The following is a 121896-nucleotide window of genomic DNA, read 5'->3' on the forward strand; positions in this document are numbered from 1 at the left end:
AATTCAATGAGGAAAGGATTATCTTTTTAATTATGGTGTTGGGACAAAAAGATATCCAGGTGAAAGAGAATAAATTTGAACCCCTACCTCACACCATATACGAATATTACATCAAAATGTATCACAGACCTAAATGTAAGAGCTAAAAATATGACACTGTTAGAAGAAAACATGGGAGTAAATATTTGTGATCTTGGGATAGTCGATGATTTCTTAGATATTTCATGAAATACACAAGTAACAAAAGAAAAAAAAATTGAACTACATCAAAATTAAAATTTTTGTGCTGCAAACAATACCATCAGGAAAGTGAAATGACAACCCAGAAATAGGAGAAAATATTTACAAATCATAAATCTGATAAAGGACTTGGATCAGAATATATAAATAACTCTTACAAATCAATTATAAAAAGACAACCTCACTTTTTAAATGGGTAAATGATTTGAATAGACATTTCTCCAAAGAAAGTATACAAACACATAAAAAGATGCTCAACATCATTAGTCATTAAGGAAATGCAAATCAAAACCACAATGACATACTACATCACACCCATTAGAATGGCTGTACTAAAAAAGACAGACAGTAACAAGTGCTGACAAAGAAACAGAGAAATTGGAAGCCTCACACACTGTTGGTGGGAATGCAAAACGGTATAGCTGCTTTGGAAAAGAATTTGATAGTTCCTCAAAATGTTAAACGTGGAACTACCGTATGATCCAGAAATTCCACTCTTAGGTATCTACACAAGATAAATGAAAACATATGTCAACACAAAAACTTGTACATAAGTGTTCATAGCATTATTCATAATAGCCAAAAAGTGGAAACAACCCAAATGTCCATCGACTGATAAACAGATAAACAAAATGCGGGGTACTTATAGAAGGGAATAATATTGGGGAATAAAAGGAATGGCATACTGATACATGCTACGACATGGTGAACCTTGAAAACAATTTGCTACGTGAAAGAAGCCAGATACGAAAGTCTGCATGATCACAAACTATAATTTTTTGGGGGGTAAGTACAAATTTTGGTTCATATATGAAATATTTTCCTGAATTTGAACACTATCTTTGATATTTAAATTCATTCTTTTTATAACTGATAATTGTTTTAAAACCAAAACACAAACAAATAATGATTGTTACTGATTCTAGTATAATTATTACTGAAGAGAATTCTGAAATATAGAGGAGATTGTTAAAAATGATCTGCTCCATGTGTCAGATAAGCTGGTGCTACTGGGAGTTGGACATGTCATAAATGGTTGAAAGGACACACTTTAAAGAAACTAGCTGTACCCAGAGTCATATATGCAGGCCCAATGGATCTTAATAGTTATCAATAAGATATTGATATATTTCATGTATCTAGTCATGTACTTTAACACGTACTTTAATATTATGGACCATTTCATAATTTAATCTCAGCATCCCCAAGTACAAAAGCCAATGCTAAAAAAAAAAAAAAATGTGTATGTATGGAATACATAACTAGCACATGTTGTGTGTACGTGTGTGGTTGTTGGTTGTTCTCGTTTGGTTTGGTTTTGATTTTGGTCTGTGCGTTTCCCATCTTACGGCTCACACAGTATGGAGATGAAGCCCTTCCACCTCGGCAGTGGTTAGTGTATTTATTTGGTGTTTATCTCGTGGCCTCGGTCCTTTGGGCTGAATAGTTTTGAACCTTATTGGTTCTTCCCAACATTTGCTTCTGTATGATCAACCCTAGAGTGGCTCATTCTTGATCTCACTTCCAGTCATTCTTTCCTTTCTTCAAAGAAAGAAAATTTCTTTCTTCCTCCTTGGAACATTTCCTCCCCATCCTATTTGCTCTCTCAACTAACCTTTTATTAGCAGTGGTACAGTTTCTCCATGTTCTTACACAATCAACTCAGCCATTTCTGTACAAACGTTTCCAATGGACACAATTCTTTGATTAAGAAAATCAAAGGTCAGAGAAAGAAATCTTCCAAACACTCTACGCACAGTTAAGTTCCAAGTAGGTAACAATGCACTTAATTTTATAGAATGTAAACAATTCAAGGGCTTAAGCTAAAAGGATAGCATATATGCACGGGCAGAAACGCATATAATTCTTCTAAATAGTCGTGACACAATTGCCACACGTTGGTGTCGACATTGATAAAGTGACAGGTGCTTTTCACATCAGTCATGGACGGCTGACTGCCTCCTCATTGGCTGGAGTGGTCTTGCGAATGCCGTGCCCAGCTGGACCTTAGGGAAATGTACTGAAGTGTGATATGCAGATAGATATTGAGCGATGCCTCATAAACACCCCGACTACTATAAAACATTTGGAGAACCACTGGTGTGTAGACGACTGTGTTCAAAGCGGCCAATTCCATAAGTTACAACATTCGTATTTTTAATGAGCCCTGAACTTCCTGCTCAAACGTTGTGTGCTTGGGTGTTTCTAGATGCTCAGAGCCATTTCTGTTGCCTGGGTGTTTCTAGTTGCTTTCTCTAAAAGCAAGGGGAAGGGGAAAAAAGCAATTGGCAGGCATGGTGACGGATAAGCAGAGCTAAATCTTTTCCATTTCAAACAGGGGGACCTAAAGCGAATACTGGGCCACTCTTAAGGTCCGTGCCGAGAGGAACGGCCTCCTACTTGATGGAGCACCTTTCAGGCCTCAGGTAACCCAGAGCGTTTCAAAGTTGCATGCTGGTAATACAGTCCTTGAAGACAAACAAAGCCTCCAGTATGTGCTCGATGCAATCGCTCACACACGTTTCTGGTCATTACTGAGATTATTCACTATTTTTATTAGCGCCGCCAGCACGTACACCACACTGTAAAATGGATGTAACGTGCCAATTACCCTAACGCTGACTGACTGAGGAAAAAAAATGGCGGTCAAGTTTCAGAGACTGTCATCCATCCCCTTGGAGAGGAAAAATGGACAGGATGCAGGAGCGCGCAGTGACTGGGATGATTCTACATTTTCTCGACATCGGCCTCCTGCGCAAGATGGCGCCTCCAGGGCCCATCCTGAACCCGCCCTCCTGGGCTTAGACTAAAAAGCCCTAAGCTCATTGCAACAATGGGCCCACCATCATTTTGCACATTTCATGCAGAAATGTCTCCCCACCAGCACTGTTTTCAGAGTGAAGTTCAAGGTATCTTTCCCCCATGAGATATTTAGATGGCTTTCATCATATTTCATTAACTCGACCAATTGAACACTACTGAATGTACATTACCAGCCTACAGATGGGGACATTTTCCTCCTGGATTTAAGCCATGCTTAAAAGAAGAAAAATAAATAAATATGATCCTCAATTTAGAAAGAACTATGATCTTTGCTGTTAACCGTTATTTGTTGCTCTTTTGTTCTTAAAAAATAAAACTCACATGAAGGGACATCCAACAAAAAAAGAATTTAAAAAAAAACAAGTCAAGGGTCATTTAGGGTGTTCACCAAAAGGTGGACCTTTCGGTGGGTTGTCTTTTATTTGTGTGGGATAATGGATACACTGATGCCTTTCTGGAATCAGCTCTCTGTAGGGAGATGGCATTAAAAAAATCTGAAACTAAGAGGAATGAGCTTGTAGGGGCAGCAAAAACAATAAGAACAAAGTACAAAGTATGTAAAACATAATTAAAGGCCTGGTAGGCTCTGCTTTGCTCTCGATGCTACTTTGCGGTAGGGGTGGGTTGCGGGGTGGGGGGGTGTGGTATTAATACATAGAATGGCAGTAAGGGGTGGCATCGGGGAAAAAAGCAATATATTCTCAGATTAATAGTTTGTGAAATACCTTTTTGCTGTCCCAAGCGTGTGACTGTTCCCCGGATAAGGAAGGATTTTCTGGGCCGTGAAGGTAGCCTTCGCAGAAGGAGAGTGCTCTCTGGAGGGGAGGGGTGGCCGGAGGGGTAGTACCAGCAAAGGAGGGGTCATTTAAGAGAGGGGAGCACAGAACCCCGTCCTGCCCTGGGTTCCTGGTCTCATTCCATTTTGCTTTCAAGGCAACACAGAAACATCTCAAAACACAGCATCATGACCGCAGCTAAGATTTGGCTCCGGGTAAAACCCATCTCTCATTTTTCCCGTTTCTGATCTCCTGTTGGGGCTCAGAAAACTCTGCAGCTGCGGTGTACAGCTGAAATTTTTCAGCGGGGAGGAAAACCGAAGATGGGGAGCGTTTGGCAGACATATTGAGACCTACAGGGGACCAAGAGTGAGAAAGGGGGGCGCAGCAAACAGAGCTGACAATTCCAGGAACAGAACTAATTTCATGACCTGCCTCCAATTAGGCAGCTGTGACATGGCTCCCTGCTGTTCTGTCCTTTCCGTTTCTGAGAGGTTGGTTCAAGGTGACCCCCTCTTGAGAGAAGCCCTGTTACTCACACCTCCCCCTGGAAGCCCTCAGGCAGTGGTTAACCAACCCCAAGCTCCAGTGCTTGCAGAGGGATCAGGCTAGACTCCAGCTGGGATCACCTTCCCCTTCAGCCCCCCTGCCCCACGTTTGGGAAAGTGGGGTCTCCTGGAGCTGTCCCAATAGTTGCACAAAGGGGACAGAGAGAGGATACTGAAAGGACCTCTCTCAGGCGTGGCTGTGGGTCTGCGCCTTGCGAAACCTGATTGCCGCAGCCTGTCCTGCGCAGAGAGACCTGAAGCCTGGGCTTTCCCAAGCTCGTCCCAAGCTCCCCCGTGACAGGTGGCACGGATGGCGAGTGAGAGCCTGCTACAGCACTCGAAGAGACCCCGGAGCAGAGGCTGCAGGGGGCCTTCGGGCTGGGTAAGACCACGGCAGATGCTCACCCAAGTCAAGAGGGAAGCAGACCAGGACCCTCCTGGAGCTGGAGGTCAGCCCTGAATTCCCGCAGGGTGAGGGGCAACCAGGCATGAAAGAGACGTCTTCCTCGTGGTCCTCAGGTCCTCCAAGCCACTTTCCTCCCTCACACTCGGGTGCATCTTGTGGGGAGCACAGAGGGAGGGGCAGCCGTAGGAGAGACTAAACATTTTTATTCCAGAAAACCTAAAAGGACTGTTAAGTTACTGGATTGGGCTATATTTTAAGGCAGATAGAGCTACAAGTTTTATTTCTCCTACTAACGTGGAGGGGGACCCAGAAGGAAGACAAGATAACTTCCAGATACAATAGAGGTTTTCTCTGAACATACATCCGGTGGTGTGAGCGACCCTGCGACCCCAGCAGGGGCTCAGATCATAACTTGAACGCAGGGAGACATGGGAACTAAACCGATCGGTTCCCTCCTGGGTTCTCCCACCCGTTTCTTGTAGACGTGATTTATTTTTATTACAAAAGAATTACACAGTATGGAAATACACAGTTTCTGGTATAGAAGGACATCCGGTGAAGACCCTTTGACCCGCCTCGCTCCTTCCTAGTTCAATCCCTTAGAAATGACCATTTTTCACCAAATACACCTTTCAGATCCATCTGACGTCAAACTTTGTCCAATCCAGTAACTTCACAGTGCTTTCCAGTTCTTCGGGTGGCGAGGATCTGACTGAAAGCTCAGATACATCCTGACTTTTTTTTTTAGGCCTCCTGCATAGTTGCTATTCCTTTTTATTATTTTCATGGATTTATTTTACTCTTTCCTGGATCCCATGTCTTTCTCTTCCCTAGATTTCTTTTTCATTTCATTGTAGTACCTTCTCAGGTAATTGATCTTCTCCCCTGCCCCTGCCCCTGCAACATGCACAGCCTCCCACTTTATCAACATTCCCCATCAGAGTGGTACATGAACCTGCAACAACAGATCATAGTCACCCAGGGTCCACAGTATACATTACTCTTACATTCTGTGGGTAGTATACATTCCATGGGTGTTTATTTTTAAACCTTTTTTATTTTTATTTTTTTAATATTTATTTATTTTGTTTTGGTTTTTTTTGTGGCACATGGGATCTTTGTTGTGGCACGTGGGATCTTTCATTGTGGCGCGCAGGCTTCTCTCTAGTTATGGCGTTTTCTCTTCTCGGGTTGTGGCGCGGGCTCCAGAGTCCATGGGCTCTGTAATTTTCGGCACGTGGGCACTCTAGTTGAGGCGTGCGAGCTCAGCAGTTGTGGCATGCAGGCTTAGTTGCCCTGTGGCATGTGGGATCTTAGTTCTCCGACCAGGGATCGAACCCACGTCCCCTGCATTGTAAGGCAGATTCTTTACCACTGGACCACGAGGGAAGTCACTGTTTTGTTTTTCAAGTATCCTTTTCTTTTCATATATATGCCTATATATTTACAGATGAAATTATATGATATTTGGGACGTGACTCAAAATAATCTGGAAATGGAGGGAAGTGTGTTGGAGCATAGACAAGATTGGTAATGAGTTGATAATTGTTGAAACTGACTTAGGGGTACATGAGGCTTCATTATGTTATGTTCTCTAGTTTTGTTTATTTTTGAAATTTCCCGTAACAAACACTTTTTTAAAAGTTAAAAAAAAATAAAAGAAAAGTAATTGTATTTCTGGAGAAGCGCTTGGGGGATGAATTTCCAAAGCCCCTGCATGTCTAAGAATGTGTTTATTTTGCTCTCACACCTGATCAAAAATTTGGTTGAATACAGGACTCTACATTTAAAGTAAGTTTTCGTGAGAACGTGGAAGCATGACTTCATTATCTCCTCGCTGGAAGACAATCCAGTGTTGCTGGTGAGAGCCCTGAGCCCCATTTGAGCCTCGGCATCACTGGGCTTCCCACCCCCGGCTACAAGGTCTCAGAATCTTCTCATTATCCGTCTTCTCCTTTTCTCTCCTGAAATTTCATGAGAATGTATCTAGAGGCAGGTCTCTTTTTATTCATCGCATTGCTTCTCACTGGCCCCTCTCACTGTGGAGAATACTATTATCATTTCATGATTAACTCCTCCCTCTAGTTTCTCCTTTCCTGCCTGGAACGCTTTCTCAGTGGACAAGGAACTTTTCGTGTTGATGATTTATGTCTCAACTTTTCTCTCGCACTTCTCCCGTCTTGGTGGGTTTCATTTGTTTTGGCTTCCAGCCTAGGAGACACACTCGACAGACATCTTCTTCCAGCCCTTCTATTAAATTTTATTTATTGTTCCTATTATTTTGGCAACTGTTTTTTTTTTTTTTTTTTTTCGCGGTACGCGCGCCTCTCACTGCTGTGGCCTCTCCCGTTGCAGAGCACAGGCTCCGGACGCACAGGCTCAGCGGCCATGGCTCACGGGCCCAGCCGCTCCGCGGCACGTGGGATCTTCCCGGATCGGGCCACGAACCCGTGTCCCCTGCATCGGCAGGCGGACTCTCAACCACTGCGCCACCAGGGAAGCCCCGGCAACTGTATTTTTAATTTCCGTGAACTGTCCTTTCTTCAGGCAGCCCATTTCATAGCAATCTGTTCCTATTTTATGAGTGTGAGTTCTGCTTGCCTCTCTCTCCGAGGACACTCATTAGAGGGTGTTTTGGATCATTTTACTCTGTTCCCTTCCCAGTGCTACCCATTTCCTCTCCACCCTTGGGAGACAGTTGTCCTATTTGTTCATCTAGATCCCTCACTTTCAAGCTGCTGGTTTCTGCCCGTCTCTGCGAAGGCCCAGGGTGACTGACGTTTCCCGACCTCCTCGTAGAGAGGCTGGCTGGGCTCTCAGGGCAGATGTGGTGCCCCAGCAGGCTGCCTTCCCTCCAGGGCCGCACCACGCAAAATCTGGCCCGTGGGCCCGTGTCCTCCTGCGCGCTAGTCCTCGACGAGTGCGATGAGAACAGAAATCAAGACTCAGCACCCAGAAGCCTTTACAGCGTTTTGACGTTGCCACGATAACCAAGCGCGATCAGCGGGCCTGTACCTTAAGCATCTTATTTTTAAATCGATTTTCTAAATTCATTTTTATTATATTTTACAAAAGTATCAGTCTGTAACAGATGAGAATTTTTCTTAAGGCTGGGGGGATGGAGGATGTCTTTCACTACAGACAGTTCAGAAAGCACTGCCCTAGGGGGCCCGGGCAGAGAGAGGTCTAGGCAGGCTGCCCTTCTGCTAAATGTCACATGGGAAGGGGTCTCCTTGGGCCGCTGCCCTAATTCCAAGAGCCCTTGACCCTCCCTCAGGGCAGGTTTCCTTAGAAATACTTCTCTGGCTTCGCCTAGGGGAGAAGCTTAAGGCGCACGGTGGAAGGTCAGAGGCGGGGAGTGCCCAGGGAACTCTACACTCAGCAGTTCCATCCATCCATCATTCAGTGTCTGCCCCTCATGCCACCCTGCCCTACCCTCAAACCCAACAGATCTGTGGGGTTCCCAGTGAGAGAACCATTCCCATCTTTGCTGCTGCCTTTCCCCCTGCCCATTCTGAGCTGTGGCCTCTGTTCATTTGCCTTCTATTCACCTGTCCACTCGCTTACTTTCCTAGCACCTGGATTAACTCATCGCCCACTGTTCTTTGCTGTCATTCCAGCAGGTTTCCAAAAGAGGAGGTGAATGTTTGCATTTAGTTCGTAGTCTCGAACCATCGTCCTTCAGAGACATTCGAATCACCTTCGCCCTGGGGTCACAGAAGAATCAGGTTTTAAAAGGGCACGCCTGGGCAGGAGGGAACTTCCTGGGTGATGGTAGTGTTCTACATTATATCCATACCGTCCCATAAAAATATAATTTAAAATTTTCTAGTGGCAACGTTAAAAAAGAAACATGAAGTTCATTTTAATAATATATTTTATTGACTCCAACATATCCGGAATATTATTATTTCAACATGCAATCGATATCAAAACTATGAGTGAGATGTCCTGCATTCCTTTTTACATACCATGTCTTCAAAGCCTGATGCAGTTTTTACACTTAGAGCGCCTCAATTTTCCTTGCAAATACTTCACCTGTATTTAGCTTTTATAAAATTTACAGTTGAAAAAGCAGATTAATATACTCAGAATGCTCCCAACATACTTAAAAGTTTTCCAATAACAGAATTGAGTGGCAGTTTTTAGATTTTAATTAAAATTAAATGGAATTTAAAATACGGTTCCTTATTCACACTGGCCGCATGTTCCACAGCCAAGTGTGGGTAGTGGCTGCCGTACTGGACCACACAGTTCTGTATCTTCACAGGGACTGGGGTTACACGGTGTATACATTTGTCGAAACTCATTTTATGATATCATTAAAATCTGTAGGTAAATTTCACCTAAAAAATCTCCCTAGTTAATGATATGCATGATAAAGTATTTAAAGGTGAAGTATGTTGATGTCATCAACTTTGAAGCGCATCGAAAAAACAAAAAAGAAGGATCGATGGCTAGAGGGGACAGATGGGTATGTATGTGATAAAGCAAATCTAGCAAAATGTTCATTGTAGAATTAGGTGGTGGGATATATGGGTATTCACCATACAATCCTTCTAATTCTTCCGAATGTTTAAAAAGTCTAATAAGGTGTCGGGGAGGAAAAGAGACAACACGTCTTCAAGAAACCATACCTGCGTGTAATCCCATGGCTAAATCTGCAAAACATACTATTGAACGAAAGAAGCTAGACCCAGAAGGGCATCTATGGATGGCTCCATTTATATAAAGTTTCTGAACTTTAGAGACACGACATCTGGCAAAACTGACCTATGCTGCTGGAGGTCAGAAAGTGGTTTATCCTTGGTGGGGGGGAGGGGCTGACAAGGAGGGGTGCGTAAGGGGGACTTCTGGGGTGCAAAATTCTCTGTCTTGGTAACTTGGGTGTGTTCACTCCATGACAACTCATCAAGCATTTTTGCAGAATTTCTATCAGTTTTTGTTGTTGACTTAAGGCCCGCCTGCCCTTCGTACCCTGCATGAGGAAAACCAGAGTTCCCCTCCAAAACTACACGGGCCGATTTAAAGGTTCACCAAGTGCAAGAGAGATTCCACCCAGGTCCCCAGCGAGTCACTGGGGATGGAGGACCTGGATGCTGTGGGCCTCGGCATTTATTTTAGGAACTTTCTCTCTGTGGTTCCTGATTAAGTTTTTGAACATGCTGTGCAGAAAGCAAACTCATGTCTCCTTTAGTTCCTGGCCCACGTGCATCCGTCACCTGCACTCCTCAAAACCGCCAAGATTTTAGTCTCCTGTGCTTGGACCACAGCACCATCATTTGTTGATCTTCGTGCTTAGCTGCTTAATTTATTGAACGCCTTTCCCTCCAGGAGCTCAAGGAACTTTTCTCAAAGAACTTACAACACGAAACAGGAGGGAATATTCTCCAGCTGTAATGGGGGGAATCAAGAGGTGAGGGAGGGACATAAGTCAAGGGTCACTGAGGCAGAGTAGAAGGAGAGGTGCAGGGGCTGGGGAAACCGGTACATGAGCAGAACCCAAAGTTCTCTGGGTGTGCCTGGTTGGCCCAGATTTTTAAGTTCATAATTCAGAAAAACCCTTGGGACCTTCCCCCCCTTACAGCCCTGAGAGAGTAACACACCCAGGGGCCTGGGCCGCAGCTTTGGGGCCAAGTTATTAAACCGATGACATCCAAAAGTCTCAATTTCCCCTACAGGTGCTCAGTCTGAGAGCACTGCGCGGGGGAGGGGGGGTGCGGAGGGCCAGAGGCAGTGGGGTGACAGACTCTTTCGCCATCACGGGTCCAGGTGGGGTGTGTGCGGCCCTCGGAGGTGTGCTGACCGCCAGGCAAGCCCCAGGAAGCTTCCAGAACAGAGGCTGAGGGAGAGAAGAGCCCTGGGGGTGCCCCAGGCTGCAGGATCCCTTGCTTCCCACTTCTCTGTGGGAAAAGCCTCCCCCGCAGATCGCAGTGACGCCTCTGGGAGTTCTTCAAAACGGGACCAATTCCTCCGAGAGGGCAGCTGCTCCAACCTCCCTCCCACGCAGAGCCTGGAGAGCCTTCAAGGGGGTGTCCCTTCCCACGGCCGCGCCGGGCTCTGAGCCGGGCTCGCGGGCCTTGGTGTCGGAGCCGACTGGGGAATGCGGCCCAGGCAGGGGTCCAGCCTCACGCGACCCGGGGCGGGGCCTCCCCAGGCCTGCCGGGGTCTCGCGGCCCCGGGCCCAGCCCTCCCGCCCCACCTCCTCGCCGCCCTCCCCGCGGCCGGGACGCAGGCTCCGCCCCTCCCCTCCCCCTCTTCCTTATCTCTTTTTCTAACCTTTTGCATTTTTTTTTAGTCTCATTTCCTGTCGGGTTTTGCATTCCCCTCCCCCCTTCCAGCCTGTGACACACTTTCTCTCCTTTTTTCTCTCTTTCGCCTCCTTTGGCCTCCGGACTGCTGCCCGTGTGGCGCGCGGCCCCCTACCGGCCCTGCAGCCCCTGGGTCGGCCGCGCCCCTCGGACGGTCCGGGCGGTGGGGACCGAGGGCCGGGGCCTCGGGGGGAAGACGGCGGCCTGCGCGGAGCCTGAGCGGCCCAGGTAGGCGCGGCGGACGCGGGGGTGGGGACACGGGGGACGGCGGGGGGCGCGCTGGGGCGGCGCTGTCGTGCGGAGGGGGGACGCGGGGGGCCCGGGGTCCTCGGCGGGCGGCGCGGAGTCGCGGCGCTGTGCGGGGGTCAGGAGGGGCTCGCTTTTCTGGTCCAGCGCTACCGGACCGCCATCCCTCTCTCACCATCTCTTTCCCCCTTTCCCCTCTGGCTCCATCTCTATCTCCCTCTCCCCGCCTGCGTTTGGAAAACTTTATCTCCGCTTTCCATCTCCCTGTATTCCCGCCTCCGAGTTCCTCTCGGACCGTCTGTCTCTGGGTGGCCCCGCCTGGCAAAGTCCCCAGCCCCTCAGAGAAGAAAGGGATGAAAGGGGGGGCGGGCCCGGCAGGGCGCCCCTCGGTGCCCCTGCCCCAGAAGGAGGAAAAGAACTTTTCTAAGACCTGAAAGGACAGGAAGTTTCCAGACCACAGCCGGGCCTGACTCGGAGGCTCCCGAGAAGGTGGAGCCCCTGGGAGGGGAGGGGAGGGCAGGGCAGGGCAGGGGGAAGGACAGCCCCTCCCATGGGGAGAGTGTGGAACCAGGAGGGGCCCAGGTTCCCCGCAAAGCCAGGATGAGGTCCTAGTGGCCTCGTGCCTGAAGTCCCCACCCCCGTGACAATGACCCGCCCCCCCAGGACACTGCTCAGGCTGGAAGGGCCCCCCCCGTGGTCTCCTGAACTCTCGGCACAGGGAAGGGAGAGGGCTTCTCTGTCCCTTCAGAGTTCAGAGCACAGTTGGAGGGGCCCCAGGGAGACAGTTATGGTGCAGGGAGCAGGGCCTGCTTGACGGGGCGTGTGTCGGAGCTCCAGCTTCCTGGCACCTGGTCTGGAGAGTGTCTGCAGAGGACCATCCCCACAAACCTGGTCCTGTGGACCAAACCCATCTGTGCCCAGCCTGCCCCCAAACCTTTGATTTGTGGTAGGAAAGAATTTCTCCTGATAAAGTGTCAAAGGCTACCAGCCTCCCAAGGAAGGAAAGAAACGTTAGTCCATCACTGGATGATTATTGGGTGCCTCCTCTGTGGTTATTGGGTGCCGGAAGTCCCCAGCCGTGGGTTAATGCGAGGACAGGAATTTAGCTACAGTGTTCCACTTCTGTCCTTGCCCTGAGTCTCCACTTCTCTCTAACCCCCAGGCAGCTGTAAAGAAATGATGGTCCCCGCTGTGGGCCGGGGCTGATCAGAGGGCAAAGGGAGCCTGGGACTGACTCAGCCTCATCACATCCCAGCAAAATGGTTTGGATGGCTGTGCGTTTTAGTAGCACCCATATCAAAAAGGAAGTCTGTTAGTCCCACCGGCCCGTACAGTCCTGACTCTGTGTACAAATGTTCCTTCCTGTGATTTTTTTTTTTAATTGTGGTAAAATACACATGACATAAAATTTACCATCTTAACCACTTTTAAGTGTATAGTTCAGGGGTATTAAGTACATTCACATTGTTGTACGACCATCACCACCATCCATCTCCAGAACTTTCCATCCTCCCAAACTGAAACTCTGTCATCATTAAACAACTCCCCATCCCCTTCTCCAGCCCCTAGAAACCACCCTTCTACTTTCTGTCTCTATGAATTTGACTCCTCTAGGACCCCATGTAAGTGGCATCCTGCAGTATTTGTTCTTCTGTGTCTGGCTTATTTCACTGAGCGTAATCTCCTCAGGGTTCACCCATGTTGTAGCAGGCGTCAGAATTTCCTTCCTTTTTAAGGCTGAATAATATTCCATTGTGTGGATGGACCACAGTTTATCTATTAATCCTTTATGTGATCTTTTACTTTTCATTTTTTTAAAGATTTAATTTTATTTATTTTTGGCTGTGTTGGGTTTTCGTTGCAGCGCGCGGGCTTCTCCTTGCGGTGGCTTCTCTTGTTGCGGAGCCTGGACTCTAAGCGCGCTGGCTTCAGTAGTTGTGGCTCACGGGCTCTAGAGCGCAGGCTCTGTAGTTGTGGCTCGCAGTTCTAGAGTGCAGGCTCAGTAGTTGTGGCGCGCGGGCTTAGTTGCTCCATGACGTGTGGGATCCTCCCGGACCAGGGCTCGAACCTGTGTCCCCTGCATTGGCAGGCGGAGTCTTATCCACTGCGCCACTAGGGAAGTCCCTATCTGATCTTTCAAAATGACTTGTAAACCTAACTCTTCTTCTAAAGGTGGTGGCCCTTGTTTGAATCACTCAGTGGGCACTGTCTGGGTGACACTGTACCAGGTACCGTCGGGGACACACAGAAGGAACGAGAGACCCAGGCATCCTCCCCTAAATAGTTCAGGCCCTGCAGTCGTGTTGCCATGACCAGAGGGTGGCAGAGACTCAAACTAGAGGAAAGGATTGAGGGAAGGAAGGATGGCGGGAGGCGAGTGTGGGCGATGGTGGGACTCAGAGAGTCCAGCAGTCAGTGGAAGGTTCCAGGCTGAGACTGTGCTGGTGGGGCAACATCCCAACTAACTTCTCCACTTTGCGACATGCGTTTCTCCACCTTTCCAATGGAAACCTTGCGGTGCCTGGTGTGCTGATTATAGCACTTCATGCGTGAAGGGCCAACTCGAGTCCCAGTGCTCAGGTGATTATGGTGAAAAGGGACACCAGATGCTGATAAACAGAGCTCCTCCCATGAGTTTAAAACTGCCTTCCGTCCTCTCTTGCTTTGTCCCCACACTTGGCCTTGGAGACAGTGAGTGCCTCCTGGTAATCGGGACGATGGTGAAGTCCCGCGAGGGCCGGAATGCCCAGATGACCACCCCGACGCAGAGTGTGACCAGATCTGTGAAACTTGGGTTAAAAGAGGTCAGATCAAGGGGGAAAGGCCTCAGGAGGTCCACGGTCCGCCTTCTGGGTCGGAGGCTGAGGCGGGGTGAGGGGGGGGCGTGGTGGTGCTGGGAAGGAGCCTCGGGCTGTGGCCCAGACGCGGCTTCCCGTCGTGACTGCCCACCTGGGCCGGCCTGTCATCCCTTCAGCTCTCTGGGAGTCATCTCTCCCCAGTGAAATCAGGATATTAATACTGATTCTTTTCAGTCTTGTCAGTTGCACCAAGCATAAAATGAGAAAACTCGAGGTGTGCCATACTCTTCCCGTTGCCGTTACTCCTGAGATCCGGGGAGGATAAGAGGATGGACTCTCGGGTCCGGACCTAGGGCTGGAGTGCAGCTTTCCCCACCCCGCGCCGGGTGGACTTCCTTTCTTAGTCTCCTGCTCTGCAGTCCTAATCTTCCAGGGCAGCCGAGAGGATTGAAGGAAATCTACCCTGTAGACGTACTGCATTATCCAGGAGGTCTGGAGCATTTTGAATTGATTTAAATACGGGAACAGAAAGAAAAGGAAAGGAGGACTATCGAGGAAGCCCCTTAAAACCGCTTTTCTGCTAAAGGAAAATGAGATTGGCAGATTCCCAGGTGCCAGCCTCGTCACCCGTGCCACGGCGCATGGGAAGAACACGGCTTGTGCACTTCACACGCAAGGAACACGCCCCGTACACCTTCCCCCAAAGTCTCCTTGAGCAGCTCCTGCTTGTGGGTTGATGGTTTTAACGGGGTGACTATTTCCAGGGGGGTAACCTTTTTGGTTGTGATTTGTTCAGGGCTCTGAGAATATAATGGTCGCTGTCAGATTGGTGTAATGGGCCAGTGCCGCGGGGTAATGAAGGGTCCCCGCTCCTGCCTCTGGCAACAGCGCTCTGTCTTCGCTGGTCGAGTCCCGCAGTCAAGCTCCCCAGGCTCATGTCTTATGTCACGGTCCTCTGGTCCTCCCAGCTCCTCACAAGTGGGTGAGCCAGAGCAAGGGCTCCATCCTCCCCGGGTGGTTTCTGTGTCAGGGGTGTAACCTTCCTTCTCACCCCAAATCCAACTCTGGAATGTTACGTCCTCATACTCGAGTGTGGCGGTCACATACCTCACAAATCCTGCAGGTACCACAGCAACACCTGTCACACTCTGCTTTGTACAGTCAGCGCCATCCCCCGGTGCTGGACCCGTCCACTGAGAGGCAGGCTCCTCCAAGTGGAAAGATCTACGGACTTGGAGCCAGGCAGAAAGGGCGTCTGCCCCGGCTCTGCCGCGTACTAGCTGTGTGACCTCGGGAAAGTCACCGGTGGCTCTGAGCCTCAATGGCCACGTGTGTAAAATGAAAGCACCACCCCTAAATTAACATAGACCAAAGTGTTTCCAAATGAGAGTGCTCTGCTTTTAAAGGTGCTTCTGACTCGGTTATTTTGGACAGAGTTGGGGGTAGGAGCTAGAATAGAGTGATGAATTGGATGCAAAACTGAACTTATCTGAGAGAGCTATTTCCTTAATTTACAGAGAACTCTCAGAAGAAATCAGTGAGGTGCAGGAATCGGCACACTTCTTCTGTAAAGGTCCAGATAGTAAATACCTGAGGCTCTGAGAGCCGGAAGGTCCCTGTGGAAACGGCTCTGCTCTGTTCTTGCCATGTGGCCGGATCTGGCCAGTGGGGCAGCATGGGCAGTGCAGGGGTGGGCCCTCCACCGCAGCTTGCGGACTCCAGAATTAGAGAACTCGACCCAAGAGAAAAATGCTTAAAGGATGTGAACAAGCAGAATGTGAACAGACCAATCAATTTACAATGAATGAATGCGAAGTAATACAACAGAGAGATGCCTTTTTTCCACTGTCAGACTGGCAAAGATCAAAACACTTGATAAAACGTTATACTGGCGAGAGAAACGGGAAGCAGGTAGTCTAACACGCTGTGGATTTGACAATATGTACCGGCATAAGTGAATCAACCCAAGAATTCCACTTCTAAGAATTATCTCACAGGTAGACTTGTCCATCTTTCTGTGCACGCTGATGTTAACTGTAGCATTGTTTTTAATGGGAATAAACTTGAAACCACGCAAATGCTCCTCAAAAGCAAGATCCATCCATCCGGTGGAATTCTGTGAGGCCGTTAATGAGACAGGGGCATGGAGGGAGTTTCGGGAAGAAAGCACTAGCACGTATAAGAAACTGCTCTAGTAGGACGTCTGGGGAATGGTGGCTGGGTGGACGAAGGGGAAAATTCTAGTATTCATTTTTTTTTTTTTAGCATCTTTATTGGAGTATAATTGCTTTACAATGGTGTGTTAGTTTCTGCTTTATAACAAAGTGAATCAGTTATACATATACATATGTCCCCATATCTCTTCCCTCTTGCGTCTCCCTCCCCATCCCACCCTCTAGGTGGTCACAAAGCACTGTGCTACGTGGCTGCTTCCCACTGGCTCTCAGTTTTACATTTGGTAGTGTATATATGTCCATGCCACTCTCTCACTTTGTCCCAGCTTACCCTTGCCCCTCCCTGTGTCCTCAAGTCCATTCTCTCTAGGAGGTCTGTGTCTTTATTCCCGTCTTGCCCCTAGTTTCTTCATGACCATTTTTTGTTTGTTTGTTTGTTTAGATTCCATATATATGTGTTAGCATACAGTATTTGTCTTTCTCTTTCTGACTTACTTCGCTCTGTAAGACAGTCTCTAGGTCCATCCACCTCACTGCAAATAACTCAGTTTCGTTCCTTTTTATGGCTGAGTAATATTCCATTGTATATATGTGCCACATCTTCTTTATCCATTCATCTGTTGATGGACACTTCAGTTGCTTCCATGTCCTGGCTATTGTAAATAGAGCTGCAATGAACATTTTGGTACATGACTCTTTTTGAATTATGGTTTTCTCAGGGTATATGCCCAGTAGTGGGATTGCTGGGTCATATGGTAGTTCTATTTTTAGTTTTTTAAGGAACGTCCATACTGTTCTCCATAGTGGCTGTATCAATTTACATTCCCACCAACAGTGCAAGAGGGTTCCCTTTTCTCCACACCCTCTCCAGCATTTATTGTTTGTAGATTTTTTGAGGATGGCCATTCTGACCAGTGTGAGGTGATATCTCATTGTAGTTTTGATTTGCATTTCTGTAATGATTAATGATGTTGAGCATTCTTTCATGTGTCTGTTGGCAATCTGTATATCTTCTTTGGAGAAATGTCTATTTAGGTCTTCTGCCCATTTTTTGATTGGGTTGTTTGTTTTTTTAATATTGAGCTGCATGAGCTGCTTGTAAATTTTGGAGATTAATCCTTTGTCAGTTGCTTCATTTGCAAATATTTTCTCCCATTCTGAGGGTTGTCTTTTCGTCTTGTTTATGGTTTCCTTTGCTGTGCAAAAGCTTTGCAGTTTCATTAGGTCCCATTTGTTTATTTTTGTTTTTACTTCCAGTTCTCTAGGAGGTGGGTCAAAAAGGATCTTGCTGTGATTTACATCATAGAGTGTTCTGCCTATGTTTTCCTCTAAGAGTTTGATGGTGTCTGGCCTTATATTTAGGTCTTTAATCCATTTTGAGTTTATTTTTGTGTATGGTGTTAGGAAGTGTTCTCATTTCATTCTGTTACATGTAGCTGTCCAGTTTTCTCAGCACCACTTATTGAAGAGGCTGTCTTTTCTCCACTGTATATTCTTGCCTCCTTTATCAAAGGTAAGGTGACCATATGTGCGTGGGTTTATCTCTGGGCTTTCTATCCTGTTCCATTGACCTATATTTCTGTTTCTGTGCCAGTACCATACTGTCTTGATTACTGTAGCTTGGTAGTATAGTCTGAAGTCAGGGAGCCTGATTCCTTCAGCTCCATTTTTCTTTCTCAAGATTGCTTTGGCTATTCGGGATCTTTTGTGTTTCCATATAAATTGTGAAAGTTTTTGTTCTAGTTCTGTGAAAAATGCCATTGGTAGTTTGATAGGGGTTGCATTGAATCTGTAGATTGCTTTGGGTAGTAGAGTTATTTTCACAATGTTGATTCTTCCAATCCAAGAACATGGTATATCTCTCCGTCTATTTGTATCATCTTTAATTTCTTTCAGCAGTGTCTTGTAATTTTCTGCATACAGGTCTTTTGTCTCCTTAGGTAGGTTTATTCCTAGATATTTTATTCTTTTTGTTGCCATGGTAAATGGGAGTGTTTTCTTAATTTCACTTTCAGATTTTTCATCATTAGTGTATAGGAATGCAAGAGATTTCTGTGCATTCGTTTTGTATCCTGCAACTTTTCCAAACTCACTGATTAGCTCTGGCAGTTTTCTGGTAGCATCTTTAGGATTCTCTGTGTATAGTGTCATGTCATCTGCAAACAGTGACAGCTTTACTTCTTTCCCAATTTGGATTCCTTTTATTTCTTTTTCTTCTCTGATTGCTGTGGCTAAAACTTCCAAAACTATGTTGAATAATAGTGGTGAGAGTGGGCAACCTTGTCTTGTTCCTGATCTTAGTGGAAATGGTTTCAGTTTTTCACCATTGAGGACAATGTTGGTTGTGGGTTTGTCCCATATGGCCTTTATTATGTTGAGGAAAGTTCCCTCTATGCCTACTTTCTGCAGGGTTTTTATCATAAATGGGTGTTGAATTTTGTCAAAAGCTTTCTCTGCATCTACTGAGATGACCATATGGTTTTTCTCCTTCAATTTGTTAATATGGTGTATCACATTGATTGATTTGCGTGTATTGAAGAATCCTTGCATTCCTGGGATAAACCCCACTTGATCATGGTGTTTTATCCTTTTAATGTGCTGTTGGATTCTGTTTGCTAGTATTTTGTTGAGGATTTTTGCATCTATGTTCATCAGTGATACTGGCCTGTAGTTTTCTTTCTTTGTGACATCCTTGTCTGGTTTTGGTATCAGGGTGATGGTGGCCTCGTAGAATGAGTTGGGGAGTGTTCCTCCCTCTGCTATATTTTGGAAGAGTTTGAGAAGGATAGGTGATAGCTCTTCTCTAAATGTTTGGTAGAATTCGCCTGTAAAGCCATCTGGTCCTGGGCTTTTGTTTGTTGGAAGATTTTTAATCACAGTTTCAATTTCAGTGCTTGTGATTGGTCTGTTCATATTTTCTATTTCTTCCTGGTTCAGTCTCGGAAAGTTGTGCATTTCTAAGAATTTGTCCATTTCTTCCAGGTTGTCCATTTTATTGGCATATAGCTGCTTGTAGTAACCTCTCATGATCCTTTGTATTTCTGCAGTGTTAGTTGTTACTTCTCCTTTTTCATTTCTAATTCTATTGATTTGAGTCTTCTCCTCTAGTATTCATTTTGTGTCCTTTTCTTTTGTTTGTTTTTTAACCCTGAGCAACTGTTATCATTCTGATTAAGAAAACAAGAAGGAAAAGCCAGGTTCAGAAGAGAACAGCAAGGGTGGTCCCCATGAACTGCTGTTCCGCTTAGACTTAGCTGTCCTGATTCCCAACCTACTGGGTTGCGGGAAGAGAGTTCCTCTTGCAGTGACTTCTGATTTCAGCTGTGTCCCAGTAAGAGAAATCACAGGGCCTCTGTGCTCCTGTGGAAAGGCAAAACTGATTGGTTAAAAAAAAAAAAAAAAAAAGGATTTGTTTTAAATTAACGCATAGCACACACACAGTATACGTCCCAAATCTGAAGTGCACGATGGGGGAGGTTTCACACCCACCCACGTAGTCGATCATCCAGATCGAGACACGGGTCCTTTCCAGGCCTCGAGGGGGGAGGGGTCTCATGCTCCGTCCCGGTTGCTAAGCCCCCCACCCCTTTTGCCTGTCCTTGAATGTCACATAAATGGCATCATCACACAGAGTGCGCTCTTGTGTCTCCAGCTTGATTCATCCATGTGTGTCGCAGTCACTGGCGTTTGTTCCTTGCTGTATAGCGTTGCACTGTGAGCGTTTGCCACAGTCTGTGTATCCACCCAATCGCTGATGCACGTGTGCGTGTGTGCAGTTTCGGGCTATCGCGAGAGCTGCCGTGACCACTCCCGGAGAAGTCTTGGTGGCGGTGACCCACTTTTTCTTTAATCTGAGGGCAGACAGAAACCTTGTGCCAGCATTACTGGAGGTTTAGCCAATGGTTATCTCAGTGGAAGAATGCTGATACGAAGTAAAACTGCGTTTTATTGACATTCCTGCTCCGTTCCCTGCCTCTGAGTAAGGATTCGGTCATTCACTGAACTTTTCTAAGAAGAAATGGCCTTTTTAAAAAGGGATTCGAGTGTAGCCGGTTCGGGGGGTGTGGGGGAGTGTGCGGTTGAATAATAATGATACCTTGCACTTCTCTCCGAGTCTCCTGGCTTCAGTTCTCAGGTGCTTTTCAAAATCAGCTTGTGAAGCTCCGTGGCGCCTGGGGAGCTGAGGCCACAGCCATGCCGGTTTGCGGGTGGGAGGCAGAGACGCATGGAGATTTCCAGTTCCGTTGGGAGTTCTCCATCCTCAAAAATCGTGTCTTCTGGACTCTTAGAGGAGGTTCTTTCACGGGGCCCTGGAGACGCAGGCGTTCTGAGTTTGGGGAGGTTTTAGGCTGTAAAGGAAAGTGGCCCTAGGAAGGAGAGGGTGGTTTCCTATAACTGCTCCGAGCAGGGGAGACCACCCGACTACAGCAGAGCAGAGGGCTGTCCCCAAGGAATGGGTCAATCTTCTGCCCCCTCAGTTTTGTACAGAAATTCTGTGTAATGCTGTATCTTTCTTAACTGATTTAAGAATCTGCTTTTGAAACCCAACCATTTTTGTCGGACTACCTGGGCCCAAGAGGCTCCCCTGCCCTAAACTGACGACCATCCTTCGTCCTTCCGCCCACCGGCCGCCCCCGGCCTCTCCGGGCCCCTGGCCTCCTCCTCCACCCGCCTGGTCCTGCCTCCACGCAGGCACCAGAACCACCTTGTCCGTGCAGAGATGCTTCTGTAGCGGTTGTCTCCTTTTTCTCCAGTATCATCACCTTTTTTCCTTCTCTCCAAGGATCATTCCGACCAGAGTACAAATATGCTGCAGTTCCCCCCATCTTTGAAGAAAAAACCCAAACCTGCCTTGTTTTCATATTCCCTTGTAGCTGTCACTGCCTTGCTGTGTACCCCTCTCCTGTTAGTCTGTCAGGGCTGCTGTAACAGAGTACTGCAGACCGGGGAGCGGTGGGGGCGGGGTGGGGGGGTTAAACAATTGAAGTTTATTCTCCCAGCTCTGGAGGCTGGAAGTCCCGAGATCAAGGTGTGGGCAGGGCTGGCGTCCCCTGAGGCTTCTCTCCTTGGCTTGTAGGTGGCCGCCTTCTAGCTGTGTCCTCACGTGGTCAGCCCTCTGTGTGCATTCACCCCTGGTGTCTCTCTGTGTGTCCAACCTCCTCTTCTTACAAGGACACCAGCCCCCCTGGATTAGGGCTCACCCTAACGGTCTCACATTAACTCAGTCACTCCTTAAAGGCTTTGTCTCCAACTACAGGTAGTGGGGCTAGGGCTTCAGCCTATGAATTTGGGGGGATGCAACTCAGCCATCACACCTTTACAGACGGTCTCTTTGAAAGTGTTGTCTACACTGTCTGTCCCCATTTCCTGTCCCCGCATTCTGTCCTGGACCCACTTCAGTCAGACTTCTGCCCCCGGAGTCCCCAAGTCCAGGTCCACTCTTAGCCCTCGGGGGCATTAGCTCAGTCTATCTACCTCTCCTCCTCGGAATGTGGCGTGGGTTCCCTCTCTTGGTTTCTCCCGCCTTCCCAGCCACTCCTTCCTAGTCTCTCTTTTCTGATTCTTCTGTGTCCCCTGACCTCAGAGGTCAAAGGGCCTCGGCCTCTTCTCCCTCTGCACTCCTTCCTGGATGGTCTCATCTAGTCTCACGGCCTCAAAGCCGTCTCTGTACTCATGACTCCCAAGTTCATGCCTCCTGCCAGGCCTCCCCTCCTGAACTGTGCACTTCGGTAGCCAGTGGTCTTGACTGCCTAGACATGGAGTTGATCCAAAACCAAACTTCTGATTTTCTTATCCCTAAGTCCTCGCTTCCATCCTGCCAGGTGCTCAGGCTTTGAAACCTTGGGGTGGTCTGTGATTCCTCTCTTAGAAATAGGAATGTGTCCGCTTGCTCAGCACAGAAAACCCAAGTGTTCTGGCTCGGTCACAAAGGATGTCACTCCCATGCCTCGTTAGTGCATCTTTCAGGGGACTTGTACCCCTAACAGATGGGGCACAGCATGACGTGCTGGAGAGAACCCGGGGCTCGGAAGGCAGGGGTGAGATTCGGGTTCTGGGTCACTAACCCATTGGGCCGTCTCGGCCAAGTCCTTTCTCTGCTCTGGGCTCAGTTTCCTCGTATGTGAAGTGAGGCAGGAGACGGGGCCGGGGATGGCAAATGGGTGTCACCTTGAGGGCCAGCTCCGCGGAAGAGAGTTCTGTGATCGATTTCCCATGTCTGCTGTGGGTGTGAAACTGACAGTTGGAGCCCGGGTACCCCCCGTTAGTCACCCCTGCCCTGGCGCCTCACCACCAAGAACCCTTCAAGCTTTAAAAATCTGTGATCGCGCCCCGACCTCGAGCAAATCACTTCACTGTCCCAAGATTTTGTTTCTTCACAAGCGAGGTGGAGATAAATAATCCCTGACTTCCTACCACACAAAATTGCTCTGAGGAGCGTGTGAGATAGTGGGTGAAAAATTGCTTGGAAAATAGCAGGACGTTATATAAATGCAAGGTTTCATTGTTACTAACTGACCTCCCTGGTCGTGATTTGTGTTAGTCATGCCCTCCTCTGAGCCGTCTTCTAGGGCTGGGCAAGAAGCCTTTGCTTTCGTTTTTGCCCCTGCCCCCCACCTCGGGCAAGACAGTGCCATTTGGATTTCCTGGTGATGATGAGAAAGGGGACTAGCATGGATGTTGGGTGTGCAGGTGGTCTTTCTGTGCTTGGAAGATTTCAGCATCTTTCACAGCCCCCGGGGCAGGTGAAACCAGGAAGGCTTCTCCAGAGCCTTTCAGCTACTCCCCACCATCTTACCCTCCCACCATCACCCCACCACCTTGTGACACTCCTGCACAACAGGTGGGGAAAAAATCTTCCCAAAGTAAATTTTTGTCTCCCTCAGGGGTTCATCTGTAGTACCCAAATGTCTGGAATTCAATTAATTCTCCGGTTGGGCAGTTGGGAGCGGTGGGTCTCCTCCCCTGAGCGCTGCTGGGCACAGCTCTGGCTAATTTCTGGAGCAGGCAGGCACCTGCCCTGCAGCCTGTGGGAATCCAGGGGAGATACCCAGATAGAGCTCTTTTTGTTACCTGATGAAAAAAGCATCCCTTCCCTCAATCTACAATTCTGCCCTCTTTCACCTTGAATGTTGTTAATGCCCCGTCTTTTCTGCCAAAATCCCAAAGAGAGTCTGTTTGCAGCTCCCTGTGTGCATTAACTTTTCCCAGAGACCCAGGGGAGCTATCTGTCCTTACATTATTTGGTGTAAGCAAAGCTTTGGGGCATTTCTTATTGCCAGTGGTGTATTCTGAGTTGGTTTCTTTGCTCGGGTTCTTACTTATTGGCGAGTGCGTCTCATTTCCTTCTTCCCTCCTGCATGCAGCCTTTGCCGTGAACAGTGTTCGGCATGGTGTGAAATGAGAAGCATTGAGAACTCTTCTAAGACATAAAGGTTTGATTTTGTTTTTCTTTTTTCGTTTTTAAGTGTTAGAAGAATAAAGGACTTGAGTTTCCTGTAGGACGGGAAACAGTGAATCAGATTTTTGTTTTGCTTAAAAACCTGAAAATCTCAGGCAGCAGCTGAGAGTCTCTGGACAGAGCTGAGTGCTGTGTTTGGGGGTTTAGGGTGATGGCCCTTCCCCATGGGCCATTCTACGGGAGAGGCGGTGGCCACCCACGGAGACTGATTTGAGAGGGACCAGAAAGGCTACCTGAGTCACAGAGCTGCCCGAGACAGAGTGGGCACTGACACTTCCTGCCCTGCCTTTTCTGCTCCGTGAGGCGTTTCAGTGATTCAGTGCCTGGTGTTATCCACAGACTGATGGGTGCAATGAGCGTGAGCTCTCCCTCTCCCAGCAGGCGACCTTGGACAAGTCTCTGAAGTCATTGGTGAAATGGGGATAAGACAGCACTCCGTCCCACAGGAAGTTAGATGAGATACCACCTCCCAAGTGCCATGAGGCAGGCAAGACATCCAGGGAGGCACGGCTGGGACAGGTGTGCGCTCTGATACAGGTGTGCCGTGCTCGTTAGCAGATGCCCTGGAGAAAGTTCAGAAGGGCCCCTGACAAACCTATAACCTAGCATTAGCCATTTGCTTACATCCCTTGCCTGATCCCCGTTTGTTAGCATCCATTACTACCATTATCCTTTTATTCATCCCTTAACGAGTACCCAGTGCCTGCCACTCCCGGGCACTCCGCTAGGTGCCAGGGATAAAAAGATGTAAGGGCGGGGTCCTCACCCCAATAAGCCTGTACTCAGGTGAGGAGACAGTCAGTTGCAAGATAAAGGAGGCACGCATTGAAGACGGGTGTGAGAGAGAGGGGCACCCGGGTCTGCCCAGGGAGACAGAGACCCCCAGGCCCGATAGAAGCTGAAATGAGACTTGGAAAATAACGAAGCTTTTGCCAGGCAGAGACGTGGGAAGGGCCCTCTAAGTAGAGAAACCGCACGTGCCCAGCCATGGAGGTGTGATGAGTGTCAGTGTTGGCAAAAAGACGGGAAGATGTGGGGACGGGGGAGGAGGGGCCACCGAGAGCCCCCGGATGCCTTGCCGAGGGGGCAGGTGCTGTCCTGTGGGCGAGCACCAGATACTGGCGCGACTGAGCCGTGACTGGGCGCCAGGATGGATGTGCCGGTTTGAAAGATCACACACAGCGGTGCGGAGAACGGATGGGAGACTGGGGGCAAGAGGCACGGAGGGCCCCCTCTGATGGGACGTGGGCCAGGGTAGGCTGTGTCTTTAAGTAAACTTCGTATGGACGCATAACATTCATGCAGGAGGCGTGCACACATCCTACGTGTGCAGCACGACGGATTTTCGCAAAGTGAACACACGGTGTCCCCAGCACCCAGATCGTGAAACAGAATGGGACCAGCTGAAAAATAATATTTTAACGAAAAACAAGAATGGCTTTTCATAGCGTAGTAATTTTTAGTATAAGTCTGTCCCAAATACTGCACGGGACATTCACGTTCTTCAAAATGCTTGGTTATTCAAGATGCAAATCTGACTGAGCGCCCTGTATTTTATCTGATGACCCTGGATGCATCCACAATGTTGCAGGTGGCAGTAGTTCTTTCATGTTTATATTGCCAGCGAGAGTCTGTTTTATGACGGTTGCACATTTTATCGAGACTACCACTGATGGATAACCGAGCTGTTTCCAATGTGAGGACATTATGAACGAGGCCGCTCTGAGGACTCTACACTTACCTTTTGGAGACACGGGCTTGTATTTCCACCCAAGAGTGGATTTGCTGGATCTTAGTGTATGTTTATATTCAGCTCTAATAAATACCACCAAATAGTTTTCCAAGAACGTTGTTGCAAACTACACCCCATCAGCAGTGGAAGAGCATTCCAGTTGCTCCACAGCTTTTCTCACACAGCATTGTCTGTCTCTTCATTTAGCTATTCCGGTGGGGGTGCAGTCAAAACAAAGCATCGTGCAGTTTTAATTTGCGTTTCACTTGTGGCTTGTGGCTGAGCCGAGTGCCTTTTCATGTACTGATCGGCCATTTTGGCCGTCCTCCTCTGTGAATGTCTGTTAGAGTTCTGCCCACTTTTCTCTTGTCATGTCTTTTTCTTATTCAGTTGGAGTAGTTCTTCATATATGAGGAGTCCTTTGTCAGATAAATGTATTGCAGATATCTTCCTTCAGTTTATAGCTTGCCCTTTCGCTCTCTTATTAGAGTCTGCTGAATAACAGAAGTTTTAAATTTTAATGTAGTCCAGCTCGTGTGGGTTTTTCCATCATGGTTCACTCTTTTTTGAGTCCTGTTTAAGAAAGATATGCCTTGTTAGTTTATCCAGTTTCATTACTTTTTTTTTTTTTTTTTTTTTTTTGCGGTACGCGGGCCTCTCACCGCTGTGGCCTCTCCCGTTGTGGAGCGCAGGCTCAGCGGCCATGGCTCGCAGGCCCAGCCGCTCCGCGGCACGTGGGATCTTCCCAGACCGGGGCACGAACCCGTGTCCCCTGCATCGGCAGGCAGACTCTCAACAACTGCGCCATCAGGGAAGACACCATTACATTTTTTAATGTGGCTACTTAAAAATTAAAATTATATGTGTGGTTCAAAAAAACAAAAAAGAAAGAAAGATATGCCTACCCCAAAGTGTGTGTTTCCTCCTCAAAGATTTATTGTTTCATCTTTCGCATTTAGATCTATAATCCATCTAGAATGGATTTTTCCTTTAATAAAGGATAACGTACGTACAATAAAACACACCCATTTTAAGTACACAGTCCAGTGAATTTTGATAAGAGTATACACACATGTAACCACAACCGCAGGCAAGATGTAAAAGATGTCCATCACCCCATAAAGTTGCTTTATGTCCTTCTGCTTCTCAGAGTGTGGTCCATGGACCAGCAGCATCGGCCTCACCTGAGAGCTGGTTAGAAATGCAGACTCTCGGGCCCCACCCCAGGCCAGCTGAATTAGACTGCATTTTAACAAAATTCCTAGGTACTTTGTATGCACTTTAAAGTTTAGAGACAATCTGAGGTCCTTTGAAGAAAGGTGACAAGCAAAAAAAATGCTTTTTCCATTGTTATTAATGACATCGCCTGAAGCAAGGCAAGGTAAATGATAGATTATTGAGTTTGGGGAAAAAATGAAAGACAAAGTTGGAAAGAAATTTTGAAGTCATTACAGGAGCACCCTCTATTCCCTGGACCACTTCCTCTCCTGGAGACCTGGCCCCGCTGATGTCCTGCAAAGCTGAAGGACAGGATTTGCCGTTGGGGAGGCTTGGGCTCCTGGGGCAGTGCTTCCTGGTCTGTGCCCTGGACCAGCATGGAGAAAGCCATCCTAACGACCAAGTCCAGAAAGACCATAATTTTTGGTTTTTTTTTTTTTTTTTAAGTTTAATTTTTATCTTTACGTAATATATGTACTGCTTCAAAATATCAAATACTTCCACATGGCTCATAATAAAAAATAACAGTTCTCCAGCCCACCCCTCCCACTCCTCTGACATTTTAATCACCTACTTTTTGGATGACCCCTTATCCCTCACACCAGAGTCCGGTTTTCTAGTGAGTAAACGTTCCTTCTGCCAGAGCTGGGGAGAGAATCTGGGGCGTCAACTGCCCCCTTTTACATATCTTCAGCCAATCCTCCTGGTGTTAAGCCCACCCTGGTTGTCCACCTTCTGTGGTCCAAGGTACCTCTATTTTCTGGGCTTTTCTGGGATTCTGCAGAGCAAATTGTCTTTTGTTCCTTCCAGCTCTTCTACCATTAAGCGCTTAGGTTTTCTCCTTCTCTACTCACATTAGACATTTTTACATTATAAATTAAATTTCTTTTTTAAAAAATCAAACAAAAGAATATATACATATATTATAAAGAATACTAACAAAGAGCCTTCATATTTCAGTCTGTGGAAATTATTTTTGTGAGTGGTTTGAAATCCAATTAAATGTGTTAATAAATTAAATTTATTTCCACAAGGGCTATCCCAGCCCCATCCCTTCCCCTCTGACCTGCGGTTGCGAGTTTCTCATGCATTGTATCCCTGGCTCTAAATCTGAGCTCACAATTCTGTTCCTTAGATCTATTTGTCTTTTGCCAAAAAAAATACCAGGCTGTCTTTTTCCCCCTTTGTTTTCTGCCTTCTCAGGTTTTAAATGAGCATTTCATGTTCCCATTTTACCTCTCCCAGCATATCAATTGTACTTCTTGTTAAGTTGTTGTTAGTGGCTGCCCTGTAGTTAAGAAAATACATTTTTAACTAATCCACGTCCCCCTTGAAATGACACTGGATGGTTTCACATGTAGAGCAGGCGCCTTATAACCCAGTGTTCGCAGTTCCTCCCTCCCGACCCTCTGAGATTGTTATCCATTATTTCACTCACCATCCACTATCAGTTACGTGATACGTTGTTACTGTGATTACTTTAAAAAACAGTAGTCTTGGGCTTCCCTGGTGGCGCAGTGGTTGAGAGTCCGCCCGCCGATGCAGGGGACACGGGTTCGTGCCCCGGTCCGGGAAGATCCCACATGCCGCGGAGCGGCTGGGCCCGTGAGCCATGGCCGCTGAGCCTGCGCGTCCGGAGCCTGTGCTCCGCGACGGGAGAGGCCGCAACAGTGAGACGCCCACGTGCCGCAAAAAAAAAAAAACACAAAACAGTAATCTTGTAGATCAATTAAGAATAAGGAAATCCCTGGCGGTCCAGTGGTTAGGACTCGATGCTTTCACTGCCGTGGCCAGGGTTCCATCCCTGGTCAGGGAACTAAGATCCCGCAAGCCAATGGGCAGGGCCAAAAAAAGAAAAGAAAAGATCTTATTTGACTTATATTTATTCCTGCACCAGTGCCCTTCCTTTCTTTATGTTTTGGGTGTTTTTTTTAATGTTGTTTTTCTTCTGCCCACAGATCCTCTTTTAACATGTCTTGCAGGGCAAGCCTGTTGGCCATAAGTTTCTTCCATTTTTGTTTACCTGAGAAAGTCTTCATTTCTCCTTCACATTTGAGGACGATTTCGCTGGAAATTGACTTCTGAGCTGGTAGCCTTTTCTCTCTTAACACTTGCAGTATCTCACTCCACTCCCTTCTTGCTTGCGTTGTTTCTGATAAGGGGTCCACTGTGATCCTTTTCCTTCTCTCTTCATAGGAAAGGTGTTTTTCCCCTCTCTGGCTTCTTTCAGGATTTTCTGTTCATCTTTGCATTTCTGCAATTTGGATCTAATGTGCCCAGGTGTGTTTTTCTTGTTATTTACCCTGCTGGGTATTCTCTGAACTTCCTGCATCTGTGTGGTTTGGTTACAGATCCAGTATTAATTCAACTATTAGTAGTGTTCTTGGCCATTAGTAATTCAGCTGTTTGTTTTGCTTTCTCTCTTTTGCTTCTCCCTCTGCTCATCACATTAGACTACACTTATGACATCATCCAATAACTCTTGCTTATTCTGCCCTGTTTTCTTTTCACTCTGTTTTCACTTTACATTTCAGTTTGCAAGTTGTATTGACCTATAGTCAAGCTCGCTGATTTTTTCCCTTGGCCACATCCAGTCTACCGACGAGCCTGTCAAAGACACTTTATTTCTGACACTGTGTTTTTGATTCTCCCTAAGAGCTTCCTTTTCTCTGCTTACATTCCCCTTCTGCATGGTGTCCAGTTTTTCCATTAGCGCCCTCAACCTATTAATCACAGTTATTTGAAATTCTCTGTCTAGAGTAATTCCAGTATTTGTGTCATATCTGAGTCTGGTTCTGATCATTGCTTTGTTACTTCAAAATGTATTTTTTCTTGGCTGTCACTTGAAAATGTTATTTTCTCTTGCCTTTTGGCATACCTTGTGCTTTCTTATTGAGAGACATACATGCTGTGTTGGGTAATAGGAACTGAGGCAAAGAGGGCGTTAGGGCTTTAAGTGTGAGGGTATCTGTTAATCAGGCCAGGCTTTGGGCTCCGTTCGGTACTTTTTGCAGCTGTAGGTGCCAGAAGCTTCAGCTCCTCGAGTACCCCTGCTTGTGTCTCCCTTCTTGACCCTGGGCGTCCCCCTGTTCTCCTCCTTAAAGAGAGTCTGGTTTTTTCAGCTCTTGTGGCTGTAACCACCGTGGTACTGGAGCCCCGTTGCTGTGGGGGGAGGGGAATGGTCTATAATCTACGACGAAATTTCAGTCCTTTCGTGGGCTGTGTTTCGGGGCTGAGGCATTCACGAGGGCTTCTCCGGTGACGTAGTTTTCCTCTCTGCCCCTGCCCCCCACTCCCTCCCCAGGCGCAGCATTCCCAGCCTGTCTCCTCGAAGCCTGGTCCTGTTGACTGTGGTCTCTCCTCCCACTTCGGTGAGACAGGAAGGCTGGAGGGGTCCGGAGAATGGAGGAACTTCTTCACCTGGGTGGGATAAGGCTTCTGAATTGCATCTGGCCAAGTCCTCTCCCCTGGAGAAAAGGCCTTTGTTCTGACTAAGGCTCTGGGTCTACTTCACAGTGGTTTGTCTTCCCCTCCCTCTGCCAGAGACACCAGGGGGTCTTTCTGGGATCCTCTCCATGAAAACCTGGAGGGATTCCTGGGGGTAAACCCAAAAGAGTGTGGTGGCCCCCTAAGCCTATGTCCCCTCCAGCTTTTCACTTTCACGCTGGTCCTCACTCAGCCTCCAGCAGTTCATCAAAATCACCATTTAAGTGTTCCTTCCTGTTTATGGCTCCAGCAAACTCTTCTCCCTATAAGTAGATCTCATTTGCTGTATCCCTCTAGATGTCCCCATCTCTCGGGCTTTCAGGGTGCCATTTGTCCTGTGGCCTTAGTTCTCTGGTGGGTCCAAGAAAATTGTTGGTTTTCAGTTTGTCCAGCTTTTTCTTGCAAGGATGGCAATGATAACTTTCAAGCTGTTTACATGTTGTAGCTGAAACCAGAGGTCAATACCAAGCTGTCTTCATTACTGTAAGATATTAGTTAGGGTCAGCTACACTGCGTAACAAATAGACCCCCCCAAGTATCAAGGTCTTAAAGAGCAAGAGGTATGTATTTTTTTTCTTATGTAAAATCAGGGTGGCTTTCAGGTCAGCAGGATAGCTCTCCTCCATGCAGTGCTTCAGGCACCCAGGCTCTTTCCATCACGTGCCCCACCATGCCTAGGCTACAGTGCTGTTTGCATCCAGGCAGCAGAAAGAATAGGGCAGAAAGGTGCACATACGGGAGGTTTAGTATGGACCTGGCCCAGAAGCAAAGCACAGCACTTTTGTTCACATTGCATTGAGAAGAATTCAGTCCATGCACCCAGAGAAAAAGAGAATGGAATTTCAGGAACAGCTACCGTCCTCGCCACTTACTGCTTTACATTAGCTCTATCAGTCTACTGACCGTGTTCTTTGTCAGATGTGTCTTGACTCTTTTGGTCCTTTGCTTCTACTTATGTACTTGAGATCCAGCTTCTTGTGTTCTATTAAACACTCTGTTGGGATTCCAATTGTATTAAATTTGTAGATCAATTTAGGGGGGACTAGCATCTTTATGATAATAAGTTTTTTCATCTGCAAACTTGGTTTGTCTTCCCATTTTTAAAGATCCTCTATAATGTCTTCCAGTAAAGCTTTAAAGCTATAAAGGTCTTGCTTAGTTTTTGTTCAACTTATTCCTAATATCTTTTGGTTTTTACTGCTATTATAAAGAATATGAAACTTTAAAACTTTTAAAAGTCTAAAACTTTGCATTTATGTTGTTACTAATGTAGAGAAACACAGTTGATCTCTTTTATATTTAACCTTGGATTCATAACTATACTAAACTCTTTTTAACATTCTGATAGCTAATCTCTAGACTTTTTTTCATTTTTCTATGTAGATAATATCATTGGTGAATTATGACAGTGTTTTCTTTTTTACCATTTCTTAGACCCTTTGTTTCCTTTTCTTTTCTTCGTTTATTTTTTTTACTGTGCTGGTTGGCATCCCCAGTAAAGCATTGAATAATAGCGGTAATCGTGAGCATCTATGCTTTGGCCTCAATCTTGAAGGAGAAGCTTTCAAAGCTTCACCTTTAACTATTGTGTTTGCTAGAGGATTTTTGTGGATATATTTAATTAGGTAGTAACGTTTATTTCCTTTCCATTCGTAGTTCACCAATATATTTTATCAGGAATGCATGTCAAATTTTATCAAGTACTTTTTCTACACTTTTGTGTTTTTTTTTTACTGAAACAGCTGCATAGGCACACCTTGGAGATACTGCAGGTTCGCAGGTTCGCTTCCAGACCACCTCAGTAAAGCAAGTCATATGAGTTTTTTCGTTTCCCAGTGCATATAAAAGTAAATCCTTGTTGCTTATCTATTTTTGGTTAGTAGTTTGTATCTGTTAATCCCATACTCCTAATTTGTCCCTGCCCTCCTTCCTCTCCCCTCTGGTAAACTGTACGTTTGTTTTCTATGTCTGTGAGTTTGTTTCTGTTTTGTGTGTAGATTCATTTGTGTTATTTTTTAGATTTCACATATAAGTGATATCATATAGTATTTGTCTTTCTCTGTCTGACTTACTTCACTAAGTATAATATTCTCTACGTTCATCCATGTTGCTGCAAATGGCAATATTTCATTTTTTTAGTGGCCGAGTAATATTTCCATATCTGTTTTTTTGTTGACTAATTCTCACCTCAGGTGTATCTATTCTACTGTTTAACCATCCTTTGAGGGCTTTAAAAACCACACGACTAAGGACAATTTCAAACATACAAAATAGAGAGATTCAAATAAGGAACCCCCTCCTTTTTCCCATTGTCCAAGTTCAGTAATTATCCACACGTGGCCCTTCTTCCTGTATATCTTTTTTTTTTTAATATTTATTTGGTCGCACCAGGTCTTAGTTGTGGCAGGCGGGCTCCTTAGTTGCAGCTCCAGGGCTCCTTGGTTGTGGCATGCAAACTCTTGCAGCATGCCTGAGGGATCTAGTTCCCCAACCAGGGACCGAACCCAGGCCTGCTACATTGGGAGCGCGGAGTCTTACCCAGTGCGCCACCAGGGAAGTCCCTTCCTGTATATCTTTATACCCCACCACTTCTCCCCTCGCAGGATTGCTTTAAAGCAAATCCCAAATTCCACGTCATTTCATCTCTAACCATTTTAGTCATAAAGTTTTTAATTTCAATGATGATAGTTTTTCATTTCTAATTCTGTTTGGTTCTTTTAGAGGTCTGCCTGTTTATTTTGAGTGGTTATTTACTTTTTATGTTTTGGTTCTCTTTTTTATTTATTTAAACATCCTAAATATCATAATTCTGTATTTGATCAACTTCTGATATCTGAATTCCTTGTGTATCTGATGCTGCATTTGCTGTCCTGCTAACTATTGGTTATTGGGCTTTGTTTCATTTTATGATTTCTTTAAAATCGTGAGCTCATGTTCTTTGAAACTTTATCTCCAGGAAAATTTTGAAGTCCGATTGAGGGTTTGCTCCCCCCGAAGACGGTGTGGGTTTGTTCTGCCGATGACTGGGTGTAGTATGAAGGGATCACTGTTTGTTTAATGTGACCGCTTTATTGAAATATAACATACATACAAAAAAATACAAATCATTAGCGAACAGCTTTTGTGACCAAGAAACAGAAGGTGATCAGAACTACAGAATTCCCTCCTACTCTTTCCAGTTACTTCTTCCCCTCAAAGGTCACCACTGTCCTGAGCATAGTTTTGCCAGTTTTCGTGTAAATGCAGTCATCCAGTCTGTGCTCTTTTTTCGTACCTGGCCTCTTTCACTTAGCATGTGTCCGTGAGGGTCATCCAGGTTGATGCGCGAGCGGCAGGGTTCATTTTGCTTTGTCGTATTATATTCCATTCTGGGGATCTCTTCTGTGGCTGGTGAGCACGTGAGCCGTTCCCACTTGTGGGATGATGACGGTGCTTCTGCACACTTCTTGTGCACGTGTTGTGGGAACATACCACGACTTCCTTTCAGATTCGTAAGTAGGAGTGGAACTAAGGGCGTCCACAGGATACTTCTGCTTTAATACTCACAGTTTTCCAAAATGGTCGTACTAACTTATATTTCCTCCAGCAGCACAAGAGTATGGGGTGATTTAGGGTTTTTTTGTTGTTTTTTTTTTTCGCGGTACGCGGGCTTCTCACTGCTGTGGCCTCTCCCGTTGCAGAGCGCAGGCTCAGCGGCCATGGCTCACGGGCCCAGCCGCTCCGCGGCATGTGGGATCTTTCCGGACCAGGGCACGAACCCACGTCCCCTGCATCGGCAGGCGGACTCTCAACCACTGCACCACCAGGGAAGCCCAGGGTGATTTAAATTAAATCCTCAGTTTGGTGCTTTTTGGCCCATGAAGTCGAGTGAATTTAAGGTCCTCAAGCCACATGAAAGCGGTGGAGAGGAGACTTTCCCCTCCACTCAGCTAAGGCTGAGACAGATGGGTTTCCTCGCTGTCTCCCCGTCTGTGGGTTGTGTAACTCATCGCTTCTGTAGGAATGCAGCCCTTGAGGGGCCCCGTGCTGTAGGCCAGGGTCTCTGGTCTGACTCCCCATTGCAGTCTGGCCCCGATCGGTTCACCTGGGCTTAGGAGAGGCCTTCGGGGCAGCCTGAGCACCTGTTCCCTCCCTGACTTCTCTGGACTTCTGCAGCCAATTCACTTTCGGCCCCTGAGGACTTCTCTTCGTGTCTTGCCCGGTCAGTTATGCACTTTAATAAATATTTTAAAGTATTTTATCTGGCATTTTAGATATATTATGGTGGAAGTGCTTTTAGACCACATAATCTTCCCCCAAATAGTGGTCCCTTGCTGCTTTCCGTTTTCCAAAATTTTGCTGACATCTCTCATCTGCTGCGGTCTTCTCCATTCTCTATGACCATGTGAACATACACACCCACACCCACACACACCTTCCTTTACTGTTGAACTGGTGCATTTTCAGGAGAGAGCAGAGAGGAATGTGTATGCATTTAACTGGAAATTCAGCCAAAAGCATTTTTCTTTTTTTTTTTTTGGCCGTGTCGCGTAACCTGCAGGATCTTAGTTCCCCGACCAGGGATGGAACCCGCGCCCCCTGCAGTGGAAGCGCGGAGTCTTACCCGCTGGACACCAGGGAAGTCCTAAAAGCATTTCAAGTAATGTTTTTCTCTGCATTTACTGGTGACTCTTCTCTGGTGCTCCTTTCTCTTCTCAAAAGCGTGGTCATTAGATCAGCAGCTCTGACGTCTCTTGGATTCTCGTTAGAAATCCAGGCTCCTAGACCCCACCCCAGACTTTCTGAATCATTTCAAGAGCCCCAGGTGAGGGACTTCCCTGGCGGTCCGGTGGTTAAGACCCCGCGCTTCCAATGCAGGGGGCGCGGGTTCGATCCCTGGTCGGGGAACTAAGGTCCTGCATGCTGCGTGGCGCGGTCAAAAAGAAAAAAATGAAAGAAAGAAAACAATAACTGGGAAGGCAAATTAAAAATAAACTATTATATATAGAATGGATAAACAACAGGTCCTACTGCATAGTAGAGGGAACTATATTCAATTTCCTGGGATAAACCATGATGGAAAAGAATGTATATATGTATAACTGAAGCACTTTGCTGTACAGTAGAAATTAACACAACATGGCACGTCAACTATACTTCAATAAAATAAATTTTTTAAAAAAGAGCCCCAGGTGATTCCTCCGTGCAGTGAACTTTGAGAGGCGCTGGTTGGCACCGAGGGTCTCACCTGGGCCCCTCCCCCTTCCCGCACCTCCTCCCATCCTGGCTCCCTGCCCCTCTCCGCCTTGGGTCCCTGAGAAAGCCGGGAGCTTAGGTGCAGACGTTCTCCACCTGGAAGTTAGGAGCAACTTCCCGAGCTGACCTCACCTGGGCAACACCAGGGCTAATCACATCCTTATTTGGGGCTGGGCTCTGAACTCAGTACTGTAAAGCCTTCACGGGAGATACCAAGGTATACCCAGGAGAGGCAGAGATGGTGAGAAACAGCCCTTGACATTAAGACATTCTCGGCCTGGATCTGGGAGAACATTCTGGAGAATGAGAAACAGCCCCGAGGGCAAAGAGTAGATTCCTGCGCATTGAATGTAAATCACAGGTTGTTACACTAGCACTTCACCGCTTTGGAGTCAGACGCCTGGGCTTGTCCTAAAAGCCCCAGAACTTTGTTTTCCTGGGATCTTGGATTCAGTTGAAGCTCCCAGCGTTTTGCTGGCCAAACTCAGGCCTCAGGTGATAATGTCATCCCACTGGACTCCATCCCTTGATCCAGGAGCCGCAGGGGGACCCAGGACGGCTGGGAAGAAACACGAGACAAGGTGCCGTCGAACTCCATTCGCTCAGGATCTTTCTCCCCAGACGCTCTGGCCTTGCCCTCAGTGGCCTTGTTTGATCTCAAAGGTGGAGGGGCCCACCCTTCCAGAGGTCTCAGGTGACGTGAGTTGGGTCACCCCGGCCCTGGCCGCCTGACATTCCATATCCTTCTAACGCCGCATCCCAGTTTTACCTGTTTCTAAGAACCAGGCCTTAACGTGCCCTAACGTTACTAAGTGGAAGACGGGCACTCTCAGAGTTCCGTTCTCCAGGACCATTGCTTTCTCATCTGCCAGGTGGATGAGTCACCTCAAGTTCCACCGAGATTCTGTGAGTTTTGACTAATGGTGCTATGAGAGTGGTTTGAGATTCCTGGATGCAGCCTGCCGGTGAGTCAGTGCCTAATGTTGGTATTTTAAGTAAGAGAGTCTCGATGCCCTTAATTACTTCCCTGGGCGGGCTCTAGAATCAGAGTGGGGAACCTGCTGCCCACGCAGAGTCACCTGACTCAGCCAGGTGAGGAGGGAGCTGGCCTAGGAGCCACTCCATGCCGAAGGCCCCTGAGCCGGGGGAGTGCTATGGGCTGAATTGTGTCCCCTCCCCAAATTCATGTTAAAGTTCTAACGGTGAGCACCTCTGACTGTAGGTGGAGATGGATCTTTACAGAGGTGATTAATGTAAAATGAGGTCACTAGGGTGGGTCCTAATCCAATAGGACTGGTGTCCCTATAAAAAGAGGAGGTCAGGACACAAGACACCCGCCCTGGGCGCCAGAAATCATGGTGCAACGTTAAGTACCGCAGCTGGCCGCAGTGAAGCTCCTGGGCTCAGTGGAGACCTTTCTCACATATCTACAGCCCTCGGGTCCCCAGAGCAGAGCGGGAGGGTTGGCTGCAGGAGAAGTATTTAAGGTTCATGCCGTCCCCTCACCCCCCGCTGCCATTCCCGGTATTATGGAGCACCTCGGTGGGCATCGGGCTGAGCTAGTTTGTTTTAAATCGGCTCGCCCGACCCTCTGTGGGAGCTTCTGGGAGTTCACTTTAAAGTCAGAGAGAGAAGAAGCGGGAGCTGCCTAATTCCCTGCTTCAGTCACACGCGAAATCTAGTTTGGTATCATCCCCGAGTGACACGTCTCTTTCATGACACTTGGAAGCAGATGACAGCTCTTGGTGCCCTGCCTCTCTGCACGGAGCGGTCAGGACAAAAGAGTGACCTCGTTACGAGGCCCACCGCCCTCCCTCCCGGCCTGTCTGCCTCTTACTGCAGACTTCCCATTATCCACTCAGAGGCAAAGGGGCACTGGCGACACATGCCCGAGGCCACCTCTGCTAGAGGGCCCTCAAACCACCAGTCAGGTCAGCTTTCTAGACTCAGTGTATGCACTCAGCCCAGCTAGTCACCCAGACGCAGGCCCCACCTGCTCCCACCTGCAGCGCCACCCCAGGGTGCTCCCTGCCTGTACCACCTGCTCTGCCGTCAGCCGGTACAGAGCCCACCTGTCGTGTGTCTCACTTAAGCCCCGTGAAACCTGTTCTGGCCTTTCCTCAGCACTGCTGCCTACCTCCTGAATTTCCATTGCATTTTATGATTAAAAAAGAAAGCACAGTGGGAACGTAAAGTGGTGCAGGCCCTGTGAAAAAGTCCCGCAGTTGGTTAAACACAGAATTACGATGTGACCCAGCAATTCCACTCCTAGGTAGGTACCCAGAAGAAGCAAAAACAGGTTTTCAAACAAATCCTGCACACGGATGTTCATGGCAACACTGTTCACAAAATAGTGGAGAAGCCAAAAGGTGGAAATAACCTAAATACACATTAGCAGATCAATGGATAAACAAAGCGCGGTAATGCTGTTATTCAGCCGTAAAAAGGGACGTTGCAGTGACATAGGCTACAATGAGGAGAAACCATTACACTCAGTGAAAGAAGCCAGACACACAAGGCCCCTTATTGTAGGATCCCACTTCATGAAATGTCCGGAATTGACAACTCCAAAGAGACAGAGAGCAGATTGGAGGCTGGCAAGGGCTGGGGGGGAGGACCTGACTGCCGAATGGGCTTGGGGCTTCCTTTAGGGGTGATGAAATGTTTGGAATTAGGTAGAGATAATGGTTGTACAGCATTGTGAATTTATGAAATGCCACTAAATTGTACCCTGAAAGTGGTTAATTGTACGTTGTGTGAATTTCACCTCCATAAGAAGGAAGAAACCGTGGATTCTTAGAGTTGGAAGGAACTTTGATCCAGTCCAACCTTGTAGGGGATGCAGGAAGACACTGTAGGGGGTCCCCGACAGTCTCCCTCCCTAGTGACCCGTGATGTATGAGAGGTGACACCGAATGAGGAGAAGGGGCCCAGGCAGGTGACAAGCATTCAGGTGTGGGAAGGTGGCCCTCTGCTCCGTTCCCTCCTTCCCTCCCCTGTTCAGCAGTCATGTAGAACATGATCAGTTCTTATTTTAGCCTTTGGTTTCCCAGCAGCGGCAGGCGGAGAAGCAGCACGACTCAGTGGCTGTGTTTGTTCAGCTTTGGGGCTGGACAGGTTCGGTTTAAATCCGGCCTCTGCCAATAGGAGCTCTGTGACAGCGGGCAGACTCCCAACTTCGCTTAGCCCTGATTCCTCTTCTGTGAAATGGGGGTGTCGTCGGGATCTATCAGATACATTTAAGTAAGACATCGGCTCTGTGGGGCTCAGCGCCACGCCTGGCACAAAGCACCCGAGAACAAGGTTAGTCGTTGTTGGTATCTGTGATCCCAAGTGCCTCCGTTGTCCTTGTTTGGGTTTTCATGTTAATCACCAACTCCATCTTCTCCTGGGTAGTTAGGGTGACCTTATAACTTACTGTCCAAACCAGGACATTTTTCGTCTCAATTAACAGATAGAGGATTGACTCCCTTCCGTGTGTAGTTCTATGAATTTGGGCGCGTATATGGATTCAAGCGACCACACCACCACAATTCAGATTCAGAACCGCTCCATCACCCCAGATAACTCCCTGAAGCTGCTCCTCGGTAATCCACCCTTCCCTCATCGCAACCCTGGCAACCACTGGGGTTCTGACACCGTAGTTTTCTCTGTTTTAAGAATATTGTACAAATGGAATCGTCCGGTATGTAGCCTTTGGAGACGAGCTTCGTTCACTCAACACAATGCCTTTGAGATTCATCCGTGTTACCGTGTGTATCAATAATTTGTTCCTCTGCACTGCTGGGTAGTATCCATGGTATGGATGTACCACGTCTGTTCACCCTTTGGCGGATACCGGGGTGGCTTCCATTCTGGTAATTATAGAGAGCTATTATAAACATCCGTGTACAGGCCTTTGTGGGAACATAAGTCTTCATTTTTCTAGGGTGAACATCTAAGAGTGGGATTGCTAAACAGTTTTCCAGAGTGGCTGGTGTGTGCCAGTTTTCAGTCCCATTCGCAACGTGTGAGAGTTCGATTTGCTTCACGTCTTCGCAGGTACTTGGTACTGTCAGTGATTTTTCTTTGAAGGATGCAAGGAGGGGTGTCGTGGTATCAATAGCTCATCATGGTTTTCACTTGCATTTCCCTAATAGCTGACGGTATTGATGTCTTATCATGTGTTTGTCATTCATATATCCTTTTCGATAAAATGTCTAAGTCTTTTGACCATTTTAAAACTGGGTTGTTTTCTCAGTGGTAACTTCTGAGAGTTCCTTCTGTGTTCTGGATCAAATCCTTTGTCTGAAAGGTGATATGCAGAACTTTTCTCCCAATCTGTAGCTTGTGTTTTCATTCTTTTAATAGTGTCTTTTGCAGAGCAAACTTTTTAATTTTCAAGAAGTCCAATTTGTCAATTTTTCCTACCATGTACTTTGCTTTTGGTGTCTTGTCTAAGAATTCCTTGTCTAACCCATCGTCACAAATATTTTTTGTTTTCTTCTAAAAGTTGTACAGTTGGATGTTTTATAGTTAAACATGTGATCAGTTTTGAGTTAATTTTTATATAAGGGGTAAGGTATCTGTTGAAGTTAATTGTTTTGCACAGGGCTCTCAGTTATTCCATCACCATTTATTGAAAAGACTGTCTTTCCTCTACTGAGTAGCTTTTGAACTTTTGTCAAAAATCATTTGGCCATATTTCTGTGGGTTTAATTTCTGAACTCTCTTCTGTTCCTTTGATCTATGTGTCTATACTTTCACCAGTACTCTGTTGATGACTGTAACTTCATAGTAGCTTCAAAATCAGGTTTCCAAAATCTTTTTGATTATTCTAGTTTCTTTGCCTTTCCATGTAAGTTTTGAAAATCAGCTTGTCTTTATCTACAAAAAGTCCTGCTGTGATTTTTATTGCAATTGGGTTAAATCTGTAGATCAGTTTGGCAAGAATTTACATCTTGACCATGTCAGGTTTTTAAATCCATGAACATGGTATATCTCCCCCTTTATTAAGGCCTTCTTTGATTCCTTTCATCAGTGTTTGTTCAGTGATTAGGTCCTGTTCCTGTTTTGGGAGATTTTTACCGACGTTTTTTATTTTGGGTTTTGGTTGTTTTTTGTTGTTGTTTTGGGTTTTTTGTTTTTTGTGGGGGTTTTTTGGAGCTCCTTTAAATCAAACTTACTCTTAAGACTAAGAAGAGGCACTATTAATAATTACACCAGGGCAATAGGCATAAACCAGTGTCGTCCTGGGCAAATCGGGAATTATTCTGATAGAGCGTGATGCTCAGACTGGACACAGAACTCCAGATGTTTTCTGATCTCCCAACACACAGTGAGGCTTTTATCTCTTAGGACCTGGGCACTCTACTCCCACTATTATGAAGTAGCCAAGATTGCATTGTTGCTTGGGTTTGTTTTATGTTTTATTTTTATTTCTAAAAACTCATACATGAAAACATTCTTTTAACTTTTTCAAGTGATGTAGACAAAGCTCTTAGGTTTTCCTTTACTAGCATATCATCGGTGCTGGTACACAGCCTGAGGAGGGCTGTCAGTCTGGCGTGGCACCTTCCAGACCCCTCTCTAGGCGTGTGTGTGTAGCTACAGAAATACATGTTTCAGTTTTGTGGGTTTTGTTTTCTGAAGTAGCGTCATACAACACTTATTGTTCTGCAGCTTGTTTTCTTCGCTTAAAAATACGTCTGGGGCTTCCCCGGTGGTGCAGTGGCTGAGAGTCCGCCTGCCGATGCAGGGGACACGGGTTCGTGCCCCGGTCTGGGAAGATCCCACGTGCTGCGGAGCGGCTGGGCCCGTGAGCCATGGCCGCTGAGCCTGCGCATCCGGAGCCTGTGCTCCGCAACGGGAGAGGCCACAGCAGTGAGAGGCCCGCGTACCGCAAAAAAAATATATATATATATACGCCTTATAGGGGGCTTCCCTGGTGGCGCAGTGGTTGAGAATCTGCCTGCCAATGCAGGGGACGTGGGTTCGAGCCGTGGTCTGGGAGGATCCCACATGCCGCGGAGCAACTGGGCCCGTGAGCCACAACTACTGAGCCTGCGCGTCTGGAGCCCGTGCTCCGCAGCAAGAGAGACCACGATAGTGAGAGGCCCACGCACCGCAGTGAAGAGGGGCCCCCACTCGCCGCAACTAGGGAAAGCCCTCGCACAGAAGCGAAGACCCAACACAGCCACAAATTAATAATTTTTTTAAAAAAATACGTCTTATAGATCTTTCCATGCTAGTGTAAGTGCCACCTCATCCTCATTGATACCTGCAAGGTCTTCTGCAGCATAAAAGCATTGTGTTTAATGTAATCAGCCCTCTGTTGATGGGCATTTAGGAATTTTTCCAGTCTTTGCTCTTCCTCGTCTGCACATGCCTCCTGTGCAGAGAGGTGAATGTTTCTCTAGCTCAGGTGCCAACACGGAATTGCCAGGTATAGGGTACATGCATTGTGTGTCTTCATGGATGTTGCCAAATTGCCCACAAAAATTGCCTGGACCAACTTATATTCTCACCAAGACAGCGTGAGAGCATTTTTTCCTCACACTCTTGCCAAAACTTTATTTTACCAAAATTGAAATTTTTTGCTGCCCGGGTTGCTGCAGTGGGTTAAAGGTGCTCACAGCTGATGCCTGTAGGTCGTTGATTATGTTCCAGGCACTGCCCCAAGAGCTTTACCTGTATGTATTGACTCATTTAATCCCATGACAGTCTTTTGAGGTGGGCTCCTTTATTGTTCCTGTTTTATAGCTGACAAAACTCAGGTGCAGAATGAAATCTTATCGTTTGAAATATTTCCTCGATTATTACTGAGCCAAAGTATTGCTGCTTCATGTTTACTGATCACATAAAACTCTGTAACTTGCTGGTTCATTTTCCTAATTTCCTTTTCTACCATGTTCCTTGTCTTTTTCTTACTGGCATTCTGCACATTAATCTTTGTTTCACATATTACAGATATTTTCCTCGAACACAGCTTACACTTTAACTTCGTGGCACTATTTTCCATCACACGGAAGTGTTAAGTTATGATGTACTCACATTCATCAGTCTTTTCCCAAATGACATTAGCACATTATGCCTTGTTTAGGAAGGCCTTTCTTATCCCAAGGTTATAAGCATATTTTAAATTTTGCTTCCTATAAAACTTTTGGAATTCATTATTTAATTTTTAAGTCATTAATCTATCTGCAGATTACTCCTGCAAAGGGTCAAAGTAGGAATTTAATTTTCTCCAAATTGTTAGCAGATTCTCCCAGCAGTTATTGAATACTCCTTTTACCCCTGTGTTGATGTGAAACGTTACCCTAATCACGCACTAAACTTCTACACAGAGGTGAGTTGTTTACCAGGCTTTTGTTCATCGATCTAATTATCTGTCTCTGTACCACTATAGCCTGTTGTTTCTCAGTGTGTTTTAGTATCTGGAGAGATACACGTTAACTTGTATTTAACCATCTTACTGAACTCATATTCTAGCAGTTTATGATCTCCTTATTGTTCCTTTAAAAATGACTTTTAATTTATGTTTTTAATGTTTCTTTGGTGTATAGATTGGAGATGGTATTCTTCTGCAATTTTAAAAAAAATTTATATTTTCATCAACGAATATACCACATGTTATTTCTGCTTTTCATTATTGCTTGAATTTTTGGTGGCTAATACATGGTGAATTTTTGTAAAAGTTCCACATGTATTTGAGAAGAATTTGGCTTCCCTGTTTGTTGGGTACAGAGTTCTGTAGATCCATTAGGAGCAAACAGGCTGATTATTTTGAATCCTCTGTAACCGTGCTTATTGGTCCGCTTCTTAGGGGGTTCATGAAGTCTCTTACTGTGACAGTGTCTTTGCCAATTTCTTCTTGTATTTCTCTCAGTTTTGCTTTATGTGCTTCAAAGCCATGTTGTGAGGCACATAAACGTTCATGATACTTGATAGTTCCTCTTAGTAACATAAAATCTCCTTTGCTGGGGCTTCCCTGGTGGCGCAGTGGTCGAGAGTCCGCCTGCCGGTGCAGGGGACACGGGTTCGTGCCCCGGTCCGGGAAGATCCCACATGCCGCGGAGCGGCTGGGCCCGCGAGCCATGGCCGCTGAACCTGCGCGTCCGGAGCCTGTGCTCCGCAACGGGAGAGGCCACAACAGTGAGAGGTCCGCCTACCGCGAAAAAAAAAAAAAAAATCTGCTTTGTCCCTCCTTAACTTGTGATTCTTTTTTCTCAAAGGTTTTTTTTTTAAAGCTTCTTGCCTTTTGCAGAATAAATCAAGTTCTCTTTGTTCTACTTTTTCCTGTAACTGTTTGCTCATCATTGTTTCTTATTGATCATCTGTCTAGTTGTTCTATTCATTATTAAAAGTGGGTTACTGAAGTCTCCAACTATTACTGCTTCTCCCCTTAATTCTGTCCATTTTTGCTTCATGTATTTTGGGGGCTCTGTTGTTAGATGCATATGTGTTTATAACATATTTAATCGATTGATTGACCCATTTATCCATATATAAAATCCTTCTTTGTCTCTTGTAACATTTTTAACTTAGAATCTATTTTGTTTGATATTAGTATAGTCACCCCAGCTCTCTGGTTACTATTTGGATGGAATGTCTTTTGCCATCCTTATTAGGACCCCATCCTAATGGCCTCATTTTAACTTAATCACCTCTTTAAAGACCTTATCTTCAAATACACTTGCATCCTGAGGTACAAGGGATTTGGCTGTCAGCATGTAAATCTGGGGGACACAATTCACATCATATTGGGCAGCTACCATTGTTTCTTATATCCTATTTTTTTCCCCTTGGAATTTCTTTCCTCCTTACTAATGTGCATCATTTGGTGATTGTTTAATTAAAGGTATGTGGATGGTAAACATTTTGAGTCCTTGCATATGTGAAAAATATGTTTTTTCCCTGTCTTATACTTGAGTCATTGTTTAGCTGAATATAGCTCCTAGTTTAAAAATCATTTTTCCTTGGAACTTGAAGGATAATGCCCCCATTATCTTCTTGTATCTGGTATTGCCAATTAGTCGATCTTATTCCATTTCTTTGTAGGCAGTATATCTCTTCCAGCTTTGTTGTACTTAAGGTATATGCATTTTGTAGACATAATGCCATTGTACACTTAATAGTACATTGTAGTATAGTGTCAGCATAACTTTTTTTTTTTTTTTTTTTTGCGGCACGTGGGCCTCTCCCTGCTGTGGCCTCTCCCGTTGCGGAGCACAGGCTCCGGACGCGCAGGCTCAGCGGCCACGGCTCACGGGCCCAGCCGTTCCGCGGCATGTGGGATCTTCCCGGACTGGGGCACGAACCCGCGTCCCCTGCATCGGCAGGCGGACTCTCAACCACTGCGCCACCAGGGAAGCCCTCTTCCAGGTTTTAGGACTTTTCCTCGTGAGCCTTGTGTTCTGAAACTTCATCAGTGTGAATAGACGTGGTCTTCTCACTTCTCAGCTTTTTTCAGTTCTGGCAGTTTTTTTTCTTAGAACGTCTTTGAGTTTATCTTCTCCATTCTTTTCACTTTCCCCTTCTGAATCACCTGTAGGAGAAATGTTGGAAGGTCTGGGATTCCATTCTCTTGACTTTGCTTTCATTCTGTCCAGCCTTTTTTTTTTTTTCTGGATCCTGGGAGAATTCCTCAGTTCAATCTTCCAGCTCAGCAAGTCGGTTGTGGGCTGTATCCATTCTGCAAATTCAGTCCACCTGCTGGTTTTTGTTCGTGTTCTTTTAAATCTCCGTTGGCTGAGCCCATATCGCTTGCATCTTTCTGGGGACGTTAAGTGTGCGTGGTCTAGTGGTTCGTTGTGCTGGCTCTGTGAACCACTCCCCTGGGGCAGGCTGTTCGTTGCACGTGGTTGTCCCTCTGTCGTGGTGTTGCCCTGAATGTCTGGTGTTTCTTGGTGAGGGGATTATATTTACATTGGACACTTGTTCTCTATAAGCTGTCTGCCATGGCTGCATCTGTTCACTGCAGCCTTTGTGTGAGACATGATCCCAGGTGTGTTGTGGGGAGAGATGCTTCAAGAACCCCTTTTGTTGGCTCTGAGACCGCCTGTTCCTCCTGGGTTTTACCTGCACACCCTATCCCTTACCCCAGATACTGCCTTGCCTCTCTGACCCCCAAGCCCATAGTCACAGCTCTCACCTGCGGGAAGATGGCCCCAAGGTTTGCTGCCGGGCCATGGGAGGTGGAGGGGTTTGCAGGGGGTCAGCCAGCCTGGACGCTCCTGCCCCGGGCTGGGTTCTAACTCGTCACCCTAGGACCACTGCTGTATCTGGCACTTTCAAGCTTGGAAGTGACCTTTTCTGCTGCCATTTGGACTTACATTTTCTCGTTCAGTCTTCTAGTTAAGAGATTCTTCATAATTTCTCATCCACTGGGTTAGGGATGGGAGGAAAGGGAGAAATTCCATCATATACAGAATTTTCCTTCGTCATACAATCTTACATTATTTTTTAAGTACCCGTTTTACATTGTTGTGTCACTTTGAACTTAGTTAATCAAAAGAGCCCAGGATGTTTTTTGTTTCTTTTTTTCTTTTTTTTTTCCAGAAGTCTCTGCCATGCAAATCTCCCTTATCCCGTCCTTGTACACTTTTTCAGGGCGAAATTCAGCACTATACATCTGTTTCTGTTGAATTCCATCTTGTGGTTTGGGCCTTATAGTCCTGCCTGTCAAATCTCTTTAAATATTGATTTATCATATTTATATAATTTATCATATTAACTATCTCTTCCAGCTCTGTGTGACCTGCAGAACTGGTAAGATTCTCCTTTATGTGTCCACTCCCATCATTGCCAAAAATGTTGAACACAGTGGGGCTAGAAATGAGCTCTTTGGTGTCACTGCTTGAGACCTTGCCCAAGGTTTATTTATTTATTCAACAAACATTTATAAAGACAGAGCTGTTGTCAGTACCCTTTAAGTAATGCTGTTCAACAACTTGTGAGTTCACCTATCAGGAAAAACAGTCGATCCAAATTCTATTATCTTACCCTCAAGGTTATCGTGAAAAATCAGTCAGAAGCTACCATTGGACTGTACTGGTTGTTAATCCTAGCAGATTAGCATGTACTTGTCTTGCTTTCTCCCGGTTGCTCTGGTGTATTGGTTTGCCTTCCCAGGTGGAGGATGCGTTTCGTGGGGAAGGGTATTGATGTCGTTTCCTGCGGTGGGGGGATGTACAGTGACGCACACACACTCATTCTGACGTGGAAGCCATGGCAGCCTACGCTTTCTGAGTATTATTAGTATTAACTAATTATGTAATTCACCACACCACGGTCCTGGAGATGTTATGATTTCGATTTTATAGGTGGGGAAATACCTCGCGTAAGTTGCCCAGCTGGTTATAGTGGAGTTCGTTTGACTGTCTGTCTCCAAGCCCTGGCCTCTGCTTCCTCACGATTTGGGAAGAGGTTCAGAAAATACCATCCTCGGAAATTCCACCTGACAAGAATTGAGGTAAAATGAATGAGGTGATCCCCAGCCGGGGTCACCCATCTGAAAGGTCATTTGAGCTGGTTTGCTGGAGTGACTGGCTCCTTCCCCCACCTCACCAACAAGCACCAAGCCAAGTTGTAACTGAGTGCAAGGTGATGTCATTCACTGAGCCTGTCCGTTATCAGTACGGCGCCATAACAGAAGAGGGGCACTCTTACCTAAGAGTAAGAATTGGCCACGTGCTTTGTACCTGAGCTGCCCTGGGGAGGCCACGGCCTGAGGCTACTGACAAGTTCCCACTTCTCAAACAGACGCAGGAAGGCCTGGGGAGGACCTGAGTTCATTAGTGCCAAGCAGAGTGCCGGCACATAGTAGGTCCTCAGAAGGATGTGTTGACAGAATAAACGTGCTGCTGAGTTTCCACGCGGCAGGACCTGAGCTAAGCTCTTCCTACACGTTATCCGTTCACTCCTTGCAGCCGTCCTGTGAAGCTTGTACGCTGTCCTCACTCCCATTTTACAGGCAGCACCTTCAAGGCTTCGGAGTTGAAGCCCTTTTCCCCACTCACTCAGCTAACAAGCCGCAGAGCCAGGTTCAGACCCAGGCCTGCCTCACTCCAAAGTCCACTGCGTCGTGCTCCCCTAGGGGAAAATGACCACGTATAATGATAATAAAAATAAATTCGTGTTCTGGTTTATGAGTCGGCCCCGTAAGAGTCCAGATGACCCAGAATGAAGAGGAAAGTATTAGATTCCTCAAAACTGAGCCCTACCCCCCAAGGGGAAGGTGACCCCACGAAAGCATCACCAGCTTCCTGGTCTCTTTCTGGAGATTTCACTTTCCTCTCTGTGGTCAAATTTTCCTGCCTAAAGAGACCTAGCATGGCACTAGACATGTTAAAGCACACCGTAGACAGCTACAGAAGCAGCAGTTGGGATTAGCTGGCATGAGTCCTTATGTGGGAAGGCCTGTGGGGTCTTCGTGGCAGGCTGGGACTTGGAGGGAGCTGCTCACCTCTCTCCCAGCCCGTAGTTGTGCTTTACAGTCAGCGTCTGATTTCTTTAGCTTGCTGGAATTTGGCCGTCGGTTATCCTCAAAACGCCCAAGGATGCTGCCCTCGGCTGGCTGCGCTCCCAGCAGGTGATCTCAGCTATTTCTCCTCTTTTGGCCTCTCTTGCAGTTTCTTTCCCAGACCATTTGGAGCTTTGAAATCTCCACTCTAGCTGGTCCCGGGTCTCGCAGCCCCTTAACCCATAACACTCATTCACCCGGCAACTCTGTGAATGTCCTGTCCCCATGGGGACCAGACATCCCATCTCCATAGTAGCCTGCAGAAAGTTCATGATGGCCTGGGACCTGGAGTCCTTGGATGTGGCCTCTCCCCACAGGGACCCCAGGTGGAGAAGAAGTGATTTGGGGAGTGGGGAAGAGGAGGTCCCAGTGCCTTCTGGGGCAGATTGGAGGCATCCTGGAGGCATCCTTTGCTGTGCCCTTCCTGACTTTGCGTTCTTACCAAAAACGCGTCACGGAGCTGATGTGACACGGATTACGGCTAGTGAGAGGCCCTTCAGGCAAAGATTCATTATTAATAGGCCAGGCTGTGATGATTAGTTAGGCAGACTACCTGGGGAAGCTCGTGCAATCTGCTTCTGTGCATACGGCCTCCAAATGACTGGGGGCTCAGAACCAGGTAGGACTCTGCCAGCACTCGGTGACTGTTTAATGAGGTCTGGGCCAGGCACTAGGGAGACAGAGGTGAGTGAAACGGATGTGGTCTCCGGTATCAGGAAACCTCCGGGGTGGCAACAGCAGTAACATCTTGTGTGCGCACACCATCCGGTACTTTAATAAGGTCCTTCTCCTCCGTGGAAACGGTCAGCCCTTCCATTTCCACTGCCAACATCCGACGTCCAAGGTAACTGTCATCCTCTGCCTCCCAGGCTGCCCCCCCTCCTCCATTCTTATCTCCCCAGAGTCTGTTCCCCATCTGAGCCTCTTCAATCTGTTTCAAATGCAAGCCACATCCTGTCAGTCTCAGACCCGAAACCCTCCAGTAGCTTCTCCAGGTTCCTTCCCAGGACCCTCAGGGCCCCCCTGACCTGGCCCTGCCGCCCAGTTTGATGACACATCACGCCTCCTCTCCGTGTGGTCCCGGCACTCCAGCCCCACTCATCCTCCGACAGGCCCTCCCTCTGCGCCATCCAGCACGGGGGCTGCTCCCCAGCGAGGCTGTTGGGCACCTGAATATGTTCTGTCCAAACCGAGATGCGCTGTACGTGTGAATACACTCCGGGTTTCAAAGTCTTAGGATGAAAAAGAAAAAGGATGCAGAAGGTCTCCTCAATGTTTTTTATGCTGATCACATGTCCCAATGATCCTATTTTGGTTCTATTAGGTGAAATACAATATGTTATTTAAAATTAATTTTACCTATTTTTTTTTTTTTTTACTTTCTTTAACGTGGCTGATAAGAAAATTTAAGATGACGCCTGTGGCTTGCGTCCCTGGCCGACGTCTCCCTATTGGACGCTGTCCTGGACCCCTGCAGGCCCTTTTATTCTGTATCTTTGTGCCAGGATCTCTGGCCCCCTGATGTTTCATTTACTTGGTTCCTCCTCACCATCTGGGTCTTGAAATAAGACTGACACGGCCTCCCTGACCTCATCTAAGTACCTCTGTCAGCACCTGTCTGTTTCTTTCCTGGCATTCATCACACTAACTGTCGCAATTTATTGTGTCTGCTCCCCCAAACCCACGATGTGCCAAGCACTGTTCTAAGTCTTTCGCATGTATTCACTTTCTAAAGCCTCACCACCACCCATTTTACAGATGAGGAAACTGAGGGATCCCCACCCAGGGGTCTGGCCTCAGAGCCTGCTGTTCTGACCCAGCGAGGGCAGGGACCCCGCCTGCCTTGAGTTCCCATTTGGTACGTGTTGTGCAAAATAAGTGTTTGTTAATAATCCAAATGTCCATCAACAGATGGACGGACAAGCAGTGTGGTCCATTCACACAATGGAATGCTATTCAGCCATAACAAGGATGCGGTGCTGATGTGTGCCACAGTATGGATGGACTTTGAGAACGTTACCCTAAGTCAAAGAAGCCAGGCGCCAAAGGCCACGTATTGTAGGATTGCACTGATGTGAAAGGTCCACAGAGGGAGTCCGTAGAGACAGAAAGCAGACTAGCAGTTGCCAGGGGCTGGAGGAGAGAAGGAACGGGGAGTGACTACTAATGGGTACGGGGTTTCCTTTGGGGGTGGTGACAGTGTCCTGGAATCAGATAGCAGTGATGGTCGCACAGCCTTGTGAATGGATGAAAACGCACTGAATTATACACTTGAAACGGTGAATTATGACATGTGAGCTAGAACTCAATTAAAATAAACAAATATATAAATCGTGTGTTGATTGGATGAACCCTCAGAGGCAAATGGGAAAACCCAGGGTTCATCACCTTTCTCATGGAGCCACCAGGAAGCCGCACAGATGCAAAGAAAAGTTGTACCCGAGTCACTACTCATCGGTATTTCTCGTGCGTCTGCAAAGATGCCGGGCACTTTGCCAGGCATCGTGCGCCTGCTTCGAATAAGACAGATGGGGTTCCTGACCTTTGGGCTCCTGCAGGGAAGACAGGTGGTTCTATGAGTGCTTACAAGGGAATGGGAGGAGTGGGACCCCTGGGGCAGGGTTTCTTAACCTGGAGCTCAAAGGCCCCCCTAGGGATCCACGGATAGAATTCAGGAGGCCCATGAACTTGGATGGAAGAAATTACATCTTTATTTTCGCTAACTCTAACGAAAATATGCCATCTCCTTCAATTATGAATTCAGGTGACAAGCCATTGTAGTATCAGAGGCACTTTTAACTTTGTCGGCAACAGAAGTCACAGACATTTTCTTTCATATCCCATTACGGTTTCTGCAGACATCTCAGGATATTGTCTGTCTATCCCTATTTCAAAATCGGGGCGGTTGTCAGGTCTCAGTGTTAGATATTATTTCATGCATTAATAGGGAGGCACACACATTAAAAATTCACAATTCTTAAAGTATTGGATAACTCTGTTTCAATATACTAATTTGTAATCCTCTGTATGTAATTTCATGTATTTAAGAACATTATTCTGGAAGTGGTTCCAGATACCAAATGGATTTCAGAAAGTTGAGAAGCGCTGCCCCTCAGGGACAGGCTCCTTGTTCTGTAATGAAGGGAGTAGGCAGGCCTGAAGAGGCAGAGGACTGACACATGAGGGCCCAGGTGGCCACACCAGGGCCCAGAGGAGTGATGCTCGCATTCTAAAAGTGGCCGCAGGGCAGGATGGAGCTTGTCATGTCTGGTCCTCAGTGGGCCCCAAAGAATGTGAGTTGTTGTGTGTTGACAAAGGGCAAGATGGCCAGAGAGTTCTGGGGTCCTCGGACAAAGGACAACTTCTTCAGAAGGAAATTATTCTTCTAACCAGCCTTGGGTTGTAGGGTTTGGCCTTTGTTGCTTGAAAAACACTTTGAGGAAGTGTAGATGGAGAAAGCTCCAAGCAGCTTCCTGAGATACACAGCCAGGGTTGGCACTTACACTTATTCCAGTGTAAGAGGGGAGCCTCCACTTCAGGACGGTGATGAAGTGGTCCCACGTTTCTGTTGCAGGAACGGCAAAGGCAAGGAGGGTGCATTGTGAATGGCGTGTCAGCCATAGCTCTGAGTTTCTTGGTTTCATTGGTCCACGGCATAACCTTAACGTTACTTAAACGTAATTTGGTGGTGTTTTTTAGTACGGTTTCCCCTTCTTTTCCTCGCGGCCACTAACATCTCCTGTCTCGGGTCCCCACTCTCCCTTGTCACCATTATCCATTACTGCCACCGCCCTGCCAGGATGTCCTTGGAGGGGACTCTTAATGGAGCAGTCCTGGTTAAAGAAATCCAATGTGATTGAACTGCAGCGAAGAATCAAAATCCAGATATCTCAAAGGGATGAATAATAACTAGGTATTAAAGCATATTGGTTATTTATTACTAGCAGAAGGCAGGAAGACATTAGCATGGAAAAAGCTATAAATTAATCACAGCTGGGGATAGGAAACCTGAAAACGTCACCTCTATCTTTGTTAACTCTGTTTTGTTATTCTTGATGTGTCCCCACTTCTGTCCTTCCGTGATAGATTTTCATCCCAGCTGGCTAGCTGCAGGCACGAAGAGGGGAGACGAAACCCCCCAAAATGGTTAATCTCGTGTCACCTGGTGTTTAGAAGAGGGCGGCCGGGGGAATGTGCGTCTGTGAGCTGACCTAGATTCAGACCGTGGCCACGCTGCTCACTAACTGTGACCTCGGACAAGTCACCTGACCTCTCCAGACGTTGGGTCTCCAGTCTGTCGAGTGCAAATGGTTCTAGAACCTTCCTCACAGCACTGTCATAGGGATTAAATGAGATCTGGCCTTTGTGTGTTTAGTGCCATGTCTGATGACTGCTGTTGGTGACAAAGAGACAAAGGCCTTGCCAACTCAAGATGCTATCAGTGGTCCAGCGTTGCATTAAAATGCAGATTCCCAGGCCACACCTCTGGCCTCCTGTATTAGAGTCTGCATCCGACAAGATCCCTGGGCGAGACAATTAGACCTTAATGTTTGAGAAGCACTGACACAAGTGTTCTTGTACATATAAGGAATTTTTTAGTGAACTGGAGAAAGGGTGTTCTGTTTTATGATAAAACCAGGAAAAAGCTTACTCACGTTCAGAGAATGCATTGACTGAGCTGAAAGGTACGCTGGACGGCTTTGAATCCTCCTCTCTTTACCGTTGAGGACTCTGAGGTCTGGAGAAGTGAAGCGTCTGTCCGAGGCCACAGCGTTGGTGTTCTGGTTAAGTGCTGTAGCATAAAAACCACTCCAAAACTGAATGACGTGAAACCACAGTGATAATTTATTTCGCTCACGAATCTGCATCGTGGGCTGAGCTTGGCTGGAAAAGCGTGTCTGCTCCATGTGCCAAAAGTTTGGGGAGCCAAGATAGCGCGCTCCACGGCCGTGGGCTGGGAGCTGGGTCTGAGGGCTGGGAACCTCCCTTCCTCTCCACAGGGACCTCTCCCCGGCTGCTTCAGCCCCCTCATAGCATGGGGGCTGGGTGTTCAGAGTGGGTGTCCCAAGACACAGGCCGTGGGAGCTGCCAGTTTATTACTGCCTGGGTCCGGGCCCTGGCTGTGCGTCAGGCCACGTTTTTGTATGGATCAAGGGGTTGCAGAACCCACATCCAAGGGAGGAGACGTAGGCCCCACCTGTTGATGGGAAGAACGGCAGAGAATTGGGGGTCATATTTTAAAACTGCCACAAGTAGCCGTTAATAGAACTGGGATCCAGCACGGAGCTCTTTCTACAGTTCCAAGTTCCAACTTCCCTCCTGACCTTTCCTTGGGGAAAAGTAGACCCTGTCAGCTTGATTTTGCACGGAAACAAAAATAACTCCATCTTTTCCCTTTACAGTGTGAGCTCAGAGCCCAGGGCCTAGACCATCATCCTCTTCCTAGACAGAGCCCCCAGGAGCGGCCACAGGGGAGGTCTCCGCTCTGGGAAGCTCGTTTGTCACAGCACAGGGAGGCGGCGGCAGCTGCCTTCCCTGCCAGGGGCCTGCTGGGCTCAGGACTGACTGAGTTGACACAAGCCCCCAGTAAGGCGTGGCATCAAGCTTCGGCCGGTTCTGCCCGCCTGCGCCAGCCCAGGGCCTCGCTCCTCCGTCCCACGCGGGTTGGGCTGCAGGGAGCTTCTGGGCTCCCCGACTTTGTTCTCCCTGAGGAAATGGTGCGTGTCCATCTGCCTGGTTTAAGGTTTGGGGGTGGGGCTTTTTGTGTGTTGTTCGGTTTGAATCTAGTGAGCCTTTGTTGGAGCTGGGATTTGAGCTCAGCTTCACCTGCCCACAGCTCTGTCTTCCGTTCCAGACGTCATCTGGGTTCCTTCAAAGTGGTCTATGAGACAAGGATTTGCTCTCTTGAACTGGGATCACAGAGCAGGGAAGTGGGACGGGGAAGGGAAGGCAGCTGATCGATGAAGGCCTTGGTTCCACTGGTGAAAAGAAGGGTCTCCTGCCTCAAGGGCAGATCCCTGAACGGAGAAGGCACGTGGGCAGAGTACAACCCGATGTGACAAACGCTGTTCCGAAAGTCGGGTTTTGGGAGACGCGAGGCAGGGAGCCACACTGCTGCTGTGGGGTGGGGGGTGGGGGTTGTTCAGGCAGTGGTGGCTCTGGGCCCTGACGGGTGTGTAGGAGTCTGCCAAGTGGACACAGCAGAGGCGTGGCTAAAATACTTTGGCACGGCTGCTGTGTGGGCTCTATACCTTTTCCAGGGATGATGTCACACACACAAAATGATTGGAGTCCTCTCCTTTTGCAGTTGTTTTCCAAGCTTTGGGACTGTAGCTTGTAGCTCTCTGTAGCTGTCTCACTGAGAGCGTTTCAAAGGAGTTTCCATCACATTTGTTGAGCAGTTGCAGTGTTGTTGGAAAGACTGTCTTAAAGGACCCTGTTCATTTGGGTGTCATCAGTGAAGTCTCCTTTGTTTAAAAAAGGCTATTTTGGTTCATACGTCCCGTCATGTTGGGGGAAGAGGAGGGATGTTTAGCTACTGCTTAGGGACTGAATTGTGGCCCTCCCTAAATTCATACATTCATGCCCTAAGCTCCAACGTGCCTGTACGTGGAGACGGGGCCTTTGAGGAGGCAGTTAGCGTTAAATGAGGTCATAACGGCGGGACCCTGATCCAGTAGGGCTGGCATCCTTATGAGAAGAGGAAAAGACACCAGGGGTAAATGCACCCAGAGGAAAGGCCATGTGAGGACACAGTGGGAACAGCCGTCTGCAAGCTAAGAGAGTCCTCCCCAGAAAACAACCCTGCTGGCACCTTGACCTTGGACTTCCAGCCTCCAGAACTGTAAGAAAATCGGTATCTGTTGTCTAAGCTGCCCAGTCCTGGGTGAGCTGACCAATACAGTTACCAACAGAGAACTCAGCGTTTTTAAGGTGGGCATCTTGAAACATTCTTGCAGACTTCTGAGCTCTGTCTGGCATTCATGTGTGGACGCCATTGCAGCTCAGCCCTTTACACATACGTTTTCTCGTGTGTACACAGTGTTATGTTTTTGAGGCCCCTCATTTTCTGGAAAAGTTCTGCCCCTCCCCTACCAAGACACACACTCAGATCCCTGATGTTTGAAAACCCTCAGTCAGACATAGCTGTTTTCATGGTTCCGGAGCAGGTGTTCGTAGAAGAGATGACCAGCTGCTGAGCCAGACGTACCTGAGCGGGGATGGGGCCTGGCCAGTGCCCACTATGTTACCTGGGCAGGGAATTCACGTGAATTAATGTACACAGGAATCTGTGCATCCCGGGGGCGGGGGTGTGTGTGTGAGCCCGCTCCCCCTGGAGAAGGCACCCGGCGGCTCTGAGTGTCCCCTCTCCATGCCTTTCCTGAGAGAGGGTCTCGATGGGACAAGATTAAAGAGACATAAGGACTCCTGAGTACTTGGTAGATAGAACGGGGGCCCTCCTGCCTGGAGAAGGAAGAGGGGTCGGGTGTTGGGGTGTGTCAGGGCAGGTTTACTGAGAACCAGCTCTGCAGCCAAACCTGCAGGAGGTTCCCCAGCTGAGGATCAATTATTCACCCTGCAAATGTTAATTCCTCTATGGCGAAAGCAAACGGCCTTAACTCCTTCAAAGAGAAAAGGTGAAGGCAACTCTGACCAGAGCAAAAGCCCTAGCCTTTGCCTCTCTCTGTGGATGGGAGCTTCTCCCCAGAGCAGCCCACTCCTCTTTCCTTCAGACTTCACAGATGTATGTTTGATGTTATGAGAACTGCCAAATTATGTTCTAAAGTGGCTGTACTATTTTATTTTATTATTATTTTTTTGTGTGTGTGTGGTACACAGGCCTCTCTCACTGTTGTGGCCTCTCCCGTTGCGGAGCACAGGCTCCGGACGCGCAGGCGCAGCGGCCATGGCTCACGGGCCCAGCCGCTCCGCGGCATGTGAGATCTTCCCGGACCGGGGCACGAACCCGTGTCCCCTTCATCGGCAGGCGGGCCCGCAGCCACTGCACCACCAGGGAAGCCTGGCTGTACTATTTTAAAGCCCCACCAGCTGTGTTTGAGAGTTCCGGTTTCTCCACGTCCTCACCACGTTTGATGTCATCAGTTTAAAAATTTTAGCCATTCCGCTGGTTGTTTGGGGGTATCTCATTCTTTTGCACTTCCCTGATGACTGATGATCGTGAGCGCTTCTCCATGTGCTTATTAGCCATTTGTATCTCTTCCCTTCTGAAATGCTCATTCAAGTCTTTTGTCCTCTTTTTATTAACTTGTTGCTTTTAGTTTTTATCTATGTTCTTTATATGTTGTGGGTACAAGTCCTTTATCAAACATTTATATTGTGAATAGTTCTTCTATGACTGACCTGTTCATTTTCTTACTAGTGTTTTTGATGAGCAGTTTTTCATTTTTTAAGTTTTTTTGTTTTGATGAAGTCCAATTTTTTTTTTTTCAGTTTTGTATTTAGTACTTTCTGGCTCTTGCCTAGGAAATCTTTGCCTACCTCAAGGTTGTAAAAGTAGTCTTTCTTCTTCTAGAAACATTGTAATTTTGGATTTTATGTTTAAACCTGTGACCTACTTTGAATTAATGTTAGTGTCCCGTGTGACATAGGAATTGAGGTTTATTTTTTCCCATGAAATGGATATCCAGTTGTTACAGCACCAACTATTGAAAAGACTTTCCTGGCAACTTTGAATTGTTTTGGTGACTTTGTCAAAAATTAATTGACTCTATAGCTGTAGATCTATTTCTGGACTCACTCTTCTGTTTCATTGATTTATTACTTATCTTTACACAAAAACCACAGTGTCTTGATGATTGTAGTTTTACAGTAAACCTTGAAATTGGGTACTTATATTTATCTATAAAATATTTATAATATATAACTAATACAATATATAATATATAAATATATATAATTAATAAATAATATGTATTCCTCCAATTCTTTTTTTAAAATTGTTCTAGCTATCAAAGTCCCTTTCCTTTCTATATAAATATTGGAATTAGTTTGTTTATACTATACTAAAAAAGCTTGTTGATATTTGATTGGAATTTATTGAATTTCTAGGTCAATTTGGACCTATCTGGCAGTAATATTTAGGAGTCTTCCAATCCATGAACATGATATATCCCTCCATTTGATTTAGGGCTTCTTTAACTTTTTTTAGCAATTCTTTGTAGTTTTCAAGGTAGATATTTTACACCTCTTTCATTATACTTAAATCCTAAGTATTTTTTTTTGATATTAGGTTTTTAAAAATTTTTGTATATTGACCTTGTATCCTGTGTCCTTGCTAAATTATTGTATGATAATTAGTAGTTATTGATTATTACCGATTCTGATAGTAGGTTTCTTTTTTTATAGATTCCCTTTGGATTACTTTTCTATACACAATCATGTTGTCTACAAATAATGACAGTTTTATGTCTTGCTTTCCAATCTTTGTTCCCTTTAATTCTTTTCACCTTGCCTTATTGCACTGTCTAGAAACCCTAGTACAGTGTTGAGTATAAGTGCTTAGCATGAATATCCTTGCTTCATTCCAAATCTTAGAGGAAAAGCATTTAGCCTTTCATCACAAAGTATGAGGATAGTTGTTATCAGGTTGAGGGCAATCTATTCCAGTTTGCTGAGAGTTTTTAAGTATGAATAGATGTTGAATTTTGCCAAATGATTTCTGCATCTATTGAAATAATCATATGTTGTTTTCTTCTTTATTCTCTTAATATGATGAATTATATTGGTTGATTTTCGAATGTTGAACCAGTCTCGCATTCCTGGAATCAGTCCCACTTGGTCATGATGTATAATCTTTTCTCTATACTTCTGAAATTTTGTGCTGAAATTATGTTAAGGATTTTTTTGCATCTATCTTTATGAGGGGTACTGGTCATACTTCTCTTTTCCTGTAATGCCTTTGTTTGGCTTTGGAATCAGCATAACGTTGGCCACATAAAATGAGATGGAAAAAAAAATGAGACGGGAAGTATTTCTTCTCCCTCTATTTTATGTAAGAGTTCATGTAAAATTGGTGTTATTTCTTCCTTAAATGTTTGATAGAATTCACCAGTGAAGCCATATGAGTCTAGAGCTTTCTTTGTGGAAGGGTTTCTGATAATAACTTCAAATTCTTTAACAGAAAAAGGGCTAACTCAGATTTTTCTGTTTCTTCTTAGGTCAGTTTTGAGAATTTGTGTCTTTTGAGTAATTTTTGTGCTTATCGTCAGTGTTGTAGAATTTATGGTCATAAGGTTTTACAAGATATTTCCATAATATCCTATCAATCCCTGGTGGATCTGTAGTTATAGCTCATCTCTCATTTCTGATATTGGTGATTTTGTTTTCTCTGTTTTTTAATCAGACTAGCTAGAGGTTTATCAGTTCTGTTGATCTTTTCAAAGCTTTTGATTTCACTGGTTTTTCCACATTGCTCTTATATTTTCTATTTTGTTGTTTTCCACTCTTATCTTTATTATCTCTTTTCTCTATTTACTTTGGCTTTTCAGGCCTCTTAATGTACAAACTTAGATGATTCATTTTAAATCATTCTTCTTTTCTAATATTAGCATTTAAAATTATAAATTTCCCTAAAAGCATTGCTTTAGCTGCATGCTAGAAAGTTTGATATTTTGTTTTTATTTGTATTCAGTTCAAAACATATTCAAATTTTCCTTTTGATTTCTTTGATCAATGGGTTATTTAGGATTGTACCATGTAATCTCCAAATATCCAAGGATTTTCCAGATACTGACATTTAATTATGAATTTCTGATTTAACTCCCTTTTGTCAGAGAACACATTTTATACAATTTTTATCCTTTTAAAGTTATTGAAACTCATTTTATGGCCCAACCAAAAGTCTTGGTGACTGTCCCATATTCACTTGAAAAGCATATGTATTCTGCTGGTATCCTGCAGTTGTTAGCTGGAGTGTTTTATAACTGTCAGTTCAAGTTGGTTGCTAGTGTTGTTCAAATCTTCTATATTCTTAATTTTTATCTACCTGTCCTAACAATTACTAAGAATATTGAAACCTACAACTGTAATTATGGATTTATCTAATTCTTTCCATTTTATCCATTTTTGCCCTATGTGTTTTGAAGCTCTGTAATTAGGTGCATTCAGAATTGTTATATTTTCTTGATGAATTGACTCCATTATCATTATAAAATGTCCCTCTTTACCTCTGATAATACTCTTCTTCCTGAAGTCTGCTTTTCTGGTATTAGTGTATCCATTCCAGTTTTTATGAATAGTGCTTCCTTATCTTACTTTATCTGTGTCTTTATATTTAAAGTGAGTCTCTTATAAACAGCATATAGTTGAATAATGTTTTAATCCACTCTGATAATCTCTGCCTTTTAATTGAAGTGTTTAATCCATTTACATTTACCATCTAAGTGTTTTCTTTTTGATGCGTCCATTCTTTGTTTTATTTGTTCCTCCTTTTCTGCCTTCCTTTGGATGAATCAAGGTCTTTTTTGGTATTTCATTTTATCTCCTCTGTTGACTTGTTAGCCTATTTCTTTGTTTTCTTTGTGTACATGTGCAGTTGTGCTACGACTTATACAATGCACCTTTAACTTACCACTGCCTACCTTGTATTAATATTACATCACTTCGCATATAGTGTCAAGACTTATGGCAGTATATGTTCACCTAACCCTCTCTCATCCCTTGTGTGATTATTGATTGTCATGTATTTTATTTCTACATATGTTACAAAGTACACAGTAGATTGTTGTTAGTTTTGCTTTAAGCCATTAACTATGTTTTCAAGAAATTGCAAATGGAAGAAATTTTATCTTTACTCACGTATTTACCATTTTGGCACTCTTCAGTCCTTTGTGCAGATCCAAGTTTCCATCTGGCTTCATATTTCTTCAGTCTGAAAAATATCATTTAACATTCCTTATACTGCAGGTCTGCTGATGATGGATTTCTTTCAGCTTCTGATCTATCAAACAAAGAGCCTTTATGTCATCTTATTTTTGCAAGGTATTTCGCTGGATAAAGAATTCCAAGTTGGCCTTTTGTTTCAGCAGTTTAAAGGTGTGGTTCCGTTGTCTTCTTTCTGACATTGTTCATTATGAGGAGTGACCAGTATTTCTATCCCTATTTCACTGTATGTAATGTATCCTTTTTTCTCTGTCTGCTTTTAAGATTTTCTTTTTATATTTGATTTTCACCAGTTTACGATATGCTTATGTATGATTTCATGTTTATTTTGCTTAGAGTTCATTGAATTTCTTGGATCCGTGGGTCGATACTTTTCATTAAATTTGGGGAAAAAATTAAAGTGATTTTTCTTCCACGATTTCTCTTTTTCCTCTCCTTTTAGGACTCTAACTACGTGAATGTTAGACCACTTGATATTATTCCTCAATTCACTGATTTTCTGCTCATCCTTTTTAGTCTTTTTTCCCCCTCCATGGCTTACGTGTGTAGTTTCTATTGCCCTTTTTTCAATGTCACTGATTTTTTTCTTCTGCAATGTCCAAATGGTTGTTAAGCCCATCTACTGAATTTGTAATTCATATATTCTAACTTTTAGATATAGAATTTCCATTTGGTTATTTCTTGTTTCACGTCTTTTTCCTTATTCCGTTCATATTTCCCTTAAATCTTTGGCATACTTATAATAGCTGTTTTAAGGTCTTTGTATGCAAAGTTCAACGCTTCTGTAATCTCTGGGTCCATTTCTATTGACTGGTTTTTCTCCTTGTAATTTGTTGGCTTATGCGCATGTATAGCAAACATTTTTTCTTGAATTCTGGTCATCGTGGATGCCAAGTTTCTGGATTTCGTTGCCCATAAGTTGTGATACGTTTTGATCTGGAAAATAGTTACGTGTGAATATTTGGAACTTTTAAACTTTGTTGGTTACATCTAGAGTGGTCCGTATTCTGGAGTTATAGTAGCCCTGCTCTTCAGGCATGGACTTTTCTAGGTCTCCGAATTCTCAGGGGACCCAGTAAGGTCTTCCAAATCTGGCTAATTGGAACCCCAGCATTTGCCTGTCTTGTGTCGTATGAAATCTCTCGGTTCACAGCCTCTTGGTACTTGTTCTCTGTTCAGCTCATGGAGTCTTACTTGCACATATGCAGTTTAGTATTTAGCCAAACACTATTTCTCCGTGTACCCCCCTCCTCTTGGTACCCCTCCTCCCAAATTGCAGACCTCAGCAGCCCTGTATTCTGGACTGTCACCTCAGTTTGGGCTCCGCCCCCCTGCCCTGTGGTATGTAAAGTGTATCCAGGCAAGAAGCCAGTGATCACGAGGCTTACGTCATCAATTTACCTTCCATCAGGGTTATCCTGAGCCCCCTGTTGTTCAGTGTCTACAATTCCTCTTCCAGTTGTTTCAAATATGTTGTTCCATTTTATAATTGTTCAGCGTTTTCACTGTTGTTCATAACCTGTTACTTTCCACCACCTCACAACTGATCTGAATTCACCAGGCCAGATAAGAGGCTATCATAAAAGACTGGCAATGAAGTAGGTCTCGTTGCATGAAATATTAGATTTTTAGAAGAAATAATTGTGGGGCATAATTCTTACTTTGCAGAAGACTTCACTTTACAAAAGGGCTAGCTGCGAGTAAACAGTGTTCTTCCTTAGCCCATTTAAGAGATTGGAAAATGACTGTTGAAAGCAGAGCTGGGTGATGGGCAGCAGGGCCCTCAAGCCTGTCCCAGGTGGAGCTGTCAGTCAGGAGTGGAGTTAACGTACCATTGAAGTGTCAGTGTGTCCGGGGATCTGGGACCCACTAGCAAGGCCAAAACAAAGTGAGGGGCACTGCGGGATGAAGCATGAAGACCTGGTCCAACCTGGGGCCCGGTTACCCCCAAGTGTGTAGAGCCAAAATGGGAAACACCATCAAAGACCAGGCAGGGAGTGAGCCAGGAGAGATCAGCATGTGTCCAGAAGGTTCCAGGAGCTTAGAAGGGGGTGAGCATCTAAGTCAACACCCGATGTCTCTGCCAACAGTGAGGGATGAGAGCAGTGCTTCTGCGTGTGTGGTCAACCACCGGGAGAGCTTGTTAAAAGGCACGCTCTGACTGAGAAAGGTCCGAGGTGAGGCCTGGGATACTGCAGGTCCAACAAGCTCCAGGTGGTGCCGAGGCTGTGGGCCCGCACACAACACTCCCGCCAGTGAGCACTTGGAATCTGTGAGCCAGGGCTCACCCAGGACAGCTCCTCCCTGAGGAACCAGCTGATGCTTGTGGCACAGGGTAGACCCCGGTGCTAAACCCAGTTAAGCGGAGAGAGGAGGGTTGGATTTACACAAACCTACTTGATCTGTAACATTTCACCCTTGAAACTGCCTGCACCTGCTGGGGCTGACAGTTACATGGGAAGAGCACCATGCATCCCGGAAATCTCAGCTGTGACCCTAGGAGAACTCCCTGTAGAGCCACAGGGAGCCGAAACGTGTGCTCTTCTTACTTGTTCAGGAACCCAAATGCCAGCAGAACGGCAATAATCTTCCATTTTAAAAAAAAAGAAAGAAAAAAGTAAGCAAGAAAACAACGCTCGAACTCTCTCACCTTCTGCCACGAACTTTCTTCTAGAGTGTAGTCTCATGTGCCTTGAGTACAGAGGAGGTCTAAAGTTTGATGCTGCAGACGCCATCAGGAGAGGGTGTGGCCCTTTCTCACATCCAACAGGTGCTCGTGTTTGGTAGTCCGTGCACCTGCTCCCGTGTCCCGTAAAGGACACATGTCACACCATCCACACATGCTTGGATTTTAGACACGGTGATGCAGAACACACTCTTGTTGATGTTAGCATCATTTCACCACCAACCATACGGACTGGGTTTTTTTCCCCATCATGTTTAGGAAATTAACAATCACGTTTTAACCTCGGCTTCTTGGATAATGCTTGCGATAGTCCATTTCCTCTTAACAGGACGTCAGATGTTAGTAAGTTCTCGACTTTGGGTTTAACTAATGAACTCGTACACGGTTGAAAATGATGAAAGCTCCCATTAATTGAGTATCTATTATATTCCAGGCAGTTGCTTTAGAAACGTGTTTAATCATCACTAAAATTCTGCCAGCTATGGGCATTATTATTCCCGTTTTATAGATAAACTGTTTATACGTTATTTATGGGTTTTTTATGGGTTATTTATAGAGGAACCGAGGAGGGGCAGTTGGAGGAACGGGGTGGGTGTCGGGTCTGGCGTGTTTTGTAAAGTGTGGGCACCGTGAAGTCACTCACCCACCAGTGTTCAGCGTCAAGGAGAGTCACTGAGCTCTTTCGAAGCTCTAGTGGCTTTTCCTTCAGCTTCTTGGCAAAGACTCCACTTTCTTCCCAGCCCCTTGGTTCTGCCGGGCAGACAGAGCCGGGCCTCTGACCAGGCCGGCGCGCCCGGGAACTTCTCACCAACCCAAAGAGGAGACATCTGAGCCCACGGCCACATCCAGTTCTCTGCCTGAGTGAGCTCCTGGCCCCCGTCCTTTCTGGCTGAGACGACCTCTCTGCTCTCCAGGACTTGCAGGGGGTGAGGGGCAGAGGGAGAGGCGAGAGTTAACGGGAGGCCGGCTCTGTTTTACACGGGATATGCTCCCTTCCCCTCTCTGTTTCCACGGCACCTGCTAATTAGCAAGCTGCTAATTAAAGTTCATATTTATGATCAGAAAATAAAATCATGGGACCTTTCCGAAATAGGATTTTATGAATTTTGGCTCCAGCAACTGAGTCAGCAGCGAAGGGCCTGTGCTGTTCAGGACCGCGGTTTCAAGGCGGAGATAAATAAGCAAACAGCGCGGGGAGGAGGCTGAACCCAAGTCCTTGGGCAGAACTGGGCCTCAGCGGGACCGCCGGTGGGAAAGATGGGACGAGGTTCCTACACCGAAGCCGCCAGTCCACGTCGGCTGTTTCGTCTCCGGGGTCGCCGAGCTCCCATGAGGCGGTTTTCTGTTGCAGAGCCAGCTGTTTTGTTCTTTTCTGTTCTCGCCATACTAGAAAAATCATCACCCACAAGCTCAGACTCGAACCTCCCCGAGTGTGCGCAGGAAACTCTCAATGCCACTTCCTTTCACGTGTCACTTGGTTACTGCTGCCTCTCCGAGGGGTCTCCGGGCACCCTGTCCACCGTGGCCTCGAGTAACCCCTCTTCCTGGAAGAATTCAGCTCCTTGGGCCCTTGGATGTTGGCTCCATCCCTTTTGTGGGCCCTTGAAGAGCCCAGTGGGCATCTCCTCACCCAGTCGTGGAAAAATTCTGCCATCTACGTTTGGTCTCTCCGACGGGGCATGTTTCAGAATCCCAGAGTTGGAAGGGACTTCGAGGGCATCTGGCCCCCCCTGGGAACGTGGCTGAACGTCCTTTCCCCTGAAATCTCCCCCAAGACTGGGCAGCTTCCCTCCACTTGCCTTTGGCGATGTCATCCTTGCTGCCTGTCCTGCCCGAGCTTGGAAGGATCAGCTTTCTCGGAGGGGAGAAGTGAGGGGCCGGGGTGGTGACGGAAGGTCAGTGGAAGACCACCGTCAGTCCCTGCTCCTCCCTTCACCCCTTTGGAGGTCCCAGGCCCGGCGTTCGACGCCTCCACCTGCGGACCGTCTTCTGCAACACGGAGGACAGAGGGCCCTGTCCCACTGGGGTGGGCGGCAGGAGAGAACACGGACGGGGGGCCCACCAGGCACGGAGCCGTTCTCGCAGGGCTGTAACTCAGCCGGTCCTTCAGCTCACCTTGGCTCCTTCGGCCCCTGGAGTGTGCGAGGCCGTGCTGGTGCCTGAAACGGCCCTCGAGAACCCTGCCAGCTCTGAAACGCCATTAGTGTGGGCTCTGACCATGTAAGACTGAATCATCACGCTGTGCTTACCTCCCGTTGATTGGCTCAGGGAGTCGTCACTCCGTTGACGAAGTCCCAATGATGCTCACAGCACAGCAGGTAACGAGGGGGCCTTGAGCCCACGGGAGGTACAGCGAGTCCCCCCATGTCCCGTGCGGAGCCAAACCGGCAGCACTTCCCGCCGCTTCTCACGGGCTGTGGGCTGCACGCTGGGCCCCCGAGTTCACATGTTGAAGCCCAAACCCACAACGGGATGGTACTTGGGGGTGGGGCCTTCGGGAGGGATGAGGGTTAGATGAGGTCTGGGGGGGACTCTCGTGATGGGATCAGTGATCTTAGAAGAAGAAGAGACAGCAGAGCTCCCCTGCCCTCCACGATCTCAGGAAACGTGAGGACAGAGCGAGAAGGCGGCCGCCTGTGAACCAGGAAGGGGTCTCTCACCAGACACCCACCTGCCAGCGACCGCTGGTGGGAAGGCAGGGTGACAGGGCCACTTTTTCGGGAAATAGAGTGGGGACTTCTTACAGAGTTCAGCGTGCACCTCCCAGACGACCCGTCAGAAGACATGACAACATGTGCCCCCGCGAAGATGCATATAGGAATGTCCCAATAGACAAATCGGGCCAACAGCCTAAATGTCCGTCAGCAGATAAATGGATAAACCGTGATCCACACATCAGTGGACAGAAAGGGACGAGCCAGACCCTAGAGAGAGCTGGCCGTGCTGATCCATTTTCCTGAGTTCCAGAAAAAGGTAAAACAGAAAGCACAGTCGTGGTTGCCTCTGGGATGGGCATGGGGAATAGGATGAAAAGGGCCGTGAAGGCACTTGCTTGGGTGGTGGCCGTGCCCTGTTTCTTGATCGGGGTCTTGGTGACGGGGTGTCTTCTTTGCAAAACTCATTAAGTTTAAGGTGCATGCAGCTTATTGGTCATACTGCAATTTTTAAGAAAAGGAAAGGGAACAGAAAGGCTGTAGACTGGGAAATAGAGGAATTAGGCAGAGCTGGTAGGGCTGGTCTCTGTTGCGTAGGGCTGCGGAGAACAGGGTGAGAAGCTCCTGTCTAGCTGTGTGGGACCAGAGGGGCCTCGCAGCCTTCTAGGAAAGGGGGAGGGCCAACCTTCAGCGATCACCTACTTGTGCGGGATGCTCGGACAGGCCAGGCAGACGGGCGACTGTCACCCGTCACCGCAGTCTAACTTGCACTCTCGCTGAGAGTTTGCCAACACGTGCTCCTCCCGGCATCTATACCAGGGCCTGACCGGGGTTGGTGGGGTGTGTGTGGGGGGGTCCCAGCCCTGCTGCAGCCCGCGGTGGAGGTCCAGCTGGATTGGGCAGAGAGAAGACACGGTTGTCAGAGGAGCTGGGTCAGTGGTCAAGGCGGATGCGGACAGGGGAGGACGAGATGTTGGAGGAGAAAAGAGGGTGATGGTGTATTTGGCTCTGGGAAGCCCCGCGTGAGGCCCACGGGAGCATCCTCCCTGGAATGTTCTAGGCCCCGCACTTCCCCTCAGCTGGCCTTCCTCCTCGGTGCAGTTCAAAGCCAGGAGCGTGGTCTCCGGGGTGAGGGCCTGCACGGCCGCGCGGGGGCAGCAGGAAGGGCGGGGCTGAGCTCCTGCCCTCCCATCCTCACCTTCCCGCAGGGCAGACACGGCTCCCGCTCTCCGCAGCGCGCCCCCTGCCGGAGAGAACACAGTCTCCTCCTCTTCTCCCAGCCTCCCCCTCTGCAGAAAGGCACCCACAGCCTCTGCTCAGAACAAAAATAAAAAGGGAAGTATGGCAGCCCACCCCAGCCCACACCTCGGCCCCTGCTAAAAACAGAGGCAGCCTGTGAGTGGGGTGTTGCGCCAGCTTCCGGGGGGGGGGGGCACTGCTCCCTGCAGCATCAGCGCTTTCTGGGGGCCTGGCAGCCACTGTGCTGGAGGAGAGGGAATTTGAGAGGACCACGGAGAGACCCCCTAGCCAGACCTGGGGCCGAGCTAGTTTGCAAGCACGTGAGTATACTTTCCAACCGGCCGGTCCTCTTTACTCTGACACCTGTGTGCCCAGCTGGCAAATCCACATCCTCGGTCAGGGAGCGTCTTCTGTGGCAGGTCTGGGGGCTGCCGTGGAGCCCGCCACCCCCCTTGCCGATCGGTCGTGCTCTCCTCCGAAGCATGAGCTCTCATGGCTCCACGCGTGTTCTTTTTCCATCTTAATTTCCTAAACGACAGTGGGTGCTCGACAGTGGGTGCTGGGGCAGCTACTTTATGCTGTAGCTTTGATTGCACAGAGCGTGGACTTGAGCCCAGAGAAGCCTTTCAATCAATGCCTGATGACCGATTTGGACCAGAACGCTCTCATTTTTACGTGCTGGGTTTTTTTTTTAACTTTCTTCTGAGGCAGGACGGTGCAGAGGGCCAAGGAGTGGGGGCGGGTGCCTGGCGTGTGTTCCTGTTGAAGGAGTGAGATGGCCGCAGCCCAGCTGGGTGGAGGGGAAGTGTGTGTGCATCTGTTCCCAGAAGCTGGGGCCCTTGCCTTTATCGGCAGCTGGCAGCCTCACAGCCTTGCCCTCTCTGGGGTTCCTGCCCTCCCCGGGGAGCACCTTTCAATCAGTTCCTCCGAGGTTTATTGAGGTTCCGTACGCAGAGAAACGAGCCTGTTGCTAAACGTTGTCCAACAGCTAACGCAGGCCCAGGCCCTGCCCACAAGCCAAATGGCATGAGAGAGAGAGAGACTGCAGAGCCAGGCCAGGCAGGAGACGTTTGATCCAGAATCCGGGGAGGAAGGGCGCAGTGCGGGGCGAGCGGCTTACCAAGCAGGCAGAAGGACCAGGCCCCCAGGGGGACGTCGCCCCCGCAGTACCTCTTGGAGGCGTCTGAGAAGGTTCCTCATTTCCTAACGACATGCTTCAGGAATCCAGTGAGTCCTGGGAGGCTGAAGAAACTTTCGCAGCAGCCCCTGGGGGTGTTTTGCTTATCGGAGACCGGAGTCTAGTTTGGTTTTTTATTTTCGGGGGAGGGGGAATCAAACTGACGTCACTGGTTTGAAGAAGTCAGCTGGGTCGTGGAAGCGTCCTGTGCAGACATGTCACCGCCTGCCGGGTGAAACCGGGGCCGGCTCACAAGCCTGGCTTCCTGCGTGGACTCGTTCAACGATCACAAAAGCAGCGCCGTCCGCCGACTCCCTCGCTACGCAGCATCTCTAACGGCCTCAAGTCAGTAACCGTCTACAGCGTCTGGGTGCCGCTTTGATGGGCGCCTTAATTACTGGTGATTGTGTCATTTCGCACATGCCAAAAACAAAGTCTTTCCAGTTTGCCCCTTGATCCATAAGCTTTCGCTCACATGGCAAGAAGCCAGAGGTGATGTCTGAGCGTAAAGTTTCCCGCATTCCCATCACTGTTACTTTCAGAGACTGGTCAAGTTATTTCTACCCCCACTGTGTGGGAAGGATGCAACGTCAGAAAAACACGGGTTCATGTTCGCTGGTGCCTGGTGGCAGAGAAAGTGACAAAGAAACGCCCACCAGCCTCCAACCCCGACCAAGTTCAATCAAAGACACCTTGTCACAGCAGACCGTTCAGAGAGGCGGGCGACACCAGCCCTCCTCGGAAGGAAAGTCCGCGTGTTTGGAGACATTTTGCGACGTTGCCTTCTCTTCCTGGCTCCCCTGATCGCGCACAGCTACGTGGAAAATGTGAGTCTCGGTATTTGTATGTTTCGAGCTCGCGTGTGGCTTCAAAACAGGTGAGCCGATTACAGGAAATTGCTCGGGTTCACGTGCGCGGCGCCGGGCAGCTTCCAGAGGAGGGATGTGACTGACACGGATGCAGAGACAGGGGCGGTCCTTCCTGGCTCCCCCTTTCCGCAGCCCTCCCGGCGCCCGGCCCCCAACACTCCTCCCTTCACTGCGGCGTCTTGCTTCGTTTCTCTGCCCTTTTCTCGGCCCTGCACCTGCAGGTACTAAATAAAGGTCTGAGTTCCGGTTCCCTTTTCTCTGGCCCCAACCTCTAAGCCTCGCCCCACCTCCCTCTGCTGCCCCCTCTTCTTTCTCGCCGTTTCCTGGACACCGAGGCCCTCAGGAGCCCCTCGCAGAGGATTCCCAGTCTTCCGGAACCGGAGGTTTAAAAGCCGACGGAGAAAGACTCGACGAGCACGTGACTCCCCGACTCCCCTCCCCCCCCCCCCCCGGGGTGTCCGCTCCCCCGGCCGCGATTTCCTGACTTGTTCATCAGAACTGACGGTTTGAAGGGTTCGGGTTAGTCTCGGTTGGCGACCCCTCGTAGCTGTTTTTATTGACGCGATGTGATTGGATTTGAGGTGACATTCGCATAACAAAATACACCGTTTTAAAGTGAACAGTTCCTTGGTATTTAGCACAGTCACAGTGTCGTGCAGCCACCACTTCTGTCTAGCTCCGACCCATTCTCGTCACCCCCAAATGAAACCCCATACCCGTCAGCGGTCGCCCCCTCCGTTCCTCCACCGCAGCCCCTGGCCGCCGCCACTCGGTGGAGTTGCGTCCACGTGCGGTTCCCTGTTCGGCACATTTCATGTCAGCGGAATCCTCCAGTACATGGCCTTTGGAGTCCGGCTTCTCTCGCCCGGCACAATGCTTTCGATGTTTTCGACCGTGTTGCCGCGTGGGTCAGTACTTCGTTCCTTTTTTACGGCCTAGTAGTCTTCCACTGTGTGTAGAAGATGGCTTTGTGCTTAGGGTCTCTGGTGCTGAGGGCTGGCGGCTGGCAGGACTGGAAGCGGGGCTGGGCAGAGGGAGGTGGGAGAAGCGGGAACTTGGCCCGTGGCCCCCGCCCACCCCCAGGGCGGTTCCATCCTGTGGCCGTGACAGCTCCGAGCCACCCCTCTTGAGGGGCACGGGGCAGGAAGGTGCAGCTCTGGCCAGCCTTCCCGAGCTGCGGTTCCGCTCTGCTCCTGAGGACGTTGTAGCAGTTAATTACAGCCAGCCCTTGATTATCCGAAGGGGTAGCCCATTGAAATGTGAGGCCGCACGGGTGGAAGCAAGGGAGGGGACCCCGTTCCGTGAGAGAGCCGTGTATTTCAGAGTTAATTTTGAGTAGGGAGACCCTTTCTGAGTCTCTCTTCCGCCTCCTCCCTCTCCCACCCCTCCCCCTCCCCTTCCCCCTCCCCCTCTCCAACGCTTTATCGAATGCGCAAGCCTGTTTCGCTCCCAGTGTAGCGGACGCTCCACGAATGCGTTTGAACTAGCCTACTCCCTTGCCATCTCTTTGGCAGAGCATCTCAGGACAGAAAATCTGGTTTGGATTTCACTTCCCTCGCAGGGAAACCCTTACTGTTGTGATAGCAGTGGCAAAGAGAGCACTGTTATTCTTCTAAAAATGCCTCCAGGAAGTGAGGATGCTGCCGCAGGACGCAGAGACGAAGGGGAAATAGAAAAACTCGGGCGTCCGGAGCCGCCCCAGGCTGGGCCATCGGCCCCAGAAGGATTGGGAGACGGTCGTTGTCGCTATTCGGAGCTTGCCTCTGAGTCCTTTTCCGAACCAGCGGACGTGCTGGGTAGTGGGGCGCCTCTCTTGTTTTCCTGCCCAGTTAAAAACCAGAACTCGCCGCTGTGTCCTGCAGTTTTCCATCACCGGCGTCTTGATTGTCCCTGTCCTGCTGGGAAGCAGGCCCGTGCTGTCTGGAGTCGTCCTAGTGTCAGGCACCCATGGCAGAGCAGGCCTTGTGCCTGAGGCCCAGCCGTGTTTCTTCTGGAGGTCCGCTGGGGACACAGTTTCTGCACTTCCTGTCACCTCCCACAGTGAGGGGTGACGCGTGAGGCCTACTCCCCAGAATGCCGGCTGGTGTCGGGTTATCCATTTTCAAAGAATTAGGATTCCACAAACGGAACCCCAGCGCCCCAGTGGCTAGAACTGGGTCTCCTTGAAAATGCGGCAGGTGCTTCAGACTCCAGGAGTGGCCCACGGAAGGAGCACGTTGCAAAAAACCGGTGGTTGCCATAACGCTGACGCGATGTGTTGGGGAGAGTGAAGGCAGGTGGAGGGTTCTCCCCAGCAGAATGGAGGATCCGCGCGGGCGTTTCTGCGTTTCACCCGGTGGAGATGGTTCGTGACAAGATGGCTCTGTCCCTGTAGGTCAGAAGCTGGAGGGATGGGTATTCTATTTTATTTACTTATTATTTTACTGGAGTAGAGTTGCTTTACAATGTCGTGTTAGTTTCAGGCGTACAGCAGAGCGAATCAGTCGTACACATACGTGTATCCACTCTTTTTTAGGTTCTTTTCCTGTACAGGCCATTACAGGGTATTGAGTAGTTCCCTGTGCTCTACAGTAGGTCCTTATTAGTTATCTGTTTTATGTATAGTAGTGTGTGCTTGTCAATCCCAGTCTCCCAGTTTATCCCTCCCCTCCCACCCCCTGGTAACCACGAGTTTGTTTTCTACATCTGTAACTCTATTTCTGTTTTGTAGATAAGTTCACTTGTACTCTTTTTTTTTAGATTCCCCGTGTAAGCGATATCATATGGTATTTGTCTTTCTCTGTCTGAGGGATGGGTATTCTAGACTCTCCAAGTCCACCGCTGACTGACGCTACAAGATAGATTGGCACTTAGATCTGAATTGCAGGCACAGCAAAACCAGTTCGGTATGACTGAAGGTCAGACGCTCCAGTCAGCCGGCTGTCGTGTGAAAACCCTCCCCACAGCCGCTGAGAAAAAGGTCTCAGCCACCGAAGAGAGGAAACTATAACAAGAGAGCCAGCACTTAGCCACTGGAAATCAATCACTTTATAAATATTAAGTGCCTATTTGTGAAAGATACTTGCTAGACCACGGGGTGTGCAAGGAAGCAGGAGACGGTCCTGCCCAGAGTATCGCAAGCAACATGGTAGACAGATGCTCACAGCACCAGGTGGGAGAGTCGCAAATCAGAAGCCCAGACAGAAGGGTTGAGGACAGACCTTTATAAAGTTTTTCTCTAAAATCTGTTTGGCGTGGAGATAATTATACAGAGACTTCTCTCCATCTTGAGTTGGCCACGGGCTTCCGAAAGGGTGGACCAAGTGATAATTGATTAAGTGCCTCCCTGTGTGCACTGCAGCAACCCTAAGATGTAGGTGCTCCCTATCCAATTTTACAGAACGATAAATGGGGGCTCAGAGAGGTTAAGCAACGTGCTCGAGGCACACAGCTGAAAAATGGCAGAATCTAGGACCATATCCTTTCCTCTAGAACACAGGGAGGCAGAAGCTGCTGGTTTTCTCTCTTGAGGCAAAGATTTTTTGGTTTGATTCTTTTCGATTCGAGTAGAATTCCTACAGTCATTCTCCCACGGCCCCCATCTTTTTTTTTCACGGGGAAGTGGGGAAATCCATGTCACTTCCCACCCACAAACACCATGTATCTTAACCTCTGGAGGGCAGGAGTTACATCTTGTTGGAGGGGGGGCGGGGGGGTGCTTCACTTGGAACCTCAGTCCCCCAGCTCTCTAAGCCGACAGCGGCAGGAGTCTTCCTAGAATCACTCTCCCCCAGCCTTCACCACCTCCCGCTTTCTTTTCTTCTGCTGCCTGGAAATCTGCCCCGGGGACTGTGGTCTGAGAAAGTACAGTTCTGACCTCAAGCCTTGCACACCTCGGGGTGTTCACAGAAGTCTGAGATCTACATAAAAGCCTGGTCTGCTGCTTCCTGCACCGGCGTTTTGACCGGCCCCAAAGGCTTTTCTAGAAAGAGGCTCTGGCAGCCCCCGTGCAGCCCGGGAAAGCCAGAGCCTCAGGCCTCCTCCTTGGCTTCCCTGCTGCGGCCGGGGTGACCTCCCTGATTTCAGCAGTTGGTATTCTCCCCGGATGGTGATGGGAGAATCAGAAACACCCCACCCTCCAACGACCACCCTGTGCCCACATAAGAAAACCTGGAATGTGCCTTTTTCTAGATATTAGCCTAGTTGACTGAAGTCATTGACACCATTGTGTTCAAACACATGGAAATGTGTTTAGGAGTATTACTGCGTTTACCTGTCCCCGTGACATTTCAAAAAATAGACGGCCCCACGACTAGAAATGCATTTTAAATTGATCGCCATATCGGCCCTAAGTAGGTTTTCAGTGTGTCTTATAAACGCAGAAGGGAGAGAGCTGTGCTTGTTCTGTGTTCAGCCTGCTCGCCCCGAGGCCTCAAAGGATGCAGCTCTGGGCCCTGGAGATAACTCCGTCTGAGCTGCGGGGTGGGTAACTCGACTGACTTGCATTCCCCAGCCCTCCCCCAGCGCGCTGTACTGTGCCTCTGATTTGCATTCTCAGAGCTAAGGCTCACCTTTAAAATAAGGGCCACGCCAGGCTGTGGTCCAGGCCCCTCATCCTTTTTTCCCTTCTCCACCAGTCACTGCTCCCACCTTTCTCTCACCTCTTCTTCCGATGAATCTGCGAGGCTCTCTTACCTTTGTTCCTTCAAGTTTCTTTCTCTGCCTCCTTTGCTCTGCTCTGAACATCCCTAAGTGTGTCACTTGTGTCTTATCCTCACTTGTCCTTTTCTTTTTTTTTCTCCTGAACCTTCTCATAGTCTCTTTCTTTTTCTTACGCTTCTGTCATTCTCTGCTGGTAATGCTTGTTGAATTCAGTGGACGGATGGGTGGATGCGTGGATGGGTGGATGGATGGGTGGATGGATGGATGGATGGGTGTGTCGATGGATGGATGGATGGGTGTGTGGATGGATGGATGGGTGGATGGATGTGTGGATGGATGGATGTGTGGATGGATGGGTGTGTGGATGGATGGGTGGGTGGATGGATGGGTGGATGTGTGGATGGGTGGGTGGATGGATGTGTGGATGGATGGGTGTGTGGATGGATGGGTGTGTGGATGGATGGATGGATGGATGTGTGGATGGATGGGTGGATGGATGGCTGAATGAGTGAGGCTCCCACTCTCCTGCTTCAAGTTTACTCTGACGTGTCCTCGTTACCAGACTCTGCAGACATGCCCCCGTAGACGTCCAAAGGCCTTGGGCCCCCGCCTGGTTTCCTCTTTTAACCTTGTCCCAGGCTCCCATGGGATTCCTGTGCAGCCAAGATAAAGGGGGAGGTTTAAGTCTGCACGTGGCTCCCACAGAAACTTCCAGCCCTCATTCTTGGCTGCTGTAAGAGTGGGCTTCGTATTTGATGACGCTGGTGACCTTTCCTACGAAATGCAAGGACCCAACCTTTTCACTTAGAAGATTCTCGGGGCCGCTGGGCTCAGCCCACACTCACGTACCAGCCCCCAGCCTCCCAGGAGCAGGACTTTGCTTGTCAGTGCTCACGTTTAGGGCTGTGCCTGCCCCATGTCCAGTTTTGTCCCTTCCAAACTGCCTCACCCAGACCCCAACCCAGAAAGCAGCTCATGGTTTGCACACACCTCTCCTGTGCTAGAATTTAGCTTAGATGAAGCCAACGGTCTCTCTTTGAAAGCACAGAGGGCTCCAGAATTGGAACCAACTGGTGGTCTCGGTGCCTTGACAGCCCCTGTGGCCAAGGCGGGCTTGCTGACCAGGCCTGGAAGGCACCCGCAGGAGAAAACAGTGTTTCATTACCATCAGGGCTGGCCCGGAGCAAAGCTGCCCTTCCGGGAGTGAGAGAGGTTGACCTCACGCTGGGCTTTGGGTTTGGCCAAGGGGTGTCCAGCCGCGGCTCACGGAGACCATCGGAGCTGTCAGTCTGCTGTGTGCGCAGCTCTGGAATCTAGACGGAGCGAATGCTTGTAAAGAGCCGATGTGATAAATTGATACACATTTCAGAACAATCTAAGTCTGTCATTCCTAATTCTGCTTTTCACAAAAGCTTCTCTGTAGTAGTGGTCGGAAAATGAGAGCTGGAGGGGGAGAGGGGGGAGCAATAACCTTTGGTCATGCAAGAGGTGTACGCCCTTCCAAACCTCTCTGCCCTGATGGGTGCAAGTCAGAAGCCACTACAGGAGATGTCCGGGTATGTGGCAGGGCCTGGGGAGGGGGAGGGCCGGTGTTTGCCATGTCCCCCAACCACCCCCAAATCCTGACTACCCATAGATGCTTCCTCTTTTCCCAAAAGCTATCAAGCTGAGATATATTCATGCCACAGAAGCCATTGGCCCTTTGCCCGGGTCACCTGGAAGTGGATGGGGGGAGCACCTTGAGGAGTGTCAGGTGGCCTGGTGCCCAAGGAGATGGCCCGGGGGTGGTGGGCAGTGCCCTAGGCTGAGGGGCAGGACATGCCTCGGATGACGGCTGAGCAGTTTGGCTGTAACTCGAGTTGGGGGGAGGGTTGCGTGTGGAATAAAGAGGAGTAAAGAGAAGAGATGGATTCCAGTGGATGTGATGGAGGCTGGAGACGTGACCAGAGACTGGCTGAGAACTGAGGGGCACGGCTCCGGATTTGAGGCCGGACCCAGCGGGCGGGATAAATCATCCGGCGTATGCGTTGGACAACGGCGTGGTGTTAGGTAGCACTTCCTGGGCAGCGCCCCATCTCCCTCAGGGTCATGCTGTTTGTTTCTGTCCCCTGCAGGCCTCTGTACGTGGGCAGTACTTAGTCCTTATTGATTGCTTTCTCTGGTTTTGTATCTAGAAAAAAAGGAACAGGATCAAACAGATCAGGAAGTTTCTCAGATTGTAGGGCTTAAGAGTGTGTGGCTGGGACCAGTGTGATTTTCTCCGAAGGCTTAGATCTTGTTTGTAATGTGTATCTGCTGGGATGATTTTTGGCGGCAAGTTATAGAAACAAAATCACAGTTTTATACACACTAGGGTTTTTTATTCTTCTCATGAACCAAGAACTCAAAGGCTAGCTTGGACCCAAAGTCCGTGAAGCGTCCTATGGAGCCGTACTTAGAGTGTGGACTTTGTCCTCATGCTCACAGGAGTGCTGCCCTTCCTCCAGGCATCGCGTCCACATTCCACGTAGGAAGACAGAGACAAACTAAAGGTGCTTCTCACGCTTCTCACCCGATTCCTCCTCCTCTACAGACCCTTCCTAGATGTCTCACCCAGATACTTCCACTTACATCTCATTGGCCAGAATTGTGTCACACACCCACAATTCTAGCTGCAAGGGAGGCTAGAAATACGGTTGTGGTTTTTTTTTGTTTGTTTGTTTGTTTTTAAGGGGGTACAGTAATGCTGCAAACAGAATTGGGGCTCTGTTGATAAGTAAGAGAGAATGGCTGTTGGGTCTGCAGCTGTCAGTGTGTGCCACTACACTGTGAATTTAAAGTGATAATTGCTGCTTTCAAAATATGTATCAGCGAAGCTCTCCTGATTGCTATACACATGTTAATTCATGGAAAATATTATCGTCTCAATATTTCAGTTGAATGAGCTGAGCTAGACAGAGGTTAAAAAGTTAACCGGGATGCCAGAGAAGAATTTTGCAGGAGGAATTTTCTGGCTGCTTCTCTAAGTGCCCTTTTCGTAGGAATGAAACGGGTTGTAGGGCAGGAGACACACAGGAAGGGCTGCATCTGGTTCTTTCCCACTAAGCTTTCGTTTCAGAGCTGTAAACACAGTAGACATTGGTGGTGTGTACCGGTGTCTCCGCATCCTTCTCAATAATCTTTCACCCGTTTTTATGCCAGAAGTCCTTTCGATTAAGCGGAGGTTTCATTGGAATAATTAAACCCTCCACCTCAGGCCTCTCACTCCAATCATCCAGGCAGATCAATTAACCAGAGACGCATTTATCTAACTGATGGTTGACCCCCTTCTCGTTCCGGAGCTTTTGCGCTGGGGCAGCCCGCGGAGAGGAGAGATGTCTGTCCCACGGAGACAGCTCATTTCCAAAGGGCTTGGCACTCCCTGGATCTGAAGTCATTGCAGCCTCCTTGTTTATTTCATTCAGGTTCTGACTTTTATTTATTCACCCAACAAATATATATTGAGCACCTCCTAAGAGTCAGGCCCCATGCTGAATGTTACCAGGGAGGCGGGAGTGAGGGGGGGATGGAAAGATGAAGCAGACATGTGACAGGTAGCTGAACCCCTCTGAACCCATTTCCTCTTCCATAAGTTGGGGATTGTAGTGGTATCTACCTCATAGGGTTGTTGTAGTAAACGAGATAATCCACATGGAGCATTTAGCCCAGTGTCTGCTTATAGCAACTACCAGGTCCCTTTTCCTAGATGGCTATTAGAGGATATGCTCCTGCAAAATGAGGGAATAAAGCAAAAGAAGAGAAAGATATGGAGCCCAGGAAGCGAGGAATCTGATTAGTTAGGTTAGATGCTGTGCTTCATCGGTGTGAGGTGTGATGATGGCGAGTTTTGGACCCGGTGATGCTGAGTCGGTGGGGGTTGAGTTGGAATCTCTGCTCTGCCACTTAGTGGCTGTGGTATCTCACCCTGTTATTTAACTCTCTGATCTGACCTCCTCGTCATAAAGTGGGAATCCTAAAACCGACCTTATCAGGCTCCTGTGAGTGTTAAGCGAGGCGGCATCTGTGACGTGCCCAGCACATAGTCAGCGCTTCTGGTTTATGAAGGGGTGAGCTGACAAGTGTTACAAAAAGCAGACTATAGTACGTGTTCAGAGAATGGAGGTAACTGATTGATTCTTTATACTGAAATGCCTTAAATGGTTCCAACTATTGACATAGGTAATTTTTTTTTACCATGATAATACATAACGTCATGCAGAGATAAAAAGTAAAGTAGGCTTGTCATGAAAAACGTCCATCCCCAGCCCTGATCCCCAGAGGCAGCTACTTCTCTTTTTCTCCATGTCGTTTTCTTCTGTTATCTACCTCCTTATTTCTAAATAATATGCTTATGTTGCTATTTATCAATATGTCGGTTTTAAGACATTATTGACACGCCTTTAGGTGGATGATAATTTAGCTCCCTTTTCCTAGTTCCCCACTCCATGCACTTCGACGCCCGCCCTCCGCCATCATCTCCGTACATTTAGATCAGTTTTACCTGTTACATTATCGTGACCAGGTAAATATTGTTCGTGTTGAAGCAAGTTGTATGCTGAGATCATGTTTCCTTTCCTATCTTTTTGTTTTTTCCAAAGTTAATATCGCCTCTCTTTTTTTTCACTTGCTGAGGTTTTTTTAATGTACCTATCCTCAATTTTTTCTTTCTGACTCTCAGACCTGTCATTTGCCTAATAATAATATTTCCTAAATTATGAAATATAGCAGATAATGGTTCATTATTTTCCCCCTGGCTGTCTGCATCTAGTGGGCCCTCCATGATCCTGCCAGAATCTTGGCCAGCTGCTTTTTACTGCATCCCTGTCATCTTCCCTTGCTCCATCCCTGCAGCTTCCCTTGCTGCTCTGTTTCCTGGCCTTCACACCTTCTTCTTTATCATTTTATTCCCTCATTTTACTGGAGCATAGCCTGCAGTAGCTTCCTAAGAAAGGGTGCGTGGGATCTAAATGTTTAGAGTCCTCACCTTTCTGAAAATAGCATCATTCTCTTTTCACAGGTAATAGTCTGGGTAGGTATAGGATCCTAGGTTTAGAGGTATCTTCCATTGGAAATGTGAAGGCATCACCCAGCTTCCAGCATTACTGTCGAAAGATCTGATGCCAAACTTACTTCTAGTCCTTTGCACATGACCTAATGCTTTCTCCCAGGAGGATTTTAGGGTCTCCTCTTATCCCCTGGTGCCCTGAAATTTCAGAATGATATTCTGAGGTTATTTTCCACTGAGTGTACTGAGCACTTAAAGGACCCTTTAAAACTGAAGACTCGGGACTTTTCCTGGTGGCACAGTGAATAAGACTCGGCGCTCCCAATGCAGGGGGCCCGGTTTCGATCCCCGGTCAGGGAACTAGATCCCACGTGCATGCCACAACTAAGAGTTCACATGCCACAACTAAGGAGCCCTGGAGCCTCAACTACGGAGCCCACGCGCTACAACTAAGGAGCCCGCCTGCCGCAACTAAGACCTGGTGCAACTAAATAAATATTTTTAAAAATAATAATAATAAATAAAAAATAAATAAAACTGAAGACTCATGGTTTTTTTTTTTGTTTTTTTTTTTTAAGACTCATGTTTTTACATTTGGAGAATCCTCTAATACTATTTTCTCTGATAATTTCATCCTATAATTGATATTGTATCCCCACGAGATATACAGGAAAGGAAGCATAATTTCTGCATGATTTCTATTTATTGGATATTAGACCTTCTAAACTGACTTCATTTCCCTCCTTTCTTATTTTCCTTCTGTTAACTTTTTGTTAACTTTCGGGGCGATTTCCTCAACTTTATCTTCCAAACTTTCTATCGATTATAAACTTTGGCTACTTTATTTTAATCATGAAGAACTCTTTCTTGTCCTTTGCTCCCTTGTCAAAGCACCCTACTATTGTTTTATGACTGCAATATCTTATCTAATCTCTTCATGGATTTTAATTATTGGATTGTGTTTTTTCCGTTTTCTCTTAACGCACTGTCCGCTTTCTGCCGTTTCCCTGTATCAGTTTGTCTATTTCGATCTCTTCCTTTCATGTGGGGACTCCGCTTAAACCTTAAGTGCCCCTTGCCTCTCTGTTTATTCTTATGTGGGAGGGAACAAAAACTGTGCATGCAAGTTCTGCTTGCACAATGGGCTTCCCTGGAGTGAGAATAATCCCTGGCTGACTGTGCTTGAATAACACCAATGACGGGGAGCTCATAACTCACCAAGCAATTGACTCCTCTTTTGAGAAGCAGGAGTTATTCCTTTGAACCCTGAGCCAATATCTGGCATCTTAGAACTTGGTTTTAGTTCTGTCTTAAGTTTGTGTGATAGAGTGATATTTCAGGGAGATTTTGTACATACACTTTCTGGTTAGAGTCATTTAAAAGGTAAAGTTTTTTTAAAAAAGGCAATTCTAGGGGCTGTATGGGAGTGATTAAGTCCAAATCCAGCCTTCCATGCCAATCATATGACTTGGAACCTCTCCCAGGTTTGATTTTCTTGGCTATACTGTGGTGATGACGGTGATGATGATGGTGGTGGTGGTGATAAAACCACCTGTCTCAAAGAGTTCTTGAGCAGTTAGGCTTAGCCAAGTGCCTGGCAGAATAAGTCGTCTATAAACACAGGGATGATGTTTCCACCAGTTGAATGTCATTCCTATGAGTTAATCGCTCAGGAGATGTAGCCGATACGTTTGCCCCGACCTTAGGACCAAGTTTTCGAGGGTGAACTCAAAATTCAAAGGGCAGAAATAGAAAGTTCAGCCTCATTACTGGGTGTCTTGTGCCTCAGTTTCCCCAAACTACATTGACACATCATCGGATAGTACAAACCTGCTTTCCCTTTCCTGCAATTAAAACCTCTCCTACTATGAATTTTCTTAAAGCTTTTTCTTCTGATTATAAAAGAGGAAAAATGCAAATGCATACTTCTTTGTTTAATGCAAATACAGAGAAGTATCATTTCCCTGGGCCTCCCTGGGCCTTGGTTTGTTGGGCTGAGGACGGCCCTGCCGATCTTGGCTAGGGCACCTGGCCTGCCCATAGATCTCCTGCTCCCCCAGCCCTCGCCCGGGGCCCCACAGCCGAGGAGACCAAGGAGACAGCGTCCTCCAGAGAAGCATGTCGCCGCCACCTCCCCGGGGCTGAGGGTCTGAGACAGCTGACTCCGATCCAAGCTGACACCCGACAAGAAGAGCTGCTGTCAGCCCTGGGAGATCTGGTGTCATCTATGATTAATCCTCAAAGCCAAAACCCAACAAGTTTCTGATTAAACGATGGCATCCCAGGGTCCCCGTCACCCCTGAGTGGAGCTGTGGGTTTGGAGCAGCCGTCTGGAGCCCCTGCCAAGGGACCCTGGCAGCTGTCAAGACAGGTGTCGGGGGCTTCCCTGGTGGCGCAGTGGTTAAGAATCTGCCTGCCAATGCAGGGCACATGGGTTCAAGCCCTGGTCCGGGAAGATCCCACACGCCGCAGAGCAACTAAGCACATGCACCACAACTACCGAGCCTGCACTCTAGAGCCCATGAGCCACAACTACTGAGCCCCCGAGTCACAACTACTGAAGCCCACACACCTAGAGCCCGTGCACCGCAACGAAGAGTAGCCCCCACTCGCTGCAACTAGAGAAAGCCCCACACAGCAACGAAGACCCAACGCAGCCAAAAATAATAAATAAATAAATAAAATTGCCATCTCTCAAACCACTAAAAAAAAAAGACCGGTGTCGGCCCCTCCTGACCTCAGGGTCTGTGCCTCCCCCCCCCCCCCGCCCCCTCCTCTACCACGCTTTCTTCAGGAGAGCCGGCCCTTTCCCTCAAAACCCACAGTCCCAGCTGGGCTCCTGGAGGGACTGGCTGGGCATGACGGCCTTGCCAGTCACCGTAAGAAACGCCACCCTGGGGAAGTGACGGCATGTTCCTGCCCAAAACCACGGCGAGCAGAGCTGAGACGTCACTCACAGTGAAGGGAACGCTTCTGGACTCAGGAGTGTGGTTTACTGCTTTTGACCTGATGAATTACTAGCTGATTAGAACCTCTACACTCTGCAAATGCTTCTATCAAAGACTTCTAACGAGCTTCCACCCGGCCAGGAGCAGCCCCACAGTTACCATGTGGCCTTCTCTCCACTCCCAGAGTCTTGGGACCTGGGGCCAGTGGCCTTCCCGGCTGTCCATCAGTGGGAACAAAAGCCCTTCTCCCCCAGCAGCTCCAGGCCGTAGTCCACTGCGTCCCCATCACCTGAAGAGATGGCGGGCCCTGGGATTGTGTGGCCTTTGCTTCCAAAGCAGCGGGCCCCTTCGCTGCTTGAATGGTTCTGTCTCCAACCTGTGGCCTTGTTTCAAGTCATATTATCTTTCCTCTTACAGATCCTGCCCATCAGACCTCCACATCCGGAAGGAAACTGGCTCAGGGAAGGACCAGCCCCAGCCAGAAGGAGTAAAAGGAATAAAAGTCACCTCCTGTCCATTGGGCGCCGACTCTATGCCAGGTACTTCACGTGTGTCTCCTTTATGTAAAATAAATAGAAAGCGAGGTTACCTGAGACTTGCCAGGGGAGCGGGGAGGGGAGGGTTCCAGGCCGAGGGAGGTGCAGGAAGCAGGTTCTGAGCGAGCGGGCAGCTGGTGGAGAATCAGAGACCGTCAGGCGAGGTGCGACCGTGGGGGCTGGTGGGGGCCACCCTCAGCTCGGAGGTCAAGACAGAGATACTGAACTGTATCATAGCAACAGCTGGGGCCACACCGTCCATGTTTCCAACGAATGGCGGAGGGACGTGAGACCAGCAGCTGCCATGGAGTTTGTCCACCGGCAGGTGGTCTCCTTGAGCCTGTAAGAACTTGAGCAAAATAGCCCTTCCTGCAGAATGTGGCCCAGGAGGCTTGAACTTGCTTTTTCTGGCTGTGTGTAGAAAGACAGATGTGGTCTAGGGTTTGACTCAAGACCAAGCCAGACCCTGCTGAGGGTACTGTCCGAGTTGCCATCATCTCTGGCTACAGTTGAGAGGAGGGAGGACCGTCCAGCCCGATAGGCTGTTAAAGCTCAGGGCCTCGGTGTCTAAGAGCGTGTTTCCGAGCTGACGTTTCATCCAGGTTCCTCCAGGTGATGGGGCCGAGTCAGGCTGAGTTACAGGGAAGCGTTTGAGAAGAGAAATCCATTTGAAATTGTGGTCAAGGTGGGTTTTTTTTCTTTTGAGCCTAGCTACACTATCCAAAGTTCCTGCCCATGAAATATTTCGTACGTTTTTATACACACACACACGTACATAAAAATGTGTACGTGTATCAGTGAAACAAAGAACAGTAAAATGGACACGCGTGTCCCAGCTGAAGTGGTATTTCCCAGGATCACCCGTGTCACCTATGTGTCCCACCACGTCACAGCCGTCCTGCTGCCCTCACCCTTCCGACGTTTATCAGACCCCTGCTCTTCAGTATAGTTTTGCAGTATATCCTCAACCATACAGCTGAGTTGCGTATGTTTGGGAAATTTCGTGGGCGCTCCCCTATCGCACGTAATCTTTCGCGACTTGCTTTTACACCCAGCCTCACCTGCCCGAGATCCGTCCGTGTTGACGCATGGGCCGTAGGTCTTTGCCCCTGCCCTGCTGTAGGGTATGCCATCGTTGAATACGCACAGTATTTACCCCCTCTACTTGTGTCGGGACGTCTGTAGGGTGTCCAGGTTTTTTGGATACACGGTGCCTCTGTTGAATCTTCATACACGAGTCTCCATCTCAAATTAATGGGGAGATTCTTGAAGGTCTGTAGCAAGGACCAGACGTCACATGTGGCTAAGGCTTACAGGGCTGGGAAGTAGAGTTATACACCCAGAGAGAGGACTCTTGCCACTTCTCAGGGGCCCTCGGGGTCTCACTGCAGCTCCACCTGGCAGACCAGCTCCCTCCGCCTCCATAGCCTCGACCTGCCTGGGGCTCTGCTTTACTGTGGCCAAGTTCTAGCCTCCACTGTGGCCACCCTGATGCCACCTTCTAGCTAATTCCCCACAGCACATTCACCCGCCCCACTGTCTCTTTGGCCCATAGGAAATTCCCAGGTCAAGGGGTTGGACTAGTGCACCCAGCCTCGGGATTGGTCCTCTTTGGAGCAGGTCAGTCGGCTGTGGCTGGAGGGTTTATTTGGTACAAACAGGATATCAGGGCTGTGGCCATCTGAGGGCGTGGGCAGGAAGGCAGATGTTACATATCGGCACATCTATTTCCCTAGACTTGGCTGTCATCTTTGTTCATTTTTCTTTTTCTCCTTTTTCAAACTATACACATAATACACTGATAGGTGTGTGTGTTGTAAACACTAAAACAGTATAGGTAACGTCCAAGTCCTCCTGGCCAGTAACCTCAGAATTCCTCCCTCTTCTTAGATAGAATCAGTATAATCAGATCCTCTCAAACTTTTCCCCTCCCTCCTTCTTTCCCTCCCCTCCCCTCTCCCTATTTCTCTCTCCCCTTCTCTCTCTTTCACACACACACACACACACACACACACACACACCCCTACCTATATAATTATAGGTATTACGTTACATGAATGAGTTTATACTGTGTTGTGATATTTTTTCTGACACCAAATGTACAGTGTTTTCTTGACACCAAATACGTGTCATTGTTTCACACATCCACCAATTCTCTGACACCAACTGGGTGTCGAGCAATCCAGTTCAATTCTGACACTAACTGTCCAGAGGCAGCAAAGATGCCACAGGCTAAGGGCTCCATCCCGCAAGCCTGCCCCCGCCTCGGATGGTGGCCCCAAACCCAGGGCCACCTGCCCTCTGCCTGAGCAGCTCTAAATCAGGGTCTCCCACAGCCTCCTCGCCAGGTGCAGTAATTTGCTGGAATGGCTCACAGAACTCAGGAAAACACTATACTTATTATAACAGTTGATTTTAAAGGATACAAATGAAAACACATATGAGGAGGTCCGGAAGGGTCCCGAGCACAGGAGCCTCTGTTCCCATGGAGTTGAGATGAGCCACTCGCCCAGCATGTGCTTGCATTCAGAAACTTGGAAGCTCTTTGCCCCCCATCATTGAGGGATTTTCATCAAGGTGCTATCACGTGTGTGATTGATTAAATCATTCTCAGTTGGTGATTGAGTTCAATCTTTAGCCTCGCTCACCTCCCCTGAGGCAGGAATGTGGGGCTGAAAGTTACAACCTTCTAATCACCTGCCTGGTTCTTCTGGCGGTCAGCTCCCATCCTAAAGCTACTAGGGGCCCCTTACCCAAGAGTTATCTTGTTACCATACAAAAAGCATTCACACTCTTTTCACTCTGTGCTGGGAACCAGGGGCAAAGACCAAATATATATTTTAATTATACCACATGTATGTGTGTACATATTTACTTTTATATATATATTTTTAACATCTTTATTGGAGTATAATTGGTTTTCAATGGTGTGTTTGTTTCTGCTTTATAACAAAGTGAATCAGCTATACATATACATATATCCCCATATCTCTTCCCTCTTGCGTCTCCCTCCCTCCCTTTAGTTTTTTAAATAAACGATGTCTTGGGATCTTTTTATGTCACCACGTACTTTCAAAATGTTATTCTATAGTGCAGAAGGATCATGGAGTATCTCCTGAAGAATGTTTGGATTGTGTACATTTTTTTCCTATTATAAATAGTGCTAAATTTTCAAGTAAAAAACTGGGGGGAAATTAAATATCCATTATAGGGAAATGAAGAAATAAATTATGGTATATTCTTGCAATGGAATAATACATTCAACAGTTAAAAATGAATAAACCAATAAAAATTAAGGGATTGCCAGATTAGATTGAAACAACGAGATCACGTGTATTCTATCTACAGGAGAAAAACCTTACATCCAAAGGTACAAAGAGGTTGAAAGTTAAAAGGATAGAAATATAGACTATGCTAAAAAGAATCATAAAAGAGCTAGAGTGGCTTATATCAGACAAAATAGACGTTAAAACAAAAGTGTTACTAGAAATAAAGAAGAGATTTCATAATGATAAAAGTGTCAACCACCAGGAAGTTATAACAATTATAAATATAACCTAACCCAAACAACAGAGCCTCAAAATACATGAAGCAAAAACTGACAGAATTGGGGCTTCCCTGGTGACGCAGTGGTTGAGAGTCCACCTGCCGACGCAGGGGACACGGGTTCGTGCCCCGGTCCAGGAGGATCCCACATGCCGCGGAGCGGCTGGGCCCGTGAGCCATGGCTGCTGGTCTGCACGTCCGGAACGGAACCTATGCTCTGCAACCGGAGAGGCCACGACAGTGAGAGGCCCGCATACCGCAAAAAAAAAAAAAAAAAAAACCTGACAGAATTGAAGGGAGAAATGTAAAATTCAACAATAATAGCTGGATGGAGATTTTTAATACTCTACTTTCAATAATGGATAGAACAATAGACAGAAGATCAACAAGGAAATAGGACATTTGAACTTGGACTTGTCTATGGTACGTGCCACCTAACAGCAGAATACATACTCTTCTCAAGCCCCCGACCTGGAATGTTCTTCATATGCTGGTCCACACAACAAACTTCAGTAAGTTTAAAGGACTGAAGTGATCCAAAGTATGTTTACCAACCACAATGGAATTAAATTAAAAATCAATAACAGAAAGTAATTTGGGAAGTTAACAAATATGGGAAATTAAACATCGCACTTCTGAATAACCAATAGGTCAAGGAAATCACACAAGAAAACAGAATATTTTACTTTGAGACAAACGGAAATGAAAATGCAACATACTGAAACTTAAGTGGTGTCACTAAAGCAGTGCTCAGAAGGGAATTTATAGCTATAAATGTTAATACTTTTAAAAGATCTCAAATCGGTAACCTAACCTTCCACTTTATGAAACTAGAAAAAGAAGAGCAAACGAAAACTGAAGCAAGCATAAGAAAGGAAGTACTACTATTAGGACAAAAGTAAATGAGTTAGAGGAGAGAAGAGCAATCGAGAAAATGAATGAAACCAAAAGTTGGTTCTTTGAAATTTCAACAAAATTGACAAACGCTTAGCTAGACTGACCAAGAGAAGAAGAGAGATGATCCAAAATACTAGAATCAGAAATAAAAGAAGGGACATTACTACCAACCTTACGGAAATAAAAGGCAAAATAAAAGCAAAGGAATAATGTGAAGTTTCTAATAAATTCGGTTACTTACATGAAACGGACAGATTCCTAGAAAGACACAAATTACTGAAACTTACTCAAGAAAAACAGGAACCTACAACAAGTAAAGAATTAGTAATCAAAAACCTACCTACTGGGGCTTCCCTGGTGGCGCAGTGGTTGAGAGTCCACCTGCCGATGCAGGGGACACGGCTTCGTGCCCCGGTCCGGGAGGATCCCACATGCCGCGGAGCGGCTGGGCCCGTGAGCCATGGCCGCCGAGCCTGCGCGTCCGCAGCCTGTGCTCCGCAACGGGAGGGGCCACAACAGTGAGAGGCCCGTGTACCGTAAAAAAACAAAAAAAAAAACCGTAAAAAAACAAACAAACAAACCTACCTACCAAGAAAAGCCTTCCTTGGTGACCTCTACCAAACAAAAGACAAAAGTATGCCAATTCTTCATAAACTCTCCAAAAAAGTAGAAGAGGAAGAAACACTTCCCAATTTATTCTATGAGGAAAAATTTACCCTGATGTCAAAACCAGTCAGACATCACGAGGAAAGAAAACTACTGACTAACATCTCCCATAAGGTATGGATGCCAAAATGCTCAAAAATATACTAGCAAACCAAATCCAATAAGTCCATAACTAACCGGGATTCACAGCAAACCAAATCCAACAAGTCCATAACTAACCGGGATTCACAGCAAACCAAATCCAACAAGTCCATAACTAACCGGGATTCACAGCAAACCAAATCCAACAAGTCCATAACTAACCGGGATTCACAGCAAACCAAATCCAACAAGTCCATAACTAACCGGGATTCACAGCAAGAATGCAAGGTTTGTTTAATACTTGAAAATCAATGTAATATATTAATAGAATCAAAGCTAAAAACTATATGGTAGTTGGATGCAGAAAAAGCATTTGACAAAATTAAACATCCTTTTGTGACAAAAATACTCAGGGAATTTCCTCAGCCTGATAAAGAACGTCTGAAACACACACACACACACTTAACCAGGTAACATCATACTTAACAGTGAAAACTGAATGCTTTTCCCCTGTGATCAAGAACAAGAAAAGGGGGCTTCCCTGGTGGCGCAGTGGTTGGGAGTCCGCCTGCCGATGCAGGGGACACGGGTTCGTGCCCCGGTCCGCGAAGATCCCACGTGCCATGGAGCAGCTGGGCCCGTGGACCCTGGCCGCTGAGCCTGCGCGTCCGGAGCCTGTGCTCTGCAACGGGACAGGCCGCAACAGTGAGAGGCCCACGTACCGCAAAAAAAAAAAAGAACAAGAAAAGGATGTGCATTCTTGCCTCTTCTATGTAACATTGTGTTAGAAGTTCTAGCCTGGGAAATTAGAGGGGGAAAAAAAGAGAAGAAAAGAAAAGAAAAGCCATCCAGATTGAAAAGACAGAAGTAAAGCAGTGTAATTGCAGATGACATTTATATATAGGCAAGTCATATAGAAAACATCCTGTCATAAGGAATCCACTAACAAACTATTAGAACTAATAAATGATTTCAGTAAATCTGCTGGATGGAACAGCAATATACAGAAGTCATTTATTGTACAGCCATATGTTAACAATGAATTTTATTCAACAAATAAGAATGCCGTTCACATTTACAATGCCATCAAAAAGAATTTAAATACTTAGGAATAAATTTAGCAAAGGAAGTGTACACTGAAAACTACAACACATTGCTGAAAGAAATCAAAGAAGATCTAAATTAATAGAAACACATCCCATATTCTTGGAGCATGACACTTAATTGTTAGATAGTAATACCTGTTCAAATTGATCTACATATGCAACAGATTCACTATCAAAATCCCAACTACTTTTTTTTGCAAGTATTGACTAGTTGATCCCTAAAATTCATATGGAATTGCAAGGGGACCGGAATAGCCAAAACAATCTGAAATGGGAAGAGCAAGGTTGGAAGACTCATACTTCCCAATTTCAAAACTTACGGCACATTTACAGTAATGAAGACAGTGTGGTACTGGCATAAGGATAGACATATAGGTCAATGGAATAGAATTGAGAGTCCAGAAATGAACACTCACATTTATGGTAAATTGAGTTTTGACAAGGGTGCCAAGGCCATTCAGTAGGGAAAGAAGAATCTTTTAAACAAATTGTGCTGGAACAACTAAATATCCACATGTTAAAAACAGTTGGACCCTTACCTCACACCATACACAAAAATTCATTCAAAATGCATCATAGGCCTAAATGTGAGAGTTAAAAGTATAAAACTCTTAGGAAAATAAATAGAAGTAAATTTTTATAACCTTGAATTAAGTAATGGTTTCTTAGATGCACACCAAAAGCACAAGTGAAAAAAGAAATTGGACTACATCAAAATTAAAAACTTTTGTGCTACAAATAATAGCTTTAAGAAAGTGAAAAGGTAACCAACAGAATAGGAGAAAACATGTGCAAATCATATATCTGACTTGTATACAGAACACATAAAAATTCCATATTAAAGACAAAGGTCCAATTTAAAAATGGGCAGAGGATTTGAATAGGCATTTCTCATGCACAGATGGCCAATGTGCACATGAAAAGATGCTCAATGTCATTAGTTCGTAGGGAAATACAAATCGAAACCACAGTGAAATACCACTTCCCAGCCATTCAGATGGCTGTACTAAACACGATGGACAAGAATAATTGTTGACAATTAGAACCTCATACATTGCTAGCAGGAATAGATTAGGACCTCATACATTGCTAGCAGGAATGTAAAATGGCGCAGCCACTTTGGGAAACAGTTTAGCAGTTCCTCAAAATGTTAAACATAGAGTTACCTTATGGCTCATCGGTTCCATTTCTGCATATCTGCTCAAGGGAAATAAAAACGTGTACATGAATCTTCATAGTAGCATAATTCGTAATAACCAAATAACCCAAAGTCATCAATGGATGAATAAACAAGATGTGATATATCCATATAATGAAAAAGGATTCCTCAATAAAAAGTACTGAAACATGCTACATACAACATGGATGAACCTTGAAAAGAAGCCAGGCACCAAAGACTACATGTTGTACGATCCCATTTAAGTGAAATGTCCAGAACAGGCGAGTCTACAGAGACAGAAGATAGATTAGTGGTTGCCTAAGGTTGGAGGAGCAGGTATTGGAGGGAAGTGACTACTGAAGGGTATGAAGTTTCTTTGGGGGGGGATGAAAATGTTCTAAAACTAATTGTGCCGATGGTTGTACAACTCTGGGACTGTACTAAGAAGCATTGACCTGTACACTTTTAAAAGGTGAATTGTACGGTACCTGAACTATATCTCAACAAAGCTGTTTTTAAAAATGAATGAATTAGGTCTGTATGTATCAACCTAGATAAATCTCAGCAAATGCAGAGAGGAAAAAGCAAGTTGAAAAAGGAAACAGGAAAGCATATAGTATGATGCCATTTATGTGAAACCGTAAAACAAAAAGTATAGCATATATTGTTTTTGGAAATATAAATTCTTCGTAAGATATAAAAACTTGGAAGGAAAGGATATACTCCAACTACAAAATTCTCCCTCTCTCCCTATAATTTTTGTTTTAATTTTATGGCTTATCCATCCATTGTTTGTGTTTAGTATGTAAAGAAATATACGTCTCTTCCTATCCCTTCCTTTCTCAAATAAAAGGTAGAATATATATGCTTTTCTCTACTGTTTTTTCACTTAACGGTGGATACCGGAGATCTCTCCAAAGTTTATAGAGCTAGTCCAGTGAGGCTGTTCTATTAACCTTGCTGGGGTTTATGTCTAAAAGGAGGGGCGCCAGAGATGGACGACTACATGCAGACACTGAAGGATGAAGAGGATGCCCTGTGGGAGAATGTGGAGTGCAACAGGCACATGCTAAGCCGCTACATCAACCCAGCCAAGCTCACCCCCTACCTGCGCCAGTGCAAGGTCATTGACGAACAAGATGAAGATGAAGTGCTTAATGCTCCCATGCTGCCGTCCAAGATCAACCGGGCAGGTAACCTCAGGAGACAACTTACAGTTAGCTGTAGCAAAATGATGTTTCTCTCAGGCAGGGATGTTTAACTGGAGTCCGTAGACCTCTCCCCCCCCCCGGTCCCCCACCAAACTGTCCACGGGTAGAGAGGGTCTATTAACTTGGTGGGGGGGCAATTACATCTTTATTTTACCAACCTAAGACTTAGCATTCCCTTCAATTATGGATGCAGGTAGGCAACAAATCACGATGATTAGCAATACCTGTGTCTTTGTCAACAGTAAACATTACGGATATCTTCTTATCACATTACAGCTATTACAGATTTCCAAAATATCATTTATACTCATCTTTCCCTTGAAATTACAGTAGTTATTAGACCTGCCAAGAGATTGGCTTATTTGATGCATTAATAAAGAAGCACATTTGTTTACTGAGTCGCAAATTTAATATTTGTTAACGTATCTTATTACGATTGATTCCCTTTGTAATCCAATGCATTTTACCTGTCTGAAAATGTTATTCTGGTAAAGGGTCCATAGGCTTTTCCAGACTGCCTAGGGGTCCATGACACTTTATCACATTCATTAAAGGTAGGTAGTAAGTGTGGTTTGTATACATCTGTGTGTGCATTCACATATATGTTTGTAGCAAAATATGTCTTTGTGTGTAAGCACACGGTCACAATGTAAAATACATCTCTTTCTGTGGTTCACAGTTTAAGAGGGTTGAAACTCACTTGCCCACAGTATGACTGGTGATAAGTAGCTCATATGCTATGACTCTCCTTTGCATACCTGACAAACATCACTAATCCCAGCATGTTTTCCTCCTGAGCCTGGATGTAACTTTAGAATCCGGGCCGCTGTGACAAACAGTCAGGTGACACAAGATGAAATTTATTTATTATGTCCACCCTAGGGGAAGGATTGAGTTTTAGGACCTCAAGGGAAGAAACAGCTGAAAAACGTTCCCAGGCTATGTGATAATCCCACTGAAGAACATGGAGCTATTCCTGCTTCCTAGGACTTTTCCTAGCTCCCCACCCAAATACTTATCTTCCTGGTCTGAATCCCAGAGAACCATATATTATTCCGTAACCACTGCTGTACATCCATCCTCCTTCGATCACAGACGCCTGTGTGGTTAATTTTAGCCCTGGTCAGTTGGGAAGCTCTTTAAGACTGTTGGTTTCCTATGGCTGCTTCTGGTTCCACCAGTCTTTGGGGGAAAGGAAACTAACACTCACAATCCCTGCCGAGGGCCTGGCACTTCGATTTACATTAGCCAGACTGTAAGATATAACTCAGGAGTGACAGGATGTGGTGAGACTCTCTTCTTAAGAGTGTACTCTCTGGATGTGAGCCCAGCATAAGACTGGACTCGGAGACATGGACGCTTCTGACCACCGAGTGATTTGGCCTTTCCTCTAGGCCGACTGCTGGACATTCTCCATACGAAGGGGCAAAGGGGCTACGTGGCCTTCTTGGAGAGTCTGGAATTTTACTACCCAGAATTGTACAAACTGGTGACCGGAAAGGAACCCACTCGTAGATTCTCCACCATCGTGGGTAAGTGGCTTTACCATCAGCATTCGGACTGTGATGGGAGGGGTGTGTGTGTGTGTGTGTGTGTGTGTGTGTGTGTGTCCAGTGGTGGGACAGCTCTAAGGTTATGGATCTGTGACGTCAGGACAGTGCCCCAGTGGCACTTAGGAACTGTCGACCACTTATTTCTGCCTGATGATGAAATGTAGGTCACAGAGGGACAAACTGAATCAAGGGAAGTGGGTGTTTACTGAACATCCGCCATGAGTGTTGGGGGGGTGGGACTCCCCCTACCCTCTTCATCTTGTCCTTTCCTTTGCCTACCCTCCTGCCAGTATCCCATGAACCAGAGCCTGTGGTCATCTTGTCATCTTAATTTTCCTTCCTAAGTATTCTTAAATCAGTCTTTTCTCCATATACACCACTATCCTAGTCAAGACACATACAACCCTATCAGCTCTTTATATCCATTCCTGCTCTGATCCAATGAGTTCTCTACTCCTCATGTCACCCTCCCCTACTTAAAACCTTTCAGTGGCTTTCCATTGTTGCCATCTAAAGACCCCAGTGCAGCCCACAGGGACCCTACGTGGTCCAGCCCCTGATGACACTCCCAGCCTCACCTTTCTGCCTCTCCCTCTGTCTGAGCTCCAGCCACTTCGGTTTTCCTTCAGTTTCTGAAATGTGCCAGGTTCCTCTTCCCTTCCCGTAGGACCTTGGCAATGTTGTTCCACCTTCCTAGAATGTCTTTTCTCTCCTCAATAGCTCATCCATCGGGAGCCTCCTCTAATGCCTCTGTCCACACAGCTGGATCTGGTCCCCCTCCACCCCATTACACACTCTCACAGTCCCCTATACCTTTACTTTGTGCAGTCCTCTCGATCTGTAGCTATATTTGCGTGTGATCACTTGCTTTTTTGATGTCTGTCTCCCTTGCCAGACATAAGCTCTACCGGGACCAAGGCTGTCTTGCGCACCCTGAATCCCCGGTGCCTGATGGGTAGTAAGAGCTCAGTAAAATGTTGGTGAGTGAATGAGGGAACGAATGACACCTGCCCCACGTCTGGAACCCCCTTCTTCCCCTCCCCAGTCCTCAGGCCTGACTGGGTGCCCCCCTCTCCACAGTGGAGGAGGGCCACGAGGGCCTCACGCACTTCCTGATGAACGAGGTCATCAAGTTGCAACAGCAGATGAAGGCCAAGGACCTGCAGCGGTGTGAGCTGCTGGCCAAGTCACGACAGCTGGAGGACGACAGGAAGCAGCTGACGCTGACACAGGTGGAGCTGCTGACCTTCCGGGACCGGTACTACAAGATGAAGGAGGAGCGGGACAGCTACAACGACGAGCTGGTCAAGGTGAAGGATGACAACTACAACTTGGCCATGCGCTACGCCCAGCTCAGCGAAGAGAAAAACATGGCGGTCATGCGGAGCCGGGACCTCCAACTCGAGGTGAGGGGCACGTGGCGGGAGCTGCTGGGCCGAAGTGAGTGAGCGGGAAGCGAAGGCCACCGGGGCAAAGACCACCAGGCAGGCAGGCGCAGGGTTTAACACCTGGCCGGGTGAGGGAGAAAGGAAGACGCGGGCGTTCCGGCAGCCTAGATCGACTGTGCGCGTGCGCTCGCCAACCCAGCGAGGCTCGGCGCCGGTTTAGCGCCCAGATCCACCGCGCGTGTCTGCACATGCGCACAGGCCCGGTGAGCTTGCCCTCCTGCTCAGGAGCCCTGCAGGCCCCTGTGCGCATGTGCAGACTTGCGCACCCGGACCCGGCGGAGCTTCCCACTTGCTCCGGAGCGAGGACCCGCTAGGCACGTGAACCAGAGATGCGTACGTGGGCCCAGCTCATGGGCCCTGCACCCGTGCTGGGTGAGGGGGGCGATGGAGGATTCAGGGGCCTGCCCAGCTCTATGGCCCTCGGGAAAATTAGCGAGGAGATGGGCACAGCACCTGTCCCGTGGATTCATGAGATCCTTGAGGCCAGGACTCTGCCCTTCACAGCTGTATCCACAAAGCGCAGCATGGCACAGTGGAATAGTCACTTATCCGTGAACAATCCAGCAGCCAAATGATAGATGTCATTAACGAGTTTACTTCCAAAAGGGAGATGGAGAAGGGAATTGCTTCACTCATCCACCGCCTTGCACCAGCCTCTTTTCCAGCGATACATAACTCAGAACGAAGCCCTGCTGTCATGGAGCTCACATTCTAATCAGAAAAGAAATGCGTCAATCGCTGGTAGTAATAAGTGCTATTAAGAAGAGGGAGAAAAGAGTTTCGGGATAGTGAGTGAGGGTTGCCGTTTTAAATAGGATGGTCAGGAAGCGTTCCTGAGAAGGAGACACAGGAGCAGAGATCTGAGGAAAGGGAGGAGCCAGCCCTGCAAGTCTCAGGGGAAGAGCAAGTGCAAAGGCCCCAGGTAGCGGCCATGCGTGGTGTTTTTGAGAAACAGCAGGAGAGCCAGTGGGGCTGGAGCCGAATGAGCAAATGGGAGACAGCCAGGGTGCAGATCCTGGGGGCTTGGTAAGAACTTTGCAATTTATTCCAGTAGTGATGGAAGCCACTGAGGGATTGAGAGCTGCGAGTGACAACTGATTTATATCTAGAAAGGTCACTCTGGCTGCTGGGTGGAAAATAGACCCTCAGAATATTTATTAAGCACCTGCCATGTGTGAGCCACGGTGCTAAGCACTGTGGGGGACATAGGCATAAATAACCTGATTTGTGCTCAGGTCACTTACAATTTAGTTGAACCAGACAGATCAGTAAACAGTCCACTAGAATTCAGGTGGATTGAGTCAGCGACGTAGCAGGCAAAAAGCAAGAGCTTCGAAATCCTTTGGATTTGACTTCAAATCTGACTTCTTCTGGCTTTACCACTTATTTGGTTCTTGGCCTCACTTTCCTCATTCGTAAATGCCAGTTACATGGAAATGAAAATTATACCTACGCCCTAGGATTGCTGAGGTGCTGAAATATGTCTTTGGCAAGATGGCTGACCTAGTAAGCACTCACTTTGTGTCCACTTGGATGGGACTGGGGATCTGGACCCAGGACAGGTCACTTGGGTTCATCTTCCAAGACTGAGGAGGAGTGTGTGTGTGTGTGTGTGTGAGTGTGACCAGGAAGCAAGGTTCCTGTGCTGTCTCATGTAGGGTTTGGAGGTGTTAACCTGTGGCGGAGGTGTAAAACTTTCTCTCCTAGAACTTTCTCCTGTTTTATGTTTTTCTGGCCATATAGTAACAGTGAGAAACCATATCTAGAACTTAAAAGAACATCTGGCCAGCTGAGTGCTAGGCCGTTTCTCAGGCCCAGGCTGCTTCCCTGCATTCCTCTTTGCTCCTTCCCTCAGACCACGGGCGTACAGCCGAGGTCCCTTCCTTGCTGAAGCCACCACCCTCTACCTGCCAGATTTCTTGAGATGTTCCTCCCATAAGCCTAGAATTGAAAAAGGACACTCACCCATTTGGTACCCTCTTCCTTGCAGACCTTGAAAACAATCTTCCTCTTCTAGGTGTTTTACCAAGGCTGATCAGTTTGGGGAAGCAGCCAGGCTAAGTCACAGAGGTTTAAGAAGCTTCCTCCTGGTCTCAGTTCCTCACACTCGCCTCCTGGGTGAAGCTCAGCACAGCTGGAGAAGTTGTCCCATTTCCAGGGGTAGTAACTGCCTCCTCCTCCAGGAAGCCACTCTTTCTTACACACTAGGTCTGGGCAGGTCCTTTAGGCCAGAGATCCTGTCAGTGGCAGCAATGCCATTTGTTCAACTAAAATCTTGTGTGAAACACAAGAGGCCAAAACATGTACATGTGCAGAACTACTGTGGGATGTGAAGTCAGGGTGGGGCCCGGATCCCCCCCGCCGCCCCCCATCTCTTTGCTCCCTGCGATAACACGAGGGTTCTTGAGGGGATCTTGACTTCTGAGGATCAGAGTTTGGAACCCATCCTAAAAGACCTTTAAAATGGATAACATACCTCGGGGAAACACCAGGTTGGGTACCTTTGATCCTAGTCTGTAATCTGTTCCACTCCACAAAAGTTGCCTGAGGGATTCTTCCAGGGGACGTAACTGCTTTAGAACTGTTCTAAATTAATGGATCAGGGCCCTCTTCCTCAACAAGGAGGGGGTGGTTTGTTTCCCTGGAAGAGGTTTCTTTGAGGCCTTCTCTGTCACCAACTGGAGGAAGCAGAGAGGGGGGCAGAGCACAGCTCATGCTGGAAGTCCAGTAGGATCTGGGAGGCACTGCCTTTTCTGAATGTCTCCTGCCAACTGCGTTCTCCCCTCGGCACCCTGTGGGTGTTTCAGATCGACCAGCTCAAGCATCGATTGAATAAGATGGAGGAGGAATGCAAGCTGGAGAGGAATCAGTCGCTGAAACTAAAGAACGACATCGAGAACCGGCCCAAGAAGGAGCAAGTTCTGGAGCTGGAGCGGGAGAATGAGATGCTGAAGACCAAAATCCAGGAGCTGCAGTCCATCATCCAGGTGAGGGCCAGTGCGGGCACAGTGGGCGCAAGGGAGGATGAGGGTCGGGGACCACAGAGAATTCGTGTCGTCCTTGGGCACCTTAGTCCCTCCTCTGTCAGCGGGGGTGACCACACCACCCACTTCTCAGAGGCACGACATTATGTGAGATAAAACTTGTGGCGATGTTCCCTCGGCTGAATCACTCTGTGAAAATCACCATTCACACAAAATCACTGCCCTGGGTGCTGTGAGAAAAGTACATCCGAGAAATCTTCTTGCCTTAAAGATTCCTAGAAACTCAACTCTCAGCTCTGTGTGATTTGTTAAAACTTCAGGAGCCTCCCCCCACCTTTGCCATCACAGAATCATCTGTAGGTACCGAGGAATAATAGCCCAAAACACATAGGCAGGGAAAGAAAAAAGGCACCCGCCCCTTCCTCTGGAATGATTCCCCCCGCCCCCCAGGACTGGCTGCCTGGCGCGGAAGGCTCTCGTTCAGAGCAGAGGATGCGTCCCGGTTTAGTCAGAGAGATTAGTTGGTATTTCAGGGGAGGCATCTGGAAGGCAGATCAGCCCTCTCTTTGTTGTCACCTGTGAAGTGTGTGGAGAGGCAGCAAGTGCTCCTCTGAGCTCTGATAAGAGCCGGGGCAGAACAACAGGCATCGGGATGTTTTTTATGCTTCTTTCCAGGTGATAAAATTCGTAAATAATAAGCTGCTTAGGGACCCCGAGAGACAGCGACCCTTGCCTCTCTCTGCTTCCCTGGCACAAAACCTTCCGCTCGCTCAGTGTGTCGCCGGCACTTTCGTCTGCCGCCTTCCCGGGCCCCACGCTCCCTGCCCTCCCCCTGCCCCCAGCACCGTTAAACGTTCCCCCACTTCCGCACTCCCCGCCCGCCCAGGCCGGGAAGCGCAGCCTGCCAGACTCGGACAAGGCCATCCTGGACATCCTGGAGCATGACCGCAAGGAGGCCCTGGAGGACCGACAGGAGCTCGTCAACAAGATCTACAACCTGCAGGAGGAGGTCCGCCAGGCGGAGGAGCTGAGGGACAAGGTGGGCCCCATGGGCGGTCGGGGCAGCACCCACCCAGCTGACACCCTCGGGCCGGGAGCCCCTGTGCACGGATGTGTGTTAGTGGAACCTCCAGAGCCCACGCTCTCTTCCAGGGACCAGGTCTGGCCCCTGGTGTAAATTCCCTGTGCGTCAGCACGACACCCGTCTCCCCCCGGCTGAAGGCCACGGGAGGGCGCACCCGGCGTCCACCCTGTCTCCCGCTCATTCCCTGGCACGTAGTAGGTCCACAGCAAATCTCCGTTGGTGGACTGGCCTTTTACCTTGGTCCCTTCTGGTCAGAGAGCTGACTCTCACAAGGTCAGGCCCTGTGGGGAGGCGCAGGCCGGCTCCGGGAAGACGCAGCCAGAAAATGGCTCTCGGCCCCGATAGGTGACCGCTTGACGCGTGTGTCGATCTCCCCCTGTGCTCGCAGTACCTGGAGGAGAAAGAGGACCTGCAGCTGAAGTGCTCGACCCTGGGGAAGGACTGCGAGATGTACAAGCACCGCATGAACACCCTAATGCTGCAGCTGGAGGAGGTAGAGCGGGAGCGCGACCAGGTACGGGCCGCCCGGGGCGGCTGTGCGGCAGGCCTGCGGGCTCCGGGCCGTGGGGTCCAGCGGGAGGTTTTGTCCGGGGCAGTGTCGTTAACTCCGCTGGAATCACTCGTGAATCCATCTTGCCTGCTTCCGTTCCCAAAGTGAATTCTATCCCAGTTCGTTTGAATAGCATGGGGGCCTGAGCTGGGCCCTGGCGGCCTGGGCTTTAGAGTAAGATGGCCAGGTCCAGACCCCGTCACTCTTCAGACGCGTGGCTGCAGGCGAGCTGCCACTCCCTGGAGGCCTCGTCTGTGAAGTGGGAATGATAATAATGGCGCCACTCGCTAGGGCGGAGGGTGGGCTCCGAGAGACACAGCCGAGGCTGGACAGACGGGGGCTGTGACGTGTTGTTCAGGATGGTATCGACTGAAACACCCAAGGGTCAGGGTCCAGGAAGGGGCCAGAGGCCGTGGAACTGACACATGGGCTGGGGAGCGGGCGTCTGGGTGTGACTTGGGAGCGTCGGGGCGAAGAGCCAATCGGCCTCGTCCCTCTCCTCCTCCGGGCAGGCCTTCCATTCCCGGGACGAGGCGCAGACCCAGTACTCCCAGTGCTTAATTGAAAAGGACAAGTACAGGAAACAGATCCGCGAGCTGGAGGAGAAGAACGATGAGATGAGGATTGAGATGGTCCGGCGGGAAGCCTGCATCGTGAACCTGGAGAGCAAACTCCGGCGCCTCTCCAAGGACAGCGGCAGCCTCGAGCAGGTGGGGCTGGCCGGGCGCGTGCGCTCCCGCGAGGAAGCACACCCTTCCCTCCCGCACCCAGAGCAGCCGTGCCCCTGAACCGCGTGTGTCTGGGTCGTGATGAGTAGAAGCCGCTCATTTTGAAGCTAGAAGAGGCAGGACGAAACCCTGGCCCGGCCGCTTGCTGGCCGGGTGATCTCGGGCAAGTCACTCCCGCGTTAGAACCGCAGCTCCTCCTCGGGGGACCTCTGTCGGCCATCAGCCTGCCCCTGGGTTTCCTTAAACCCCTCTGGACGGTCATCGGGTGTAAGACGCCCTGCTCCCATTAAAGTCAGTAGGGCCTGTAAGGAAACCGTCATTTATCTCGATCTGAAGTTCAGGCACGTGTCACAGCGGGGCCCCAGGCGCCCCGAAGTGAGCGATGCCGTGATGCGGGCAGATAGATGATACTATCACTCTCGTAGCTGTGGGCTTGGGTGCCTGTGTCTGCAGGTACCGTGCTAAGTGCCCTCTGTGCCACAGGACTGCCCGCCAGGACAGTAAGATCGCTGTCTTCCTTGGCAAAGGGTAGAATCCAGACACAAGCAGCTGAGTAACTTCCCCGAGGGCATCGCTAGTCAGTCACCCAGGGAAACCGGGATCGGACCCACCCTCCCAGCCCCTCGCCCAGAGGACTCAGATCTAGTGCTGGACGCAGATCCAGGAGCGTGACATTTCAACGCAAGTGTTGTAAATTACGCATTGAAGGGGCGCTGTAGGCGCCCAGGGGTGGAGGCCTCCATTCTGTCAGGGTTCCGGGAAAGACTCCCTACAGGAGAAGCCAGCCTCGGGACCTCCATTTGGAATGCTGTCCCCGGACTTCCCCTGGCCAAGTTCTGACCCCCTTCTGGGGTTGGCTGAAGTGTCAACTTCCTCAGCTAGGCCTTCGCCGGTTCCTGATGGAAACCAGGAGCCTCTGTGTTACGCCCTCAACTTTTGCGCGTTTCCTACAGTTTGTAGTGACGCAGAAGCTCCGTGTAGGCCCCTCTGTCTGTCCAACGTGTAGCACAGGGCCAGGCACAGGGTGGACCCTCGGGGAGCATCTGCTGAATTTATGAACGAAAGCTGTGACAGCGCCTGGCTAGGTGAGGAAAGATGGGGCTGTATTCCAGCCCACGGGGACACCACGAGCAAAGGCCTGGAGGTGTGACACCCATGGCATGCCGTCGGCAGGCCGCGCTTGGCAGGTCTGTCATCCATGGAGTGGGAGGCGGGGACAGGCAGGAGGTGGGCTGGAGCGGGTAGCAGGAGGGAGCCGAGTGGGCCCGTCGGCTAGGGAGGCTGGTCGTGAGTTATTCTTGGACGTGAAGGATTTTGTGCGGGGAAGTAAGGCCAAACGCTTTGGGTTTGGAGGCAGCGTAGCGTGAGGGTGTTACGTGGCCTTGAGGGGACCAACCAGAAGTTATTTACTATTGTTGCACCTCAGCTTCAGATAACGGCTGTAAGTTACTTAGGACAGTACCTGGCCCCGTTGTTATCATTATCCAGGCATTCAGCAACATTTCTTAGATTTGTAGCTTGGGCCTAGGGCCTGAAATTGTGGATCTGGTGGTGGCGTATCAGATAAGGGGCCAACACCATCTGGGAGGCAGTTCCTCTACTACCGTAGACAGCACAGTGCGAGGGTCTGCGCCAGGGCCCCGGCGGGAGGGAGATGGGGGCGGGGGTCTCGTGAGGAGGGTGGAGCTAGCGTGATAGGTCTTGGCATCGGGGTGGACGCGGGGGTCAGGAAAGAGGAAGAGGCCATCCGGAGCTTCAAGCTTGGGTGCCCGAGGGAGTGATGGCGCCAGTAGAGCTTGTTCCTGCGCGCGGCGGCAGCTCCTCCGTGCTCCGTCACGGACACGGCCTCCCCTTGTCTCCAGAGTTTGCCCAGGAACCTACCAGTGACCATCATCTCTCAGAACTTTGGGGACACCAGCCCCAGGACCAACGGTCAGGAGGCTGACGATTCTTCAACCTCAGAGGATTCGCCAGAGGACAGCCGCTACTTCCTGCCCTACCACCCGCCCAAGCGCAGGATGAACCTGAAGGGCATCCAGGTGCTTGCACGCAGCCGGGGAGGGCCATCCTGGGGCGGGGGTGGGGACCGGGGAGCTGGGGGCCCCCTGCACGCGGGGGAGGAGGTGGCAGGGCCTCACGTGATCCTGGGGCGGGTCTCGGACCCCTGAGGCGACTGGACCGCCCTCAGCCCTGTGAACGGAAACCGTGCCAGCTCTGTGCTTCTTGCTTGTTCCGGCGAATTCTCTCATCTCCTACGAATGTAGTACAGTTCAGAGAGAGGAGAGAGAATGATCTAAGCACGATCTCCAGATTCATCTGTTTACTCAACCAGTAGGTATTGAGCGCATATCGCGTGCTTACCGACGTCAGTGGCTTGTGATGGAGCTGGAGTTACAGCACTCATCCTATCTGCTTTGCTCTGTCTCTAGCGCACTCCATCAGCTGAGGAATGAATGAACGTGACTGAGTGAATGAGACGGTCTCACGCGCGGGGCCTGGCGGGGCCTCTGCTCTCCCCGCCCTCGCACACAGGGAGGGGAAGGCCTAGGGCGGCACCTCGGAGGCCGGCCTGGCAGCGCCAGCACCTAAGGCCGGGGTGGCTGGGGCAGCTGCCCCGAAGCCTCGTCTGTTCCTGAAAACTCCCCCGTGCCGTGCAGCCAGTTCTGCTCAGCGTCACAATACCACCCCACCTCCACTCTCAGCCCTGGTACCATCCGAGCCACGTGGCAGCGCCTCCCGTGGGGCGGGCGTGTCTGTACCAGCGGCTGCCTGCGCCGGGCCGGGGGAGCCACGGCCGTGGGGCGTCCGTGGGCATGCTGCGCCCTCTGTGGTTCCTGCGGCCACGTGACGAGGGCGGCGTGGGCTCGCCTCAGTTTCCTTCTTGCCTCAGCGCCGGTGACGTGTGTCTCGGGCCTTGTTTGATTTGTGTCCTCTGTCTCCTTGCTTCCCCTCCCCTCTTTCAGCTGCAGAGGGCCAAATCCCCCATCAGCCTGAAGCGGACATCAGATCTTCAAGGTTAGTGAGACGCCCGGATCCCTCTCCTGTCTGTCACTCTGACTCTCGGTCCACCTGTTTCTCCCATCGTAGGCGTCGATCCTGCAAGGTTAACCCGGGAGGGGTCTCGGGGGCCCTGGGGCCCCGGGGCGGCAGGGTGTCCAGATGGTGATTACTGTTTGCTGTCATCGGAGAGGGCGGGAGCCCCGACCACGGAAACGTCACATCTGAGGTCCTCTCCCCGTGGGTCCGTCCGGAGCCCCGATACTTGGCCTCCCTCCCGGACTTCCGGGCAGGCAGTCCCCGGCATGGGAGGCCACCAGTTCACCCCTCAACCCCGGGTTCTCCGAGACACACTGTCCCCAGAATTCCTCTCACTCATCCTCAGTGCCACTCTGGAGCGACAGCTGGCTAGCGAGGGTTTGCCTGGGTGAACCGGGCACCTACTGTGTGCCGGGTGCTGGCAGGTCCACGTAGATGCTTCCAGAGCCCAGGTACTCGGGCAGGGCCATCGGTGAGGAGGTGGAATGTGGCCCTGGATACCCAAGAGAGCGGTTGGAAGAAGGCTGGAGAAGGATCTGTCAAGGAGGGCACGTGCAGACGGGGTCTAGAAAAGGGAGAATTGAGGCCGCTGGGCACGGCCTCCGGAAGGGCCCCCCGGGATGGAGCAGGAAGCAGAGACATGGATGTGCAGCCTGGAAAGCGTGTGATACAGAAAGCTGTGCTGCCTCCTGGGGTCAGAGCAGGACGGCGCCAGGAACGAGCCCGCAGAGGTTGACGGCCAGGCCCGAGTTCACGGGCTTCATCCCTCCGAGGAGAGCAGGGCAGCCAGGGGTCCAGATCTGGGCTGCGCCTGGTGGGGACACCGGGGGAAGGGGAGCCCTAAGGTGGGGGCCGAGCCACTTCCCTGGTGGCCAGACCAGGTGTTTTAGGGACCTTGTACAGAAGGGAGGTGTAGAGGGCCTGGGGCCGGCAGAAGTGGAGAGGGCGTTTGTGCCCAGGAGAGGGAAAGGGGTGCAGCGGAGACGGAGCCTTGCCGGCTGCCTGACGTGGGGTGCTGGACCAGGGAGGGGACTGTGGTTCGTCCCCTCGAGGGCGCCACGGACCGGGATGCACGTGCGCAGCTGGCTGTGCACGTACACGCGCACGCATGTACACGCACGCGCACATACCAGCGCGTGGGGCTGTGGATGGGGAAGCTGACCGCTCCCCTGCAGCAAGACGAGGGCCGAAAGGAGTGTGCAGAAGCCCCCAGGCAGCCTCGAAGGAGCACAGGGGCTCCAGGGGCCGCGCGGGAGGCAGCACACCCAGCCCATTGGCCCCAGTCCCCAGTCGGCCTGTTTAGTGGGGACGTTCCGGCCCCAGTTCCACACGGAGTGCCAGCCGGGATGCCCACCTTGGCCCTCAAGACAGAAGGCATCGTCCAGCCTTGACGAGGCCGCCCTGGGCCTGTGTGGGGGGAGGGACGTGGTGGTGAAAAGACCCGGCTCTTCCTCAAGCGGAGGGGAGAGGAGGCCGCCCCCACACACACACAGGACGGCCCCAGGGACGCAGTGCCCCAGGGGCTCTCACTGACCCTGCCCTCCCCGTTTTCCCCCGCCCCTTCCGTCTGCTCCTCCTGCCCGATTCGCCGAGGACAGGGAGGGGACACGAAGAAGACGTCACGGACGCCAGCCCCAGCTCCTCTGGGTCGCTGCCCATCACCACCTCCTTCTCCAAGATGGTGAGCAGGGCCCTCAGCGCTGCTCCCCGTTCCGGCTCGGAGCTCGGGCCGGACCCCCCACCCCGGCCTCGCCCGCCCCGCGGGCCCGGCCCGCTTGCTTTCCTCGCCCAGGGCTGCAGCCCAGGCCCTGATCAATGTCTCCTGGCCTCGCAATGTATTTTCACCTTCTTGCCGCCTCCTTTCCCAATTTGACACTCGGTGGGCAGAAGAGACGGGCCTCCGCAGGGCTGCGGCGAGTGGCACAGGCGGCTGACGATCCTGCTGCCGCTTCTCAGCCCCTGGCGACTCCGGCAGCTGGAGGTGGGCAGCCGGCGGGGGCCGGAGCGGCAGAGCAAGGCCTGCCCGGCCCCTGCGCGCCTCCCTCCAGCCCACCTGGGCAGAGCGGTGTCACTCCCCCTAGCCAGGCGGCAGGAGGCGTGGGATTAGAAATTCTAACCCCGAGGGGAAGCCCTGGGAAGCTGGTCAGCCACTCCAGCATCAGGCCCTGAAGGAGAGAGACGATAAGGAATGGCCCCTGTCTGAGCCCAGCTCTGGGAGGGGAAATCCCAGGCACTCAGTTCAGGCAGCCCTTGCCAGGAGCCAGCGGGCCTCGTCTCAAAGGGCCACCCTCCAGCAGCCGAGCTGTCTGCGTGGGCCTCCGCCAGCCCCTAAGGTCTTCCCCTCGTCCAGAGCAGGTGCCCAAGGCTGGGCAGTTCTGGGGACAGAGAACCCCGCCCGTGCTGGGCACAAACAAGGACCGTCTCTCGGGCTCCCACCCGCCTCCCCGCTTCCTGTTCCCGGGGCGAGCCGATGTGCCCCAGGCTTGGTGGCTTCGGCTGCCCCAGGCTGAGCGCGAGCCTTCTTCGGCCAAGGTCGCCGCTGAGAACCAGCTTGCGGGCGCACACTGCCTGTATAGCAGGCGGGGACGCATCTGATTTAAACTTAGTCTGTGTGTATATAACATGTACGCCCGCGGAGGCGCGGCTCCCCGTAACACATCTGTGTGCGTGTCTGAAGCAGCCCCATCGAAGCCGTTCCAGCATTATGTCAATCACGGCCGAGCCGCCAGGAAACGACTCCATCGTCAGACGCTGTAAGGAAGACGCGCCTCATCGGAGGTGGGTGACAGGTGGGGGGAGGGGGCGGGACGTGTTCCTGGTGCTTGCTGTGCCGCTCGGCACTTCACTAACTCGGCAGTCCTTAAGGGAAGCTCGAGATACAGGCAGGATGGTGCCCATTTTACAGATGGGCAAGCCGAGGCTCAGAGAAGGGACACGGCTTTCCCAGGGCCCCCCAGCTAGCCAGCAAATGACGAAACCAGCATCGCTTCGCCCCCTGCTACCGAGAGATCAGCTTTCTCCATCCCATGGTTCCAGAGCTTGGCTTTTTCTGCCAAAGAGTGAGAGACCCTGTGAATGTCCCCCTCATTGCTACCGTCTCTCCCCTTTCCTCACCTCGTGGAGGCCATCAGTGTCCCCACTGTGGAGACCACAGTAGAGATATGCCTGGGCATCCAGGTGTTTCCAGTCACCAGATATTTAGCATCGTACGTTCAGAGTCAGAGGTTGGCGGTGGTTCCTAGAAGGGCCAGACCAAGGAGTGGCCGGCAGGGCTGGATCTCCATCTTGGGTCCTGCCAGCCACCTGGCTTGGGCCTCATTACTGCATCACAGGAACCACACAGGAACAGCTCAGAACTCTTGGAACACGTGCCTCACTCCCGACCTGTCCTGTCTGAGGGAGGCTCAGCTGTTTGGGCCCGTCACACAATGCAGCCCGTTCGACTATAAACGCCGTTAGGCACTCTGCATCCAGGGAGAGGAATGAGTGGGAAGTAGCAGGTGGGGCTGTCGGGGACTCTGCTCAGCGGCTCTTCGTGTCCGTCCTCACACCAGCTAATGCGGCCTCTGCAGGCTCTGGGGCCGCCCTGCCCTCCCAGCAAAGCACCCAGCCTCGTGCAGCCCTCCCATGGCCCACAGCCCTCCACCCACCTGCCGACCTTCCTCTCCCGCCCATCCTGCCCTCTCAGAGCCACAGCCTCTCAGACAGCCAGAACGTTCGGGAAGCCTCGCTCTCCCTTGCCCACCTGCACACACAGTCAGGAGAGCTCTCCTGTCCCCCCTTATGCCTTGCAGCACAGTTGAAGACGACAATGACAGCGGTGGCTTCGATGCCTTAGATCTTGACGGTGGGTACCCAGCAGGTCTGAGAGGCATTACAGGTGTGGCAGCCACGTCGGCCCCATCCTGACCTTCCAGCAGGGCCTGCCTGGGGCAAAGCCTGGCACACAGTAGGTCCTCAGGAAACGTGTGCAGAGTGGATTCCGAGAGGGCTGTCTGTGCACGAGGAAGACAGGCCTCCGCCCGTTGAGTGGCTCGGGCCGGGAGGCGCCTGAGGAGCCTGTCCTTTGTTCCGCAGACAGTGGGAACCATCGCGATGCTGAGTGTAGAATCCGCGTTAGGTCTGGGTTTTTAAGAAAGCATAGCTCTCGCGATCGTAGCCAAGCACTGTGATCCAGTTGCAGTGACTCTCAGCAGCTGTTTTCAGAGATGCTATTGTCGTCCTTGTTTTGCAGATGAAGAAACAGAGTCTTAGGGAGACTAAGGAGCAGTGTGGTGGAGAAGGGACTGGAAGCGGGGGGACCTCTTAAGAAGCCAGGTGTTAATTAAGCTGTTAGCCAACCTCGGCGGGACGAGTGGCAGGCATGGGGCTGGGGCCCTGGGATGGAGATGGGGCAGCAATTAAGGTTGGTTTTCATCCCCTGAAACTGTAGGTGTGGGGCAGGTAGGCACTGGGGAGACTGGAGGGGCCGTGGTAGCCCTGAACCCGACCCACGGGCAGAGCTGGTGTGATGGAGGGGATATTCCCTCGGCCCAGCACGTTGCCACGCAGAGCCAGAAACGAAGGTTCCGTCTCCAGGGAGTAAGCATGCACGCAGCACCCGCCAGCCACCACCCCTTGCAGCCGCGAGGCCCCTGCACCTCACCAGGCCCTGTTACAGCTGCATGGGACACAGAACCTGTGTCCCTGAGTTCTTGCTGTGGCAGAGACTGTGGTGGCATAGTTGAGGACCAGTGGGGAGACCATGCAGATTTGCAGACCTGAGCTGCTGTTTTTTTTTTTTGTTTTTTTTTTGGCGGTACGCGGGCCTCTCACCGTCGTGGCCTCTCCCGTTGTGGGGCACAGGCTCCGGACGCGCAGGCCCGGCGGCCATGGCTCACGGGCCCAGCCGCTCTGCGGAATGTGGGATCTTCCCAGACCGAGGCACGAACCCGCATCCCCTGCATCGGCAGGCGGACTCTCAACCGCTGCGCCACCAGGGAAGCCCCTATTTATTTATTTTATCATGTGTTTATTTTGGCCGCGCTGGGCCTTAGTTGCGGCATGCGGGATCTTTTAGTTGCGGCACGCAGACTCTTAGTTGCAGCATGTGGGATGTAGTTCCCAGACCAGGGATCAAACCTGGGCCCCCTGCGTTGGGAGCGTAGGGTCTTACCCACTGGTCCACCAGGGAAGTCCCCAGACCTGAGCTTCTGACTGGATGGACAGGAGGGAGAAGAACAGGAAGGGTTCCGGCTTCTCGGGAGATGGCTCGGCGCCTTGGGATGGTGGCAGCGTCCTCGGGCCCCGAGGAGCTGGCAGCATGGAGCCGGGCCCAGAATCCTCCGGGCGTGGCCCGCCAGCCCCCTCGGTGCCAGGGCTCCCACCGGCCTGCCTCCACCCCTCGCCAGCTCAGGCTGCCAGCAGATAAAATGAAAGATTAGTGGCTCTCCTTAATTGGTGACCAGCAGCAGCTTTCAAGTGTTAAAAAGAGGTCGGCACCTAATCGAGGCTGGGTGATGGGAAGAGCTCCAGGAGTTTGGAAAGGGGAGAGCTGGGAAGAGAATTCTGGGCAGCCGTCCAGAGCGTTTTGCAGTGTCGGGACAAATTCTCTCTGCAGAGAAGCCTTTGTTATCAGCCCAGAGCAGGGCTTGCAGATCTCCCGTCCCAGCGGCCTGAGCTGTGCAGGGTGGGCGTGTTTCCCTGGGGGGCTCGGGGTTCCGCCGAGTTGGGAGGAGAGGGGGCTTCCTTACTCCGTCCACACGCTGGTCCTGCAGCCCCGCCCCAGACCCGCCCCAGGCCGGTAGATGGTGGCTAGACCTGAGGTCCCCAGATGAAAATTTGGACCCCGATTCCAAAGCAGAGCAAGTGCCTGCTAATGGCGGCCCCTTTCCAGATGCCCCCTGGAGGCGGGGGAATGGCTCTGAAGGAGAGGTTGCCGGGACTGGACCCTATACCCCCCAGGGCCTCCAGGACCCGCTGACCGAGGCTGCTCCCTCATCCGGGGAGGGGGGAGGATTTGCCAGGAGGCAGAAAGGGAGGAGCCGCCTCGGCCACGTCAGGAAGGCCGCGGGCCGCCCTCCCTCCTGCTCGGGGGCCTGAAGCGTCCTTTACGCCTTCGCAGATGACAGCCACGAGCGGTTCCCCTTTGGACCTCCCTCCACCCATTCCTCCTCTTCCTCGCACCAGTCTGAGGGCCTGGACGCCTACGACCTGGAGCAGGTCAACCTCATGTTTAGGAAGTTCTCTCTAGAAAGGTACCGAGGTCACGGGAGAGGGGAGGCTGGGCTGAGGGGCAGGGCTGAGGTGAAGGCTGCTCTCCCCTCGATCCCCTGCAGAGGGGATCGTCCAGGGCACCCGTATTCTAGAATCAGAGTCTGGGAATCATAGTGTCCCAAAGTCCGAAATCACTACCCCTGACCCCCAGCCAGGCCCATGTAGGAAGGGGCCTGCCCGGGGCCACACAGCCCGGCAGAGGCAAGGAACGGGACTCTCGTGTCGGACCGGCCCCGGCCCCGCCCGTGACTCCCCGAAGCCCGGTGGGCTGTGCCCACGCAGCCTTCCCGGTGTGCGAGGAGGGGCCAGCAGCCCTTGCACCCGATGCAAGCAGCCGGGGCGTGTGCGACCTCCGTCTCCCGGTGGCAGTGTCTCCCGGGGCCCCTGCTTCTGGTGTGTGCTTGTGACAGCAGGAGCCGGTCGCCAGCTCTCTCCTAAGGTGGCCGCTGCTGCGACTCCCTGGGGACGCTGCAGCCCAGGCCCCGCTCTCTGGGTGTCCCGGCCGGGAGTCCTAGCCACAGCTGCCTGACCCCCGTCTTATCTCCCGACGCAGACCCTTCCGGCCGTCTGTCACGTCCGTGGGGCACGTGCGGGGCCCCGGGCCCTCGGTGCAGCACAGCACGCTGAGTGGCGACAGCCTCATCTCCCAGCTCACGCTGCTCGGGGGCAACGCGCGCGGGAGCTTCGTCCACGCGGTCAAGCCGGGCTCCCTGGCCGAGAAGGCCGGCCTCCGCGAGGGCCACCAGCTGCTGCTGGTGAGGGGCTGGGGGCTGGGGGAGGCAGCAGTTCCGGTTCCTCTGCACATCTGCTGCTGACAGCGCAGGGACCCCCACCCCCACGCCTGCATTAAGCTGCGGATTCCCGGCCAGGAGGAGGGGTTGCCAGGGGGCGGGCCTGTCAGCTCCTCTCTGGAGGCCCCTCCCCGGGCCCTTCTCTCCACGACTCTTCGCTCGTGTTCCTAGAGCCTGTGCCCAGGCACACGCACGCACACGTGCTCCGGGCGGTGGGCGGGAGGCACGTGAACCCCATTTAAGTGCGATGCTTTCTTCCCTCAGCAGCGCTGAGCTGGTCTTTGTTGAGGAGAGGTGCTTTTGTTCCCCGGCGGGGCAGTCTCACCCCCGCAGCTCCGCTCGCCTCGCCGTGGAGCCCAAGCAGGACAATGTGTCTTTGATATCTAGCTAGAAGGCTGCATCAAAGGCGAGAAGCAGAGCGTCCCCTTGGAGACGTGCACGAAGGAGGAGGTGCACTGGACCGTCCAGAGGTGCAGTGGGCCCGTCACACTGCACTACAAGGTCAACCAGGAAGGTGAAGACCCCAGGCGGGGCGGGCGGTCCCTCCCCTCGCTCATCTGCTGGTCAGGAGGACTGAGGGGGCAGGCGTGGGGCGGGAGGGGCAGGCGCGCTGACACACGTGGGCACACACCTGCCCTGGCGCGCCTCGGGCCTCTGCCCCGCTCACGGTGGAGGCCGCACATCCAGCCGCGAGCAGACTGCCTGGCCAGCTCCCCGCTCTCTCTGCGAGGCTGAGGTTTGTTTTTTCTCTCTCGGGCTTCCCGGCCCTGACGTAGGCAGAGAGTCTGGGGTGACCGTCCCTGCACCCGCGGGCCCACTGAGCCACACCGCGGCCAGGCCATCTGCTGCAGGACAGCCGGGCCTCACCCCCTTCTCATCTGGCCCCCCAGCAGCTTTTTCAGGGTGTCTCCTCTTTCTCGACCCAGACTCCTAGGCAGCGTCTTCCTTCTCCCCAACTCTGAGTTGTCGTTCTCACCTCTGGGGTTTTTCGTGCCTGATGATCTCTGCAGCTGGATCTTGTTTTTAACCACCAGGGGCTCATGAATGTTTCAACAGAGCATAAATAGCCGCTCTCTCTCTAGCGGTTCCCCACCGCCGCCTGCTTGCCCTTCCCGGCAGTGCCCGGTCAGTGTGGAAGATAGTGATGCCCTGTCCCCAGACACAGGGCCCAGCCTTCTCCTCCTGCAGGCGGGCTCCCCCGCTCTGCCAGGCCGGCATCCCAGCCCAGCAGCAAGTCTCCGGGCGCTGCCCTGCCCACCTGCCCCGGTGCCACAGAACCCAGTACGAGCAGAGCCCCCTGGCTTTGTGTAGCAGCAGCCCTGCGTCTGGAATTCAGTGGAAGAAGGGTTCCCTCTGGCAGGATCCTGTCTGTAGGGCCCATCCTCCCGGGCGGTGGAGCCCTCAGATGGTGATTGGTGTTAACCCCGCCCAGGTGGGTGGGAAGGGCCCAACCGGGAATCCCGTCTCTCCGTGATCAGACAGGCCTGCTGGCTCCAGTCTCCCTGGCGTGTGAGGTGTGGGGCCTGTGAGACGTAGCGTTTGAGGAGCTATTTCTGGGCCTGGCGATGAGGACTGTTCTAGCTTCCACCGTGTTATGGCTGTCTGCACGTGGGGCTGATTTCAGGATTTATGTTATGGATTTACGTCTTGGACGTCTGCTGAAAGTTACTGCATTTATTGTATTCATAGTTTTATGCCCTGCTTCCTTCCGAAAGGAGTCATAAAATTTCACACTAAAGGGCAATGGTGTTAACTAAGGTTAATACATGTGCCGTGGTCCTACCACTTCGGAAAACCATCCGGCGGTGTCTCCTAAAGCTGAATGTATACACAGTGACCTAGTAATTCCACTTCTGTGAATACATCCAAGGGAAATGAGTACATATGTCCACAAAGGTGTAAGAGCGGTCATAGCAGAGGTATCCGTAGTAGCTGGAAACGGGATAAATGTACACACCAGAGAAAGGATAAATCAGCACCACGTGGAATACTGTACAGCAGTGAAGAAGAACACACCGGACTTTCCGGTGGTTGGGACTTCTCCTTCCAGTGTGGCCCGGTGTGGGTTCGATCCCTGGTTGGGGAGCTGGGATCCCACATGCCTCGTGGCCAAGGAGCGGAAACATGAAACAGAGGCAGTATTCAGTGGGGACTTTGAAAACGGTCCACACCAAAAAAAAAAAAAGAACACACGTTGCAGGCATGACGTGCAGTGAATGCCAGACACATTCTGGCAGAAGAGCACGTACCGTCTGCTTCCACGTATATGAAGCGAGGCAGAGCTCACCTGGGCTGCTGGCAGTCAGCACAGAGGTTACCCCCTGCAGGGTTCTGACGTGGGCATGAGGGAAGGTTCTGAGTAGCGGTTACCCAGGTCTAGACATGTGTGAACCTCCATCGTGCGGAATGCTTAAGGGTGATGGGGTTTACTGCATGTAAGTTACCTATCAATCAAAGACAAAAATGATAAAACACAAGCACCGTGTATCGGTAGGGAGGGACATGGAGATCGCAGCAGAGGTCCTAGATTTGCTGCAACTTGGCACAAAATTTCGCTCTGAGCTTCTTGGCAGCCAAGACAAAGAGAGAAAGCCATCAGTAACTCAGCTGCTTACTCATCGGGGAGGACAGACGTTTCCCTAACCACGCCCCCGTGATGGGAGGACCGCGTCACAGGGGTGTCGTCCGCGGGGAGCCCAGGAGTGGGAGGCCCTTCACGGATGGGTTTTGCGTCTTCTCCTTCCACAGGGTACCGGAAGCTGCTGAAGGACATGGAGGAGGGCCTGATCACGTCGGGGGACTCCTTCTACATCCGGCTCAACCTGAACATCTCCAGCCAGCTGGACGCCTGCTCCATGTCCCTGAAGTGCGATGACATCGTGCACGTCCGTGACACCATGTACCAGGACAAGCACGAGTGGCTGTGTGCGCGGGTCGACCCCTTCACGGACCACGACCTGGACATGGGCACCATCCCCAGCTACAGCCGGTGAGACCGAGGGGGCCGTGCAGCTCGGCAGAGGGGCTCACGGCGGGGAGCCTCTGCCTGCCAACCAGTGACCGCCCCCCATTCCCTCCTCCTCTTTGAAGCCCCCCAGGAATGTTGCTCTCTTAAATCCCGTTGCTTCACTAAATCCCAGAGCGCCGTCTTTCCATCATTACTGGACAGCTTAGAGCCTGAGCTTATGCTTCCTGTGTTCGATGGTCATCTTTTCCGTAGCCCGTCTCCCCAGCGTCGTTCTGTAATTACACAGCAGTAGCCGCCGAGGGCTGAGCATCAGCCTGCCCCTGGTTAGACGCCCCGGACATCCATAAAGCATCCCCAGACTCTGACTCTGCTGCCCAGGCCAGCCCTGCAAGGCCAGCCTCAGTAGACCCAATTTACAGATGAGGAAACCGAGGCTCAGAGAAGTTAAGCGACTTTGCCTCAGTACCAAGATGAGTCAGTGCCAGAGGCAGGATTCAAGCCCAGATGCTCAGTGCCCAGTCCCTCCCTGGTGTACCCCTGGGGCTCAGAGCTCACACCCTGCGTAGAGCCCCCTGCCCGGGCCAGGCCCCCGCCGGCTTCCCCAGGCCCGGCCCTGGGGTCCCTCCAACCCCTGAGGCTCCGCCCTCCCCTCTCACCTCCCCAGAGCCCAGCAGCTCCTCCTGGTCAAGCTGCAGCGCCTGTTGCACCGGGGCAGCCGGGAGGAGGTGGACACGGCCCACCACACCCTGAGGGCCCTCCGGGTAGGTCACCCAGCACCCCGCCGGCTTCACACCACCTCCCGGGCCCTTTTTGGAGGGGATCCCGAGTGGGAGCCATCCGTCTCCGTGGGATGGTGGATTGCAGGGAACCGGGCTCCTTAGGGCCGCCCCCTCCAGCAGGAGCCCCACCTCTGCACCCTCCCCAGCTGCGGTGCACGCTCCCCTCGGCCGGCTCCGGTCGTTGCTGGAACAAGTCCCGAGGCCCCTCTCACCCCCTGAGCTTGCTCCCCTGTCGGGAGTGCTTTGATCCACGACGGGATCCCCGTGAGCACAGAGCGGGGCTGGGAGCCGTCTCCCGTTCTCAGCGGCATCAGTATGCCGGCGGGTCTGACCGGTTGATAAACTGATTTCAGAACACCCTGCAGCCCGAAGAACCACTTCCCACTGCGGACCCCCGGGTCAGCCCCCGCCTCTCACGAGCGAGTTTCCTTTTCGGCCAGCTCCTTCAGGTAAAGCTCTCGGAGCGCCTGCTGACCTGCAGCCACGTTTTGCCGCAGCCCTGCCCTCTCCCTACCAAGAAGAGGAGGCTGTATCAGAACAGCAGTGCTCTGTGTTTGTCCCCCACTTGCAGCTTTTCACGGCACCTTACATCTTCCGTCCCGTTTTATCCTCACAGTGACAGGTCGGTAGACAGTCTGCACCTGTTGGAAGCAAACCTCACTTTCATAAAAGATTTGAGCAAACTTAGGGCTAAAAGAAACTTAAACATCTTAGTTGCTCAAATATTAATGGAAAAGTGAGGAGAGGAAAACAAACATTCCAGATATCCAGGTCTTCAGATTGAGCATTAAATTTATATCTGAGCATCCTAGCAGCCAGGGAAGAAAGGGAAACCCAGCAGAGTCTTTATATCTTACCTGGTGCCAAAACGTTTTAGCTCTTTGGAAGCAGGAAAAATGTGTCCCTTGTACTTGATTCTAAGAGGTTTTTTTTCTTTTTCTTTTTGGCACGGATCATTATACGAGGAACATTGAACAGCCTCGTGGGTGATGTGTTCAGAAGTGATTTCACATAAACGCAGAAGCATTCCATGCAGCCTTTTTCTCTATCCCCAGTTCACAAAAGCTGAGAGTACTATTAAGACGTAGCCCCGCAAGGATGTTCCCGTGTTGGCTCTGTGCTAATTAGGCCCCAGCAGAGCTAGTGTGTCACTCCACTGCTCCATCCTAATGTTGGAACATGGGAAACCCAGAGAAATGGTTCACAGTGTGACCCTAAAACCCAGGTAGAGGCAGACAGGTAGCAGAAAGACACGGAGGTGGAAGGGAACCCTGGTGGAGTCCGAGGCACCCCTGACGGCAGGACCACGCGAGACCACACTTTTTTGTGCCCACACGTCACGCATGAGTCCAAAACCCTGAGTTTTTGGGTGACTTACTCGAAGGCCAGTTAACAACAGAGCAGGGCTGACATCCCAGCTCCCTGGACTTTCCTCCCTGCAGAGGGAGGGCGTGGAGAGTCTCAAAGTAGCCCAGGGAGTATGGTGTCCACCGCTGGGCATCCCCTTCCGCCCTCCAGGACTCAACTCTGAATGGTAGAGGGGCGCAGGCACTCCCCCGGAAGACGCGGGGTTGCCGAGGCAGGGGGTGAAGTCACCTGCACCCCCAGCCGGGTGGGCCGTTTTGGGGGCGGCCAGGGGTCTTCCACAGCCAGAGCGCTCCAGGCCTCACAGTGCCCGTGGATCCCCTAGATGTGGGTGGGATTGCAGGGGGGCTCCGTTGAGGGCCTGCTTGGGACCAGCCCTCTGGCAGCTTACGCCCAGCCGGGGAAGAGAGTGTGAACACTTGTTCGCTTCCTTGTCTACTGACGGTGCCCAGACAGCTGAAGAACTTGCGCCACCTGCTAGGTGTCCCCTGTGTTGAGAGGGGGCGTGACTGACCCAGGCGCCCGGGGCAGAGCCCGGATCTGAATGGAGGTCTCCAGAGCCCGGGTTACGCCTTCCTCCACCCCCACGCCTCTGTCCGCAGTTCGTCAGCAGGTCCGAGAACAAGTACAAGCGAATGAACAGCCACGAGCGCGTGCGCATCGTCGCGGGGAGCCCGCGGGGGAGCCTGGCCCGGTCCTCGCTGGACGCCACGAAGCTCCTGACCGAGAAGCAGGAAGGTGTGGTGCCGACCACCCAGCCCCGCCCCGCCCCATGCACGCGCGGTGGCCTCAGGGGTCTGGGCGGGCCGCGGGGGCCCCCCCGAGAGTGGGGCTGGGACGTCTCCTCCCTCCAAAGCAAGGGTAGCGCCTGGGGAGGAGCTGCCCAGCCCTGGCCAGGAGGACCGACAGCCGCCCGGGCGCATCCTGCCAAGTTCCCCCGACCGACGCCTGCCGTACTTGGTTTGAACCCAGACGCCCGTGTTATTTGGAGCTGTTTGCTCTGAAGCGTTTACCTATTCTCTCCCCGCTGAGCACCGACCGCCATTTATCGTGAAGCCAGCGAGGGGCCTCCCGGTGCGCAGTCCCCTGTGGAAGGCCCTGCCGGCGGCGAGCAAGCCCTCCCAGGGCCACGCTGGCCCTGGCGCTGATGGTGACGAGGGCCAGGGGCGCCTCTCCGCTCCAGCCTCAGCCCAGGCCCTCCCTGGACAGCTTAGCCCCTGGAGTGTGTTACGCGCTTCTTGCCGGCGCCTCCTGGCCCGTGAGCAGGGCCGTCTCCCTGGCCCAGCACTGTTGGCCCAGCTCCCAGAACAGAGCCCGGTCCACAGGTCACTCCGTAAACTCGCCCGCATGGCGGAAGGGCGTCCTGGGCCGCCGGCTTGTGTCGATTTGTGTGGCGGGTCTTGAGAACTAGCCCCGGGTGTCCCATCCCCACTCCCAAATGGTTTTCAAGGCCCCATGGAGCCAAGAGGGCACCTGGGCTGCCCCTGCCCCAGGCGGTACCAGCCCTCCCCTGTCCCCTCCCAGAGCTGGACCCCGAGAGCGAGCTCGGCAAGAACCTCAGCCTGATCCCCTATAGCCTGGTGCGCGCCTTCTACTGCGAGCGCCGCCGGCCTGTCCTCTTCACGCCCACCATGCTGGCCAAGGCGCTGGTCCAGAAGCTGCTCAACTCGGGGGGCGCGATGGAGTTCACCATGTGCAAGCCGGGTGAGCCCCCCGCTGCAGGCTGCCCTCCTTTCCCCTCCCCCGCCGCCTGCATCAGGGCCTCCAGAGCCGACGGAAGGGTGTGGATGGCTGGCTGCCGTGGGGCCTGTAAAGTGGGACCCTGACCTTGCCCTCAGTTGAGAAGCCTCGGGGTCTAGTGGAGGAGACGAGATTCACTTCCATGTGGCCAGAAAGGGATCAGACGTGCAGCGCTGTGGAGCCCAGGAAGCAGGGCGGGGCCTGGACGGGACAGTCGGCCCGAGACCACCTGTGCCGCCCTCAGGACTGGCCCCTCTCCCCACAGATGTTGTCACGAGAGACGAGTTCCTCAGAAAGCAGAAGACAGAGACCATCATCTACTCCCGAGAGAAGAACCCCAACTCCTTTGAATGTGTCGTTCCCGCCCACATCGAGGCTGTGGCGGCCAAGGTGAGGCCGGCTGGAGGCTGACGGGGCTTGTGAGCCACCTGCGCCATGGAGAGGGCGATGCTCTCACCTCGCCGCGGGTGAACCTTCTTCCTCTCTCCCTCTACCACGTGCTAACGTCTCCAAGCCCTGTCCTGCGGGGTTAGAGGAACCTCCTCTGTTTCTGATGGCTTCCTGGTGGTGGTCCTCTGGTCTGCGTCGTTCAGGGATGTGTGTGCGCCTGGCGGTGATAACGGGCCAGAGGTAGCGAGCAAGAGGGCGACAGGCACCGTGTTCGCCAAGTGGGGGCAGTGGGCCATCAGAGGGCTTCTCGGCAGCGACGCAGAAAAGGCGTTTGTACGCAGTTTGGAGTCTGCTGGAGCCAGGCTTTGAGACCCTGGCCAGCCCTGAGCGTGGAGTTCTTCCTCGCTCCAGGGCTGGATGAAGGCGGGGTTCTCGGCCCACGAGGATGACCACGGCCCCGGAGTCTGGGACGGTGACCTGGGGGACGGCAAGAGCAGGAGTCCAGCAGGAGATTCCGAACTTGCCGCCCAGCCGATGGTCACTCCCGCCCCCTCTCGCATCGTCACACGGATCGAAGCACGGGCAGAGCTGTCGGCCCGCCTTGAAGCGTTTGTTGGGTATTAAAGCTTAGGGAATCGTGACAGCTGGAGCCGATGGACAGTGAGTGGGCAGGGCTGGAGCTGAGAACATTCTGGCTGCGACGGGGTTCCCATCCAGGAATCCGTGCTGTTAGAAATCCAGCAGTGGCTCTGCTGGCGAGACAGGAGCGGTGGCCGGGGGCGCAGGGGCCTGGTGCTGGTTCCACCGGCACGTTCACTTTGTGAAAATGCACCGAGCTGCAGGCTTAGGAGCACGTGCACTTTGCTGTATTCAGGTTCTGTCTCAGTGCAGAGGGTTAGGTGGCACCTTCAGCAAAGCAGGGATCGTCCTTCTTCAGAAACGACGCGTTCTCAGGCCCCAGGGAGTCGTGCTTGAGAGCCCTTACATCCTCCCCGCACCATCCAGCCGCCTCACCTTCCCTGTGTTTTCCACCCACCCCGTCCTAGTACCCAGAGCGCCTCCGCAGGCAGAATAGAGGAGCAGGTGTTCTCCACACTGACTTGGGTTTTTATTAAGACTCACGCACACTGCCTGATTCACCCCGGGCTGGGTGCCGGGGCTCTGCCAGCACCCATCCCTGTGCAGGGAGAGCCAGGTCTCCGGACGGGGGGCCTTGTCTCTCAGAGGTTGGGTTCTGCCTGGCTCGTTCCCTGGTTCAGTTGGGGGGCACGCGGGGCTGTCTCGCCCCTGGCTCTGTCCCGTGGAGCCAGACCCTGCCCGGTGGACCCGCCCCAGGCACCCGCACAGGCCGAGGAGGCAATGGGCCCCCGCCGACCGCCGGCCACTGTGTCTGCAGAACAAGCACTGCCTGCTGGAAGCCGGGATCAGCTGCACCAGGGACCTGATCAAGTCCCGCATCTACCCCATCGTGCTCTTTATCCGGGTGTCGGAGAAGAACATCAAGAAGTTCAGGTAGGGCTCCGGGACCCCCCGCAGGGCCCCTAAAGCACCCCTGCACTCCCCGACCTCACCAAGCCCCTGGGGCTCCCACCAAGAACAGCTGGCTGTGTCGGGCCCACCCCCTCCCCCGAGCATCCCTTTAGTGAACCCTTAACGAAGGTCAGTCCCCGGTCCAGGGGGACACGGCCCTGACCCCTCCAGCAATGGAAACAGTAACACACGCACACACACACACGCGCGCGTGCGCGCAAAACGCGTCCAGGAGGATGGGTGCCGGGAGGGATGGGGGCGCCCTGGGACCCAGGTGGTCCGGGAAGCCAGCATTGGAGCAGGACCCACCACGGCAAGGCCAGGCCGGGCAGGTGCAGAGGGCACAGCTGGCGCCCGGACCCCGAGGTGGGGATGGCCCAGAGGAGGCCAGTGTGCTGGGCAGAGCGGTGAGAGGTGACTGGGGCCGAAGGGGGTCCAGACCACACCGGGCCGTGTCGGCCACGGAAGGATGTGACGTCTCCTTCTGAGTGAGACGGGAGCTACTGACGGTTTTGAGGAGTGACTTCATCTAATGAGGGATGTAAAGGCCCCGCTGGCTGCTGCGCTGAGACACAGGCATCGTGACGACCCACATGAGGGGTAGTGATGCTGGGACCACATCCTGTCTGGCGGGCGATGAGGAAAGGCCCGACTCAGGGTCCGTGTTCAAAGTCGGGCCTGTGTGATTGTTGATGGGTTAGCGGTAAGATTTGCTAGGAAGAGGAAATCAGGGTGATGCTGAGGTGGGGGAGGGGCGTGGCCTGCCTGTCACGTGGCACCATCTCTGATCCCCACCCTTCCTTGCAACACAACTGCAGCTGACACTGAGAGAGGTCAGGCCACTCCATTTTCTCCGCAAATATTTACCGAGCGCCTATTGAGTGCCAGGCCCCGGGACCCCATGAGTGAGCAAAGGAGCGCAGAGTCCCCACCTCACCACCTCCCACACGTCAGGACGTCAGGACGGCTGCTGTCCAAAACGCAGAAACTCACACCTGTTGGCCCAGATGGGGAGGGATTGGAGCCCTTGCGCACTACTGGTTGGGAACGTAAAAGGGTGCAGCTGTTGCGGAAAACTGTGAGGAGTTTCCTCGAAAATTAAAGTAGAACTACCATGTGATGCGGAAATCACGCTTCTCAGTCTCTACTCAAAAGAATTCGAAGCAGGGTCTTCGGGAGGTATTTGCACAGCCCCGTTCACAGCATCACTCACGGTAGCCGAAAGGTAGAAGCAACCCAAGTGTACGCTGACAGATAAATGGATAAACAAAATGTGGTCCATCCCTACGAGAGAACGAGATTCTGCCTTAAAAAGGAAGGAGACTGACACATGGTGAAACATGGCCGGCCCTTGAGGACGTGATGCTCAGTGAAACAAGCCAGACACAGAAGGACAGACACTTCACTTCTACGAGGTCCCTGGGGGTGGTCAGATGCACTGAGACAGACAGTAGAGGGGTGGGTGCCGGGGGTTGAGAGGCAGGGGGAAGTGATGGTTTAATGGGTCGAGTTTCAGTTTTGCAAGACGAGAAAGTTATGGAGATGGATGCACTTCGCTGCGAATAACTTACCACTGCTGAAATGTACACTTACAAGTGGTCAGGATGGGAAATTTTATTTTCCGTGTACTTTATCACAATTAAAAAGACTTTAAAGTCCCCACATGTTAGGATTCCCTAAGGAACAGAATAAAAGGGGACAGTGCGTAAGGTGCTAAGTGGTAGAGGCTATGTGGAGAAACAAAGCGGGGAAGGCAGCGTCGGTAGGGTGCCCCGGTGGGGGGGGGGGGGGGCGCGGCAGCACGGGGCGGTCCCCCAGCACGGGTCCGCCCAGCCCAGCCACGCCCCTGTGCGTCTCCCTCGCCCTTCCTCGCCCGCAGGAAGATGCTGTCCCGGCCGGAGACGGAGGAGGAGTTTCTGCGCCTGTGCCGGCTGAAGGAGAAAGAGCTGGAGGCCCTGCCGTGCCTCTACGCCAGCGTGGAGGCGGACATGTGGGGCAGCGTGGAGGAGCTGCTCCGCGTCATTAAAGACAAGATCGGGGACGAGCAGCGCAAGACCGTCTGGGTGGACGAGGACCAGCTGTGAGGCGGGGGCACCGCTGAGTCCCAACGGGACTCGGGAGGGGGCTCCGAATCCCGCGGGGCCACGCCGAGGGGCGAGGGGCGTCCTGCTGCCTAGACGGCCTGGGGGCTCAGTCCTCCCGTTGAGGGAGAAGGGAGACCCTCCAGGGAGCCCCCCGGGAGCAGATGCTGGTCGGGAGGGAGCAGGGAGCGGTCCACTCCACCCAGGGCTGACCTGCTGAGTCGGCCAGCCCTGCAGGCGTGAGTCGGGAGACAGGACCCCACGAAGGACACAGAGCCAGGTCGGAGGCCAGCGGCCCCTGGAAGCCGGAACAGCAGTTGAATGTCACGCGTGGAATAGGTGTGCTGCCCGTAGGGAGGGGACCTGAAAGCCAGGCATCCCCCAGCCCTCGGGACACAGGATATGCGCATTCCCAGGCAGAAGGGGAGGGGTGCCCTGCTGTTGTTTCTCGTGCATTAAAATTCCTCCAATTCCTTGTTTTCAACCAATTGTTTAATAGTTTGCAGCGGCTTTCAGCTCTTTCACCCTTCCTCACCTACAAACCACTCCCAGCGAGCTCAGTTCAGGCCCCGTGTCATATGCGGGGTGAAGGTAGGGTGACCGTGCATCCCAGTTTTCCCAGGACAGGCCTGAGTTACAGCTGGGTTTGGGGTTGATCACTGACAGCACCCGCTCTGACTAAGATGCTTCCTGATTTGGACGATAAATTGTATCGTCACCCTGGGAAGGGCCCCCCCCCACCTTTCATAGGCTGCCGGGAAGGTCTCACTGTCTACGCCCCTGCATCCCCTGGCTGCAGCCGCAGGCTAGGCCCTCCTGACCCAGCTCCCCGGCACGTGTGCTCCGGCTCTCTGTGCAGGTAGCATCCTACGTGATGCGGCCTCGCTCCATCCTTCAGTTCAGGAAGCAGCACATGGTCCAAGGCCCTGCGGTGGGCTTACTGCCCACGGCCCAGGAGCCACACTCCCTCCACAGCAGACAGCAAAGGCTTTATGGGCTCTAGAACCATTCTTCTTCTTGACCCTCTCAATGCAAACTTCCTGAGTACAGACCCAACAGGCACAGCCAAACCAGGCCAGCTCCAGCCTGGCACCATGGCGAGTATTCATTCAGCAGCTGGTAGGTAGCAGGCTGGGGTTCAGACCTAGGTCTGTGTGTTCATGGGAGTTGTGGGAGCAACTGCCCGTTGATAATCCACGTCTACACTGCCTTTCTCACCAACCGAATCCTGGTTTTCTCCTGGGAAACCACGCACACAGCTAAAAGACCATAGTCCCCAGCCTCCCTGGCAGCTAGAGTAATCAAAGAAATGTAAGGCAAGGTCCAGGGTAGAGAGAAAGCAGACAAACAGCCCTTCCTCCCGTTTCCTGCCTAAAATACAGACGTGATGGCTGGATCTCCTGCAGTCATTTTGGATCTTGAGGTGCCCTTGAAGAGGGAAACCCTGCACGGAGGATGGTGGAACAGAAAGCCAGAGTCACTGATGACACTTTGCAGCCCGGGACTGGTGCTTGGGTTTCTTTTACATGAGACTGAAATAAATTTTTATCTTGTATTAAATGGCTGTTATTTTGGTTCTCAGTTACTTGCAGCCTCGAGCAATTCTTAACAGACATAGTTTTGAATTGCTTTATGGTTTCAGATACCATGGACGTGAGTTGGTGACCCTCTGGTAGGTTTTACTGAAGATATGAATTATTAATAAAAGAACTCTTAACAAATACCTCATCCTAAAACAATAGTGTGTGTCCTGTAGCAGTTTCTAGCATCTCAACTCTTAGAAATTGCATCAGCACCACAGAGCCCTGGGAGGTATGAGTTGGGGCTGGGGGGGCCGGGTTCTCTCCTCCCCGGGATGATCCATCTCTACAGCACAGGGTCTGAGTTTACCTGGGAGTATGATGCCTTAAAAAAGTAAAAAAATTCCTCCAGGGCTTCCCTGGTGGCGCAGTGGTTAAGTATCCGCCTGCCAATGCAGGGGACACGGGTTCGAGCCGTGGTCCGGCAAGATCCCACATGCTGCGGAGCATCTAAGCCTGGGCTCCACAACTACTGAGCCCATGTGCCACAACTACTGAAGCCCGTGTGCCTAGAGCCCATGCTCTGCAACAAGAGAAGGCACTGCAGTGAGAAGCCCATGCAGCGCAACGTAGAGTAGCAATGAAGACCCAACGCAGCCAAAAATAATAAAATAAATAAATTTATTAAAAAAAAAAAAAAAAAATTCCTCCAAGAGCCAGTAAGCGATGCTTCTTTCTCCAAAACGGCCCCCAGAAACAAGCTGGATGTGCTGGGTCTGAAGAGGCCATGATTCCAGAGG

The 121896-nt window shown here is 50.1% G+C and overlaps 1 protein-coding gene across 8 annotated transcripts; it reads left to right on the top strand.

Moving 5' to 3' along the window:
• The first annotated feature begins 11064 nt into the window (after positions 1-11064).
• On the top strand, positions 11065-121127 carry CARD11 (caspase recruitment domain family member 11). Of its 8 annotated transcripts, none has more exons than XR_004345708.1 (26): positions 11065-11332; positions 81510-81631; positions 90064-90276; positions 91689-91826; positions 92928-93253; positions 96103-96282; positions 97166-97318; positions 97752-97877; positions 98426-98623; positions 100504-100680; positions 101605-101656; positions 103276-103358; positions 104355-104455; positions 105472-105524; positions 107781-107913; positions 108486-108687; positions 109111-109237; positions 111472-111712; positions 112356-112452; positions 112824-112919; positions 114438-114573; positions 115360-115539; positions 115841-115965; positions 117362-117477; positions 119375-119915; positions 120959-121127. XR_004345708.1 is itself a non-coding variant. In XM_032604524.1 (26 exons), exons 3-26 carry the CDS (start codon positions 81625-81627, stop codon positions 119577-119579), a joined length of 3465 nt encoding a protein of 1154 aa, XP_032460415.1. In that variant the 5' UTR covers positions 11065-11332; positions 23687-23755; positions 81510-81624; the 3' UTR covers positions 119580-120060. The 8 variants fall into 8 exon arrangements, 7 of the variants coding, with proteins under 7 accessions (XP_032460415.1, XP_032460414.1, XP_032460419.1 ...); XM_032604524.1 differs by lacking the exon at positions 120959-121127 and adding an exon at positions 23687-23755 and having other exon boundaries at positions 119375-120060; XM_032604523.1 differs by lacking the exon at positions 120959-121127 and having other exon boundaries at positions 119375-120060.
• The last annotated feature ends 769 nt before the right edge of the window (positions 121128-121896 follow it).

The sequence above is a fragment of the Phocoena sinus genome, chromosome 15 (genome assembly GCF_008692025.1).
Source record: "Phocoena sinus isolate mPhoSin1 chromosome 15, mPhoSin1.pri, whole genome shotgun sequence".
Lineage (NCBI taxonomy): Eukaryota > Metazoa > Chordata > Mammalia > Artiodactyla > Phocoenidae > Phocoena > Phocoena sinus.

What these genes read in the sequence shown, in the direction of transcription:
- CARD11 (XM_032604524.1), top strand. An exon ending in TGAACCTGAAGGGCATCCAG is followed by an intron (nt 100,681 to 101,604) that starts GTGCTTGCACGC and finishes CCCCTCTTTCAG; the next exon opens with CTGCAGAGGGCCAAATCCCC. An exon ending in CCTGACCGAGAAGCAGGAAG is followed by an intron (nt 114,574 to 115,359) that starts GTGTGGTGCCGA and finishes GTCCCCTCCCAG; the next exon opens with AGCTGGACCCCGAGAGCGAG.